We start from the raw sequence: 121,896 nt of genomic DNA on the forward strand, positions 1-121,896 counted from the left end.
GGAACCGGTTGCGGGATCGGCAGTACTCCGTCACAGATGCTCTGGAGGACGTAAGCACCAGCTCTCAATCCACTGAGGAAGTGGTCCAGTCTTTTCTGATGTCTCAGAACCTCGATGGACAGAGTAGCTAAGAACTTGGTCAATTAACCAGTTAAGGTTTTTTCCTCCAGGTGTCAGGGGGAAAAGTCATACTGTGAAATCTAAACCATGTAGTTCTCTGGGGGCTGGAATTTGCATTGAAACACTGGTCCAGTCTACTGAAGAGTGCCCATACGGATGAATGTGTGTTAAATCCTCCTCAGCATGTGTCTGGCATGTTTAGTTCGGCTCACATTTTTACCTTGGTATTCCCCCCAAAAAAAAACACCCTTCTTTATTTTTCTTTTTTTCTTCTTTTTTTTTTTTGTGGGGTTTTTTTTTTTCTCCTTCTCTTCTTTCAAAAGAAGCTACTTTGCAGAAAGTCTGCAAGAAAACATTAAATAAAAACTGTTTGAGTTCAAAAGAGTTGCATTCTTATTGTGAATGGAAGGTTTCATCAAGAGCTTTCTTCTGATGCAGAGAAAGGATAAGTGCTGTGCTCTCACAAGGGACGTGAGGAAGGCCTCTCTGCTGTCGACGTTGTAGCCATGCTAATGGTAGATGGCAAGAGGAGGGAGAACAGCCCAGCCTTGGCTGCTGCCTTATGAAGACGCGCGGCAGAAGCGACCGCTTTGGAGAGCAGCGTGCCCTGTGAACCACGACAGGTTGTTAAGCAAGCGACCACCATGTGTTAACATCCTGAACTGGACCAGTGTTCATCTAGAAGTGAGAGAAGATCCAGTAGACCAGCAAGCTTAGTTTGCCTTGCTACCCACCAAGAGTGCTAACGTTCTGCACAGGACCAGGAAAAGCAGAAGCGGACCAGCCTGCTAGAAACAGCTTTTGGACCAGTGGCTTTAATTTAATATTTCTGCCCCTGCATTCACTTTTACAGTAGAAATCTTTCATTTAGATGTATGATCAGTGCAAAATGATATTCATGTAATAGATACAAACCTAGGAAGTGAACGTTCTGTAGCGGTTGCGATGGCATGTCCTTAACCTAGTAAGCTTAGACAAATATTCCTGTCAACGCCACGAGCAAAACCTAGAAATGCTTAACTCTTTGCTGCAGCCATCTTCTCTTTGGGTTGCTTTGGGTTGGGGCTTTTTGGTTGGTTTGTTTGGTTTTTTTTCTCCTCTTTTAAATGGGCTTACTCTGATCAATAAGTGAGGCAGTCACTTGTTTATACCACTCAAGAGTTTTGTATTCCAATCCTCTTTCTGGAGAACACAACTTACTGTACAGTCTGCAGGGGTCAGCCAAAAATGCCAAAAAGCACAACAGGTCTTTTTCTTTCCTTTTTGGTGGGATTTTGGGTGCTGCTTTTTTTGTCTTTTCTTTTTTTTTTTCTTTTCTTTTTTTCTTTTTCTTTTCTTTTTTTTTTTGTGATGCTTCATTTCTACATTAAACAACAGTACAACCAGAAACTGATTCCTTTATGTTAATTTAAGAAGCAGAAGTCAGCTGCAAAGATCTTTTTGAATGATGCCTATCTCACTGGCTTGTCTTAATTTTTCTTCTGTTGGGTGGGTGGGGGGGGAAGGGTTACTTGGTTGTGTGGTTTGGTTGTTTGATCGTGGGGAGTTTTGTTTGGGTTTCTGTTTGGTCTGGGTGTTGTTTTGGGGTATTTTGTTTGTCTGGGGATTTTTTTTGTTAATGTTGAGGTAATACTCCTTGGCAAGTCTGTGTAACATAGCAAACTAGGAACAACTCACTGCTGTTACCTCAGTTCTTCTTATAGCAGCACAAACAGTGCTCCTATAGTTAGGATTCTGTCAGTTTGGGGTTTTCTCCCTTCCTCCCCCCCTATTTTCAGGGGTTTGTGATGTGGCTGTGGAAGGTCAGTCCAAGCTGAGGCTCCATGAGCATGGCTCCTGCAGGACTTGGACTGGGTGTTTTGATTGGGAACTGGTTTTTAATCTGTTTGGGACAGGGAAAGCTGCTTGTTACTCTTCAAGAAAGAGTGCAGAGAAGAAATGTCAGACATTTCAGACACTTATTTTGAGCTTAATGGCTCTTGAGAACTGAAATTTTACAGGCCAATAGTTCATGTACTGGTGCCTTCAAGTATATTTTGGGGTGGAAAGGCTGAATAATAATACCAGTTTTAGAATGCAGTTGTGTAGTTAGTGAATGCAGATGTAATGATTGCATAGCTTGGAATATCTTCACTGAGGTGAGAAGTATTTACATGTAAAAAACTTCTGTGGCATTAAGACTTTTAAGACTGCAGTATATCCTCAACAGCTGTTCAGTGAAAATCCAGCTTCAAATTATGTGTGGGTGTAAAACCTAATTTATTTGTAGCAGGTTTTGTTTCTGCCTCCTTTAGGTACTGCAAACACATGAAGGGAAGACATGTTTGGGCCCTGGAAGCCCATCCAGCAGGGTACCAATGAGTTACAAAGCTCTCATGAATTTTGAAGTCCTATTTAAAATTAAATGCAGGATGTAATAGTAGTGTCAGAACTTAGGGAAGGTGTGCTTCAACTCATCCTACAGAGGCTGTGCCATTTCTGTACTGCAGAAGTGTTTAAAAGCTTCAGACTGGGTACCTGGATTTACACTCGGCTTTATCTGGAGACCATTTATGTGCTCAGGGTTTCCAGGCTTGGGTCTCCCATTTCCTGCTTTGGAGAAAGGAATCTCAAACATCCCAAGGTTGTGTGTTTGGGGTGAGGAGCACTGTTTGTCTGATAACTGGTGAGGGTGTTCTGTGTGAACCACTGTGTTATGCCAGCCCTGGGTTGTGTGTTTCATGGTTTGCCTTTCAAGTCAGGGCAGGTTAGGGAGATCTCAGCATGGGGCAGGTTAGGGAGGGGCTGAGCTTCAGTCTGATAACCAAGTGCATCAGTTCAGTTTGTTTCAGCAGTAGCTTTATTTTCAGATCTTGCTGGCTTGGATGTACTTTGCTTTCTCTGCTGAAGCTACTTCAGCAGCTTGTCATGGACTTTGGTGCATTGGCTTGTCTGGAAGGGACTAAGGTCCTGGAAGTCACCCAGAATTCTCTTGGGTAATGGACTTTGGCCAAGCAGTGTGATGTGGCCAAGAGCAGTTGCAGCAACCCTTGTAGGACTACTTGCATGCTTTTCAGAGGACTGAATTCAATCCTCACTTCACTTTTGGGTTGAGCTTCTCCTTGTAGCATCTCCACAATTCCAGCCATGCCAAGATACTAAAGGTAGCTACAGCTGACTGCTGAAGCTGTTACAGTGCATGAGGTTTGCAGCTGCCTACAAAAAGCTTTGTTGCCTGTTCTGCATGCCCTGGCTTGGAACCTTCACCTGATGCTGTCCTTGCTGCAGATGTAATACTTATTTTCCATGTAATAACATAGAACTGACACTTCTTGAAGTTATTGGTTCTGTACCTCCTCAAGTGAGTGCTTGGGACTGCAGTGTGCTGGTGCTAGTTGTTAATTCCTGTCTCTGCTGTTTGATATTTTGGGGGAAGTAGGAGGCCACTTGGATGACTCCAGAGGAAGGTAAATGACTTGTCCCTCCAGGCCAATATGGTTACAGTAGATCTTGTAGTTTTACTTCAGTATTTGATGACTTCTGCAGCAGACAGAGCTACAGGAGCAGAGGTGTAAGCCCCTGTGTCTTCTACACTGTGCAGAACTTGCCAAGCTGAGCCCTGCATCTTCCTCCCTGTAGAGGCAGAACTGGGGAGAACGTCTCAACTGAGATGAGAATTTTCCATCCTCATCTCAATGTAAGTACTGTGGTGGCAGGCAGGGGAGCTGTTAAGCTTGCAGGGTGGGAGAGCTCAGGCCCAGATGTGTAACACTTGAGGAGGTGAATTAAGTCCTGGGGTTCTGTAAAGGCACAGAGCACCTCCTGCCAGCTGAGCAGGGGCTGCTTGGTGCTGGTGAGTGGAGATCCAGTGAAGTGCCTCCTGCGAGTTGTTCTGGAAGGTAAGTCATGGAATCAGCAGTGCCTGGGGGCAAGTGGGAGGGACAGGTGTCACCTTGAGGAGAACTATTGTAACTGTTGTTTCAATTAAACCCTTAATGTCTGATTTTTCAGCACAAGGTTGTTTGAATCAGCAACTTCTTGCCCTGCTTTACACAGTTTGTAAAGAGGGAGGAAGGTCCTGTCAGGGTTCCGCTGCTCTTTGGGCTCTTCTGGGTGACTTCTTGTGGAGTGGGACAAGAGCACAAAGATTTTCTGAGCTCACAAAAGGGGAAATCTGCAGAAAGGTTTAAATAAATATCCCTCAGCTACTTGAAGTAAAGCAAGTAGGGACTGCTTGGCCCCAGACAGTTGTTTGGTCGCTTTGACAAGGTGGCATTAATTACACCAGGAAGTGTCTGCTTCGGTGTCCTGCTCTCCACGTGCACTCAGCTCTGTATCAGAACCTGTTGCTTCAGAGGTTGTTTGTTTTTTCCCCCCCCTCTTTTTGCACACAGGTTTTTGTTGAATAATTGTGAAGGGGTTTTTTTTGTTGTTGAATTTTAACTAGTTTCAAAATGAAGTTGTCTTCCCTACGTGCTGTGCTCTGAAGTTTGCTATCGGTGCCCTTGCGCTGCTTCTGGCAGTACACGAAATGCACATTGGACTTGCTTTTTCCTTTCCCTTGGCCTACACATTGGTGGAGTCCAAAAACAAAACAAAGGAAAACTCATTGTGCCTCAAACAGGAGTGAAGCTGTTGACAAAAACTTGAGTTGTGTGGATTGGGCTTGACTTCACACCTGGTAGCAAACAGCAAGGGGGGAGATGCTGCTGTGAATCTCAAACAGAGCTCGCTCCTCTGCTGCCTGTGCAGGAACATCCTGGTACCTAAAGGTCATGGTTTCCCTTTTGGGTTTGTTGTTCTTTTTTTCCCTTTGTTTCACAAGAAGCAAATGAGTGGCCAAATGTTAGCTGCAAGTACACCTCTCTGCTGTGGGTGTTCGCCTGGCACACGTTGCGCTCCTTGGCCTTGCGAGGATTTCTGTGCAAAGTGGGGAAGAAACTTCCTTTGTTCTTTTTTTTTCCCCCCCTCGAAACAAACAATAACCAACATCTGAAAAAATTGGTAATGCTTATTTTTGGTTTTTGTGTGTGTGTCCCTAAATCTCAGGAATGTTTTAGGCAGTGAAACAGATTTCCCTTCAGTGATCTCAAGGCGCGTGGCTCTAGGGTCGTGTTTAACTCCTCTCTTTATCTCATTGCAGTCCTAGGTATCTATAGCATGAGTGGCCTTAGTGAGTTTGTTGAAGTGCACATTTGATTTTCTTCTTTCCTTTTCTCCTCAAAGGTAAATTTTAAGATGGAAAACAAATAAATAAATATATAACTATATAACTATATAGAGATATTTAGCAACTTGGTTTGTGGTGCACAAGTTCAGTGTTGGATCGCTAACTAATTGTCGCAGGTACCATATGTGTAAGGTTGGGTTTTATTTCCCCCCCCATCCCCCTTCCCCCTCTTTCCTGTCTGTTCCTTTCTTGGGAAGCAGTGTTGCCATGGTAACTCCAACTTCACCATTTCTTTACTACTTAAATGATGTGAATGAACTCTTGACCATTTCAGCGAATATTATTGCCGGGTTCAGTGCTATTTTTCTACTTTATTGACCTACAGGGGATTTAAATTTAAGAGCATTTAAAAAGGAAGAGGAAAAAGGAAAAAAAAAGGAAAAAAAAGGAGGGAAAAAAATGAGGGAAAAAATGAGAAAAAAAGGAGGGAAAAAGGAAAAAAGGAGGGGAAAAAGGAAAAAAGGAGAAAAAAGAGGAAAAAGAGAAAAAAAAAAGTAAAAGGAGGGAGAAAAAGGAAAAAAGGAGGGAAAAAAGGAAAAGAGGGGAAAAAAGGAGGGAAAAAGGAAAAGAAAGGGGAGGAAAAAAGGAGAAAAAAGGAAAAAAGGGGGGGAAAAGGAAAAGAGGGGAAAAAAGGAAAAAAAGGAGGGGGGAAAAAAGGAAAAAAGGAAAAAAAAAAGGAAAAAAAGAGAAAAAAAGAAAAAGAAAAAAAGGAGGGAAAAAAAAGAGAAAAAAGAGAAAAAAAGAAAAAGAAAGGAAAAAAGGTTTAAAAAAAAGCTGTTGCTTGAACTGTCTGCCTGTGTAAATGGAACTACTCACACACAGCCACCTCTCCACCAGAATCTCCACCCATAGTGCCACATCCATTTCTAGGAGAGTGATCTTGATCATTTGGAAGACCCACCCTACCTTGTCGTGTCAAGACTCTGTTTGGTAGCCTACTCCTCCCAGACTGCAGTGCCCAGCATTTATTTGTAACCATCAAACCATACTCTTGTTTGTAACCAGCATTGTGATACTCTGTAATTGTATTGCTACAATGAAATATTGACCTAATAAATAGAGTGTTCCCGCAGCTGGAGCCATCTGCCTTCAATGGGGTGCAAACCTTCCTTCCCACAAGCATCTGCCCTCTTGCTCCCCGCCCCCCTCACAGAATCCTGTGGAATCCCAGCATGGTGTGGGGTTTGGAAGGGACTCTTCTTGCCCAGGTCAAGGGAACCTGATGTTGAGAGCAGGGGTATGAGGTGGTGCTGCTGGGTTTGGAGGAATTAACAAACCAAGCTGGGTAAAAGCTGCCTCCCAGTAATGAGTTTCTGGTTAGTCTGAGTGAAGTCCAAACCCTGACATCAGCAAGGACCATGCTCTTCCTCATGCTGTGGACTGTAACCACTAATCCCCTCAAACTGGCCTGAGGTGAGCTGCTGGAGGGAGCCTGGATTGTTCCTGGGAGGGTTGGGTGGTTTTAAGCATTAAGAGAAATGCTTCCTTGGACTTCCTGAAGTGTTGGGAGCTCCTTCTGGCTGGCTGAAAGACTTGTGCAGCTCTGGTGGGGATGGCTCATGCCCTGGGGATGTCCTTCCCAGGGTGACTGGCTCTCCATGCCTCACTGCTGCCTTCGTGGGCAGCACAAGATTTGCTCGTTGCTGGCATCTTTCTGCTTCCTGTGGCACAAAACGTGCTTCACTCTCCTGAACCTAGTGGTCAGCAGTGGTCTCTGCTTGTGTCTTTTCAGGTTGTGGCTTGGTGGGGGGAAATAGGTTTTCATTCTTTCTCCTTCCTTTTCCTTCTTTCTTCACTTTCCTTCCCATCCTCCCTTCCCAGTCCTTCCCCACCTCTGTCTCTCCCCCCCTTCCTTCTGTCCTCACCTCTTTCTGTCCCACATGTTTGTAGAAAACCAGTTTGGGTTATACATTAGCACTTCATAAAATGCATGGCAATGTCACTGTCCTTAAGAGCCCAAGCCAAAGTGGGCTTAGTGTTCCCTAATGCTCCGTTTAAATGGGAAAGAGCAAACAGGCCCAGCCGGGAAAGGCACTCTGAGCACTGGCTGTGCAAATCTGCCACAGTAGCACCGCTGCCCAGCAGCTTCCAGGATCCAACAACAGGAAACAACAATCCCTGTGATGCTGCAAGAAGGGCACTGATGCATCCTGCAAGGGTTTTCTCTTTGTGCCTTTAGAGCAGGCACCTCTGGAGGTGAAAGCTTTTAGCCCACATCATCAGGTCAGGAATCTCTCTCAGGTTGTTTCTGAGGGAGCTCAGTTTTCCTTGAGAGCTTTCCTGTCGCTTCTAAGTCACCTCACGTCCTGCTGGAAAAATTGTAGAATAATCCAAGTCTGGAGCAGGCTTTACTCTTGCTCAGCTCTGTCTTAAACAAGTGTGACATTTTGAGGGCATAGAGTGTTTTTTCTGATGCAGCTGCACACGCTGCTACGTTTGGCTTGCAGAGAGTGCGCTGCAGAGGTGCAAAACCTCGAGGTGAAAACACTTCTATTATGCTAAGAAAATTCCTGGTGCTTTGCAGCTGAACCAGGGCTGCAGCACACCAAGTGTCTGCTCTTCTGCACAAAGAGCCCCAATGCAAGCAGCAGGATCTGTTGCCCAGTGAGAGCAGCACACAGCATCCTCCTTCCCAGCCTCCCGGGAGCAGTTTCCTGCGCGCTTGGCAGCGGCACTGCGGCGGGCAGCACAGCCAGGGAGGCACTCGCTTGCCAAGGGCTGTGGGTGGCAGCCAAGATGCCATTTCAAGAGGAAATCTGTTGTCTTGAGTCTAAAAATGGCCTTGTGTTATCTGCCCTTCCAAAGGGATCTAGAAGGGTATTTTTATTTTGCTAGGATTCAGATCTGAAGGCAATAACTAAGGCCCTACCCAACCGTCTCGAGACCGCACCAGGGCAGAACCTCCCTAGACCTGCTGGACACACTTCCATTGACGCACCCCAGGATACCATGTGGAGGGTTTGTGTTTGAGTGGAAATCAGGGGGGGACAAATCCTGCTCTCAGAAGAGGGTTCCTGCCCTAGCAAGGGAAGGAGCAGCTGCCTGCTTCCTCACAAACACTTCCCTTCCATTTTGGGGGCTGTGGAGTGAAGTAGTAAAGGTGAGTCTGCCACTTGGATATCTTTGAGCAAGTGCTGGTGCACAGCTGTTAGGCAACTCCAGGACAGCAATAAATAAGACCACAGGCTTCAAACCAGTATCATTTTCATTCTGAAAGCTTGAAGCTTGTTGCTAAGATGCTGCAAGGTATTTCAGTGTTCTGTAGTTTCAGGAAACCATGGAGACTGCCTTTACTCCCTGTGTTCTCTTCAGGTGATGCTGCTGTATTAATTGATTTCTCTTGGCCTCTGAAGTTGCCTGGGAACCTTAAAAACAAAACAAAAGAGCCCACAAGGTAAGTGGAAGGCACAGCAACCCTGAGAAGCTGTATCTGCCACAGGGGCTGATGGTGGTGTGCCCAAGGTATCCCCTGGGTGGGTTCAGTCCTACATGTGCATTGTCACCAGCAATACATAGGAGCAGCAGGCTGCTGGTGGAGGCTCCTCAGCCAGGCTCTCAAGCCAGCAGCAATCCTGAACTTTTGTTGTGTTCATTAGGTTTCAATTGCACTAAGTTTTGGTGTTTCATAGAACAGTTTGGGTTGGAAGGGTCCTTCAAGATCAGCCAGTTCCAACCCCCAGCCATGGGCAGGGACACCTCCCACCAGCCCAGGTTGCTCAAGGTCTCATCCAACCTGGCCCTGAACTCCTCCAGGCAGGGAGCATCCGTGACCTCCCTGGGCAACCTGTTCCAGAGTCTCACCACTCCCTGCAAAGGATTTCTTTCTCATTTTCAGTCTCAATCTCCCTTTTTCCAGCTCAAAGCCATCGCCCCTTATCCTGTCGCTATAAGCTGTTGTCAAAAGTCCTTCCCCAGCTCTTTTCAGGAAGTGGAAAGCTGTTCTAAGGTCTTCCTGGAGCCTTCTCCAGGCTGAACACCCCCAACTCTCTCAGCCTGTCCCCCCAGGGGAGGTTCTCCAGCCCTCTCACCTTTGTGCCCTCCTCCTGACCTGCTCCAGCAGCTCCATGCTCCTCTTATGCTTGGGGCACCAGATGCTCTGGGTGGGGTCTCATGAGAGCAGAGCAGAGGGGCAGAATCCCCTCCCTCATCCTGCTGGTCTCACCTCTCCTGACACAGCCCAGGACACAGCTGCCTTCTGGGCTGCAGGTGACCATTGCCAGCTCATGCTGAGCTTTGCGTCAACTGCCACCCCCAAGTCATAGAATCAATCATAGAATTAATAAGGTTGGGAAAAGACCTCAGAGATCATCAAGTCCAACCTATCCCCCAACACCTCCTGACTAACTAAACCATGACTCTAAGTGTCACATCCAAGCCTTTTTTGAACACTTCCAGGGACGGAGACTCCACCACCTCCTTGGGCAGCACATTCTAAGGGCCAATAACTCTTTCTATGAAGAGCTTTCTCCTCACCTCCGGCCTAAACCTCCCCTGGCACAGCTTGAGACTGTGTCCTCTTGTTTGGGTGCTGGTTGCCTGGGAGAAGAGACCAGCCCCCACCTGGCTACAACCTCCCTTCAGGGAGTTGGAGAGAGCAATGAGGTCTCCCCTGAGCCTCCTCTTCTCCTCCAGACTGCTCTCGAGCCACTCCTCTCCCAGCCTGCATTTGTGCTGGGTGCTTCATGCTCTTTGTGTCTCTGGTGCATTTCCCTGCGTAAGAAGGGGCTGGGTGGTGTTTCCCCTGTTGTTGGAGGGGAGCAGACAGGCGGAGGAGGACTGCCTGCAGCCTCACAGCCGGCAGCTTTGCGTGGGCCTCCTGCTCAGCCTCCCAGCTCATGCTGTCTCGCTGCCTCTTGACTTTTTAGTTTGTCAATTTGGGTTTTAAGTGCTCCCTCTGAGCTGTTACATACCAGATTGGACGTTTTTAGAGGTAAATAGAAAGACTGGGGAGAAAAGAGATGGAAAGCAAGCTGGTTCTGAGTGCATGAGAACTCCCACAGGACATGTGATTGCATTTTAGAAGCTTGAAAATAGGCTTACGTGGGACAAATCCTCCTTCCCCAGGCAGGCTGTGGCACCTGTTTGTGGCAAAGCCCCAACTCATCAGCAGTTGCTTCTGATGTCTCCTTTACATTCCTCTGGGATTTGCTGTGCTGGAGTAAACAGGCTGCAGTGACTCTGGCCAGCAAACATCCCTGGTACAGGTTGGGCTGCATTTTTGCATCCAGAAGACAGGCAGGGGTGGCTCTGCCGGGGTGGGCCCAAAGGCAAGCCACAGCTATGTGTGAGCAGCCAGAGTGCTAGCTAAAGGCACACTAATCAACACCAAGGGAGGGATGTCTTCTCCTTCCTTACTACTGCCTCACGCTGTAGCAGCTTCTCCTGCTGCTGTTACCCTACTCCCATGTCTGAAAGAGCAGCTCACCCTGCTTGACTCCTCTACTCCACCCCTGCTCACACCTTCACCTGCTGATCCTTGTGCAGCAGTGCCCAATGCAGGTGGCTCTGCTCCAGCAGGAACATGCTTCTCCTGCTTGCTGCCAGCAGTGGCTACGTGAGTACCTCTCACCTCTCATCCTTGATGCTGGGTGGTGACTTGGTGGCTGTGTTGCTGGAGACTGTCTCTTTGAGCCAGCTTCTCCTGTAGGTCACTTGTACCTCTGGAGAGACCCCAGCTGATGTAAAGCTGCTCCAGTTGCCTTTCTCTGGGGCTTGGAAGTGAATTTGGATCTTCTGAGGGGCAGCATAGTTGCTTTAAAACAAAACCAAAGCAACACTTTAAAGATATTTGTATGAGCAAACACCACACCTTGAGTCATGCTTGGCCAATTAACTCTTGCTTAACCATGGTCCTGTGGGGTGGCAGCAGCAATGAGCTGAGAGATGACTCTACTGCCTTCACAAATCCTCACCCCAGGAAGTGTTTGTTTCTCACAGCTCAGATCCAAGGCTCCATCTCACCCAGCAGTGAGTCCTGCTGGCCTCTGCAGAGCTGTTTTCTGTGCTGTCTCTGCTCCCCTGTGCTGACATCCAGCCCAGCTCAGCTGTTTGTGCAGCTTGGCTTACCCAGCCCCTAAAAGCCAAGTGCTGGGTCCCAATAACCCCATGCAGCACTACAGGCTTGGGGCAGAGTGGCTGGAAACTGCCCAGCAGAAAAAGGTCCTGGGGGTGCTGGTTGACAGCAGCTGAACTTGAGCAAGCAGTGTGCCCAGGTAGCCAAGAAGGCCAACAGCATCCTGACCTGGATCAGGAATGTTGTGGCCAGCAGGGGAGTGATCATACCCTTGTACTCAGCACTGGTGAGATCACACCTTGAGTACCAAGTTCAATTTTGGGTCCCTCACTCCAAGGAGGACACTGAGGGGCTGGAGCAGGTCCAGAGAAGAGCAACAAAGCTGGGGAAGGGTCTGGAGAACAGGGCTGCTGAGGAACAGCTGAGGGAACTGGAGTTGTTTAGCCTGGAGAAGAGGAGGCTGAGGGGAGACCTTCTGCCTCTCTACAACTCCCTGAAAGGTGGTTGGGATGAGGTGGGGATTGGTATCCTCTCCCTAGTATTAGGTGGTAGAACAAGAGGAAATGGTCTGAAATTGAGCCAGAGGAGCTTTAAATTGGAGGTTAGGAACAATTTCTTTGCTGCAAGAGTGGTCAGGGATTGGAACAGGCTGCCCAGGGAGGTGATGGAGTCCCCATCCCTGGAGGTGCTCAGGAAATGTGTGGCCATGGCACCTGGGGGCATGGTTTATTGGCCATTGTGTTAGGTTGAAGGTTCAACTCCATGACCTTGGAGGTCTTTTCCAGAACCAGAACAGTTCCATGCTTCTCTAAAATCTGCGGTTTAGGGCAGGATCCCTTCTCAGCCCAGCAGCGAGAGGGCTGTCAGCTTTCAGGCGCTGTGGGCAGACGGCTGGTGGCTGCCGGTGCCGTTCGGTGACTGCGTTCCTGGCAGGCCCCGGCGTGTGGAACGGGAGCTGGCTCTGCTCAGCCTCGCTGCCCCGAGGTGGGTGCTGCGGACGGGTGTGTGCTGCCACTGGATGTCACTGTCGCTTTGTGGCACCCTCTGCACCAGGAGCGTGGCCGGGGGGTGGCGGTGGGGCCCTGCGCTCCGCATCCTGCGCCTGTTGGGATGGCACCGCGGGGCGGATGGAGAGCACTATGCATCCTTCCGGGCTATCCAGGGGGAGAATGGGGTTTGTGCTGCCAGTGCTCATTCTGTTTGACTGCCTTTAAAAGGAAAGCCTCCCCAGGCTCAGATAACCCAGAAGATTTATTTCTTTACTCTCTGATTGAGGCATGGGGCTGATTTCTGCAGCTTTCAGCAGCACGCTGGAGCCAGCAGAATACAAAGGAAAATGATGCTGTGTTCTAGCTCTGCGCTGAGAAGGGAGGCTGGGCTGGGAGTTCCAGCAAGTCTGAAAACAGAGAGTTGGGACCAGTGTGTAAATTCAGATGTGTCTTGTTTGTTTGTTTCTAAATCACCTGCCAGATGAGGAGAGGCTGAGAGCTGGGTTTGCTCAGCCTTGAGAAGAGAAGGCTTAGGGGAGACCTTATTGCCATGGACCAGCACATAAGGGGTGGCTGCCCAGAGGGGTGACTCCTTTTTACCCATGGAAAAGACAAGGGGTGATGGGGACAAGTTACTGTAAGGGAGATTCCTACTGGACTCCAGAAGAAAAGGTTTCCCCATGAGAAGAGTGAGACACTAAATCATCTCCCCAGGGAAGCAGAGGATTCCCCTACACTGGAGAGTTTTCTCAGCTTGCCAGGGTGCTGGGCCAGCTCATTTCAACTACACTATGACCTGGGAAGGTTGGAAGAGATGACCCTTGAGGTGCCTTCCGACCTGGCCTCCTGTGATTCTGTGGTTAATTAAAGAGAAAAGTCTAAAAGGCCAAATGTGAGGGGAGGGGCCCTGGATCCCCAAGTCCCCCGGCCGGTGAGCATGGCTAGTGGCCAGCTGCTCGCCAGCCTCCCTCCTTTAACAAAGCTCCCCAAAGGATCCAATCACCGTGCTGACACCCTCAGTCACTCCCTAAACACCTATGGACTCTGTATTTTTATGCTCACTCATCCAAATAATGAGGCACTTCCACAGAAGCTATTTCTGGGAGGAACATGCCGGTCCCCCCCGGCTCCGCAGCCTGTTGTTTGTGCTCCAGCAGGGAGCTGACTGCTGCTCCCTCCCCACAGAGGCTAAAGATGCTGCTTTGGGCTTGGTTTTTTCTTTACTAGTTATTATTTTTTTTTTCTCCCACTTGTCTTGCATAACAAAAGGCATTTGTCACTCCTTACATAACAGGCAGAATTTGTCACTGCTCCTGTCAGCCTGGCTGGCTGCAGGTTGGTGCCGGCTCCTCGGCGCACAGTGACTCATGCTTGTCACCCACCCTTTGGGTTTGTTCCTTTGGGGGGTTGGTTTTGTTTGGCTTTTGGCTGTGGGGCTTTTTTTGTGGGTTTGTTGGGTTGTTCCCCCCCCATGGGATTGTGTGGTTTGGTTCTGGTTTTTCTGTAGGGAAAAGACTTTTGGGGGAGTTATTTGTGACAGGCTGAAAGAATTGGGACTGCTCAGCCTGCAGAACAGAAGGCTCCGAGAGGACCTTACAGCAGCATTTCAGTATTCAGCATTTCAGCAGGGCAGGCACTGTTCAGAAGGGCCTGTGGTGAGAGGATGAGGGACAGTGGTTTGAAGTGGGAGCAGGACAGATTTTGGTTGGACACTAGGAGAAAGTTCTGCACAGTGAGGGTGGTGAAATACTGGAACAAGCTGCCCAGGGATGTGGTTGAGTCCCCATCTCTGAATGCATTCAAGATGAGGCTCAGTGTGGCCCTGGGCAGCCTGAGCTAGTTGGAGATGTCCCTGCTGACTGCAGGGGGGCTGGACAAGATGCCCTTTAAGGGACTCTTCCAACTTGATGCAATCTGTGAATCTGAGATGGTAATGGGCAGCTACCCTCAGCTTGTCCTTAGCTAAGGTCTTGTCCTGAGCTCAGCTGAGCCTCTCAGCTAGAAATGGAGCTCAGTTCCCCCTCTGCAGCACTTACAACCTCAAGGGAGCAAGCACAACTGTTGCTGCCTGCCTCCCAGAGCTGCCAGTTGCCTTTTTAGTATCTCCCAACTGGGCATCTCAGGCCAGCAGCAGGAGTTTGGGTTTTCCTTTTTACAATAGCTTTGATTTCCTCAGTGCTGGGGTAACTTCTTAGAGCCTAAAAAAGGGTTCTGCTTTCCTGTAAGCTGAAAATAAAACCCCTGTGGTCAGCTCCCCCCCTTCTCTGTAGCTGGAGGAGAGCTGTTTACCTGACCTTATCACTGCCAGCTATCAGGTGAAGCAAGCAGTGTCCCAGTAACCCAGCAAGGTCTCCCCTACTGCTGCTTTCTAATTTCCTCAACACGAGTTCCTGGTTGTCTCCATCCTTGGCTTTCATTGTAGACCTGGTTCTAATTCTTTTTTAATACACTTTTCAAGTAGGTGTTTCTTGTGGACCTTTGAACTTCCTGCTGTACTCAGCCTTTGCTCAGGAGATATGGTTATGGTTGGCTATGAGTGTGCTTAAATGAGTTAACCCTTTGGAGTCAGTGCTCAGGGGAACTGTTCCTTGCAGTTTCCTCACGTGGCTGATGCTCAGGCGCAGGAAAGGGCTTTGGCAAACACAGGAGCCACCTGAACTGGTCACTTGTTTCAAAGTTTAACTCCTGTGTCATCAGACAGAACCATGGCTCAGGTTTGGTCTGTGTAGCATGACTGGAAACAAGGCAGCAACAGACAGCTCCAGAAGTTGGAAACCATGCAGCTGGAGACACCAGTGCTGGCCAGGGCAAGCTGTGAGAGCTCAGTGCCTGTCTGGTGGTAGGAACTGGCAACACCTGTGGCATTTGTGCCCTCCTGTGAAACAGGCTTCTCCTCTGGCGTGGATCAGCCTGTGCAAGCTGTCCCCTCAGCAGACACCCCCTCACAGGGTATTAACTTTCCTGTTTGCTTACCAGAAACTTAGCCATTTGGTTCTTCTTGAGGTACCTGTGCAGCTTCTGCAGTTGCTTTGCATCCATCTGTGAGAAGAGGGAGACAAACTGCCACAGCATCCTGGGGAGAAGACAGACACATGGCTTGTGTGAGTACCAGCTCCATCCTCTTCCTCATCCTGTTCCCCATGACCACTGGCACACCTTCCCCACAGCTTTCACCCCACCTGCTTCATTTTTCCTCCCTAAAATGTACAAACTTCTACAGACCTGCTCTTCCCTAGGCACAGGAAGGATCATCCAGTAACTCAGGTGGCCAGCCAGGAGCCACTTCACTTGCAAAAGGATGTTGCTGATGGACAGCAAATCAAACTGGCCTTGCACTGGATTAATGCCTCCTGGCCTCTGCTGGAGTCACCTGCCAAACCAGCGAGTCTTCAGCAGCTAGAGCAAGCTATGCAAGTCTCCTCTGGACAGCCAATCTCATTCCCAGAGCCTGCTAATGCAGTAGGTGTCTAAATGCCTGCTGGGAGCACTGGGAGCATCACCAGTGTGGTACCACTGGTGCTGGGAAGAGCAGAGCCTCACCTCTGCCAGTGCTGCACTTCCGAGGCTCTGCAGTACTGCTGGAGGAACAGATCGATGCGGTCGCCGATTATGGTCAAACTCTCCTTCGTGTGCTTCATTTTCTTCTCTCTGGGGAGGTGCTGGGGCAAATGCAGCTTCCTGAGTGACTTCTTAAAGGGTCTCAAAAACTCCTTGCACTGCAAAGAAAAAGTGTAGGCAGAGGTGTGCAGCACCTGAAACCCAGGCTCACTGAATAAGCTGGTGAGAGAGCTGCCTGGGAAGCACTGGAGGAGCTTTGTCTTGCAGTGTCTTTGTGTGGACCTGGAGGGGCTGATGTGGGTCCTTTGTAGGACCTCTGTTGCCTCTGCATATCCCAAGGTTGGTGACACCCCAGCTGAGGTGTGTCTAATCATAGAATGCGTTGGATTGGAAGGGACCTTAAAGATCAGCCAGTTCCAACCCCCCTGCCACAGGCAGGGACACCTCCCACCAGCCCAGGTTGCTCAAGGTCTCATCCAACCTGGCCTTGAACACCTCCAGGGAGGGGGAATCCACAGCTTCCCTGGGCAACCTGTGCCAGTGTCTCCCCACCCTCACTGGGAAGAATTTCTTCCTCATCTCCAGTCTAAATCTGATGTGACTTTAAAAGGGAACTGAAGGATTTCAAGACTGGGGGTTCCTTTGGACATTGCAGGGCCCAGGGTCTAACTTTGAGGCTACAGAAGAGCTGCTGTTCCTCAGGGAGAAGCAAAGGGAACTGCTTTGCTGATGTTCTCATGCTGCTGTTTCCTGTGGCCAGACCTGGGATGTGCTGCAAACGTTTGCATGGTCAGGGGAGCAAAGACTGCATCTGGATGCCCTCCCTCTTGACCATCTTCTCTGTGCTGTGTCTGGCTGTGACAGGGGCCATGGTTACGCCATGATGCAGCAGCACAGGGAAGTCAGGTCCCAGTCTGAGGTGAGGCTTCGTGGCTGTGGTGCAAGGGATGCAGAGACACCAAACCACAGCAGCCAGGGAGCAGCTGGTGTGGTGTGAAGGGACAACGTAGCAGCAGCTGTCTGGGAAGCCAAACAGTGCCTGTGAAATGTGATTGCTGGTGAAATGTGATTGCTGGTGAAATGTGATTGTTTTGGTGCTGTTTGGGGATTTCTTTTTGCTGGTTTGTTTGTTTTGTTTCGTTTTGTTTGTTTAAAATGAAAGTGTGATGTAGAGCTGACAAAAAAAACCCCAAAGAGGTAAAACCATTCAGACAAGGAGTAAAGCCATGGGAGGGAGTGTCTCTCTCATCCTGCTCTTCTGCTTTTCTCCCTCAGCCAGACTCCTGGGCTTTGTTTGCTCCTTCTCTCTCAACAACCTGAGGTGCCAACGACTTTTTCTACTGCTGAATTCCTTTCAGTGTCTTACAATTTTAAAGGTGTCCTGATCCAGGCCATCTGCACAGCAGATGAGTGGGGTCTTGCATGGTGGAGCACTCTCATCACCTGTGACAAAGCTTGCCTCCTTCACCATGCCAGCCAGATCCTTCTCTGGGCTCTGCAAAGTGCCAAAGCCCACAGGTTAGTCCTCCAGTTCCTGCAGCTCTTGCATCCTCCTCCTAAAACAACTGCCAAGGACCAAGCCCAGTCCTAGAGCCCAGCAGTATTTCTAGCTAGATCCTTTCAGGCTGAGGTTTGAGAGGTGCTTACTCGAGTTGGGTATTCCAGGGTAATTAAAAGTCTGTAAGAATTAGGTGCCTACTTGAGGTCCCCTTTGGAAACCCTAGCTCTAATAAATCGCAAGGGTAAACAACGGCCACTGGTTCCTAATGGCATTAATCAAAGGCAGGCTGACAGCCGCTTGTTAAGTGGCAATCTGTGGTTACAAAGGGCTCGGTGTAGTGCCACGTTGCTCCAGCCCCAGCGTTTATTGATGGACAAGGTGCTGGGGCTGACCTGCTGCAAAGCCAGATTGAAAGCCAGCCCCAATCCTCAGCCACTGAACCTGCACCTTCCTCCTCCAGGGAGAGGGATGTTTTCCTTTGCAAAGGGCAATGGCTGCTTTCCCTGTGTCAACATTTGTGTAGATAACTCCTGCACTCATCTTCTGGGAAGCAACATTTATATAACTGACACCAGCTCATGTTGCCTCTCAGAACTTGCTGAAGCGTGTAGGAAGAGAAGTCCTCTCCTCTCTGACATGCTCTGCTCCCCTGGGAGATGACTTCTCTGCAGTTCTGATCCCAAGCCACATTTCAGAGGTGAAACTGAAGCTGGATTCTGCTGTGGTCTCACTGTGTGCCACCTCCCTCCTTGTCCTCACCTGGCTGGCTGTGCCAGCTCCACTGCTGTCTCTTGTCCCGGATCCTTCCACTTCATCCCTGAAGCCCGTGCCCTCCATGGGACACAGACCGCTCTCCCTGCCCTGAGGCCTCACTCACACCAGCCAGGAAGGGAAAACTGCTGTGGAGCTGTGTTTGGACCAAACGGTGCTGGGTTGGTGACCAAGGTAACCAGGCTGCCTGGACACCGGTTCTGAGTTCTGCCAGCCATGGAGACTGCTGGGTTCCTCCAGCCCCCCAAGGTGTGGCCCTCTGAGGCAGAGTCACCTCTCCATGTCAGTTTTGTGGTCCTAAAGACAGAAAACACTGGGCAGAGAACCCACAGCTCTGCGATTTTCATGGTGGTGGTCAGGATGTTCAGTGAGTCAATGACTCCTGTGGACAGTGGGAGAGAAAGGGCCTTGGCTTTGCCTACACCATAGGCACTTGGTGAAGCCTCTGGGACTCAGAGTTTGCACCTGCAGAAAGTCCACCTGTAACTGTGCATCAGTGCAGAGCTTTTTGGCCTCTGGATGTGGTGCAAAGGGCAGTTCTGAGTCACACATGTGCTGCATTGGCTATCTGCAAGTGTGGGTGCAGCTGCTGGTGTGAGCAATCACATTTTTCCTCTGCAGCTTGTGCACCAGCAAGCTCAGGATAGGCCTTTCTCCCCCTCTCCCAGTGCTCCCAAGGCAGGGGTCAAAGAGCCTGGCTCCCCTGGGGCTGATCTCTGTGACAGGGGCATTTGATGGGGAGCAGAGGTGCAGCCAGGGAAAGGGACCTTGGGCTGCACCCTGGGTGTTTCCCGGGCAGCCAGTTTGAGTTGAGACCTCCATTCCCATCACAGTGCAGTGGAAACTCAGAGTTAGATCCTTCAGAGCTGGTGGTGAAAGCCAGCCACAGGAGATCTCATTCTCCTGGGTGACATCTCTTGTAAAGCTCCCTTTTTCAGAAAGAATAAATTGTACTTGTCAGGGGGAAGCCTGGAAAGGCTTGGCTTTAAAGAGACTTTGTTTTGAAAGTTTACTTCAAGGCCAAATGCTTTCACAGAGGAAAATGTGTCAGGCTCCCATCATGCCCTGGCCAGCCAGACAAGTGCCATTGTTGTGTCCCTTGGACAATTGGTGCAATTGCTGCAGCTGTGATTCAGCCTGGCTCCTGTGCCAGGTCGCTTCTGGCACCGGGAGTCATCTCCAGGGCTGGACAAAGGGCCCCTCTCTCTCTGGGGTCCTCCTGGGCATGGCTGTGTGGAGGGAGCAGAACTGCTTTTGGCAGAAGTTTGGATGTCTCTGGTCCCTGAAAGAAGAGAAATGCTTGCTGCAGCTGGTGGTGCTGAGCCTCTGCCGAGCCAAATGCCTGCTGCAGGTAGCAGTCTTGGGGAAGTGCCTGCTGATGGCCCTTGAAAGAGAGACAGGTTCTTGTCTTCAGGCTCTCTGAGGGAAGTTTGGCTTCTCCCCATGACTGAATCCAATAATGACAATAATCCATTTAAGCCAAGCCCTTCCCTTGAGATGTTTGCAGCATTTCCCCTCCTGTCTCTGCTTTCTGCCTCCCCCACGTCTGAACTGTTGCTGTCAGCTGCCACGGGAGCCTCACACAGGCTGCTGCTGGGCAGACACAAAGACAAATACCTGCTGAGGCTTTGCAGCTAGGCTTGCTCTGACCACCTGAGGTTTGCTCCAGCTTACTTAAGTGTGTTCTGGCTTACCACAAGGCAAGCAGGCTGATGGCACAGGTAAATGCACTGATGCTGCCTCAGCCTGGCTGTGCTGAGGACTCTGTTAGAGGTGGTTTTGTTGAAGGAGATGTTGAAAACACAACTGGTTTCCCACCCCTGTGCCTCTTGCTCCTCACCAGCTGCCCCCTTGCTGTGTTTGTTGCCTGCAGTTGTGATATCTGTCCCCAGTGTGGCAGGCAGCTCCTTTCCTTTTCTCCTCCAGAGGTTTAAACCAAGAAGCTGCCAGCTTACATCCTCACCTCTTAAATCAGGGGGTTGAAGGATAGTGTGTTCAGGGGTTGTTTATCCTGGAGAAGAGGAGGCTGAGGGCAGACCTCATTGCCCTCTGAAAGGAGGTTGCAGTGAGGTGGGAGTTGGTCTCTTCTCCCTAATATCAGGTGACAGAAGGAGGGGAAATAGCCTGAAGCTGTGCCAGGGGAGGGTTAGGTTGGAGATTAGGAAACATTTCTTTGCTGCAAGAGCAGTCAGAGGTTGGAACAGGCTGCCCAGGGAGGTAGTGCAGTCTCCATCCCTGGAGGTGTCCAGGAAACATGTGGCCATGGCACTGGGGGATGTGATTTGCTGGCCATGGTGGTGTGGGGTTAATGGGTGGACTCTCTGATCCAAGAGATTTTTCCAACCAAAAGGATTCTGTGTTCTGTCTAACAGAGCACGAGAGGAATGCAGCTTCTTCAGCAGGAGCTTTCACAGGCATTAGCAGCTAGATGAAAAGGCTGCAGGAGCTCCAGGGATGTCTGCCTGTTGTTAGCTCAGGCATGAGCCATATTTGCATGGCCATATCTGTGTCCTTGTGAGATTACAGCTCCTACGAGCATGTGACTGCAGCATGGAGTGGCTCTCTTGCCTTGTGTACACTTCACTGCCACAGAGGATGGAGAAGGCCTTGAGCTCCCCTTGAAAATCCCAGTCTTTGTTCTTCTACCTGTCAGCCTATGCTGAGCTCAGCCAGAGCCATGGAACGCAGGGGTGTAGATGGACTTCCCTGGCCAGCCTTCATCTGAGGCTCTGGCTGTGTTTAGGAGTTGTCCATTCACCTGGCTCTCAGCAGAGCAGCGATCTCAGCAGCCTGCTCTGGCACTGGCACAATCAGCAGAGTGGCAAGAGCAGGAGGCTGGACAGCAGAGATTGCAAAGCTCCTTTTCTACACTGTCAGCTGTGCAACTCAAAGCTGTGCTCTGAGCACTGCAGCTACCAACCTCCCCCAGCTCTTGATTTTTTACTCTCTGTTTTGGCAGCACTGAGTCAGATTTCAGTTGGTTTGGTTCATCATGTAAGGTCCTGTGGATGAGTCCACTCCTGTGAGATCAGGCATGAAAGGTGCCTTTGAGGCCTCAGAAGCCTGTGGTTGTCTCTGTTCCCCCTGCCCCTCTGGCAGCCAATGCTGCTTTCTGGTTTGAAGCCTGCCATGGGGGAAGATGGCACAACCCAGCCCACAGCTGTGGAAATCCATCTGGTTCTGTTGCCTGCTTAAGGGCAGGATCCCCTGAAGCAATGTTCTGATGGGATGGGCAAGAGTCAGGAGTGCAAACAGATTATCCCAGAATGGTAGGGGCTGGAAGGGAACTCTGGAGATCAAGTTCAACCCCCCTGCCAGAGCAGGTTCACCTAGAGAAGGTCACACAGGAACATGTCCAGGTGGGTTTTGAATGTCTTGAGAGATGGAGACTCCAGCACCTCTCTGGGAAGCCTGCTCCAGTGTTCTGCCACCCTTAAATTAAAGAAGTTCCTCCTCATGTTTAGATGGAACTTCTCAAGTTTGTGCCTGCTACCCCCTCTCCTGTCACTGGGCACCACTGAACAAAGCCTGGTCCCATCCTCCTGCCACCACCCTTTGAGTATTCCTAAGCATTGATGAGATGCTCCTTCACTCTTCTCTTTCCCAAACTCCCCCCCCCCAGCTCTCTGTCTTTTCTCAGAAGGGAGATGCTCCAGTCCCCTCAGCATCTCTGCAGCCCTTTGCATTGTGCCTCTCCTGTTCCTCCCCGTGAAGGAAAAGCAGCCCAAGTGCCAGTCAAAGCCTGTACTGTAACAATGCACCCCAGGGAAAACTTCTCCTTTTCCCCTGACAGCTCTGTTGTGAATATTAATTTCTCCTCTTTGAGTGTCTGAGTCTTCCAGGAGCTGCTGTGTGAGTGCAAACACTGCCTTCTGCAGCACAGCAGCTCTCCCACTGCAAAGAGTAGGCATGGAGCCAAAAGGGAACCAGCGGTGGAGATGCTCTGTTTGTGCTGCTGCTTGTTGTTTGCTGGTTTAGGCAGATTTGGCTTGAGCATGTGTGGTGGGATGAGTCAGGCTGGGGAGCAGAGATGCAGGCATCTGATGCAATATTTATTTACTGGCAGGTCAGAGGGAAGGAGAGCTGATAAACACAGCTAAACACACAGGTCTTTTACATCAGCCTTAAAGGCACTGCTGGGGCACGTGCTCCAGTCAAAGAGAAAAGCCAAACGCGGTCGTGAGAGGTGTTGCAGAGTGATCCTGAGGAGGAATCGTAATGAGGACTGCTCCTCAGTGACCTGCTCTTGCCGGGAGGGCGGTGAACGCTTCACTTGATAGCTTGATTAATGACACTCAGCACAACTGCTCCGACTGGAGGGGTGGAGGCTTTGCTAATTGGAGCTGGAAATTCCTTTCCTGGTGTTTAAGGATGATGAAAACTTTCCCAGACAGCTGCAGACCTGTCTCCTACCTGCAGCTGGGTGCCCATAAATACAGCTCAAGTTAATAAATCTTGTACTAGGGGAAGAGAGCTGGAAGAGAGGTTAGGTCCTGGTGAGCCTGTGATTATTTCCTTGTGGTGTTCATAGAGGCATCTTAATCATAGAAATGTTTTAGTTGGAAAAGACCTCTCAGATCATCGAGTCCAGCCTTCAGCCTGAGATCCCCATGGCCATTAAACCATGTCCCCAAGTGCCATGGCCACATGGTTCCTGAACACTGCCAGGGATGGGGACTCCATCACCTCCCTGGGCAGCCTGTTCCAATCCCTGGCCACTCCTGCACAAAAGAAATTCTTCCTCATGTCCAACCTAAACCTCCCCTGGCACAATTTCAGGCCATTTCCTCTTGTTCTATCAGCTGAGACTGACCCCCACCTCACTCCAACCCCCTTTAGGGAGTCTCCTCTTCTCCAGGCTGAACAACCTCAGTTCCCTCAGCTGCTCCTCCCCAGAGCTGTTCTCCAGAGCCTTCACCAGCTTTGTTGCCCTTCTCTGGACACTGCTAATACACCACAGGAGTCTCTCTGTGGGAAGTGCTGGGACTTGCTCCTTTAGTCACTGGTCTGAAATAATCTGGTGAAGAGCCCACAGGCAATTCAAGACCAGTGGAGTGTAGAAGCCATAAATACAGCTGCATCTCCTTGCAAGGTCTGCCCAGGTGTGTCCCAAGGTGTGTACAGGGAGGTGTTAGGTTATGGTTGGACTTGATGATCTTTCCAACCAGGTGATTCTATGACTCAAAGTATTCCCATTCTGGAAGACACAGCCAGCCAGGTCTTCCACACTGCCCAAAGCTACTGGTGACTAAGCTCCTGTGCTGGACACCTCCTTGCCAGCAGATGGATCTTCAGGTGCTCCTACATTATTGGATGCTTCATCAGCTTTGTGTAGATGTTTGTCTTTAGCTCTCCAGCCAGCTGAGAGGGAGATTATGAACGGTGTCTGCTAATGTCACAGACTTTTCTAAGCTGCCCAAAGCCTTCAGGAACTGGAAGAGCATTATCAGCTTCCTCCATGCTTTGCAGCTTGCAGCCTGGGAGAAAGAGGATAGTTAAAGGCTTTCCTTTTCATTATGCTTCACAAGCTTTTGAGTTTGTATGCAAATTGAAACAGTCATTGTTAATGAGCTGATAATAAGCCCATCCCTCTGGTGCTGCTTATAACCCCGAATCTATAGCAAATTAGCTATCTCTTAATATTGAAAATCATTTCACTTCTTTTGTTAAGCTTTTGGGTCACATCAGATGAACTGCCCTGGGTGCTTTTTGCCTCGCTGACTTACTCCTCACAGATTTGTTCACCATCTTAGCAAGGAACTGGAGAAGCCTGGGAAATGCTGAGAGTAGTCCTCCTGTGCCAAAGGTCAGCTCTGCCTGGGGAGTGTGGCAGGGGTTTGCATGGGATTAGCAAGATGTGCAGAGAGGCCTGGAATGTATAAGCCAAACAGAAATGAGAGAGAGATGGGAGAGCTAAATACTGTCTGGGAGAGAAGAGAGGGCTTGAAAAGTGCCAGCAAGGGCAGGAAGGTTGGCATAACCAGGTGGGAAACCCAGCTGCTCCAGGAGCCAGGGCAAGAGCTTTCCTAGTCTCAAAAGGAAGAAAACAGAATGGAGCAGGGAGGGAGACAGCCTGGCAGAGAAATGCCCATCAAGATAAGGATGCCCTCAGGGAGGCTGTACAGAACTTGTTAACATCATTCCCCCCCCCCCCCAGTTAGATAGAATAAAATTAACTCTGGGAAACCCCTGCTGGTTCAGTGAGCTGAGTGCCAGCAGCCTCCTTGTGCATGGCTCTGTGCTGGAGGGGGATGAAGCAAAGGGCTGTTCACAGCTCTGCCCAGGGTGTTCTCTGAGCCCTCCTCAGCAAACAGCTGCTCTCCCATGAGATTGCTTTCCACCCTTTGCAAGGGAGAGGAATAAAATAAAGCTCAAAGAACCAGAGAGGGATAGAAATGGGGGTTTCCTCTCTGCCACAGGGAAACAAAATGTCAGAGCACCAGGAGGGGTTCTCCTGACCTTTTGTTTTGTTTTGTTTCCAATCTTAAGGCTTTTCTACGAACAACTCAATGGGGACAAACTTTTACTGTGTGGTGTCTGCACATACAAAGAGGATGGGAAACATCCTCCTGAGCCAGGAGACTGCACCAAGTCTCCCTAAGTCATGGCACCCTCCATGGCAGAGGCTCTCAAATCTGCATCTTTCCCTGCTCCTTCAGGAGATTTTGGTATCTGCCCCCAGTTCTGGGCACAGAAGCATTAGCCTGGCTACCACTGCCAGGGCAGTCAGTGCTGCCTGCTGGCTCACAGCACGATGAAGCTTCTGGGCATGTGCCAGGGCTGCAAGGAGGGGTAATGAAGTTCAGGCTCCTGCTGGTATTCAGGTCTCATCCCTCTGTTGTCACTGATGACCTTTTCATGGACATCCCCCACCTTGTGCTTCCTTCTTTCTCCTGTGCCTCACGTCACACTGCCCCAAACCTGCCCCCTGTACACAAGAACGGTGCCTGGTTCCTGGAGGGTTTAGAGATTTCTACTTAACTCTTACTTCAGTTCATGGATTTCCCAGGGGAAGTCAGGTTTGTGGGCTGGGGTTTTTTTTATTGTTGTTGTTGTTGGTTTTGGTTTTGGGTTGTTTTTTGTCTGTTTGGGGTTTTTATTTTGTTTGGTTGGGTGCTTTGGTTTTGGGTTTGTTTGGGGTTTTTTCTTTGGGGGGGGGTGTGGGTGGGTTAAAATGTATTTTGATTTTATTAAATGAATAAGCAAACATAAAGAGCCAGGAAATTCCCCTCCAGCCTACAGAATGTAGAGAAGTGGCTTCATTTCTTTTTCTTCAAGCACCAAACACCTTGTCATGCTTAAACTAATAACCCCAAGAAAAGGCCTTCCTGACTCGCTGGGTTTCGCTCTCCTCTACTGACAGTTGACAGCTCTGTTGGGCTGGAGGTTAGGAAGAAGTTCTGCACAGAGAGAGTGATTGCCCATTGGAATGGGCTGCCTGGGGAGGTGGTGGAGTCACCATCACTGGAGGTGTTCAGGAGGAGACTTGATGGGGTGCTTGGTGCCATGGGTTAGTTGATTAGGTGGGTTGGATTGGTTGATGGGTTGGACTTGATGATCTTGGAGGTCTCTTCCAACCTGGTCTGGTCTCTGCTCTGCTCTGCTCTGCTCTGCTCCGCTCTGCTCTACTCTACTCTACTCTACTCTACTCTACTCTACTCTACTCTACTCTACTCTACTCTACTCTACTCTACTCTACTCTACTCTATCCTATTCTATGCAGTGGGGTAGCTGCAGCGCAATGCAGGCTCTGCTGAGACAGGCAGAAGGGGAGGAAGAACCCAACAAAGCAGTGCATGCCATTTCGTTCCTGCAATGCTCTGATTCCCTCCTGCCAGCCTGAAAATGCTGAACATGATCCTTTGTCTGGCACATGGGGATCTGGAGAATTGTTGCTAGTCACTGCAGTTGTGCCACCTAGCTTCAGTGGCCTTAACAAATACATGAAGAGCTTTTATGATCTGTCACCACCCGCTGGAATGCAAGGAGGTGCATGTGATGCTGGTTGTACTGCATGGCAAGGCATAACTTACATAGCATTAATCTACAGGCAAAGAAAAATTGGATTTGCTGATTTATTGCTTGTATAACTGCCAGGCAGGGCTCTGGGTGGTGGGGTGTGAGGTGCTGTGCAAATGCAGGGCATGCAGCTCTGTCTCAGAAGGTGCAAGCTCATTGCATAGAAAGAGGTTGTGGCTGCAGGGAATCGTGGGGCCAAGTGATTTGGGATGGCAGGGAAGCGTGGAGGGAAGGGCTTGTAGTGATAGGATGAGGGGTGATGGTTTGAAACTGGAGCAGGGGAGATTTAGGTTGGACATCAGGAGGAAGTTCTGCACAATGAGAGTGGTGAAATGCTGGAACAGGTTACCCAGGGATGTGGTTGAGGTTCCCATCCCTGGAGACATTCAGGATCAGACTTACTGTGGCCCTGGGCAACCTGATCCAGGTGGAGATGTCCCTGCTGACTGCAGGGGAGTTGGACAAGATGTTCTTTGAGGGTCCCTTCCAACCTGTGAATCTGTGGTCAAAGCACTGTGCAGTTAATGCAGGTCTGGTGGCAAAGGCAGAAAGTGTGGGGATCTGGAAGAGGATCCCAGGAGGTCATGATCTAGTGTTGGCTGATAGGTTGGACTTGATGACCTCGAAGGTCTTCTCCAACCTGGTCTGGTCTGGTTTGGTCTATCCTATCCTATCCTATCCTATCCTATCCTATCCTATCCTATCCTATCCTATCCTATCCTATCCTATCCTATCCTATCCTATCTCATCTCACTTCTTTAGGGAGCCTTCCCATTACCTGTAATTACACTTAAAACTAGGAATGGCTTACTAAGACTCCAATCTAGAAGTGGGAAAGCTCTAGGGCCTAGATTAGTGCTTATCCAGAAAAAAAAGAAATACCAATATAAGGCATGATGCCTACTCAAGAGTCTTTTCTTTTCACTCCCTTTTTGTTTTGTGTTGTTTGGTTTTGGGCTTTTTTTAGCAAAAATTCTGTTAGTCATCTGACTCCACTCAAATTCCCATGTCTCATGCCTCAGAATGTCAGTGTTCTGTCATCTGCTGTTGTACCTCATGAGAAGTGAGAAGAGGATGCTGTGGAAGTCTTGTTGCTGGATCTGCTGTGATGAATAATTATGGAGTGGCTGAGCAATGCTTTGGCCAGAGGCTCAGAGAACCTGGTGGCATCAACCACAAAGGGAATTGGTGATAGTGCTGAAAAGCTTGGCACATTTTGATCTATAATTAGGGTTAGTTTGCCATAGCTCTCTGTGAAGTCCCAAGGACTGTCAGAATGTGCTAGTAATTAGCAGGATTTCACCTATTTGGGAGGATTTCACCTCACATTGTGCAGGCTCTGAAGACTGGGAAGGGGGGGGGAAGGAAATGTAGGTTTCTTGTCTGGTTTTACTTGCTAGGAAATAAGGAGGTGAGAAACTTGTGTCAAATCTCGAAGTATAATATTGCAATTAAAAGCCTGAGGAGAAAGTGTGATCTGAAGACCTTCAGTTTCCTAGCTGTGACATAAAATTAACAGCTCTCTTCATTCTCATTCTGGTTTAATATTCCTGCAGAGGAGCAAGCAAAAAGAACTCCCTAGGCTGGCTTCAGTGAAACAGAGGAGCTGTTACTTAGACAATAACAGGGTATGGGCTGGGAGTGATTTTTGTTGGTATTAGCTGGGTAATGCTCACACAATGCTTTGGGGGCTAGGAGTTGATATATGTCTAATGATAAAAATTAAGAGATGCTCCCAGGGAGGTAGAAAACGCTGTTTTAAGGCATTTTGTGGCTGGCTACACAGAAAATTTCAAGGTCATGCATACCCTGGCTTGCAGGGCTGCACAGCTGGTAGCTCGTCTCTCCAGCCAGCAGAACTCAACTAGAAGGCTGCCAGTTAACTGTGTGGGTAAAAAATGGAAGGGGAAATTTGAACTACCTGAAAGTGGAAGAAACAGCCAAGAAGTGATAAGAGAAATGAGTGGAGAAACTCTTCCCCCTCATTGTGGTGTGCAAATGCTTTGTAAGAACTTCAAATTGCTCCGTTCCTTGAATGGACCAATTTTCTCTTTCAAGCTGCAACAATTTGGCAGCCTTCAGCTGCTCTGAACTTGTCTTCTATTGCTAAGAATCTGCTCAAGAATCCACTCAAGATTTCAGGCCTAATTTTTGTTATAGTAGCTGAAAAGAGCTGCCAGGCCAAAAGCTCTTCTAGGAGCAGCTGGGCTTCGAACCAAAGGGAGTGTGAGTGCCAAAGGCTCTTATGGATCATTTAACAGCATGTTTTATGTAACAGAAACACATGCAAATACTTAATAGAGTAGGGGAAATTTTTATTAACCTCTAATGCTTTCCCTTGCTGCGTTGGTACAATGGATCCAGAGAAGTGCTGGGGAGCAGCACTGGAGCAGCTCCGTGTCCAGCGGCGATCTGTCCAGCCTGGTCTGGAGAGTCCACAGTGACACATCAACAGCCACAGCATGTTCAGCTGAAATGACAGCTAAGCAATCTGGTCATCTGCATCCTGTTGTGGCTCATTGCTGCACTTGGGGGAATGAGGTGTGAGGTAGTGGTTGGAGCAGATGGCCAGGAGATGGACTTTTTTTTTGTTGGCTCCATCAGCAGGTCTTCACTGAGGCTGGACAGATTGCAGGCTTGGTACTGTCTTAAGTAATGCTACCTGGTAAAGAACTTGAAAATCCTTCATTCCTGTCAGTAGGACATAAAAAGAAAGTCTGTTATTTTAGTGTCTTTTATTTCTCACTCCTGTCAGTGGTCTGAGAGGGCTTTCCCAACCCAAACCATTCTATGTCTGGAGAGTCCTTAATTCAAACAGGGAGGTGCAGCTTTTGGATCCTGGTGTGCACACCAGTGGGATATGTGTGTGCACACACATGTGGATATCATAGAATCACAGCTATGCAGCTGTCCAGAGTTCTTTCCCTTGTCTGTGTTGTGAAAACACTGAACTGAGACCTGAGCCTGTTGGGAAGCTCCTGAAGGCTGGCAGGTTTCTCTGTTTGAGGATGTCCTCTGTTTGTTTGCTGTTTGAATGGTGTAGAACCTTAATCAGCAAACAAGATGCTTTGGCCTTCCTTTCCAAGATCAGAAACAGACTTAAGGGAGGTGCAAGGATGTGCCAAATGCCACCGTGGTCCTGGCTCCACGGTTTTGTCTTACTCTGCTGCCCTGCTGCTTTGAGATGCGCTTCCCGTTGCATCAGCTGCTGGCAAAACGTTCAAGAAGTTATTACATGGTTTATGCTCTGGTGTTGCTTTTTCTGTACACAACAATCCCACTGCTAAGATGCTGGAGACCCTGTGTGCAGCAGCTGTTGAGCTGAGAAGAAAGAAGCCCTTTCTTTGAAAGGGAAAGCTGCCCCTGTCGTGCCCCAGCGGTGAGCCGCTGCCCGCTGGGCGCTGGCTTCGCCGCCGTGCTCTGGGGGCGAGCAGCCTCTTCCCACAGTGCAGTTTGGACTGTGCTGAAAGGCAGCAAATATCAGGCACTTCTTGCAAAGCCACTCCTTCCATTTGATCTTCTGTTATTAATTATCTGCACTTCCTCTTGTCACAACACTGCTTTTTTTTTCATTCTTTCTCTTTTTTTTGTCTCGCTGCCGAGGAAGGAGCTGCAGAGAAATCCTTTCGCTTCCATCCCAGCGACACAAGTGGTTTCCTCTCTCTGAGGGAGTAGAGAATTGCTTTTATCAAACATATTTCATTTCCCATTGTTTCCTGATGACAGATACTACTCTTAATCTGCACAGAGACAACACTTTGAAACGGGAGAGCGGCGCTCCCATCAATTTCTGTTCCGTGGATAAATCACAGCATGTCTCCCGTTCTGAGTGACACACTTCTGGATTTAGGGCTGCCTTCTTTCCTCCCCCCCCCCCCCCTTTCTTGTCACAGTTTTTCAGTGCTAGCAACAGCCTTGCCAAAGCTCATCTGCTCCTTCAGCATTCACTCCAGCAGGCTGATTAATTCTACCACACTTTTCCCCTCTCTATGGCATAATCAAACAGGTTGACAGAGAATCAGGAAGGCCATGCTAAAAATGTCCGATGTTTTACACTTACCTCGGGGCTTTCATTAGCTCTGGCACTTTGCTACTTCTGGGTTGGAGGAACGTTGGCAAAGTCTGCCAAGGGGAAAAAAATATATACAAATGGGGCTTTTTTCCTTTCTTTCTTTTTTTGTTTGTGGGCCTCAAGCATGATTGTGTCACACTTCCACGCACAGGGAAGCTTCACCGAAGAGAACATCGAGAGTGGAGGGTGCCTTATGGTGGTGTCTGCTGTGTGCTTCAAAGGCAACTGCAGTGAAAGTGGGGGATCACTTACCCAGCAGTCTCAAAATAGCCAAGAATGCCTGTGACGTGCCTCAGCTTCTCTGCTAGTGGAGATAACACTGTTAGTAACAGGAGCTGGAGTTATGCATCGAGGAGTGATACGAGCAGCAGCTCGGAGTGGGTTTAAACCTTGCATGAGCTCCCTGAACAGAGCCATCCAGAGGGAAGTGGCTCAGCACAAGTATTAATGACTTCTCTTATAAAGGAGTGGCAAAATTAAACAGAGGTTTGTCCAGAGCTCAGGTAAGGGCTGCGGGATGCTTCTGCTTCCCTTGTGCTGGGTCCTGCTGTCCAAGCTCTCCTCCTGTACCAGCTGCAACCTGATGTACAGGATGGTGGTTAGAAGGGACCTCTGGAGATCATCTAGTCCAACCCCTGGAAGTGTGCATGCCTTGAGAGGCAGTGCCCCATGACCAGATCATCTAGTCCAACCCCTGGAAGTGTGCATGTCTTGAGAGGCAGTGCCCCATGACCAGATCATCTAGTCCAACCCCTGGAAGTGTGCATGTCTTGAGAGGCAGTGCCCCATGACCAGATCATCTAGTCCAACCCCTGGAAGTGTGCATGTCTTGAGAGGCAGTGCCTCATGACCAGTTCAAGGGGTGATGGTTTGAAACTAAAATGGGGAGATTCAAACTGGATAGAAGGAAGAAACTTCCAACACTGAGGGTGGTGAGACCCTGGCCCAGGTTACCCAGAGAGGTGGCAGATGCCCCATCCCTGGAACCATTCCAGGTCAGATTGTTTGCGGCTCTGAGCAACCTGCTCAGATGTCCCTGCTGATGCAGTGGGGGTGGACTAGATGACCTTTAAAGATCTCTTCCAACCTGAACCATTCTATGACTCTCTGTGTCTCTACAGATGCCTATGTTTGCCACCTGTGGGTGAGCAGAGCAGATCTCCTGCCACCACTGCCTGTGTAGCAGTAGCTGTCACCTCCACACCATACTGTCACTGGAGCTCAGCCCTTTGGAGCAGAGGGACAGACTGTTCTCTCCTGCCTCCCCACCCTGTGTGTACAGCACCGACTCATGAGGAAAGAGGAAGGTATGAAGTGTCTGCTGCTGCCAGGAAGAGGCAGGGATGGGTGCCAGCCCCAGGGTAAAGGGCCTGGCTGCCATGGCAGAGGCAGCAGTGTCAGGGAGGATAGGGAAGGGCAACTGCTTGAACAAGTCACAGGAGTGCTGGGAAGTGGAGATCTACAGGGCAGGTGTAAGAGAAGTGCTCTCATGCTGAAAATAAAAGGGAAAAGTCTAAATCATCTCCCTCTGAGAGTCCCCTGACTGCCACCCCAGTGAGGGCTGCATTCATGAACACATCCCTTCAATGAGGGGAATGATTGCTGGGTCTGCAGAAATCCTGTTTGAGTATCTGTGGTTGAGAAGTAAATGTAGAATAGATTAAAAATAGAGTGGGGTTTCCTGAGGAGAGAAAAAAAAGAGATAATGTAAAGACTTCCTTTTCTTTCTCAGCATAAAGGTGGCAACTGCTCTGGAAAGGAGAGTGCAGCAGTTTGCAGGAGAGAGCAATGTGTTTGTATATTTGTAAGGAGCTTGCAAAAATCATTGAGCTCCACTTCAACATGAGGAGAACCTTCTCTACTGTGAGGGTGCTGGAGCACAGGAACAGGCTGCCCAGAGAGGTTGTGGAGTCTCCTTCTCTAGAGACTTTCCAAACCCACCCGGATGTGTTCCTGCATGACCTGCCCTGGGTGATCCTGCTCTGGCAGGAGGATGGGCTCATCTCTGGAGGTCCCTTCCAACCATTCTATGATTCTATGATTAACAGAGTTATAACATCCTGGGGTGGGGGAGGCAGATACTGGGGAAAGAGAGGCAGAAATTTAGAGACAAACAAAAGAGCATGGCTTAAAACTTGCATTTTTGGTTCCTGGTTTCAGTGAATTTTAGGTCAGGAAATCCTAGGGACTCATGCAGCCCTTCACAGAGCTGCTTTTGATTCACTGCAGCAGTTCCACAGTTGCTTGGCTTATCTCTTTGGAGGTGAGGCATTTTCAATGCAATCATAACACCTTCTCTTTAGCAGATGTCTGCTTGAGCATCAGCTGAAGTCTGGGTGACTTTTTTCATCCTCTGTCCCTGGTAGCCTTGCAGACTGCCAGCCACCCTCCTGGTGACTGCCGGCTGCTCTGCCAAGAAGGCAATGCTGCTGCAAGCCTCCTGCAGCTTCAGTGCAGCACTACATGTCTTGTTTTCCACAGAGGCTTCAGAGTGATGCAAAGACACTTCAAGATATTTGCTTATTAATTTGTGGTTAACAAATACCTAAACAAATCCCAGCAATCAAAAGGACTCGTGGCCAGTTAGGTTTGCATGTATAGCACTTTCCCAGCAGAAGAGAGGAGCTCAGTTCACCCAATGCAGGTCTAAACTCACTGTAGCTTGATTTAATTTGCCTTTGACATAACATTTAAATAGCAGCAATGTCCATAATCTTACGCTCCCCAATAAGGTCTAGTTCAAAACTTGCTGCCAGATCTAATCCACACTTAGCATACAAAGTCTTATCTCCAGGTTCCTGCTTCAATGCCTTTGAGAACATGCTTAATTTAATCTGAACAAAGGCACTGCCATCCTCAGCCTCCAGCCTGATCTTCCACTCTAGGAGATCTTTGTTATTAAATCTGGTGCAAGCTGTGGTGCCATACTGTGGATCAAGTAAATGATTTCGAAGCACTCTTCACCTGCAACAATACCTCTCCTGTATTTTGTCCTTTTCCTAACACAAGTAGTCCTCGTGTGGGGCTGGCTGAGTCACCCCAGGCAACCCCCTGGATGGATCTTCATCTCCTTCCTCCATAGCCTGGCCCTCCAGTGCCAGAGCCCCACACCTGCTGTTTGATGGCAACTGGGAAGCTGAGGGAGGCCAGGCATAGCAGATAAGAACAGGAGAGTCTTGCAAAGTGCTGGCGAGGCTTCAGCTGAACATGGCACAAAATCCTGGGAAAAAATGCTCTGCAGCTGGCAGAGAAGGAGCCTGCTAAGGAGTGGTGGAATGATGCACATCTTTAGAGGGGGACAGCTAGAAGAGCTTCATCTGCTGAGGTGTTTTTGACAGCTGAAAAGGGGTAGGTGGGTTTCTGTAAGTGCACAAAAAGGGGTGCTGGTAATTTGTCCATGTGGCAAGATGGAAGGGAGCAGATGCAGGGCAGCAGTTAAACTGTGCTGGTTGCAACAGCATCAGAGAGCAATTGTCCCAGCAGGTTCCTTACTCCTAGATGAAACAGGCCTGAGAGTGTTATGTCAGATCTGTGGTGTGCCTGGTTACTGAAGGTTTTGTTGTTGCAGATAACTTGCTGGAAGTGGGAGGCTGGAGGTGAGGCAAGGACACATAGTCCTGGTGAAATCGGTGTGAATACTGGAAGAAATGGGTACGAAGCTGTCTTACAACACCACTGCAGTTGCTTCCTGCTCTTATTGCCTTCTGTAACTGCTGGCACTTTTTGTGTATCATTATCCTCATAACTCAGAGGAGCAACCAAAACATTAGAAGATTATTGCTGGACTTAAGGTCCCAGAGGAGCACCGCAGCGAAGCCAGGAGTGCAACCATGCCTCCTCAGCTGCGAGCTTAAAAAGCAATCCCTCACAAGCAGAGCATGGCACCCGGAATGCCAAGGTTAGGGGTTGGAATACTTCATCTAATCACTAGATAAACCAGGCTGCCCCACTTGTCTCTACTGTTACCAACATGTGCTTTTGATTGACGTGTTGCCACGCCTGTTGAATTCACTCCCTCAAGCATTTTGAAGAGTTTATTTCAATGGCAAGCTGCACGGGTGAGGGACTGCATTGAGAAGAGAGATGGAAAGGTAGCAGAGGAGTAAGAGGATATAAAGGATCCTGTTTTAAAAGTGTGTGACAAGCAGCTGGTGGCTGAAGTGTGTTTCCAGCAATTTCATTTGCATTTTTTTAAAGCACTTAAGATCCCCTCCCAGCCCCATAGTCTATACTCCAGAGAGATCTTCTATGGCAGAATCTAAGCTTGAGCATAATAATTATATTCTTTGTCACAGGTCTGAGATAATAAACAATTCAGATTGGGGGTGGGGAATAAAAGGAGGCTTTAGGAAGCTTAATTTATTGGTAGTGTCTTTGCACTTGGGCAGTGTTAGATGAGGAGAAATTTGGCCTTCAAGCTGGCTGCTCTGTGAGCAGCATTCCTGCCTTTGCGTATCAGCGAGGAAATTTGATTGGAATGTTTGCTATAAAAATACCTGCGGGTGAAACTGACATCAGCGAGAAAGTAACTCGGGCTTGACCTTTCTCCAGCTCCGATGTGGTAAGATCGTTCAGGACGGAAACTGTAACTTAAGGAATGACTTGCAACTGATGTTTTCACAGGCTGTGTGCATGTGCAGCAACAACCCTTGGAACCAGCTGCCCATGGAAATCAGCTGCCCATGGAAATCAGCCTTTTGCTTCAAGCTCCTTGCTTGCTGCTGAGGAGTGACCCGGGCTATGTTAGCAGGCTTAATGTCGTACCAAAGCCGTCTGGGAAATCCTCCCCTTCCGCGCAGGTGTGGGACTGAATGCTAAAAGCCAACACGCTGGAGAACAGCGAAGGACAGAATTATTTATGACACCCTCACAATTCAGCCTGTGTTTCTGTATCAGAGCGTCGCAAAGACACTTTAATGCAACACGAACTTCCCACTGCCCTCCGAGCTTGCAACACTTCTCCTCGGAGGATTTTCAGAGAGTCACGCTCCCCTGTGAGGTCGTGTTGCAGCTCCGGTTGCGGACTCCGTGCATCGACCTGAAGCTTAGAGCTCTCTCCTCTCTTTGCCCCATGTGGCACGGGTGGCTGGGCGCGTAAGGGCCCTGAGGCAGAGCCTAAGATGCCAGCCCAGCTGCACAAACCCAGCCACCCTCTTTGGGGACCCCGCTGCCCTGCTCCTCCACCCCGGCCAGCACCGCACCGCTGCCCTCCCACTGCTGCCGGGGCAGGAGGCGGCGCCTCGACGGGCAGCGAAGGGAGTGGGGAGCGGGGCGGGGGGCGGCTTGCCGCGTCACATGGCACGGGGCGCTCCCTGCGGCGGGAGGGGGAGCAAGAGAGCGTGAGCTGCGCGCGCCGCCCGTTAACAGCGACGGGGGGGAAGGAGGAGGAGGAGGAAGACAGGGGAGCGGAGCAGAGCCAGCCCTCCCCCGTCACGTGACGCGGCGCGGCGGGCGGGCTGCTCACGTGACCCGCCATGGAGGCGGTGGCGGGGAGGGCGCGCGGCCGCCTCCTCCCCCCGGCCGGGCCGGCCCGCCCCGCCTCCCCCCGCCCGCGCCCTGTGCTCCGGAGTCGTTAGCGGCGCAGCCCGGGCTCCGCGGCGCCGAGCCGGCCGGCGGAGGACGAGGGGCCATGGACTGAGGAGCATCATGGGCGCCAAGGAGTCCCGTATCGGTTTCCTCAGCTACGACGAGGCACTGCGAAGGGGTGAGGGAGGGCAAGGAGGCGCGGCGACGGGCCTGCCGGGGTGGCTGTGGGAGGGGGGTATCCCGCTCTGCCCCCCCCCGTTAGCGGGTCCCCCGTTCCGCTGCTCTGTCAGCGGGCCGCGCGGCGCGGTGGCGTCTGGTGGCTGCTCGCACCACCATGACAGACCCCGGCGCGGAGGCACTTGCGCCGTTCCTCTACCTCGGGCTCCTTCCCCGCCCCCTTCCTCTCCTTCCCCCCCACCCCCCTCCGCCCTTTATTTATTTATTTATTTCTCTGTCTCCCCCATGCTATAATGGGGCCTGAGCAGCAGCCGTGGGGAGGATCTCCTCTCCTGGGCCGCCCCCACACCTTGGCAGCAGCCCCCTTGGCGGTGCCGTCCCGCTCCCGCCGCTCAGCCCCGCAAGCCGGGCGGGGAGGGGAGGGGAGGGAGGGGAGGGCGGCGAGGGGCAGAGGCAGCCGGCGGGCGCGGATGCCGCCAGACCCTGCCGCTGCCTGGCAGCCCTCGGCCTTGCCTTCGCCTGTCGCTTGCCGGCTGTCGGAGCCCGGCGTTGGGAAATCCGGCCGTGCCGATGTGACAGGACCGGCCGCGCCGCTCCTCTCCTCTCCTCTCCTCTCCCCGTGCTGTCAGCTCCCGTCTTGCCTACCGGCTCCGCATGTTTACTTGCTGCTGTCGGCGATAGTGAGCACGCATCTGCATCTCTGGGTTGAAAGATGGATGTACCTGGTGCGGTTTATTATCTGTGTTGCTGGTTTAGTCTGTTTGTAGATCCCTCCTGGAGAATTTAAAGAGGAACTAGCAAAGGGAAAAAACATAAACAAGCTCAGTGCTGAACACTTGCAGCTGCAGGGCTCCAAGGCGACAGGCAAGCTACACACCCTGCCAGCTACCTTGCTCTAGAACTGATATCCAAGTCCAAGGACAAAGAGGGACAGTAATTTTCAACAGTAGATGGTTTGCAGGGGGGATGGTTTTTTGTATTTGCTGCCCTGTTGTGCATTCATGTGATGTAGTACCAAGAGTTAAAGCAGTTCACCTGTGTGATGTTTAAAGCACTGATAAAATTCTTAAGCTCAAATGGATAGATACATGGCTGCCCTTCTTATTTCTGCTTCCATCTGAGAGGCATGTAAGGACTGATAAGGGAGAGCTGGGAGGAGATGTTAATTGAAAGAGAAACAAATTAATGGGAAAGGGGATTTTTGTGAAATACTTGGATATTTTTCCCCTTTTGTGCTGGAGCCTCTGAAGAATGCCATGTCAGGTAGGAAATGGAGCAACATACTGTCGAGCAGAAGAAACAAGCATGTGACTCAAACTCACTTTCCTTACAGATTTTAAACATAACAGCCTTGAAGAATTTCACTGGTGGTGAAAGTATAGGAAATCTTTAAAGGCATTGGTGCATGTGGTTTTAGAGGAGCAGGAGTCACAAGTGTAGCTTGGTAGATGTGTGAAGTTGAATGTAACAGGAGGTGTTTGGAATAAGCTTTCCTTGGTGGAAAATACGTTTGTTTGCTCGAGGTACCCATGCCCAAAATTCATCAATAAGAAAAATCTAAGTGCCTTGCATGTTCAAGTTAGATATCTAAACTGGTGTGCTCCTCTAAAATCCACTTAATGTGGATGCTTCATGAGCAGAAGTTCCCTTGACACAAAAAATAAGATTGGCTTCTAAAAACGTGATTTGGAGTGATTTCTTGCCCAGGGATTGCAGTGTTTGCCTTTGATGTTATTCTCCCCCTGTGAGGCATTTCATGTTGTTTTGCTGAGGACAGAAAGGTTGTTTTAGGCTCTCTAATATAAGTTGATGTTTTGCTGAATAACTGTATTGTTTACTTAACCAGTGAATCACTGTATGTGTAAAACAGGCTAGCTATCAAAACATCATTTGTTGGACCGTTCCTGCTTGCACAGAACCAGGCTGGTACTCGTGACATTTCTCTGGATGCAAACAGTGAAAATGGATCAACATAAACATTACAGAAAGAAAGTGAAATATATTTATTAGGCCTCAGGAAGAAATTCATCCCCATGAGGCTGGTGAGGCACTGGAGCAGGTTGCCCAGGGAAGTTGTGGGAGCTCCAAGCCTGGAAGTGTTCAGAGCCAGGTTGGAAGGGGCCTTGGGCAGCCTGGTAGGTGTCTGTGCCCATGGAAGGGACTTGGAACTTGGTGATCTTTAAGGCCCTTCACAACCCAAACCATGCTGTGATTTATGTCCAATTAGATTTGGTCATAACATTGTGTCCTGGCTGTTAAATGTTTTATATTAGGTGATATCGAGCAAATTCTTCAACTGTGAATTCTTCATATGCAATCAATAGTGGTTAATTGTACTTGGGGAAGGTAGTAATCACTCAGAATGTTGTGGTCATGTTTTTGAGACTCTTGTTTGTTGTTTTTCTTAACTTCACTTGTTCAGAAGACCTAGAAAGATACAGTGAGTGCTGCTGGTTCTGCAGGCTTCAGGAACCAAGGCTGGCTTTTACCTTGTGAGCAGCTGCTATTTTATTTACTGCAGTTCCATTTTGGGAGTAACCAAAGGTTGTGAAGGTGAGGAGAGTTTTTTTGTGGTTAAACACTCACAATATAAATAACTGTAGCTAAAATGTAACTTCTCTTCAAGGAGATGAAAATGTGAGAGCAGCCTGGTGTTAACAGCCTTTTTCACCCTTGAGCATGAGATAGTACTGCAAGTATTATTATGTTTTTTTTCCTTCTGGTTGGCACAGGCAGCTGACTGCACTCTGTGTGATGTGGCCTTGTAGATGGGCATGATAAAGCTGGTTTGTGTCCACCAGTGCAGGTCACACTGAGTCTTGTTAGTCTCCCTTTTTCCCTCATGCCCTGTACAATCTGTTGTGTAGCTTGGGAGTGAAGAGTAACAGATGCTATTTTAGACATCTGTTGTTACAAATATTGCTAAGTAATGATCTTACTTAGAGTAGCCAGAGGCGCTGCTTTGCTGCTGTGGGAAGAGGTATGGGTTCTGAACTTGTGGTGAGTGCTCTTCCTGACTCTGTAGACCTTCTTCTGAGGATGACTTCATTCTAAGGTGGTGAAATTCATGGGCTGGTCTTCCTAGGTGAAGTGAAAGACTTGCTTCATTCCAAACTGGGCATAAGAGTGTTGACTGCTTTATCAAACTGACTTGGTGTTGGCATAAACTGGCAGCGTAGCTTGAGTCCACTGCTGTTTTCTCAGCCCTAAGCTGCAAGGGCAGTTTTCTTCCTAGGGCAGTGCCTCAGTTCAGGCAGGCTCCCCTAGCCCAGGCAGTCTCCTGTTTTGGGTTGGTGCCTTTTCCATCCTGTGCCTCTGACTTCTCTATTCCCATTCTATTCATCAGGCTGCCTTGCTCTTTCTGAGTATTGCCTAGAGTTAGGCCTTGCCTTATGCCAAGGTGGTTCTGCTCTGAAGTCTGCCTTATCTTTTACTTATTCTGCTGGCAGCCTTGACACCCCCCAGTTCCTTCAAGGACTGTCTTTGGGCCAGTGAAACCTTGTAAAAGGAAGAACTTCTATTGTTCTTGTATTAGCTCCAGCACAGCAGCTCTTGCATTATGCTGTGTTGTGTATGGAATACTTTAATAAGGATTCCCCAGGAAAGAGGTGACTTTGTGGTATTGATGACCAGTTTATTTCCAATCCCTAAGGACTGTATTTTCCAGTGACTGTTAATATATCCTGCTCAGTGTAAATTTATGAAGGTGCTTGAAAATGATGAGATTCATAGAAACTTAGATTGTATAATGCAGCCTAGAGCAGGTCATGCTAACTCAGGCCATTTTCAGCTTAAATATGCTAAATATTCAGTCAGGTAACCCTTACACAGAAGAAATGTCAGTGAATCATCATGGATCTGTCAGGTTTGTGCCAGAGAGGAGAGGAGAGTTTTCTTTCTTTTTAAAGCAAGGTAAAAATTCTGGTGCTCCTGTGCTGGGATGGAAGAAGAGGGAACTGCCACAATATTGGTGTGGCCATTGAGTTTGGAGACATGAGTGGAGGCTGATAGATTTCCTTCCTTGTGGTATGATTTGAGCACAGTGACCTCTGAGAGGAGAAGAGCAGGGAAAAAGGAAATAGTGCCATCTTTCAGCAGTGTGCATGCAGTTAAACCACCAGCTAAGACTGAGGCAAAACTTGCAGGTGTATCAGTTTCACAGGATTTGTCTCTGGAGAGGTCAGGAAATAGTGGATTTTGAAGGTAGCTTTCTTCCTTGTTTCTGTTGCCTCCAAGATGCCTTCCAGCTGCAGAACAAGAAGCCAACTAAAGCCATGGAGACTCTCTCTACTCCACAGAAAGTCTGGTTAGTATTCTTCCCAGTGCTGAGTGATGATGTGTGATGGGCAGAGGATAAATCTTGCTAATGACCTTTTCTGTCTTGTTTGAATTTGAAAAATAGCTACATTTGTTTTATTTAAATCAAGGCATATATATTAGGTGTCTAGTCATTAACATCCTCCAGTGTACAGATGTAATAAATCTGACAAAAGGATGATGGAGAACTTGTGCAAATATCTAATCATCTATTTGAGGTTGTCTTGATCTCAACCTGGTGACAAAAATCCATGGACTGAGCCCTTGAGCCTATCACAGACTACTTTTTTTATTACCCCAGACTATAAAATGAACCTTTAAAATCCCACAGACTTTTTTTTTTGGGGGGGGGGGGGGTTTGGAAATGATCAGGGAACCATTTTAGTGGTTTGTCATCTTCTTTTTATATCCCACAAAAGCAGTTGTGCTACTTTCTCTTCTCTCATATCCAAAAACCAGTGCTTGGACACCATAAATAGGTGAATGCTCTTCAGGATGTGCTGTTTTCAAGGGGTATAAACCTGTGTCCTTCTGTGTAAGGAGCTTTGAGTATTCAGATGCATGTGATGAAAATGCCTGGATCTCTCAGATCTCTCCCAGCCTTTTATTTTTAGCTGTCAGAATGAATAGGATCCACTGTTGAGACAGTCTAGATTATAGAGTGAGACTTGTTCTGTCAGCCAGTATTTGATGGCTTTAGGGCTCTGTCATATGATGAAAGCAGGTATGAATGCAGAGCTTCACACTTCCTGTTTATAAATCTGGAGTGCTGCAAGTAGCTGCTCAAATTCACAGAGCAGTAATTATTTCACAACTTTGGCATTCAGTTCTGCTGCTTGTTTTGGGAGGGTACCTCAGTAGTCTCTGCTGAACGTGTTCTACAAAGCACAAGTGGCTTGGGGAGTGCTACTTCCAGGAACTGATGAAAAGAGGCTGCTATTAGAAGAGAGTTTATTTATCTGTACTTCTTGATCTGCTGAGCTGCAGTGACCACTTTCTCTTCTCTTACTTCAGGTTCCAAGTTTAGAGAAGTGTGCTCAGTGGTTTGCAACCTCTTCTTACTTGTAACTGCCCAAGTTATTTCCTATTGGAAATGAGGAACATTTGTATAGTGAACTTAAGTCAACTGACAGTAAGTTTGCTTTCCTGAGATGCCTTTTGTGGTCTTCAGAAACTCCTCACAGAATACCAGTTGAGAATGCTTGAATTGGAGGGAAGTGTTCCCTTCTGCTTAGGCTGCTGTGAGTGCTGTGGTTCTGAGGGAGCTGATCACATAGCTTTTAGTAGGCTTTTAGTAATTCTTAGATGGTTCCCCAGGATGGCATTGAGTAAGTGCTTGAGTGTTGGGTGTGCACATAGTGATATTAGTCTGATAAAAGAGGTTCTAAGAGTGTAGGCATTTTATAAACAAACAATTGAGCATCTTAAACCAAAAAGCTCTCAAAACCTTAAAATGGGCTTCAGGAAATGCTTGGAGCCTTCTGGTTTGTCCTTCCAACAGGTGAATTGTGTCTCTAGTAGTAGCCTCATAGTATTAGATGGATTTTTGTCCTGTCAGCATGTCACTAGAGATTCAAATCCAAAGGGTCAGGAAAGCTGCCAGATGAGTGTAAATAGATAATATCATTCCAGCCATGGTGGCTGGAAGTTAAAGGATGAGCTGAACAAATCCTCACTTAGGTTGTAACAGGGTGTTTTAACATTCAGAAAGTACACTCTCAGGCTAATAGCTATAGAATGTATTTTCTTCTGTTGATTTAGACTAGAATTGAGTATCCCAACCATTTGTTTTATAGATTATATGCCTATATATCTCATAGCCCATGTAACTGTTGCTTGTTCTGCTTGATTCCTTGTGTTTTAATCAATGCCATAAGTTATTTTCAGTCACCTCATCCCAATCAGTGTCTAGTTTTCACCCCATTAACAGCAGGTCTCTCTTTTCTTTTTAACTATATATGCCCAGAGAAGGCTGTGGAACTTTTATCCTTAGAGATGTTCTAGACCTCCCTGGACAGGGCCCTTGCAAGCTGGTTTGAGTTCAGTGTTGACCCAGTTTGAAGCACAAGGTTGAACTAGGTGACCTCATGAGGTACTTTCTAACCTGATAGAGTCTGGGAAACATTTCTGTTCACCTTGAGTTTTGTAAAGCTTTGTTTTTATGAAATACAACATCAGGGTTCTGAAGCTACCTGACAGTGTCCTACAGAGAGAATAAAACAAGGCAAAAATAGAAAGCAGGAAGCTTTTCAAAATGATGTGGAGCTTCTCTAATGAAATGTGAAGGGAAGATAAAAACAGAGGGGGCTTCTTGAGTCCTGTTGTTCTTGACCTGTAACAGTATCAGGCTTTCTGGCTCCTGGCAGGATGGGAGAAATGAGTAAAACTTCCCTCAGCCCCTTTCTTCTGCTCAAAGGGAAGCCAGCCTACTGTCTCATTTCATAAAATAAGGCATTCAGTTCTGTAGTGCTCCAAAAAAAAATGAAATCACATTCACCAAATGAGCCTGTGAAGGGATGACAAGCTTTGTGAGAATAAAAGAACACAGCCTTAACAAGTAATGTGTTTAGGTGAGGCATGATATGTCTATTTAATTCTATAAATTAAGATGATTGCCCAGCTGCTGCTTCATGGTAGGGCTGATTATGGCTTCTCTGTGGTTGAGAAAAGCAGACACTGCTAATGCCTGTCATTTGAAAAAATGACACAATGTCCTCTGCAAATGGAGTGGATTTTGGGTTAGGTTGGGAATTCATGCATTCATTCCAAAGGGTTTGGTATATGGGGAGTGTCAGGCAGATCTAATGAGTTTTATGTCCTTGAGCTCTTATTATGGCATTTGTATCATGTGGCCACTAATTATTTCTAAAATTCAAAATACAGTGAGCATCCAGAAAAGAAAGGGGGGGGGGGGGCGGTGGTGGTGTAGAATAAGTGTTGTGTTTTCAAATGCCAGAATTGTTTCAAGTCACTGACAAGTTACTGCAGGGACTGTTGTAAAGCAGGGCTACTCAGCTGGGCTTTTTAGGGCCTCCTAAAAGAAGGTTACTTAACTGTAGTCTATTAATTCTACAGCTTTGCTCAGTGGGGAGCTGTGCATCGACCTGAGTCCTCCTGGGCCAGATGGGTGCTGTAGCTGCAGGCTGGGTGCAGTGCCCATGGCTGGAGGACTGGCGTGCACCAAGAGATGTTTGGTGTCTGATATGGAACTGTACAAAGTTAGATAATTAGACAGTTATGACATGAAGTTGTGTTCTTAATGAGTAGAAGGGTGAGGTTTTTTGCCTGCCCTTGACTGATAAGTCCTTGCCTTTGTAATGAGTGTGGTGTTTGCTCTCCACTTCGTTCCTGCACCCTAGGAGCGAAACTGTTTGGTGATAACTTGGAGTTGTTTCCAGTAACCTGTGGGACTTGGTGTTCAGTGAAGGCAGCTCAGGAGCACATTGTGTTTGATTTCAACTGGCCAGCCTCTCTTCAGGTGAGCTGCAGGTGGGTGTTGACTGCTAGCTGAACACCCAGTGTCCTGCTGCTACAAGAATACCCAGTGAGGTGGAATACGTGCCAAGATCTAGATGCAGGTCTTTGCGTTCTGCACGCATGTTTTCAGAGCTGCATGTTGCAATCTGGTCTTCAGGATTCATAATAAAACTGATCATTTCCTAGTTTAAGTTCTGAAAGAAAGTCCTGAAGATTAATTGTAAATAAAACATCTTCTTAAAGCCTATTAAACCCAAATAGATTTCTTGTACTGCTTGAAACAGGTGCTTTTTCTTTAACTTCCACTTAGTCTGAATGACTGTCAAAGTCCAGGTGGTGTTTGCAGTATTGAAGAACTACAAAAAGCATCTTTTAACATTTAATTTTCATATGAAAAGGTCATTTGCATAAGGAGACAATGAAGCCTTTGGGCAAAGATGCATGTAGAAGGAAAAAAGAAAACCCAACCCCCACCAAAATCCATTCAGGTAGATTCTGCCTGAGAGTTTAAGAGGCTTTTAGTCTCAAAACTTTGAATGCTATATTATTGCTGGAACAAAAACACCCTGCTTGCCTAGAGAGTGGCAAGATCCTGATGCACATTCTCTTTTTTGTCATGTCTTCAGGGACATCTTACTTTGTTAGTGATGATTGTGCCTGTTAGCTCCAGCGCTTGCAGCTTAGCTGTCTGACAATGCTCAGCGTTTCTTTATTACATAACAAATGTTAACGCTCCTCAGAGGTGGTTGGTTGGGGTTGTTTTTTGGAGCCAAAGGTGGGACATTTGGGGGAAGAGTGCATCTCTCTTTCACTGCAGTTTTATGCATCTCTCTTTCACTGCAGAACTGTGTCCAGTTCTGGGCCCCTCAATTTAAGAAGGACATTGAGACTCTTGAAGGTGTCCAGAGAAGGGCAACAAGGCTGGGGAGAGGCCTTGAGCACAGCCCTGGGAGGAGAGGCTGAGGGAGCTGGGGTTGCTTAGCCTGGAGAAGAGGAGGCTCAGGGGAGACCTCGTTGCTCTCTACAACTGCCTGAAGGGAGGTTGTAGCCAGGTGGGGGTTGGCCTCTTCTCCCAGGCACCCAGCACCAGAACAAGAGGACACAGTCTCAAGCTGCACCAGGGGAAGGTTGGGCTGGAGGTGAGGAGAAAGTTCTTTTTAGAAAGAGTTGTTGGCCATTGGGATGTGCTGCCCAGGGAGGTGGTGGAGTCACTGTCCCTGGAGGTGTTCAAAAAAGGCTTGGATGTGGCACTTGGAGCCATGGCTTAGTTAGTCACGAGGTGTTGGGTGACAGGTTGGACTTGATGATCTTTGAGGTCTTTTCCAACCTTACTGATTCTATGATTTTTTTATTAAACTGCTGGGAAGGCTTCTGGATTTCTGATCCCTAATGGGGATAAGCTGGGTTCCAGTCCTAGTTTGAAAGAAAATGTGTCTGCAGATAGCTTTTGTGCTGCTTCAGCAAATCTGTTTAAAAACTGGTGCGAGTTAGAATCAATCAATGGATTCTTCTGTGGAGAGCATCAAGTCATTTATTATAATGACAATAAAAAATTCTTCATTGTTTCAGTGTAATTCTGATCTATGGCTGAGTTCTGGGAGATAGAGGAGCGTGTTTCTTGGTTAAATAACCAAATGCTTTAACAAAATCACTTTCTTTTAAAGATCTATTGACATCTGCACAAGGCCTTTATTTGGGTTTGAGGATGTGCCTGAGAAAGGTTAAGAGAGATGATAATCAAGGCAGTGTCTACTGAGCAGACCAGGGCTTTATTTCCCATTCTGTACATTACTTAATGCAAAAGTGGTGAAAGCACTGGAAGCATTCCCTGAATCATTCCTTCCACTCAAGTGATTAGCTGTCACAGGTAGGCTGACTTGGTGTATCAAGTGACATTCCTCATCTCTAGGGTGTTTGGATCCTCCTCTCCTTTCTCCTTTTAGCCTATCACACCACCTAACAAGCCTCTTCTGTCACATGGAGCTGTGCTGATGAGGCTAACTGCTCATTCTGCTTTCCATGTGTGGTGTGTTTGGGGCAAAATAATCTCTGTTCTGGCATGGTATTCACGAGCCACACAGGTTAATGTGTTCACCAGTGCATTAAGGTGGAACACACTGCAAACCATCCACTGTTTCTGGGACAAGGATGTTGTTCAGACTAACAGGACAGCCTCTTACTTGTGATGGGTGACTGGACAAAGTGAGGAGAGGGGTGGTGCACATTGCCATAGACTTGAATTTTGATTTTTAGAGTGGTCTTAAACAGCCAGTGAGAAACTCTGTACCTTAAAAAGAGATTTCCCCTCTCTTTTGGTTGAGTTCTCTGGGGGTTTGTGTCATGAGCTGCAGAGCAAGGCAGTGGAGAACAGGTGTGGAGTGAGGCAGCCACACCAGTCATCAGTGCCATACATACTTCCAAACATCAGCTGCAAATGGAAAGTGAAGCTCTGTTTCTCAGTGTCTTGTATAGCACTTATTTTGATGCTTTTCACTTGTTTTTAATGACCAAATCCTTTGAAGCTGTTTTGCTTGGTTCAGAGCCTGAATTGGACCCTGAACTTGGGAGAGGCAATGTCACCAGGCCAAAATAAGAGATCATTGCATTCTGTGTGAAAAATATATTCCTCAAGCCTTCAAAAATCAAACCTATCACAAGCCCCTTTGAATTCTCCCTCACAGCTGTAGGTTTTATTCCTCTCATATCTGCCTTTTTGTTGGCTGATCTCTCAGCTGTCATCTACTCATACAATTTAACTTCATGTTAAGTATTGAATCTGGAATGTATGCCCACATTCCTTTTGTGTGTTGAATTGATATTCCTTATCTTAATTTGTAGTGAGAATGGAAGTGCTCAGGTTTTGTCCTGTGGCAGACTGCTGTGGCAGCAATTCCTGAACTGAAATACTTGAACAGGTATAATCTCCTGTCTCAATGCAACTCAGCAAATGAGCACAAGGCTGGGTTTGGTGGAGTTTTTGACAGTTGCTTGAAATGGTCAATTGCATCATGTTGGAAGGGATCTTATCACAGAACCATAGAATCAACCAGGTTGGAAAAGACCTCAGAGATCATCAAGCCCAACCTGTCACCACAGACCTCATGACTACTAAACCATGGCACCAAGTGCCACGTCCAATCCCCTCTTGAACACCTCCAGGGATGGTGACTCCACCACCTCCCTGGGCAGCACATTCCAGTGGCTAATAACTCTTTCTGTGAAGAACTTTCTCCTCACCTCCAGCCTAAACTTCTCCTGGTGCAGCTTGAGACAGTGTCCTCTAAGGTCATCTTCAAAGGTCACCTTGTCCAACCCCCCTTCATTGAGCAGGGACATCCCCAGCTAGATCAGGCTGCCCAGGGCCACTGCATTAGTTTGAGAAATTAGTTCTTCTAAAAGACTGAAACCTTGGATGAGAAAGAAAAAAGTGGAAGAAACTCAGAAGCCTAAAGCAGAACAGGAAGTGCCAGATTTACTAGGTCTGTGGATGTGGAGAAAAAGAACTGAAAGCAGTGGGATAGTAATTATGAGAACTTCAGTTTTGCAGATTAAATTTGTTCTAAAAATGAATTTGAATGTGGCATCAGGAATCTATTTTGAGCTGAAGTAGCACTTCTTTTCAATCCATGTATCTAGTTGTTAGGTGTTAGCCAGAAACAGCATCTTACTCTGCACTGGAAATTTCCTAGTCTTGTAAAGATGGGCTTTTTTTTGTGAGGTTTTCCCTGACAAGGAGAAATAGTAAAACCCTGGATTTGGGGTTAAAAATTAGAGGAGTGGATTGGCACTTCAGCACCAGTTTTAAAGACAAAGCAGCAGAAATCATCAGCAGCAGCAGTTCGTGCAGCCAGCCTGGCTTGCTCTGTGTCCTGTGAGGATGCTAACCAGGGTTGTCAGCAGTGGAACAGCAATAAGAGAACTTTTTGGGCCTTGCTTTCCAATCTTGCAGCTTACAACAGGATTTTTGTTTTCTTAAAGAACTGCAATCATTTTTTTTCCTTCCCCACTTAAAAAGCCTTCCTCTTTTGTGTAGGTGTGTTACCTACCATTCAGTGCTGCCTTCTGATCACCTTGCTTAAAGAATAGGCCTGTAAATACCTTGTGTGAACTAATCTTGGTCTTTAAATAATGAGTAGATTGCAATGTAGATAGGTTAAAGGGGAAGGAACCCTAATCTGCACTACTTCTGGTGTGGAGCACTGACTAACTACCTGCAGAGGCCAGAGAGTTACCAGAAGAGAGGTTGGAAAGCAGCACATAAAGTATTTGAGAAGTAGCTCTTCACATAAAAAATGTTCATAATTTATTATGTAAATGTACAGCTTCTAATAGAGACTTTAATGTCCTTGGGGATATCTTGGGAGCCTTTTCAGGGATTCAGGGAAAGGTTCCAACTGCTGACACTATTCAGGGCATTGTAGCTCCTTGGTGTGAAGTCGTCCTAAGGCCTTTTCTGTTTGTGTGCTTCTCTTCTGTGAAACAATGGCCAGTGTGTTTCTGTGAAACTCTGAAATTTGAGTCATCCCAGCTATCTGAACTGGGGCAGTAAATGGACTGGAAGGTAGTTTCCCATCCCATGGTGTATCTAAATAGGCTGTTTCATTCTTCTGCATGTAGGACCTTAGGGATAGCATACATCTAATGAGGAGCATTTTGAAGGGGGCTACAGGAGAGGGAATGGAGTTTGGGACCACTGATGCTGATTATTTCCTGTTAAAAACCATCTCAGACTGAGTTCTTGGTGTTCTACCAAACATGCAGTGGGGTCCCAGGACTAACCAACCACCTCTGAGTTTTTCTTTCCTTTCTCAGCAACGTGCTGTGTCTTTTGTGATTCTGCTTCTATCTTTCAGTCATTCACAGACTGCGTAGCAAAATTCTTCTGATGTGTTTGTAATGGTGGAACAGAAGACAGGAATTTGTGACCTGACACTGGGATAGTTCACTTTTGCATCTGAATTTGAAGTTCTCTTTCAGGCAGGTATATCTTCAGGAGTTGAAAATAGGCAGGCTCAAAATACAGAGGCTTCCACTGTCCATCAGCTCAGTGCATGTGTGAAGTGTTTGTGCCGAAACAACCACTTCCAAGTGGGTCATAGCTTTCTTTTCACTTTAGAAGTCAAGATTCACCAGTGTGTAAATATCTGAATCTTTTATTAGTATCATAGTATCAGTCAGGGTTGGAAGGGACCACAAGGATCATCTAGTTCCAGCCCCCCTGCCATGGGCAGGGACACCCCACACTAGATCAGCCTGGCCAGAGCCTCATCCAGCCTGGGCTTAAACACCTCCAGGGACAGGGCCCAAACCACCTCCCTGGACAACCCATTCCAGGGCTTCACCACTCTCATGGGGAAGAACTTCCTCCTCACCTCCAGCCTGAATCTCTCCACCTCCAGCTTCATTCCATTCCCCCTAGTCCTATCACTGCCTGAGATCCTGAGAAGTCCTTCCCCAGCCTTCCTGTAGCCCCCTTCAGATACTGGAAGGCCACAATGAGGTCACCTGGGAGCCTTCTCTTCTGCAGACTGAACAGCCCCAACTCCTTCAGTCTGTCCTCACAGCAGAGCAGCTCCAGCCCTCTGCTCATCCTCCTGGCCCTGCTCTGGACACCTTCCAGCACCTCCACATCCCTCTTGTCATAGGGGCTCCAGAACTGGAGGCAGTACTCCAGGTGGGGTCTCCCCAGAGCTGAGCAGAGGGGGAGAATCACCTCCCTTGACCTGCTAGCCACACTTCTCCTGATGCAGCCCAGGATCTAATTGGCTTTGCGGGCTGCAAGTGCACATTGAGAGCTCATGTTGAGCTTTTTGTCCACCAGCACCCCCAAGTCTCTCTCCTCAGGGCTGCTTTCCAGCCAGTCCCTGCCCAGCCTCACACACAATACTTCCCATTGTATCTAAGTATTACACTCAATTAAGAGTTGGCTCTTTTAGCTGCCAGAGACCACCACTTGAGTAAACCCTTGACCAAAACTACACCAGCAACTGCAGGGAGGAACTGCTTGCCTCTAGCCCTCGCTGGGGGCAGTAGAAGCACTGCCTTCCTGTGGGCAGAAGCTGCAGATTGTTTAATTTCCAGGCCTAGGTTATTTATTCTTTTTAATTGAATAACAACTCCTAGTGTAGCTGCATTGAGTGTCGTTGCCACTACTGGCAGAGAGGATATGAAGTATTCATTTTGAGACAATCTGTTTTGTGGCATGGTCCTCACGTGGTGTTTGTGTTTACAGAGCTGGCATTTGCCTTTGCTGTGCAGTTTAATAGGCTGCTTATTTCTTGGAAATGAGGGACATGATGGCATTTGGTGTAGCTTAACAAGCATCAATGTATAGATGATTTTCATGGTGGTAATAAAGTGGAAGCAGCTTTCCTGAATGGTGAGAGAAGCTGTTCTGCTCACCTGTGACCATCCATCCTGTATCTTTGCCAGGAAAGCTGGTGAAGGGACAGCTCAGGAGAGCAGTGCTGCTTCTAATCCACATCGGACTCAACACCCACTTTAAATCCTGAAAAGGTCTTTGTAGGAAATTGTGGGCAAGCTCCAGAAACTGTGGAGAAGCAATAGGAGAAAACAGTAGTGGAAAAGGAAAGAAAAGTGAGGAGTGCAGAGGGGGAAGAGGATGACTGTGCTCAGGTGAAGACAGACATCCCAGGCAGAGCTGCATCCCTCCAGGGCTTCCCTGACTCCTGACTGATTTTTGTCCAGGCTTCTCTCTCCTGGATTGGAGTTCAGTGTTCCTGGTGCTTTTGCTGCAGGATGGCTTATGCTCTGTGCTCAGAACCGCTTCTAACTTGGACCTCCACCTCCTTTCCTTTTACTTCTCTGTACTGTCCCATGCCTGGCTGTGCTGGACAGCCAGCTGGCTGAGTTTTCCCTTCTCCAGGGGCAGCAATAATTTATTCAGAGCATCCAGAGTAGTAACAGCACCTCATCATGCAAGAGGCATAAGTGATCCAACGTGGCTGAGAAGGGTGGCATCCTGCCATCAGTGAGGGCTAGAAATCACTGTTCAGTCACACAGAATGAGTTTACCAGCTCTTTAATTAAGAACAGTAATTACTTTTGTCCCTAATATTGCAATCTGTTTCACTGGATTTTGCAGCAGTACATATGATAGAAGTCACTTTAATGCTCTGCAGAGGCTTCTGAGTTTTCAGGTTCTTTCAGGTTTCTTCTGTAGCTCACAGAGCTGGACTGGTAGGCATCTAAAAAAGCTGGGCTCCTTTAATTCCTGAGGATATAAAATATAGCAAATAAGATCTAAATGCTCAGATGGTGGGAGGATTATTTCACTGTTGGGGCTATTATGTAGCAATTCCTATCCACACCGGTCTTCTGGGGAGGGTTGTCACAGAACAGGGACTGATTAGCTTTGCTGGAAGCAAACATGATCCAAACAGCAACGTGACAGTGTGGAGGTGCTTTACAGATGGATAAAACAGGCTGGTAATACTTAATGGCATTCTTTTTGAGGATGGGAGCTGTGAGAAGTAAGCTCTTTGAAGATTAAAAGCGTCACATAAGTGCTAAGTATTCATGTTAGAGAAAATTGGCAAATCCTATTGTAATAACTAAATCTTCTGCTCTCTGCACACAAGATGTTAAACCTCTGATATGCATTATGGTGAGGTCTCAGAGAACCAAGAAAAGCTTTATCCCCAGGATGAGCCACTGCTACCAAAAAAACAAAGACTGGGTAGCAGGGGGGGAGGGGAAAAATACAGCTGGGTGGAATACTTCAATTTGAATGTTTTTAAATACCAAAAGTGTTAAATTCCTGCTCTTGGTAAGTGTCCTGTTGAGGCTGTGAAGTCTTTGGGGAGATGCACTGTGGAATTTGACTGGTGTCATTTGACTGGGCTCGGAGTGGCTGAGAGCTGCCAAACAGAGAGGGACCTGGGGGTGCTGATTGACAGCTGCCTAAACATGAGCCAGTAGTGTGCCCAGGGGGCCAAGAAGGCCAATGGCATCCTGGCCTGCATTAGGAATAGTGTGGCCAGCAGGAGCAGGGAAGTCATTGTGCCCTGTACTCTGCATTTGTTAGGCCACACCTTGAGTCCTGTGTCCAGTTCTGGCCCCTCAGTTTAAGAAGGACATTGAGACACTTGAAGGTGTCCAGAGAAGGGCAACAAGGCTGGGGAGAGGCCTTGAGCACAGCCCTGTGAGGAGAGGCTGAGGGAGCTGGGGTTGCTTAGCCTGGAGAAGAGGAGGCTCAGGGGAGACCTTCTTGCTCTCTACAGCTCCCTGAAGGGAGGTTGTAACCAGGTGGAGGTTGGTCTCGTCTCCCAGGCAGCCAGCACCAGAACAAGAGGACACAATCTCAAGCTGCGCCAAGGGAAGTTTAGGCTGGAGGTGAGGAGAAAGTTCTTCACTGAGAGAGTCATTGGTCATTGGGATGTGCTGCCCAGGGAGGTGGTGGAGTCCCCATGCCTGGAGGTATTCAAGAGGGGATTGGATGTGGCACTTGGTGCCATGGTTTAGTAGTCATGAGGTGTTGGGTGACAGGTTGGACTCGATGATCTTTGAGGTCTCTTCCAACCTTAGTGATACAGTGATCTCTGATGGTTATGAAAGATCCCCGAAGAGCAGGTTGATTTTTGGTGGGGTGTTTTGTTGGTTGGCTTTGGTTTGTGTTTCTTTTCCTGTGTCTGTTTTCCCTCAAAATATTCTCAAGTGAATTGCTCTTTGGCAGGACCAGGTGGGTGTGGAGGTTGTCTTGTTAGTCATAGCTGATTCATTTATCTCAATTGTATTTTGCAGTTTATCCTTCCTATTTGGGGGTTGTTCCCAAGCAAACTTTTATGTTCACTTGCAAATTTCACCTCTTTGAAGCTTTTCAGTAATGGCTTTGGTGCTTGACAACTTCATAACCGCAGCCATTAAGTCACAATAAAGACTAATGAAAAAAGTAATAAAATTTCCATGTATAACTAGGATGAAGATTCCTGGGGGAAATATTGAGCGAGTGATTACAGGGAAGATAATTGTCTGCTTAGAGAATTATATGCCCTGTGAGTTGGAGAGTGAGCCTGCAAAATTGTCACTTCAAAATCAAAATATTAGAATTCTTCAAAGCCAAGCTGGAGGTCAGGAAGAGCTTGAGGTAGGTCCCTGGAGGCGTTCAAGAGGAGATTGGCCGTGGCACTTGGTGCCATGGTCTAGGCATGGGGTCTGTGGTGACAGGTTGGACTCCATGATCCTCAAGGTCCTTTCCAACCTAAGTTAGACTGTGATTTGGCTTGCTTTCTGGAGGGTGAGCGAGTTGTCTGCTTTGTTAAAGTGCAGGTTTGGTTATTTTTAGTAGAGAATAAATGCAGTGTTGTGCTGATGGCTGCAAATTATTGCTTGCTCTGTGCATGCTTGAGATCTGCAGGGCTGGTGGTTGTGTTTGGTTTGTGGCTTGGGTTTTTTGCTGTTGTGGTTTTGTGTTATTAAGGCACTGACACAGCAAGCTGGTTTTCATCCAGTGGTGACTTTGGGAACTCCCAATTTTTGTGTGTTTGTGGACATTTTGGTGCTTGCAGGTCTGGGGATAAGTGCCACTAGATAAATTGTAAGGTACTTCAGTCAGATGAGCTCAAACTTTCCTGACCCCTCACCTTAACTGAACTATTTATCCTCTCTGGTTTTTGCTTCCTGCTTACACTGTCATTTGTTTCCTGTTTGGATTTTCAGCATTGTTGATACCCTGTGGGGTTGGGGTTTGGGTTTTGGTTTTGTTTTTTTTGCTAGTCACCTGTAAATCAGAAGAAATAATTTATTTTCATGTAGCTCTTTTGGGCTTTTGAGACCTCAAGATTTTATCAGCTCTTTGGCACTGTTACTGCTGCTGCTACTAATGGAAGTGATGACTTGTTACTTCTGTGACTCTGGTGTAAATAGAGGTTGCCAAATCACTGGGATGTTTTCAGCAGCCACTGCCTTAATAAGATGAAAGGAAAGAAAGCAGATACACACGTTGTTTGTGTCCAGTTTGTTGTAATTAAGTTAATTGGCTGTCAGTTTATAGTAGCCATGGCAGATTAACTCCACCTACCCTCAGTTAAGCTACTGGGATTCTGTCCTTTTCACTGATTAAAGCAGCTCTTTGGTAGTGGCTTCTAGTACACAGAGCATCTTAGATCATTTATCAGCCACCTGTCTGATGTAGACCAGAATTTATTCTCATTTTAGGATTGAGACAACTAAGACAAGGAGAGGTTAAGTGTCTCTTGCCTGGGTGTCTCGGGCAGTATTACAAGAGTTCGGGTGCTGGTTTTATTGCCTACGGCAGCGCACAGCTGTAGGCTTTTGAAAGCTGCACTTTGTGTCTCATTCTGCACCCAGCAGTTCAGATCATTTCTACTTGGATTTGAAGGGTAGAGGAAGCAGGATGGAGAAGGAAGGTACTTTTTGTGGCTGCTCTGGCTTTCCTAATAAACAGCAATTTAGCGTGTCAGTAGTGTGCTCGCTCTTGTCGCACGTGTCATAGGTAAGGTATATAGTAATTATGTTATGTAAGCTGTGATCAATCCATTAAGCCTGACTAACCACTTCTTTTAACCTTTAGACAGGCTCCCTTCAGAATGAATATTTGTTTCCTACAATGCTTAGCATTCAGGTGGGAGCTGCTGCATCTCAAGCAGCAGTGCTTGCTCATAAATGTTGGGCTTGCTTCTCTTCAGTGCATCTGTAACTCTTCAGACTGCTCTGCAAGGGCGTTGGAGAGGGGCCACGTGCTGAAAGGTGGCAAGATGACTTACTCTTGGTTGTTGCTTTAGGTGTGAGCTAGTTACTGGTGCCAAGCAGAGGATGTAGTGCATGGCAGTTCTAGAGTTTTGTCCTCACAGATTGCATTGGGTTGGAAGGGACCCTCACAGGTCATCAGCAGTCAGCAGGGGCATCTCCGACTAGATCAGGATGCCCAGGGCTGCATCACGTCCTGAATGTCTTCGAGGAAGGGACCTAAACCACATTTCTGGGCAACCTGTTCCAGTATTTCACTACCCTCATTGTGCAGAACTTCCTCCTGATGTCCAACTTAAATCTCCCCTGTTCATTATCAAGCCACTGCCCCTCATCCTATCACTGCAAAGCTTTCTAAACAGTCCCTCCCCAGCTTTCCTGTAGGTCCTCTTCAGATACTGAAATGTAGCACTAAGACCTCCCTGGAGCCTTCTTTTCTCCAGGCTGAGCAGCCCCAATTCTTTCACCCTGTCTTTGTCACTCCATAGTGTTCCCCAGTAGTGTTCCTAGTGTGGCACCATTAAAAAAAAAGAGAAGATTTAAACTGCTTAGAGTATGTGAGTAAAACAGACTGTTGGGGTCACATGTGCAACCTTAGCTTAGGCTCCTCAATCTCTGAGGGAGCATGTGAGAACTATGTGCTGTAGATACCTCCTTTAGTGAGGAATTGGCTTGGATGTGCCCATTTTCTTCTGTTTCTTTTTCCAAACCAGAGGGGAACAAGGCAAAATATCGACATTAGGTGTGTTTGGTTTATGATGACTCTTCCTGAATGTCACTAGCAGCCTTGTAACAGCAGAGCAACTTTTGCTGAGGCAAGTGTTTGCTTCCCAGCTAGCTGAGTTTTGCAGGGGTGTTTGTTGTCTGAAGTTGTTCTGTCCTTTTCTGCCTGACCTTGGAGATGACAGAGGCTGTGCTGCACGTTCAACCATACGTTACTCACGCTGCATTTTAAAGCTCCAAGATAAAGACAAGGAGGTGGGGGTGGGATTAGTGCTACAGGGTGTGGAAAGAAAGAGAAAAAAAAGTTGCTAAAATGAATAGAGAATGTGTCTGCAAAACCTGCCAAAGGCCCACTTCAAGGGTTGATTTCCTCCAGCTTAGTTTAGTTCAACTTGAATTTAAGGTACATCTAGAGATGTCCCTTTAATGTTATAGAATGTGTCAGCAAAAAGAATTTCCTTCAGCTGCTTGAAGAGGAACTGCAGTATATTCATTTGGGGGTTACCTGCACTATTTGGGCTACAATTGTTACATAAAACAGCCTTCAAGTTGGAGAGTTGTTGATGAAGCACGTGTAACTGTTAGAGAATTTGAGTGCTAAGAGTAAGTGCTTTGAGTAGTGAACCTTGGCTTTACTTCGTTTTTAGTGTTAAGGACTCCCTTCAGCTGTGTTCCCTGCCTGCCTTTTTCAAATGGAGCACTAAACCCTGTGGCCAGAATGTGGCTATCTAACCTCAGGCTTCTACAGAAACGTGGCCTGTTTTTTTCTGAGACAGATTCCCTGCAGCTCTGTTTGTATCAGTGACACAGTTGGCAAGAATCCCCTCTGAAATTCAGGTCACTTTTACATGGGTGGCAAAATAAGGTTTAAGTCTAGAGCTGGGCATAGTTTGAGCTTCACATTCAGTTTGATCCTGAAAGGAGAACTCCAGGATGACTCAGTGGGGTGAAAGCAGAGCAGAGAGAGTGGTTTCCAGCGCTGAACAGGACTACACCAATCATTACCTGGACAGATGTGGATTCCAAATCCATGTAAGCAGCATTAAGTTTAAGTAACACTATTAAACTAAAAATACCTTCAGCAGTTGGATGAGCTGAAGGTTGGTTACAATTACTGTGAGCTGAGGTGACACTTTCAGCTGAGGTGGCATGGTTTCATTTAAACTTTATTAAACAAGCTCAGATATTCCCTGGGGGTTGGATGCAGCACTAATCTTCTGTTAAACTGAAATCTCTAACTTTCTTGGAAACCATCCAGCTGAGGCAGCACCGAGGAGTTTGTATTCACAAAGTCATCAAGACAGAACAACACAGTCTGTGACTTCTCCTTCTGTGGCAAAGATTTTCTTTGGAAGTAGGTAGATAATATTTTTAAGAACTAGAGTACAGTGCCTACCTGCTGAAACTTGGCTTTGCTGTTTTGAATTAGAGCCTTACATGAACAAGTTAGCTTCTGCAGTGCTGAAACGTAAAGACTGAAGTGGTGGTGGTGGCGGGGGGGTGCCCAATTGCATTGCTTTCCCTGCAGTAAAACTGAGTTTGTGGCACCTGTTATATTGGTAGGAGTGATGTGCAGATGGTTTTTGCTACCATAATCTTATTTTGGGAAGTCTAACATGTTGTGGTTTTCGCTGTCAGGTTATGAATGCAGCAAGAGAGTATCCCGTAGTGTGGTGTCTGGCTCCAGCGTCTCGTGAAAGCAGGTTGTGAATGATCTTTTCTTGAGGTGTTTGTAGACAGCTGTCTCCTGAAAGTGTTTGGTAAGGTGGTGCCTTTGGAAAAAGTGAATCAACTTGCTTGAAGGAACTTAAGTCAGTGTAGGAAGCAGGGTTGTTAACCACATTCAGTCTGAAACTGGGATTAAAAATATCCCTGCAGTCACAGAATCACAGACTGGTTTGGGTTAGAAGGAAAGTGAAAGATCATCTAGTTCCAATTCTCTGCCATGAGCAGGAACACCTCCTACTAGACCATGTTGCTGAAGGCCCTGTCCAAGCTGGCTGTGGTCTGTGATGCTTGCTGTGTAGGACCTGTGGACTTGGGAGGACAAAAGGTAGCTCGTGGTTATGTGTTCTTATTTTTAATGCTATCATCCTAATAGATTGCTTCTAGAGATGGTCCACTCAGAACGGAAGGCTTGTCTTTATTTCTTCTCACCACAGCATCACATTCTACCTCTGTGTTGTATCACTGCTGCTCTGATTTTGCATTCAAGTATTTTATTTGTCTTCCAGACTCATGGTAGACCTTGATAATATCTTTGATTTATGCTCTGCCCATTTCAGGAGTGCTTCCATGTGCCTCCATCTAAATGTGTAATGAACTGACTTTTATAAAGCTTTGCAAATGATTTTAAAAGGCCAGCATCAGTCATTTTAATGTGTGCTGGGGAAGGAGTGGAATCACCTTTCCTGTAATTCCATGACCTGTTTTGAAGTTTCTGTGAGCAAATAATAGTAGTAAGTGGTCTCTAGGACGAGTAACTTGCTTTGGAAATGTAACATGGACTAGCAGCATCACTTGTCTGCAATTACATGATACACTGACAGTTCTTTTTGAAGCTCTTGGTAGGACTGGTTGACAAGACTTCTTCCCAGCCTTCTCACCTTCAGCAGGAGTCCAGTCACTTCTGCATTTCCAGAGGAGATGCATGTGAGGGATTTTCCTAGTCTTGAGCACTGCCAGAAGTGCACACTTGGCACTGGTAGGTGCTCACCAAGTACTGATGACTGCTGCCCATGGTGCTTTTGGGAGGGCTCTGCACTCCTGAGATCCAGCTGGGCTTTTCATCGCTCTGCTTGCCATCTTCCCCTGTCATACAGCCTGCTCTGTCCTGCAAAGCTGTGAAAGAGCAGCACTGCAAGGTTAAGCTCGTCCACTGCTCTCTGTTACAGCAGAGTTTAGCACACAAAACACTGTTCTGTGCAGTTCTGCCACCACAGAGGTGATTGAGTTTCAGTGGCTCTGAGAAACATGGAACTTGTTTGGTGCACTTAGGGATGTAAGGTGATCCATAAAACATCTCTGGAGTACTCAATACGGTCTAGAAATGAATTTCTGTTAATACAGGTATCCTCAGAATGGAAGTGCCAGTCCATTTTATGATTGTGAGAGTGCTTGTCTGACTGAAATCACTTTATAGGCCAGCCTATTACACATGGCTCACATTTACTGGATAAATAAAATCTTCTATTAAAGCAGTAATTGGGAGTTTGACATGGCTGTGGGCTGTTGTATTTCTTTTAATTAATCCTAGCAAGCAGATAGTGCACAGGCATAACTCAGCAAGCCTGTGCTCATGGTCCTTCTGAGAGCTGCATCTGCAGTAAGTGAGCTCAGCAGTGAGGGCAGCTGGAAGGTGACTGGAGTTGTGAGAGCCTGCTCTGCCCAGGGATCTGGGGGACTTGGGGGTGCAGCAGGAATGCAGTGCTGAGCCAGAGTCACAAAATGGTATGGGCTGGAAGGGACCTTTGGAGATTGAGCCCAACTCCCCTCCCAAGGCAGGTTCACGTACAGCAGGTCACACAGGAATACATCCAGGAGGGTTTTAAATGTGTCCAGAGATGGAGACTCCACCACCTCTCTGGGCAGCCTGTTCTGTGCTCCATCACCCTTATATTAAAGAAGTTCCTCCTCATCTTTAGATGGAACTTCTTATGTGCAGGTTTGTGTCTATTACCTCTTGTCCTGTCTGCTTTAGCAGTCTCAAGGTTTTATTCTTTTACATTTGAGGTGGGGAGCTGTGACATTTAAACACCACACAGGGCAGGTTACAGTATTGTAGCAGCCTTCTTCTGCCAGATAATTAAAGTGTGCTTGTTTTATTAAGACAAGATACCTGCTGATGATAACTTGAGCATGTCTTTGCCAGAGCCATGTTAATTGATGGCACCAGTCCTGTGTGGCTCACTCCTTAAGTTCATTTCTTAGATGCTTTGATTTTAATATCTGCTGGTCAAAAGTGCCCAGAGTCTATAATAAAACTGTAAAGGAAACTTAACCCAGTTTCTGTTTTACACACAGTTAAGTCACTAATTGGCTTCAATGTTAACTGGGATTAAGATTAGGGAAGGAATGTTTCAGTGTGATTCAAGGCATGATTTTTCTGTTGGTGAATGAATTAATTGATACAGAGAAGTTTGAAAGAGAGTGCTGGTTTGGCTCTCAAGTGTTCTGCTCTATTTTGGCTGACAAAAAGCTTGACATGGCTTTTGGCTGTGCCAGTGTTGTTTCTGCCTGGCATGTTGTATCGGGGAAGGCAAATGCCTTGCTATAAATACAGTGGAGCAGCTATCGTGTACAGCATCATTTCTCTTGGCTCTCAGATGGTAAATAGCTCTTTCTGCTCGCCATGGGAACTTGCATGTGATGCAGGTCGTGGCCTCTTACTCACTGCAGCTTGACTTTTGACAGAGGACTTGTTTTGTTCAAGCAGATACTTCACTTTTTAAACACTTTGCTAGAAAGTTGCTTTCTGCTTGTAAAACTTGAAAGCAGGGAGTGCTTTCCAGGAAGCTGGTGTGCAAGTCGGAACGGGATGTCAGCAGGCTTCACATTTATGGGTTGTGAACGAGTTGGAACAGGTTTTAGCTGGCAAGCAGAGTGTGCAGCAGAATCTTAGGTGAAGAATGACATTTAGTTCCTGTTAATTCATGCTTCACTGTACTGTTATGAGCATGTAAGTGGTGATTAAATGTTTTTTCATACATACAGAAAGGTAGACTCGTGGCTAGATGAAGCTTCCTTAGCTGCTGTCTTGGCTGCAGATCATTTCTCTGGCCTGCATGCCGTGTCAAATGGATCAGCTAGCTGTCTTACTGTCCTGTTGTGTGACAAAAATGCTGACAAAACATGGTTTGATCCATATCATCAGCCTGGATGGGCAGGAGTAAAGCCATGGGTGGGATTGCTGGGAGAGGAGACAGAGGAGCATCGTCTGGTTTCCTGCAATGGTGTTGGATTAATTGCTCTCCTTCTCTAGGCTTTATCTCCCTGTTGTCTTCCCCAACCTTTTCCCTCCAGCTCATCATCAGCTGTGTTGATTTAGAACAAATTCTAATACACTATTGTAGTCAGAGAAAAGTTAGGCAGTGAACTGTTATGTTGGTTGATGTTCAATTAAGGTCTGCTTCACCTCCCTTTTTTGGGTAGGCTCTCATGTTCCAGTAGTCAGATTTTCCCACTATCCAGGTGAAGTCATGCATTTAATTTCTTCCTGTCTTTTGACTGTAAGGGTAAATGTAAGGATTTGGAGATCCCTTAAGCTATTAAATTTCTGTGGCATATTTATTGACCAAATCTTTTCTTTTCCCCTCCTCCTTTCTCTCTCAACACAGTTACAGACATAGAGCTGAAACGGCTGAAAGATGCTTTCAAGAGAACTTGTGGACTCTCCTATTACATGACTCAACAATGCTTCATCAGGGAAGTTCTTGGTGATGGAGTCCCTCCAAAAGTTGCTGAGGTAATCTGTGACCTTGCTGTGTTTTTTGGGGGGCAGAGGTGGTTGGTAATGTGCCTGTACAGATACGCAGGCTCGTTCCACTCTTCAGACATCACAACGTGCATTCTCTGGGTGAAGATAATGTTCCAGACTTGTCAGTGCTGTGCTGCATGACTGAACTGCTGATTCCAACCCAACTAATAGCTGGCAGGTGACTTTGAAGTGAACCTGAATATCCAGGTGTAGATTTGAGGAAGTAAAAGGCTGGCAAGATGTAACTCTATACATGGCCATTAGAGCAGGGTTTTATTTACTCTGGAGATGAGCTTCCTTTTGCTTTCCCTGAGTTGTTTTATTGGGGTTTTTTTCCACTTTGCTTTTGAAAGTGCAGATTAATCTTTACAAGCTCTTAAAAATCATTTTATATATAATAAATACACAAATTAGCTAAAAAGTAGCCAGAATGAAAATACACTTCATGGGTATCAATATTGTGTCTCTATATCAGGACACAAGCAAAAAAAGAGTTAATAGCATCCTGTAGCTGTGCATGTTTAACAGCATCATTTCCTCTCCTGGTGTTACCTCTGCTTTGAGAGAGCAATTCAAATATTCTTGGTAGAGAAGAATAAGATTAGCCAGACATTTCAGATGATACCTTCCTCCACGTGGTTTCTAATCACAGCTGCTATTCCTGGTGTCTTTGGTGTTATTGACCTCACAGGCAGTGTCCAAGCCTCCCAGTTTTATTTAGGTAATGTGAGGAGTGAAGTGTACATTGCAGAAGGTTTAACACTCTGGCAGAGGGTTACTTCCCCCCCTCCCCCCCCAAAGCTTAATTTTTTGTTCTTCCTTCTGTTTCCTACTTTTCCTCAGTGTTGATAATGAGGATGGTGTCATTTGCCTCTGTGATACAGTTGTCAGATTGATCATCTTTTTATGTGGAGATTCAAGCACTTCACACAGGAGAAACTGCAATCAAAAGGAGGTTTAGGATCTGCCCATGGCTTCAAGCATGTCTTCAGTAGTCACTTCTGTGTTTGTTGTCTTCTTTGACTGCTCAGACTTTCACATTCTGAGTTAACCTGTACTTATTTATCCCTTCTGTGCCACTCCTAAGAATGAAATGGCTGATTCAGGTGAAGTAAACTTTTGGTCACAAATAGAGACTCCTACTTTTCAAATGTCTGCTGGCCACTTTCTACCTTAAAAAATCTGTCCTTAAAGACACAGTTTTGGTGGTGATTGCCTCTTTTAACACTCATTACAGTGATATTGCAGGTTTTGGGTTTCCAGTTGGGTGAAGTAAAATTAATGGAAGTATCATCATTGGCTTTTGATGTCATCTCATTAAAGCTGGCACTTTGGCACCTCAGCATCCTAGTACCAATTACTGTGTACTTCCAGCATACAGAATAGAATAGAATAGGCCAAACCAGGTTGGAAGAGACCTTCAAGATCATCAAGACCAACCCATCATCCAACACCATCTAATCAACTAACCCATGGCACCAAGCACCCTATCAAGTCTCCTCCTGAACACCTCCAATGATGGTGACTCCACCACCTCCCTAGCAGCACATTCCAACGGGCAATCACTCTCTCTCTGTAGAATTTCTTCCTGACATTCAGTCTGAACCTCCCCTGGCACAGCTTGAGACTGTGTCCTCTTGTTCTGGTGCTGCTTGCCTGGGAGAAGAGACCAACCCCCACCTGGCTACAACCTCCCTTCAGGTAGTTGTAGAGAGCTAGAAGGTCTCCCCTGAGCCTCCTCTTCTCCAGGCTAAGCAACTCCAGCTCCCTCAGTCTCTCCTCATAGGGCTTGTGTTCCAAACCCCTCACCAACTTTGTGGCTTGACAGGGTGCTTGGTTGCATGGTTCAGTTGGTTGGGTGGTGTTGGATGATAGGTTGGACACGATGATCTTGAAGGTCTTTTCCAACCTGGTTTATTCTAATGCTTCTTCTAATGGACACATTCCAGGAAGTCAACATCCTTCCCAAACTGAGGGGCCCAGAGCTAGACACAGGACTCAAGGTGTGGCCTAACCAGTTTTTATTATATATATACACACAGGTAGATATAAATAATCATAGCAGTAGTCATATATGTGAGCTTGAGTACTGCAAATCTGGACCAAATTTGGGTTTGACTCTCCTTGTGCCATGCAGGGATGCTCTGTAATTCCTGGCTTCAGGATGTGGAGAGGCAGGCAAAGTCATTAAGCAGCTTAAAGCCTTGCTCTGAGTTTTCAGCCATTCAATCATTAGAATTGATCATTTTGATCCTCAGATTGCAGGGCTGTCCTTGCATGCTTTGGGTAGTAGTTTTCCATAACTGAGTAGTGATGCCTTCAGGAATTCCTGAGATCCAAGCAGAGTTTTACAGAGCTGCAGCCAGTGGACCTTGGGTCAGACAGCTCACATGGTTGTCGTGCACCTGAAGCACACATTTGAAACGTTCAGGACAGAACTCTTCTGGAAGGATCTCTTGGAAGAATGGGGCTGAGGGTATTAAATGGCATTCAGATGAGTGCTGTTTGTATTGTTTTAACTGCAGGAAAGCTGGTCAAGTGATGAGAGGCATGAACACACCATTTGGTTTTGAAGCTAAGGAAGTGATGTGATTGCTGTGTGCAGATGTGGGCACCTTGGCAGAAAAAATACTGTTCAGAGGGGGAGGAAGGACAGAATGCTGATAATGTTTCCAGCAAGTGTTTTTAATACCTTTGTATTTCAGACTGAGGAGGGGAAGAATGTTGAGAAAAGACCTAACTTCAGTCTGTGAGTCATGTAAATGACTAATTGGATTAAGCCTTTTATATATACCTACAGATGAGACAGTTTATCCACAGCACTCTCTGATACTTAGGAAGTAGTTCAGTGTCAGTGCAGTTATGTATTTGATTTTTTGTCTCCAAGTGTGACTAATTGGTTAAGAAGCTGCAGTTCAAGTAACACAAAAAAGAAGAGGGACAATGCCAACAGAAACATGAAGGGCATGTTGAGGGGGCAGCCACAAGAACACAGGCTTCTCAAGTACAGAGAGAGAAGAGGGATCACAAGGATAAAATCAGGAAGGAATCCAGGACATTTTATACTCTAGAGGAAGGAGCCAAAAGAATGCTCTGAGCATCCTCTCCTTCTCTTCTAGCAGGCTTACTGGAGTGTAGGGGCACAGGGCCTGGAGGGAACACTTTGTATAGACTGAGCTTTGCTTCTTTTTTTAGCAGAATAGGAACCATTCTGTTACACTCTTCAGTTACCCATGGAACATGAGGTGTCAGACTTACAGTTGATTAAAAAGAGTCTGTGTGCCATGTAATTCCATTACATTTGACATTCTGTAATGTAAATAGCCAGGATGCTGTCTGGGTGTGGCTGTTCTGAGTAAAGCTGCAACAGCATTAAGTAACTTTGGAAAATACAGACTTGCATCATATTTTGATGGTGCCTTTTATTGGCTCTTAAAATAGCTGGACTCAAGGCTCTGAAAGGTCTTTACCAGCCAGAATGATTCTTTACAGGGAGGATGGTGAGACACTGGAGCAAGCTACCCAGGGAGGTTGTGGATGCCCCCTCCCTGGAGGTGTTCAAAGCCAGGTTGGGTGAGGCATTGAGCAGCCTGGGCTAGTGGAAGGTGTCCCAGCCTGTGGCCAGGGGGTTTGGAACTAGATGATTCCTCCCAACACTGATCATTCCATGAACCTGTGAAATGAGTGGGAAACCACTCAGAAATGGCTCTAAATTTGCAGCAGGCTTTCAGATGGATGAAGAAAGGAGACAGCTTTATTCAAGCCTGTTTATGAAATAGCTGTTCTTAAAAAGGCTAAATGAAAGCCCTGAAAGAAAGGTTAAATTGGAGTGATGGGGAATAAAGGGTAGAGAAAAATCACATTAAAAATCATTGAAAGAAACCAGTGATTTCTCCTGTGTTTATTCCCAGCTACAGTTTTGTCCTGGAAGTCCTGTTAACCTCCAATGTGCTCTGGGCTTTCTGATCACAAACAGTTCTATTGGGACTTCCACTGGAGTGTTCTTCAGAGCTGAGTGCCTATTTTAAAAGAAGTCCTAATTCCCCTGTAATACAAAGGGAAATTGCTCACATGTGCAGTGTGGCCTTGAAGGCATCTTAGGAAATCAGAATGATTAGCCATAGAAAATGTGGAATTCAGACCTCTGCCATGACATTGGCCATGGAGCATTCACAGTCATCGTGGGCAGATAGAGCCCAAGTTCAGCTTTAATAATTGAGCCCTTCAAGCTGTTGTAAATGGATTAAACTTCAGTAATAGAAGAGGCTGATCTGAGCCCCCTGTGGGAAGTTAATGTGTTTGGGTGGTGGTGTGTCTTCTGCTGGGTCTAGGTGATGTTGGCTGTAGAATTACATCATCCTGTTTTAGCTGCTTCCTTTACATTTCCTTGCCTTCAGACATCTTCTAACAGTCTTAAGTGCATAGCAATGAAAAAATGATAGCTTGATGGGTGGACAAGGAGAGGACTTACTGAAGGTAGCAGGCAGAGTTATGTGGAGGTGAGTGTCTTCAGGGAATCTCTCTGCTTCACCACTGTGGCTGGGAATAGCTGGGATAGAGGATTGAACAACACTGCAGAATCTTTTACTATCTTATTGTCTGATACTTCTTTGGAGGTCAGCTAGAGAACATTCTGCAGATGAATTCTGCTGGTCTGCTTCCTAGCAGAGAAGAGCAACAAAGCTGCTGAAGTGTCTGGAGAATAGGTCTCATGAGGATCAGCTGAAGGAACTGGGGTTGTTTAGCCTGGAGAAAAGGAGGCTGAGGGGAGACCTCATTGCTCTCTACAACTCCCTGAAAGGAGGTTGCAGTAAGGTGGAGATTGCTCTGTTCTCCTTAGGAGCAAGAGCCAGGACAAGAGGAAACAGCCTCATGTTGCATCAGGGAGCTTTAGGTTGGATATTAGAAGAAACCTCTTCACTGAGACGGTCCTGAAAGAATGGAACAGGCTGCCTAGAGGGGTGGTTAAATCCCCAGCCCTGGAGGTGTTTAAGAGAGGCATAGAAGTGGTGCTGAGGGACATCATTTAGCACCAGACTTGGCAGAGTTAGATAATGGTTGGAGAGGATGGTCTTAAAGGTTTTTGCAGCCAAACCAATTCTATGAGTGGTAGATTTTTGTCCACCTTGCTGTTTCCAGTGTTAGAGCAGGAAGTCCAGTGTCACTCTTTTGTCCTGGGTATTGCCTTTTATTTTTCATTGCAGCAGTCTAACTTTTCTTTCCTCTTGCTGTTCCTGCCTTTCACTAACTCAAAGACCACGGAGAGGCTCATTTATATGTCCTGGAAGAGAATTCACCTTAGAAATGTGTTTAGCTGCCTGGGAGGTGACTGGCCTAAAAGCCACACGCACAGCCTCAGCAGGAGCTGTTGCTTTTAGCTCTGACATCACTGTTTTTCCTGTTAACTTTCTTATTATCTCCCCTGTTTGTTCTTCTAGGTTATCTACTGTTCATTTGGAGGAATATCCAAAGGGCTGCACTTCAATAACTTGATAGTTGGATTAGTTCTGCTTACAAGAGGCAGAGAGGAAGAGAAAGCAAAATGTAAGTACTGTAACTTACTGCAGTAACAGCAGGACAGGGGCCAGGGAGTGTGCAACACACATCTGTAAAGCAAACAGCCTGGGGTACCCTCAGCCCCTGTGTTCAGGTGTACCTTTGCCAATGAGTTTGGACATTTTTAGAATAGAATAGAGCAGGTTGGAAGAGACCTTCAAGATCATCGAGTCCAACCTATCATCCAACACCACCCAATCAACTAAACCGTGGCACCAAGCACCCTATCAAGTCTCCTCCTGAGCACCTCCAGTGATGGTGATGCCTTTTCATTTTCTGCACCCCCCCAAAATGAAATATTTGATAAGTTCTCTTGAATGTAAATGTTGGGATCCTCCAGGAAGGCTGCTGATCAGTGTGTGGGCAGAGGAAGGGGGGTGGCACTGGTATTTCTCAAAACAAATGCAAGCATTTGCCTACTGCCTGCTGTTGTTTTGTCTTCCTTCTTAATCTGACTCGATAGTGATTATTTTCCTTCTGATAAGTGGACAATGGTAAGAGAAAAAGGAGGTGCTTCCTGTCCTAAGCCTTGTTGAGCTGTCTTGAAATTGAATCAGTCCCAGGTTTCAGTCATGGAATCATGGAACTTATTTTGGTTGGAAGAGACCTTAGAGATCATAAAGTCCAACCATTAACCCAGCCCTGCTAGGTCAGCACTGAACTCTGTTCAAGAAGGACTGCTTCAAAGAGTCCAGCATGGAGCCACAAAGCTGCTGCAGGCAGTGGAACATCTCCCTGTGAGGACAGGCTGAGGGAGCTGGGGCTTTTGAGCTTGGAGCAGAGGACCTGAAGGGGTGACCTCATTCCTCTTGATAAAGATGTGCAGGGCAGTGTGGGCAGGATGGAGCCAGGCTCTGCTCAGGGATGTCCAAGGACAGGACAAGGGGCACTGGGTGCCAGCTGGAGCAAAGGAAGCTCCATGGGAACATAAGGGAAAACTTTTGCACTGTAAGGGTGGCAGAGCCCTGGAGCAGGCTGCCCAGGGAGGTTGTGGAGTCTCCTGCTCTGGAAATATTGAAAAAACCCACCTGGGTGCTTCCCTGTGTGACCTGCCCTGGGTGATCCTGCTCTGGCAGATGGGTTGGGCTTGATGGTCTTTGGAGGTCCCTTCCAACCCCTACCATCCTGTGAAACCCATGTCCCTCAGCACCACGTCTCCATGGCTTTGAGACCCCTCCAAGGATGGGGACTCCTCTGCTGCCCTGGGCAGCCTGGTCCAGTCCTTTAGTTGTTGCAGAGCTTTTGGCATTCTCAGCCTGTTAAATGTTTAATATTTGAAGAGTGTAACCCCCCATAATTGCTTCAACTTTCCTCTCCTTCCTCAGACATTTTCAGTCTCTTTTCTAATGAATCTGGGAGCTATGTTGTCCGTGAAGAGATGGAGAAGATGCTGCACGTGGTTGATGGGAAGGTCCCAGAGTCACTCAAGAAATGCTTCTCTGAGGTATTTCAGACAGGTTTTAGCCTGATGCATTCACAACAGTGTGTTTCATTGGGTAGTTTGGTTTTTCTCTGACATACACATGGCCCATGCACCTGTGGGAACTAATTGGCCTCCTTTAGATTGGGTGAAAGCTCCTAGTTTCTTGTGTTGTAATATTGCACCTGACTTAGACTGGGGTGAGCAGCAGCTCTGTAGATAATTGTAGGCATTCTCCATGCTTCTTGACTTACTGTGCTGCTCTGAAAGAACATTTCCCAAGGGTAATCATGTTATCAGTACATTTAAATACTAATATTGCTAGTGGAATTTGATTCATTACTGTGGATGTTTTACTGTGATTAGGGAAGAAATCTAGAACAGACCTGAGAGGGCAAAGGAAACCTTCATCCTGGATTTCAAAATGCCTGCCAGCAGCAATTGCTTAGCAATAAGAGTTTTATGGTATTGCTTTTGTCTCCCTGTGTCTGCCAGGAGCTACAACCTTTATTTATGCTTTAGGTTGGTTGAGAGATATATCCTTTATGAAGTTCTTGTCAAACCCAGGCTGTTGTTGCTTTCAAACATGCACAGATACTTCTTTGGCACTGCTGGTCCTGGGGAAGTGCCAGGGTTTTGTGATTTGGTTGCTTCATGTGTTACCAGAGGACCATAGATCAGCAAAATCTGCTCATCATTATACATTCCACTGAGAAACTGATGGGTTAGAAGCTTTATTTGTGGAGATCACATTACTGAGTTACCTTGGATTTTCCTGTACTGTATTGAAGATAGCTTTGGTTATGGCACTGGCTGAGGACGGGCTGTTGAATCTGGCAGTGGCACCACGTTGGCTTTGCAGGCAATGATCCTTCATTCTTGGCTGGAATCATCAATCTTGTGTATGCTGCAGTCCAGTTCCTGGAGCTGACCCACTTCAGTATTTCCTATTTATAATATCCCATCAATATGACTTGATGAATGATACCCTAAAAGTTAATTGCACACTGTCCAAGAAATCCAGACTCATACTTTAGGAAGAGTTGCAGGAAGAGAAGCATCAATCTGCCTTCAGACCATTTCCCTGCTCAAGAAAATGCTGGACATTGATTTTTCTTTTCAAATGAAAATAGTGTAATAACCCACTCAGCAGGATTTACTGGCCTGTTAATCATACCAGGGCACTGCTGGAGAGGGAGAAAGTTTAGTGCTCCTGCTGTGGGCCTTCCTGCCTGCCCTATGGCCCAGGGGCTTATGCATTGAAGGATGGTGTTTGTAGGTACTTCCCATTCCTTCAGCGTTATTGCATGGATACATCCAGGAGTAGGAGCTTTAAATTACAGCTGAATTGGCCTCAGTTTTGCTTCTGGAATACAAAAACCCAGTTCAGTGATACCTGTGTTGCTGTAGTTGCTCAAATCCCATCATGGCTCAGCTGTAAACATTGCACAATGCAAATGCCTTTTCTCCCCCCTGTCAAAAGCTTTTCTGTCTCTCTCCTTCCTTGTCCTTTCTCCAACCAATTGGAAAAACAGTGTCTTGGTGAACCATGACAGAGCTCTGGCTGCATTTACAGAAGGCAGTGAAAAAAGTAGAAGGGAAAGCAGAATGGCCCAAGTAGCAAGAAGATGCTCTTGTCTCTCACTCAAGCTGCTGGAGAAATTAAACAAAAGATGAAGATTCTGATCTGCTTTGTTCTTTGTTGATTTAGCAGTGCAGTTGGGTTTGCTTTTGCTTAAACAAGTGGTACTCTAATGGGTTAAATCCTGCAAAGTCCACCTTCTCCTGGCTGTCACTCCTTCTCCTACCTTTGTGCTGGCTCAGGTCTTTCTATGATTCCTTGATGAAGTGCAATGGGAAACTGATCTAGCTGAGAAGTAAGCCCTTTGCTGTAGCTCCTAATCCTGGAGGTTATTTTTCTGCTAGATCTGTTTTGCTGCATGGCTGCACTAATGTGATTGCTGTCACAAAAGAGAAGGGATGAAGGATCAGAAACAGGGTTGGTAAGAGGAAGGTTAGGACCATGCTGTCAGTCAGCAGTGTGGATGTATACAGATTAAACTGGTGATGGAGGAGCATTGTAGCATCCTAACTTCCTTGAATTATAACAGTCTGGAAGGGTTTGATGGTATCTGTAAGTGTTTGGATGCTTCTGCATCTGTTTGTTGGGGGAAAAAATGTCACATTTTTCAGCCTAGGAAAGGAGACATCAGAAGAATGATGATCTGGAGCCTGAAATAATCCATGGCAAGTGGAATTTGAACCAAATGTTTTAGCAGTGATGCTGATTAATCATTTGAGCAACTTGGCAAAGGAAGTAGTGGGTTTGCAATTGTCTGCAGTTGGCAGCTGCAGGTAGTCTGTGGCCAAATGCAAATTGTTGGATTCTGCAGAGGTGTAATTTAGTAAAGTTTAATGGTCTGTGATATTAGGGAAGTTCAAATAATGATGTGAAACCTCTTCCACTTTGCAGAACCCTGTTTATTTCCTTTGGAGATTAGGATCTCCACATAATGAGTTTGTCTACTGCTAAGAGATTGGCTTAATTTTAGGTAGTTTGTAGGTGCTGTAGAAATGAGCCTGATGATCCCTAGGGCTTCATGGCCACAGCCTGGAAACCATTCAGCTGAATGCTTTAAACAGCCTCTCCAGCATTTCAGTTCTGTGAATCTGGGGTTCTTATGTATTTCTGAACAGGTATTTCCATGAGACATCCAGCAAGAGGCACTGAGTTAAAGACCCTGTGAATGTCTTCTTCACAGGTACCCTCCAAAGGAGAATTTGGTCAACAGAGGCAAAAAATTGACATGCTGTAGTACAGTGATTAATCTTACTGTTAGTCACTCACAAATCTCATTTCTGTGGTGTTTGTATACTTGTGCAGCTCTAACAGAATGTTTATGACTTTCTAGCACCTGTTATTTGGTACACAAGAGCTCTTATCTAGCATAATAAATTGAAACTCATAAAAACAAGCCCTGCTATTTGCACTTGTGAGTAACCATTTTTCCTCTAATCCCTTTAGCCTCAGGTTCAGAGTAGATGACATTCCAAAGGCCACACTGGGTAGGTGGCTGAAAGGCAGGGAGCACTGAGGAGGCTAATTTCCCTCCCAGTGCTGTGTTTCAGAGTGAAATGGGAAAACAGGCTTGGCTCCAAAGGGAAAAAAAACCCACAATGAGTTTAGTGCTTATTTTTATAGGAGATTGTCCCAATTTGTGTGCATACAGCTGGAAGGTTCCTGTTTACCAGCACTGAGAAAGCAGAGAAAAACAGCTCACATTGTATTCTTCTTGCAGAGTGAGAAGGTGAACTATGAGAAGTTCAGGGGTTGGCTGTTGCACAACAAAGATGCTTTCACCTTTTCCCGCTGGCTGCTGTCTGGAGGTGTGTATGTGACACTCACTGATGACAGTGACACTCCTACCTTCTACCAGACCCTGGCTGGAGTCACACACTGTAAGTAAACCATGCTGGTTCCTGTGTGCATGTTAAAGACCATTTCAGAGTTCACAGACAAACTGTTGCCCTGCTCTGGTTGCTCATTAAGCCTCACTGATCTGGGATGTGTGCAGTTCTCTTCAGCCAGATAGACTTCTTCATGCTAATTTGTTCTCTGCTCTTTGTGCTGTGACATGTAAGCCACTGTGATGGACAAGGGCACTCTGGGTCATGATTTTTAAGAGATAATGATGCTGAGATTATAACACCTCTTAGAGCAGAGGTACTAAGCTAATTTAAAGGAGGAAAAAAGAAAGGGAAAAGGGCAGAACATCCTCTCTGACAAATACATTTACCTGAAGTGTCTTGACTTCAATACTGGAAGCTGGGGAAGGGTCTGGAGAACAGGTCTTGTGAGGAGCAGCTGAGGGAGCTGGGGTTGTTTAGCCTGGAGAAAAGGAGGCTGAGGGGAGATCTCATTGCTCTCTCCAACTCTCTAAGGAGGTTGAAGTTGAGGTGGAGATTGGTCTCTCCTTCCTAGTAACAACTGATAGGGTGAGAGGAAATGGCCTCAAGCTTCCCTAAGGTGGGTTTAGATTGGGTAAGACAAGAAAGCCTTTCCCTGAAAGGGATCTCAAACACTGAATCAGGCTGCCCAGAGGGGTGGTTGAATCCCCATCTCTGGAGGTATTTAAGAGAGGCAGAGAAGTGGTGCCTGAGAGATATGGTTTAGCACCAGGCTTGGTAGAGTTAGAGAATGGTTGGACTTAACGATCTTAAAGGTCTTTTCCAGCCAAAGCAGTTCTGTGGTTCTGCATTTGGTCTTTCAGATACAGTGGATTGTAAAACTCTTGAGACAGTTCTGAAAATGATGCTCATTTCACCAAGAAGTATTACCTCTGAACTGGCTTTCTGCAGGGGGAAAAAACTAGTCATAAACTCATTAAGGCTAAAAAAGACCTTTAAGATCATCAAGTCCTGTAGTCAGGCAACTAAAAGAACTCAAGAAAAGCCTCCTCAGGTTTTGCATTTAGGAATCAAGTCCCAAGAACAAGCACTTCCTTGTCTCTGAATGAATGTAAAAGGAGGAGCAGCTGGTTTTAGATCAAATGTCAAAACAATAGGCTGATCAATGCCACTTGGTGTGCAGGTCTAGTGGAAGCACACATGACAGCAAAGCATCTACAGGGCTCTGGTGTCCTGAGGAGAAGGGTGTTTGCTGTTCAGATGGTGGTGGCTGGAGCAAGCTGGTGGTGGTGTTTTATGGGCTCTCATGGATTTTCTTTGTTGGTGTCAGTGTGGCATTTAATCTCTTTAATGAGTTGCCTGAATAAAGGCACATCCAGGGTTTGCTCTTGGTTTTAAATGTGAGCATTAAAACTCTGAGCAGCTGAAATTAAAATACAGAAGGAAATTAGAAGCTTATAGGCAGGTAATTTATTAGCATTGCATGAGAAGCTGCCCAAGAGCACTGAATGCTCTGAGGTCTAATGGACAAGGTAGAGAAAGAGGAAAAAAAAATCATCCACAAACCTCTTTGAATTTTCTAGAGCTCAGCCCTGGGAAAAGAAAAAGTAAATCTCAAGCTCTGTCAAATTGAGATCTGCCATGGTCCAACCTTGTCAAGTCTCCTTTGCCCCAGGTCTTCAAAGAAAGCTTTACCCCAGGCTTCTGGATGTTACCTCAGAGCTTGCTTTGATTTTTTGGTCCTTTTTTTTCCCCCATGCTTTGAAATGGAAACATTTCTGACCAGCCATGCCTGTGCTTTGTCAGAAAAGTTCATTTGCACTGAACCTGGGAGGTTGATGATGCAAACCTATTAATGCAGTAGCTCTTCATATTTGTCCTTTTATTTAATACTTCAGTGTTGGTCTCCTGGTTTGGCTAAACCTGTCCCTGTCACCAGAAGCAGCCAGGCCCTCAGCAGAATGTGTCAAACTGCACAGTGTCTGCAGGCTCTGCATGCTTCACCACGTTTGCAAAGCTCCTCTGACAGCTGCGTTTGGCCCTCCAGATAACATCGAGTTGTACTCTGGGTTTGTTAGTTTTCATCTAAGTATTGCAGCAAGGAAAAGCCTAAATTAATTGTGCTGTGTTATACTGTCTGCAGGCCACTGTCTCTCAGGTGGCAGATGTGGAAAACTGACAGGGATTTGAGATAGTAGGAATCAGAGGATTGTTTCAGTTGGAAAAGACCTCTGAGGTCACTGAGTCCAAGCATCAGCCTAACACCACCATGCCTGGGAAACCACATCCCAAAGTGCCATGTCCACACAGGGATGGGGACTCACCTTTATTAGAATAAACCTTTATTAGAATAAACCAAACCAGGTTGGAAGAGACCTTCAAGATCATCGTGTCCAACCCATCAACCAATCCAACCCACCCAAACAGCTAACCCATGGCACCAAGCACCCCGTCAAGTCTCCTTCTGAACACCTTCAATGACGGCGACTCCACCACCTCCCCGGGCAGCCCATTCCATAGCGCAATCACTCTTTCTGTATAGAACTTCTTCCTAACATCCAACCTGAACCTCCCCTGGCGCAGCTTGAGACTGTGTCCTCTTGTTCTGGTACTGGGTGCCTGGGAGAAGAGACCATCATCAGCCTGTCTACAACCTCCCTTCAGGTAGTTGTAGAGAGTGATAAGGTCACCCCTAAGTCTCCTCTTCTCCAGGCTAAGCAGCCCCAGCTCCCTCAGCCTCTCCTCATAGGGCTTGTGTTCCAAACCCCTCACCAACTTTGTTGCTCTTCTCTGGACTCGTTCCAGCAAGTCAACATCCTTCCTAAACTGAGGGGCCCAGAACTGGACACAGTACTCGAGGTGTGGCCTAACCAGTGCAGTGTACAGGGGCAGAATGACCTCCCTGCTCCTGCTGGCCGCACTGTTCTTGATGCAGGCCAGGATGCCATTGGCCCTCTTGGCTGCCTGGGCACACTGCAGGCTCATGTTAAGCCTACCATCAACCAGCACCCCCAGATCCCTCTCTGCCTGGCTGCTCTCTAGCCACTCTGACCCCAGCCTGTAGCACTGCATGGGGTTGTTGTGGCCAATGTGCAGAACCCGGCATTTGGATGTGTTAAATCTCATGCCGTTGGATTCTGCCCATCTGTCCAGCCTGTCAAGGTCCCTCTGCAGAGCCTCTCTCCCCTCCAGCAGATCAACTCTTGCCCCCAGCTTGGTGTCGTCAGCAAATTTACTGATGATGGACTCAATGCCCTCATCCAGATCATCAATAAAGATGTTAAAGAGCACAGGGCCCAGCACTGATCCTTGGGGATCCTGGGCAGGCTGTTCCAATCCCTGACCACTCCTGCAGCAAAGAAATATTTCCCAATCTCCAGCCTAAGCCCTCCCTGGCACGATTTTAAGCCATTTCCTCTTGTTCTATGTAGCTGATCCTGGAGAGAAGAGACCAGCCCACACCTCACACCAACCTCCTTTCAGAGAGTTGTAGAGTGCAGTGAGGTCTCCCCCTCAGCCTTCTCCTCTCCAGACTAAACAACCAAGATGAACTGCTGAATGAACCAGTGCCCCCCAGGTCTGCAGAAATACTTCCTTTGCAATGCATCTGATGCTTACCTCTGGGACTTTGAGGCAGTGTAGGAATTTCATCCTGCAGATGCAAAAGTAAGGAAAATAGAAGTGCTTGAGCACTTGGAAGTAATTGCAGGAAAGGATGAGTTCTGGGGGCCTTGGGGCTGGTTTGTCTTTGAAGTTTAATAATCACAGTCTAGTCAGATCAATCTAAAGAATAAGAATTGTAGTACAGAAATGCTCTTAGCACAGCTGAATGTGTGAAACACAGCACCAGCTGTTGTGACAGTTCCTTTCCTCTCAAGGAAGGCTTGGGTTTGATTCTTTTACCTGAGAGAATAGTGGCCTTGTGGGAGAACAAAGAACTGATATAATGCTTAGTAAGCCTAGGCAAGCACTGTGAGCAGAATACAGTGAAAGACTGAAAGGTTTAACAGTTTCTTCCACTGTAAAATGCAGCCTGGTTTGTGAAACCTCTGCAGCTGATCATTTTCTCACCTAGCTGAGTCCCAGCACGCCCTCTCCTGGCTCCAGCTTCAGACCCTCCTGCCAATCTTGCCCTGCCCTCACCTTGTTCTTCCCTTAAACATCTTGAGTAAGGTGTGAGAGACAGGAGAAATGGCACTGATAGAAACAGTGAGCAGTGTGAACATTGCTTCAGAAACAGACAGCAACCATTTTATTGCAGAGCATCAGTGACTCCAGTTGCATTTACTTAGTGAGCCAAGCTACCAGGGAAGCAAAGGAATTCCAGTGTTTCACTGGTAAATAACATTTATTTTGCTAGGCAGATGACTTTAGTTGTGTTCCTCAATGTATAATTAGAGCTGGAATTTCACAGGAAGTTGCACACACTTGCTGCTTTTAATCAAACAGTGTCCCACTTCACTCAAAGCTTAAATAGAGCATTTTATTTAGAAGCTACCAAAACAGCTTCAGTTTCTCTTGGACCTTTGTTCCCCAAACAAAGGTCTCTTGGACCTTTGTTCATTTCAGGGATATGAGCCTCTCCTACACGTTGAGTGCTGACCACCTAGCACTGGTTGGATTTTATCTGCTTCCTGCTCTGATCCAGGTACTTCTGAATTATTTCCTTTTTCCCCAAATGTTTTTTTCTCTTCTCATAGAATCATTAAGGCTGGAAAAGATTCCTGTCAGGGGCTACAAGGAAGACTAAAATTCTGTGTTGAATACTGGCCCAAATCATTATTCATCCTTGCTGATTGCAAATTAAATACCCAGTCCCTGCTGCTCCAAATCCAAATGAAGCAATTCAATAATCCACTTCTTAGCTGTTGGTGGATGTCAGCCCTGGCTGGTTTGCACTTCTGTGTCAGAGTGGAACTGGCTCCACCCTGCCTGCAAAGTGCAGCTTTCTGGGGCTTGGGCTGGCAGACATAGAGGAGCATGAGACACATGGAAGGGTCTCCTCTGCCAGGTGCAGGCCCTGGGGGTCCCTGTATCATTCCTTTCAGGAGATACTGAGACTTTTTTTTACTCTCTCCAGTTGGGGAAGATTATTCCAGTACACCTACTAAATGTATTTGTGGGCAGTTTGTGTCTTAGTTTTCTGTCCTTAGTTTCAGACAGTCTGCTCTCCTTCCTTTTTGCCACACAGTAGAAGTGCAGGTTACTTATGTTGTTACTTGACCTTTTTGTCCAAGTAGAAGGAGCCCAGCTCAGGGCTGTTTGAGACCAAGTGGTCCCTCCTCTGTTCTATCTCAGCCCATGGGTGTCAGATGGACCCCAGGTGGCACCTCACTGGTTTCCTTCATTTGACTGGAAGTATTTGTGCTGCTGCAACACAGGCCATGGTTCCTTTTCCACAACTGAGTCGTTTTGGCATGTCTCAGTGTCACATGATGGACTTCAACTCAGGGTTTCAGTCGTTTTCCATGGGGAGAATACTTCAATTTATCAGAGGGGTCACTGTTTTCAAACTGACAGACCATGTAATCTCTGCTTCTTTGTTATCTACTTCTTGTGTCACTGAGCTCTCATTAGATGGCATCCTAATTCTCCTTTGAATTGAAGAGACTCTCTTCTGTCATCAGAAAAACTCATCAAAATGCTCCTGCCTTTCCTGACAGCTCTTCCATGCTGGAATGCAGCAAGAGAGTGTGTGATCAGTACAGTAATTATATTTTAGAGCATGCAGTTATCACTGATTTAACATCACAAATGAGAGGGGCTCTGGATAACCAGACAGCATGACTGAGGTGGAAGAGTAAGTTTTTGAAACAGTGCAAGATTGAAACTGGATGTTGTGGAAGTAACTACTTCTGTCAGGGATGGGTTTAGAAACCTGTAGGGCTTCATGGTGAGATGAAGATGTGAGCCTGTAAAAGTGAAGTGATCACTCAGCTTTGCTCCCATTAAAAGGCTGTGTGGACGTTAAAATCCTGTTCTGTAGCTTGCCCGCTCTTGAAACACCATCTCTTAATGGGGTATGGAAAGCCACTAGAAGACTACTCTGGAGATTTAGGGTTTATTAAAGGTGCTTTTAAGAGCATATTTTGTTCTGTGCTGTTTTCTTCCAAGTGTGTGAACACTTGTGCTTTGAGAGGAACTGGGATGTTTACTACCTCTTCTTGCATGGCTTGTCATCATTCTAAGGCAGACACACAATATTCTGCTAGGTAAGTGCTTGGATAGTTGTGTCTGACACACACAAGGGTCTTGGTTCCAGTTCTAATATTCCCTTCTCTGTGTCCATTTTCCAGTCAGGGAAAAACAAAGGCAATGAGAGATTTACAGCAGCCCAGGCCAGTAAGAAGAAGCCTCAGTGTCACTTAATCTGCATCTTGCCACACTGTTATCCTCTTAGCTCCTGGGCTATTTTGTGTCTTGCAAAGCAGCTCTCTCTGCCCAGGTCCCAGAGCCTTCAGTGTCTTAATTTAAAGGTGACAAACAAGTGTGTTTAGTCAGGAGCAGGGCGGTGTTCAGTCAGCCTCTGGTTCTGACTCAGCCGCCGCACGATGGAGAGCTCTCTCTGCGCCTGGGGACTGGGTTTTGCCTGCCGGAGACGATGGTAAACAGTAAAAGAAAGCAAGCTGCAGTTAAAATGTTGGGAATATGGTATGCTTCTACTGCTGTGAACCAGACAGGATTGTGCCAATAGGTGGGTAAAGCTTAACCTTTTCAGCCGTGTTGCAGTGCTTGGTTAATGCGGGCGGTATAAAGGAGTTGTAATGAATGGTGCCTGGAGTGGGTGCCTGGAGTGGGAGCATGGGTTTGCTTTTCTTGTCTGAAGACAGGAGGTTGTTCATGGCTTGGTACCCATATAACATTTCACAAAGAAATGGTGTCACAATTAAGGATGCTTGGGGTTTTTGGAAGTCTTTATTGCTGTCATGCAACCTGAGTGTGCACCACGGAGTGGCAGGTTTGAAATGAGCTCACGTGCAGGAGATTTAGTTTCTCAGAGGGTTATTTTTGCTGGAGATTTACCTGCCTTTCCTTTACAACATGAAGATTGTAGCTAGAGCTGTACTTGACATTATCACTCTTCTGACTAGATTTGTCTAATTCTTAGAGAATTGGGCTAAGAAACATTATCTGTAACTTCCCAGATCTGGAAGCTTGTCAGTATTTGATGGGCAAGTGATGAGGGACACATCAAGTGGCATATGGTGGTAAATTGGTAGTGTAGGCTTTAATTCCACAGGTGCATAATAGCGCCATGTGACCACAAACAATCATTTGATTTAAAAGCTAGCAGAGCAACTTTAGCTTTTTATTGGACCTTAGTTCCTAGAACCAGTTCTTCCTACACCTGAGCACCAACCAACTACCACTAGTAGGATTTTCTCCCACAAAGAATTAGTTGTCAAAAAAGAATCCTTTTTTTTTGCCTAGGAAGCCTGCCTGGTGTTTTGGACTATATCTAGGAGATATATTTAAGGAGGCTTAATGTATTTAAACTTTGAATTGCTCAGCAGTTTGAACAGACTTTAGGAGGGGGGCAAAAAAGTACACTTTGAAAAGTTGAAATCCTTTAGCTGTGTAAAGTCTCTTGGGAATGTGGCTTTCTTTTCATTCCTAGATCGACAGAATGGTTTAGATTGGAAGGGACCTTTGAAGATCATCTAGTTCCAACCACCCTGCCATGGTGGACAGGGACACCTTCTCTATCCACATCAATATGTTTAGATAACTGCATTCTGGTTTTTATCATGCTTCATTTAAACTTCACTAACAAACATGATGATGGATCTATAGCATAAATGGCAAGGGATTTCCTTTGGTTTCCATTTCTGATGGAATAGATGGTGCATGACCTATCCAGAGGCTGGTTTACAGCATTATGTACCAAAAAAAACCCCAAACCCAATCACTCTGGAGCAATGAAATGACATAACAGCTGGCTTTGCAACTGCAGAGTTCAACTTTCACGTGTGCTGTAATCCAATAAAGCTTCCTGTGTTTTATGTAAGTGAAACTATTGCAGCAGGCTGCAGTTCACTGTAAAAAGGATAAAAGAAAATGCACTTTTGCCACATTTTGAATTGCATTCAGCCTAAAGTTCCTAAGTCCACTCAGTAAAAGAAGGTTGTTTGGCCCTTTTGGCTGCTGCTGCTGCTTGGCCCTTTTGGTTTTTACCATCTGCTGGCCCTGCCTCGGTTGTGTTATCAGTGTAGCACTTGTGCTAGCACTTAGCAGCTATTCCTCTGAAGATTGGTGTTTGAAAATCCTTTATCATTCGAATGACTCTGTAATTTCCACTACTGCCTGATAGAAATGCAGATAAGATGCTTTCTGATAACCTTTCTTTGCTTAGATTGAAATAACAAAGCACTGAAGTTAGCACTGTAGGAAGGGTGAAGGACGGTTTGCAGGATGGAGCACAGCAAGCTCCTGCCGGGGATATTGGAGAATTGGTTTGTTTGATCAGGTCTGTGTCCAGCTCTGGGGCCCCCAGCCCAGGAAGGACACGGACCTGCTGGAATTGGTCCAGAGGAGGATCACAAAGATGATCGCTCCTATGGAGACAGGCTGAAAGAATTGGAGCTGTTCAGCCTGCAGAAGAGAAGGCTCCAGGGAAACATTAGGAAACTACGTTTTAATATCTGAAGGGGACCTACAGGAGAGTTGGGGAGGGACTGTTTAGAAGGGCTTCTAGAGATAGGATGAGGGGCTATGGTTTGAAACTGGAGCAGGGGAAATTTAGGCTGGACATCAGGAGGAAGTTCTGCACATTGAGGGTGGTGAATTACCAGAACAGGTTACCCAGGATGTGGTCTAGATCCCTTCCCTAGAGACATTCAAGATCAGACTCAATGTGGTCCTGGGCAGCCTTGTTGGAGGTGTCCCTGCTGACTGCAGGGGCGGTTGGGCAAGAACACCTTTGAGGGTCCCTTTTAACCTGATGCAATCTGTAAGTGGTTCAGTAAATCTTTCAGTTCTTAAGTACTTAAGATAAAGAATGCACCTTTCAGAGCAGCTCTGCAGACCTGCTCTTCAGCTAAGACAGCATGAGCTTCCTTCTGCTTTTTGAGTGCTGTTAGTGTGGCATCATTTAAAGAGTGCAGTGCACCTAGCACATTTGTTATTCTGCCTAGTCACAAAGGTAGATTGCAAGGAAACAAAGTGATTTACATGCCCATGCTCCAGAGAATTAGCATAATGCTTTTGTGTTTGCTAAGGAGAGCAGGGATGTGTCTGTGCAGAACTAAATGACACTACAGACTTGCCCTCTGTGTGGAGTTGGGTAGGCAGGATAACAACACTGTGATTCTCTCCAGGTACTTAAGGTTCTGGCTCATAAAGTGACTTTTACCTTTCAGCTGTTGTTTGAGCTTTAGTTTATTTCTGCTCTTGAAGCTCCATGGACACACCTCACTGTGCAGTGGTGTGCAGAACACTGGGACTTCACTCATAGGATCATTTCTTAAGGTTGGAAAAGACTTCAGATCATCAGTTCCAACCTTCTACCTAACACCTCCATGAACACTAGAAGGACTTTTCATGAGAATGTCTAGAAACAGGACAAGGGGGAATGGTTTGAAGCAGAGGGAGAGTAGGGTTAGACTGGATCTTAGGAAGAAGCTCTTCAGGAAGAGGGTGGTGAGACTCTGGAACAGGTTGACCAGGGAGGTTGTGGATGACTCATCCCTGGAACTGTTCCATGTCAGGTTGTTTGGGGCTCTGACCTATCTGATAACCTGGTTGAAGGTGTCCTGGTGTCCCTGCTCACTGCAGGGGGTTTGGACTAGATGACCTCTAAAGGTCTCAAGAGCCAGGAGTAGGTAAGCCAGATAAGGGAATTAATCCAGCTGGGAAGGAGGGTAAGAAGAGAAAGGAAATCAGTTGGGTTTCTTTTTCTCCTGGATCAGTTCTCTTATCTCACTTACCACTTAAATACACAATAGCTGATGCTGATGCAAGTGGGGATGCTGCAGCATGTGCCTGGGGTTAAGGGGGAAGGTAAACTTTCTCTGTTCAGCCTGGATTAGTTTAGCTTAATGTGACCCTAGAGCTGCAGCTTTGGTGTGAAGAGAAAGAAGATGCTTCCCCATGAGCACAGTTAGACATGGGAATCATCTCCTAAGGGAAGCAGTGGAGCTCCCACACTGGTCACTTTTAAGACTCAGCTTGCCAGGGTGCTGGGCCAGCTCATTTCAACTCCACTATCACCTGGAAAGGCTGGACCAGATGATCCTTGGGGTCTCTCCCAAGCTGGCATTCTGTGGTGTGGGTGTTGTGCACTTGGCCTGCCTGGTGATTGTCCAGAGTGTACCAAGTGGGGGACACACACACAATCTCTTTGCACTGATGTTACTTCCTAGCTGGCCTCTCTAAATACATTTTAGAGGAAGACACAGACCCCTTCCACTCCTCCAACTCAACTTCAGCTATTGATCTTTTGTTACACTTTTCCTACACCTGCTGCTGCTGAGGGTGAGGTGCTGTGTAGGTTTTGATGTGCTGCTGTGCCTGTTACAAGTAGTTGACCCTTACTGTGGGTTCCCTCAGTCACTACTCTAATTAACCTACAATTCTCATTGAATTTCTTTTCCTATCTCTGTCATTGGGAGGAGCAAACTATTTCAATTTGACATACAACTATTTTGGAGGGAGAGCTCTCTTCTGTTGTTAAGCCTTACAGGATTATTATTGTTTCTCTAGGCTAAACCAGGCCAAATAGCTCCAGTTAAACCTATTAGAAAGCTGGCATGGATTTAAAGCCTCAGAACCATCTGGGGATGGGATCACACGTAGTGGGTCTTAATATAGCCAGCTTTGTCATTGCAGATCTATTTGAGAACCAATTAGATCACACTGACCTAAAGCAGGGTTGTGACACACTTGCATATGGAGAAAGGTGAAAAGTGGTGTTGAGTAGAAACTTTTGTATCTACCTCTACATTTAAGTTCAAGGATAAAATGTAAAGAGAAAGGCCTCTGAGGCTTTGGAGGCTTTGAAAGGAGACACAACTTCTGCCTCTGGCTATTTTTACTTGGCTGCATGGTTTAGTTGATTAGGTGGTGTTGGAGGGTAGGTTGGACACGATCATTTTGAAGGTCTCTTCCAACCTGTTCTGTTCTATGTTCTGTTCTATTCTATTCTATTCTATAGCACTTTGTTTGCTTTCCAAACCTGTGGGGATCCTACAGGAAGGCTGCAGAGGGACTTTCCCTAAGGGTGTCTAGAGACAGGACAAGAGGGAATGGTTTGAAGCTGAGGGAGAGCAGGGTTAAACTGGATGTTAGGAAGAACAAAGATGTTGAATCCCTAGGTGGTGACCAGGTAAGATGATTCTGTAAATAAAGAAGATGAAATCAAACCTTCATTTCTCTGCTGCTTGGATTTTCAGTTGTTGTGTGCAAGAGTCAGGCATAAGAAAATGAATACAACTGCTCTTTGTGACAAAATCATGCTGCATTTTTACTTGGTGCTGAATTCTACCATGGTCTAAACAATGCACAACATTTTCTTCTTCTTTTGTTGATTGTACAGTGGAGGAATCTGACATCATTGATCTGGAGAAACGCTACTGGCTGCTGAAAGCTCAGTCAAGAACTGGACGGTTTGACTTAGAAACATTTGCCCCCTTGGTTTCCCCTCCCATTCACCCATCTCTGAGTGAAGGTATGGACCCCTGGGTTGAATGTGCAGGGAAGTGATGTTGTTGTGGTGTGGGGTACCTGATGGTCTGCTGACACACAAATGGTGTGGCTCCACAGTGGGCCTCTTGAAATAGATTGTAAGCTTAAATTGCAGAGATTCATTCCACTGAGTTCTGAGTGCTTGAAAATGAGAAAAGATGCCTGGGAAGATCTCTGTTGGGGAGTCTGGAATGGCAGAAGAGGTGCTGAAGGAATTTTTACAAGGGCTTGTAGTGATAGAATGAGAGGGAATGGATTTAAGGTGGAAGAGGGGAGATTTAGAGTGGGGATTAGGAAGAAATTCTTTACAGTGAGGGTGGGGAGACACTGGAACAGGTTGCCCAGGGAGGCTGTGGATGCCTCCTCCCTGGAGGTGTTCAAGGTCAGGATGGATGAGTCCTTGAGCGACCTGGGGTAGTGGAAGGTGTCCCTGCCCATGGCAGGGGGGTTGGAACTGGAGGATCTTTAAGGTCCCTTCCAACCCAAACCGTTCTGTGAATCTATGAAGTGATGCTTCTGTCTGTTACATTCTTATTAGTTGTCAGGAACTGTGTCAAACCTCATGCAGAATTTCCCCTCTAGTGCTTAAATTATTTTTGTTGGGTCCCTTAATATGCTGTAATGACAAAATACTCTGCTGTCCCTGAGGGAGGGAAGGCAGAAGACTGATTTTAAACTGACAGATGTGAGTTTCATCCATTAAATGACAATTCAGCATGCGAGCCAGGAGCTGTATCATGCAGTCAATGAAAGAGCCTCCCCTAACAGTGTGAGTCAAGGAAGGTTTTGTTCAGAAGGCTCAGTCAGGAGATTTGTGTGATGCAATGCAGCCATTAATAGCCAAGCTGGTCTTTCAAGTTGAAGCCACTCTGGTAATAACTGGAGGTTGCAACTGTCTAATTGCCATTTACTACACAACATAAGGACATGAAGTAACATTCAACTTCCGTGCTAGTTTTTGTCTGCACTCCTGGAGTGACAATTTTTTGTCACCAAATGGTCAGTTATACTGACAGGTGGCAGCAGTAAGTAGCAGATAGGAAATTCATCTTCAGCAGATGCAAGCTGTTAAAACACCAGGCCTGATGTTCACATCAGCAGGGATATATTCCCCCCACCCATGTGCTTGTTAGTATGTTTTAGCCAATTAGTGATCAAAAATTTCCACAGCTGCTATGGGGCAGGTTGGGTGGTGGAAGGGGGCAGGTTGGGTGGTGGAAGGGGGCAGGTTGAGTGGTGTAAGGGGGCAGGCTGAGTGGTGGAAGGGGGCAGGTTGGGTGGTGGAAGGGGGCAGGCTGAGTGGTGGAAGGGGGCAGGCTGAGTGGTGGAAGGGGGCAGGTTGGGTGGTGGAAGGGGGCAAGCTGAATGGTTGAAGGGGGCAAGTTTCTGGTTGTTCTGTATGTCTGCAGTGGATAGTGCCACTTAGTCATGTCAACAAAACCCCCAAAACCAACCAACCAAAAAACCCCACACCAAACCCTGTCCTCAGAGAGAAGAAGTGATATGTTCTGAAAGAGTAGGATTCTTTAATCCTTGACTAAATCTCCTGACTCTCTTAGGGCTAAACTTGCCGTGGTATTCAGGGGTTCTCACGGGAGTTTCTAGCAGGCACTTCAGAAAAGCCCAAAGCAGCTGGGTATCTGAGGGCTTTTACTGTTTTGATCCTTTAGCTGTTGTGATAATGCTGGTGCTGGCCATCCTGGTTTGGATGTGCTCTCTATAACTCAGTCATTACCAGGAAGCCTTGAAAAGAAGGTTTCTCTCCAGGATTCATGATTCCTTCCCCACCCTGCCCCGGGGGTGGTTTTCTGGCCAGCCAGGAGGAATCGAATTCACCTTTCCAAATGATCTTGGAAGTACTTAATTACCTTTATTCCACTTCTTAAGAATTAGTTCCAGTCCCAAGCGTTGGTACTTGCAAATGTTAACCATTAACCCTTGCTGTGACTGCTCAGTACAACTGTCAGCTGCTTCAGCCAGCTGCTGTAACAGGAGATGCTTTTGTGGTTTGCAGGTTTGTTTAATGCTTTTGATGAAAACCGAGACAATCACATAGATTTTAAAGAAATTTCCTGTGGGCTCTCAGCATGTTGCAGGGGACCCTTGGCAGAAAGACAGAAGTGTAAGTATGCAGAATGGTAACTCTTCATCTTCAAGAGGTTCTTCAGGTTGGAGCAGGGAAGTTTTAGTTCTTTCCACCCTTTCAGAACGTCTCTAAGCAAGTGTCTGTGAGAAGTCACAGGCTTAAGAAGTTCAGACGTTACAGAAATGCTAACTATCAAGGCTTCCTCTTATGAAGGATGATTAAACTTAATTCTCTAGATGCTATCACTTAGAGCTTCATAAAAATTCTGAACATGCTTAACAGAAACCTGCTGTAGTGGAGGGTGTCCCTGCTTGCAGCAGGGAGCTTGGGCTAGATGGCTTTTGACAGTCCCTTCCAACCCAAACCATTCCATGATTATGACACAGAAGTGTATATCTCCATACCAAAACTGCAAACACTTACCTATTTATTAGCTCTAATCCAAACTGAATGCCCTATTTGATTGTCTTGTGGTAAACAGCATGGTCTGGCTTGTTTCGTCTCCACTTCTCAGCTGTCTCCCTGCGAGGTTCTTGTGGCTTTGAAATACCTTTGTTCCCTACTTTCCCAAAAGCCATATTGCTGCAACTGAAAAGCTCTCATTGAGTGGAAATTTCTGGATGCACATATGTTCCCTGCTATGGCACATCAGAAAACACAGCACAGAATTGCAGGGATCTCCATTTCAGTTTATTAAACACAGCTGCTCCATTTCCTCACCACCACACATGCATCCTGCCTCATCAAAACTGTCAGCACTAAATCATGTTCTTGTGACTCTGCAGACTTTTACATTCTGCAAGGAAAAGAGAGAATAATTGTTGAGTAGTTCTAGCAGAGAAAAGTAATTTCCTTTTTCTCTTTGGGTCTCAGTTTGCTTCAAGGTTTTTGACATCGACCGGGATGGAGTCTTGTCTCGCACCGAGCTGAAGGACATGGTGGTGGCACTCCTGGAGGTCTGGAAAGATAATCGTACTGATAAAATACCTGTAAGTCCCACCTGGGCTTTCACTCATTTCCTTCTGCTTCTTAAAGTCCTTCATCCTTCAACGGCAGGAATGGGAATGTTGTCTGAGCATGGTTTTGGTGAAATGCTGGCTTCCCTGAGCTAGAATGGAAGAGGGGAGATTTAGACCGGAGATTAGGAGGAAAATCTTTACAGCGAGGGTGAGGAGACACTGGGACAGGTTGCCCAGGGAGGCTGTGGATGCCTCCTCCCTGAAGGTGTTCAAGGCCAGGCTGGATGAGGCTTTGAGCAACCTGTGCTGGTGGGAGGTGTCCCTGCCCATGGCAGGGGGGTTGGAACTGGAGGATCTTTAAGGTCCCTTCCAACCCAAACCATTCTGTGAATTCTACCTTAGCTGAGTATTGATAACTGGATGTAACTTCCCTTGCATAACTCTGAGCTGCCATTACCAAAGCAGAATGATTTGCCTGCTGTGTGTGCTGCTTCATTTTGAAAACCTTAGCTCCGAAGGTACAGCTGTCTGGAAGCAGTCAGCTGTGAATTACACAGAAGGGATCTTCAGTGTTTCTTCCCCATAGATCATTCTGTTGAACATGTGCAGCCCCGGAGAATGCTGTGAGGATTTCACTCTGTTTTCTCTTCCTTTTGTGTAAGGAATTGGACATGGATTTGTCTGACATTGTAGAAGACATTTTGAACATGCATGATACCACAAAGGTAGGCATTTGCTGTTCTTTCCTTGTCATTTTTCTGCCCTCAGTTTGTTTAGCAGTTGGACTCAACCTTAAAGGCCTTTTCCAACCTAAACAATTCTGTGATTTGTGAGAAAGAAGACCCTTGTGCTTTCTGAAATGTGTCAATAGAGGAATCCCTTTAAAGCAATGTCAGCTTTCCATTAAAATTTTCCACACACTGCTTGTGAGAGAAAGAGCAGTGAATTTTGCAAGTCATACATAAGCAGATGAACTGACTTTGAAGCATTTGCTCTTTGCAAGGCTTGGCTGTGCATAATCAATACCAGTTTTAAATCTGATGCTTGACTTTTGTTCTGGAGAAACTGTTCTTTTGTTTCATGTTAAAAATGATCTGAAAAAGAGAGCCTGGAGCTTCTGGTTTGTGCTATTTAAAGAGACTTTCTCCTCAGGAGCTCTAGTAATCCAATAGGAACTTACACATTATCAAGCTACTAGGCAATAATATTATCTACAACTAGTGAACTATGCACAGTGATATGGTTCAGCCCAGAAGGCAAATCACATCCTGGGCTGCATCAAAAGCAGCATGGTGAGAGGTGATTCTGCCACTTGACTCTGCTCTGGTGAGACCTCACCTGGAGTGCTGTGTCCAGCTCTGGAGCCCTCAACAGAGGAAGGATATGGACCTGATGGAGCTGGTCCAGAAGAGGGCATGAAAATGATCAGGGAACTGGAGCACCTCTTCTATGAGGACAGGCTGAGGGAGCTGGGGGTGAGAAGAGGAGGCTCCAGGGAGACCTAATAGCAGCCTTCCAGTGCCTGAAGGGGGCTACAAGAAGGCTGCAGAGGGACTGTTTGTAAAGGCCTGCAGTGGTAGGACAAGGGGCAATGGTTTGAAATGAGAGCAGAGCAGATTTAGATTGGATGTTAGGAACAAAGGGCTGGAACACTGCAACAGGTTGCCCAGAGAGGTAGTTGAGGCCCCATCCCTGGAGATGTTCAAGGGCTCTGAGCAACCTGATCTAATGGAGGATGTCCCTGCTGACTGCAGGGGGGTTGGACTAGATGTCCTCTGGATGTCCCTCCCAACCCAAACCACTCTATGACTGTATATTGTTTCAGAGCTAAAGTAGCCATGGTTAATGGTTTGATGGCTTTTCCTTCCTCTTTCCTTCTCCCTTCAACTAAGCTTGGACACCTCACTCTGGAGGACTACCAGATATGGAGTGTGAAGAGTGCGCTTGCCAATGAATTTTTAAACCTACTGTTTCAGGTATGTTTAGAGGAAATTGAAACTTGCAAATTAGGATCATTAACTCCTGAGCTTTTGGCATGGCCACCCAATGCAGCATCAGCATCTGGCCAACACCCTTTACAGCTTTGCTGCAGTAACTGAGGTGTGTTTGCAGTTGTGCCTTACCTCGGTGGGCTGATTCTCTCCTGGATTCTTGTTCTTTTCAGCATTTGGGGATGGCTAAAGCAGAATTTGTTGAAGAGAGCATCATGTGCTGCATATAAAATGCAATTTCAAGTGCATCAGCAGTTATATTCTCCACTAGGAAAAGGCTGTGCTCTTAACCAGTAGTTCTTGCAAGTCTTTGCCAAGAAGGTGACCCAGCAAAGGAGCAAAGGTGTTGCTAAACTTTATGCAATCACTTGCCCTTTGTGTTTTCTGTGAAGGCCATCGAAGGGAGCTCTCATGGCTGTCTTAATGAAGCAGTCCTTGAAAGCTGTGGTATCATATCACTATTGTGATGCAGAAGCTGAGGATTAAGGGTCTGCTGAATTTTATTCTTAATTGAGGTGGAACTGGATTTTTGTAAATCCTTGAAGCAGTCATGTTTTAGCTCAGGCTCACTTGGTGCAGGAAATCACCCCCTAAGAGTATTTTCATTCACTGCAGTTTGTTCCTTATCCATTTCCTGTAGAGGTTGATACTTAAGAGTTTAAAAAGTAATAATCCTAATGGAGCCTTGGAGGTTTGCCCTGATTTAGCATTCACCTCCACCCCTGTATGACAGTCTCAGGTCTTCCTGAGAGGGCTGGGGAGAGCCAGTGGGCTCTGCTCTCATCTTACAAGTGAAGCTTAATCAGTTACAGGGTCAGATTGTAGCAGAAAACTGTTTCATCAGAGAGCAGCTCTGTGGGGATTTTTCAAACACAAAAACTGTTGTGAGAGGCTGCCTCAATAGCAGGCTCCTGACTCTCCTGTTTATGACCCTGGACTGCTTTTCCAACAACTTCAGGGTGAGTGAGTGAGAGGGGTCTGAGACCATCAGCTTCATCGCAGCTGGAGAGAGTAAAATGAGAAAGTTCTTCAAGTTCTCTGCATCTCTAATGGCATCAAGTTGTGCTCCCATTGCAGCCCTCTCAAGAGAGGCTGCCTTTATTTTTGGACTGCCTAGCATCAAGTTCCTATCACTACTCAATACTGATGAAGAAGAGAAGGCTCTGGGGAGACTCTTTACAGTGAGGGTGGAGACACTGGAATAGGTTGCCCAGGGAGGTTGTGGATGTCCCTTCCTTGGAGGTGTTGCAGGCCAAGGCTGGATGAGGCCTTGAGCAACCTGGGCTAGTGGGAGGTGTCCCTGCCCATGGCAGGGAAGTTGGAACTGGATGATCTTTAAGGTGCTTTCCAACCCAACCCCTTCTATGCAACACTGAGGTAAGATTCAGAACCCTTAATGAACTTTCCCTACTGATGATTACTCACCACCCTTGTTCCACATTGCTGCTGGAGGTCTGCTGTATTTTTTCTCCTGACAGAATCACTACATTTTCATTTCAGATTCTTATTCTTATTTCCTTTGATACTTTTATCATCTGAGGCACCCTCATCTCATGCTGCAGGCTCGAGAGGACAGAGTCTGCCATTGATTTGTCTGGGCATTTATTTGAACTGTCATGAGCTTGTGTGGCTCATCTGCAGGCAGAGAATCTTAAGTAGTCTGAGCGGAGCGCCACGGAAAGCTTGTCAACAACTGGGTTTGTTTGCAGCAGGGATAGTTTCTATGAAGAATCTGATGCTGGCACAGTGCTACATGAGGTTAAAAAGGAATATCAGAGCCAGCTGTGTTGTGTGTGCTGGAAAAGCTGTTGCTTCCCAGCAGCTAATGGCCTTTGTTTTATTCAGAATGTGGACTAGTCTCTCACGCTGTAATATAAATCTAAATAAGATATCTCACCAGTCATTAGAAATCTCCAGCTGAGATGCAAATTGATGGCCTCAAAAGAGACATAAGGAAAAGACTATAAATCATGTTATGAGTAACCACCAATTTGAAAACCGTCTGGGAGAGGAGACAGCTGAGCCTCCTCCCTGCGCCGGGAGACAAAGGCTGGGGCAGAGGCTGCTCCCCTCCGCGTCGCTCCCTGCCACACGCCCTCTGCCTGGCAGCTGCCGGCAGAAACCAGCCACAGTCCTCTCTCAGCCAAGCCCGGGCTGCTTTGGCTAGGAAGAAAGGAGGAAAATATTAGCCATGGGGCACTGCTGTCTTATCCTTGGAATCAAACCTCCCCCCCCGGAGCAGCCGCCTGGGAGTGGTGCCTTTTTCCTCTGTGCTTGTTTCATAAAGAAGAATAAAGCATCAGATACTCAGGGAAAGCTGGACAATTTCAAGAGCATTTTGGGTGGTGACTGCCTGGCTGGACTGCTTTAAACTTCTCTCTTGGTCTCTTCATGTGCATGTTTCCCCTTGGTTTGTTAGACAGCCACATCTCCCCAGTTCTGCCCTTTTCCATTCTCTTTATTGTTTAACCTTTAGCTTCTCCTCTTCCGACGGCTTGCATTCTCCCAGTTCCTCATTCCCTCTCTCCCTCACCACGAGGCACCTTAACCTTTGGTATATCTGATCCGTGTCAGTCACTGTGATCATTTGTGGCCTTTGCTTCAGGCCTGAAAATAATGACAATTTATTTCCTGTTCACCTTAATGTGACTTGGGGCCTTTGACATTCTTGGTTCTCTGTCTTAGCAGGTTGTGAATCTCCTACCTCAAAGTACTTCTCTCTTTTTTTTTTTCCCCACTTATTTCTTCATTTTTAGGTAATTTTCCTACATGATTAAAAAGAATTTTCTGGGGAGTCCCATTAGAGTTGCTCTTTTCTTTCACTTCTTTCATAGTGGTGGCATTCTTAATAAGAATTGCTTTCTTTTCCCAGGTGTGTCATATAGTTTTGGGGCTACGACCTGCCACTCCAGAAGAGGAAGGCCAGATTATTAGGTGTGTGTTTTGCTCAGAATCTAAACCAGGTTTCAGAATCAACCTTTTGATATTTTCCCAAAGGAGGGCTGTCTTTTCCCCCTGTTCCAGCTAATGCTTCCTGCTGTGCTTGCTTTCTGTGCAGAGGCTGGCTAGAAAGAGAAAGCAGGTATGGCCTTCAGCCAGGGCACAACTGGTTCCTGATTGCAATGCCATGGTGGCACCAGTGGAAAGAGTATGTCAAATATGTAAGTACAATAATAATGCTTCCTGAGTAAGTGATTTCTTTGTCTGCTGAAAAAAAGGAGTGTGGAGCAAATGACTGCTTAACCAATAATGCTTGAAATTAAGCATCTCCTGTCTCTGTGAGGAAAATAATTGTTTTGCTGAATCACTGTCACATGGTGAGCTTTTCACTGTAATTTCATTAAACTGTCATCCCTCTCTTGCTTTGTTTCATCACTCCTGCTTGTCAAAATAGTTGTGGAATAAAAGCATCCTCTCACAATAGTACTCCCCTGAAGTCTTTTGATTCATTTGGTGATAGGATAAAGCTACCTGATGGGGGGTTGACTTTACTAGGGCCATTTTCTTTTTCTTTTGGACAAATACAGGAGGGAGTTGGTTGAATTTGGTTTATAGGCCATGATGAAGACTAGTCCAGTAGCTGATGGTGATCCAAGGAGTCCTACTAAAACCTTACAGTTACAAGGTGCTGTCTAACCCCCTCCAGCTAGAACAGTGAAGCCAAAGCATTGCTGTGGAAGCACTGTTAATGAAATTCCATGTAATAAAATGTAACTGAGCAACCTGGTCTGGTGGGATTTGTCCCTGCCCATGGCAGAGGACTGGAACTAGCTGATCTGTAGGGTCCCTTCCAACCCAGCCCATTCTGTGGGATGTTGCTAGTCCTTTGCAGGTTCCAGAAGTGAAATAGACTATTTCTCAGAAGAGTTTTATGTAGTGCTAAGTAAGCAAATAAATATTTGAGTTGTTTCATAAACACAAGGAACTAAAACTCTTTGGAAAGCTGCAATGTGTGCATTAACTGCCCGTGTAATTGCAGCTCTTCTTTGTGCACAGTGATTTGGACAAATGCTGGCTAAATGCCTCAGTATTAGGTAATATGATCCTTGTCATAGTCTTAAGTGCTCAGATGTGCACCTGAGTTCAAACCTAATCCCCTGCATAAAAGCACAATGCCATTAGTCCTCTGTCTACCTCTGGAGCAAGGAGAGCACTCAGAATTCCTGTGGAACTCCATGGATGATTACTGTCATTCCAACAGGCATTTTAGCCTTATTTTTCTACTGCACAATTTTGTTACTTGGCAAGTGATGTTTCAGGGACAACATCAAACAGCAAACATCCCTTTCCCCAGTGTTGTTACAGTGATGTTCACTGCCTGGCTTTTCCTCTTTCCTTCTCTAAAGCTCAGTTAATTCCCTTTTATCTTCTGGTGTCTTCTTGTGACTGCTGTAAATTGGGTAGAATTATTCTTACATCTTGTCTGTACTGGACAGGGAAGTTATGCTTTGGGGGGAAGGCACAATTTTTTCTCCACCTTTATTTATCTCCACCTTTATGCTTTCCAGTGAGGCTGGGGAGACACTGGAACAGGTTGCCTAGGGAGGTTGTGGGTGCCCCCTCCCTGGAGTTGTTCAAGGCCAGGTTGAATGATGCCTTGAGCAACCTGGTCAAGTGGAAGGTGTCCCTGCCCATGGCAGGAGGGTTGGATTATGCTGATCTTTAAGATCCCTTCCAACCCAACCCATTCTGTGAATCTTGCCCAAGTGTGAGCCAGAGACTGCCTTTGCAATGCTGCTTCCCTTAAGGAAACAAAGGAACTGTGCTACAAAACAAAGTGAGGGAAGACTTCAAATCTTTCAGGTTTGAGACAGGAATGGGTTTGGGTTTTTGTTGCTCTTATGCTTACTGTTCTCCCTTAACCATATGAAATTCAACAAGGACAAATGTTGAGTATTTATAGCCTGTAACTATAGCTGTCTGAAATGGTTTTCTTTTTATATGTCTAGCTAGAGGAAATAATGTAGTATTTCAGGTTTTATGCTCTGCAGAAGAATTTATTCAACTGCTTTAACAGTTTTTGGCTGTTCCTGCAGCATTGTCATCAGTAGATGTAGAAAGTTGTGGTGGTGGTTTTTTTTCACTCCAAAGCTCATTGTGGTCACATAGCTGTGACTTGGTTTGGCTATTGCTAAACCTCTTTGCTTTTTGGTGTGTAATTTAACTTTTCTACTTGCCTACCAATTTTAGGATGCAAACCCTGTTGTGATAGAGCCTTCATCTGTCTTGAATGGAGGTAAGAATTCACTCGTAGCTGCTGCAGCTTCAGAACAGGGAGAAGACAAAATGGGAGGTCTTAATAACTTCAGTGCATCAGAAGAAAAGTTTTCAGATAATATTTCTACTGCATCAGAAGCTTCAGAGACCACTAGCAGCAGTAAGCATAACATCTTATTTCCTTGGAGGTTTAATGTAGAACTACCTACTGCATGGATTTCTCCAGGCAACAAGATAACATAGTTTGGCCTGCAGCAGTGGCCTGCATGTGGACGTCATGACTAGGGCATCTTAGTCTGTAGCAGACAAGCAAGAAGCAATCTTGTTCCAGCAGCAGTTTGTCTTTCATACAATAATGAATTTCCAGAGTTGTTTTCAGGGTGGTTTTGATCCTATCATTTATTTCCTGAGTGGGTTTTTTCCCCTCTCTTCATGTGAAGCTGTTTCTAGCTCAGGCCGAGTTGGTGGTGTCCTGCAGCAGGGTCACCTCAGAAACTACAAAGAGAAGCAGGAAACAATTAGGAAGAGCACACTCAGAGTTTTTCAGGGCATGTGCTCTCAGTGAGGTGGTGTGGCTTCTCAAGGCCATTTTTGTGAATGAAGAGGTTTCAGTGATGATTTGCAGTCAGTTCTTGTGACAATGTGAGCTGCTGGGTTTTTCTTGCAAGACAGCTGAATGCTGCATCTGGTGGTTTGAAATCTGTGCCTTGAAATTGTAACTTCAGTTTAAAGTAGATAAATTACTGTGAGCACTTTGTAGGGTGGGCTTTGGGGGAGATAGAGGAAGTGTGGGAAGGGAGACAAATCTGAAGCTAAAGCTTCTTTCTCTTCTCCAGCTTGACATTTAGATGTAGTGTTCTGTATGAATAAAACCAGTTGCCCTTTCAAGGAGAAAAACTAAACCCAAAGCATTAGTGCATATATATTCAGTTCTGGAGATAAGATTTTCAGGAGTTTGACATCCAGACAATAAGGGAATGTTAAACATACCTGATGATAAAAACTTAGGCTGATTGCCTGCCAATATCTATTAAAAAGCAAAGAAAAGATGGAGAGGTTTAAGTCGTTTCTGGAGTCATGAACTAAAACAGAGCTTTTCTTTTTCCCCTTGTGTTCTGTTACAGATGCTCTTTACCCTGGCACACCAGGGACTGATGTCTGTTTTGCTAGGCAGCATAATACTTCAGACAACAATAACCAGTGTTTCCTTGGAGCCAATGGGAATAATTTGCTGCAGCTTAATCCTCAGAAACCAGGAGCTATTGATAACCAACCTCTAGTAACACAGGAACCAGTGAAGGTAAATGTGAATACAGGCAAAGTTATCTTTGAGCATGCTTTTACCACAGCTTCTTATGTCATGGTTTGTTTTCCCATTGAGTGGCTCCATGCTGCATTAAGACTGCTTTGTCACAGAGCAGAGCTGAGGGCTCTTGCTTCACTTGAGATGTGATAAATTCCCTCTTTGTTTCAAGGCTGCCTCGTTAACAATGGAGGGTGGAAGATTAAAGAGATCTCCACAGCTGATAGAAGGAAAAGACTATGTCATGGTACCTGAACCAGTTTGGAGAGCACTGTACCATTGGTATGGAGCAAATCTGTCCTTGCCCAGGCCGGTGAGTTGTGATCATAGACCCCAAGATAATATAAACCAAGCTAGTGTGGCCCAGCTTCTGCCGGTTGCAGGAGGTAATCTTATGTGGTCATCTCCCACTGGATCCAGAATGAGCAGTCTCAATGAAAAGCCTTGGAGAGCAGAAATGGACATGGATGGAAAGGGGTGGATATTTGCCAGGAGGTTTGCAGCACAATCCCCAGGAGATGGTGCAAAAGGGCAGAAGTGCTCAAGCTGTCGTGATTGCTAAAGCAGACAAAAGTAAACTTGAGAGCAGTTTGAAAGACTTGGCATCAAAACAGCCACCTTTACAAGCTTGCCTACATTTCCAGCCTGTCTGCAAACCCAGTAGATTTAAAACTGGGACACCTGCAGCTTTGAAAATACTTCTTTCTCTCTCTCTTACAATTTCCTGAAGTGAGAGCAAGCTAACAATTGCTGTGCTTCAAGCTCAGCTGTTGCAGGTGTTGTGTCATGGCTGTGTGAATACCAGTTGTTATTTTAAGCAGATCACAGAACCCTAGAATGGCTTAGGCTGGAAGGAACCTCAGAGATCATCTACTCCAACCTCCCTGCCCTGGCCAGGAACACATCTCAACTAGACTACACTGCTCAAGGCCTCATCCAGTCTGGCCTTGAACGCTCCCAGGGAGGGGCCATAATCAGCAAGAGGCTATCAAAGAGCAATTGTGCTGTTTCTACTTGTTTGCATCAAAGTTTAGCTAGGAAAAAGGCAAAAGAAAAAAACCACAAAGGACTTGAAATAGGCTTTTTGTAACTGACACCAGTGTTGGCTAGATTAAAGCTGTAACATCTTTCATTCAAAATTAATTTGGGGCACAATGCACTCCAGAATATCATTTTCAAATGTGAAAGTGCAGTGTATTACATGGAATTGACTAATGGGCTAAGAATTCACTTGTATTATCCCAATGAGAATGAGTTGTTGTTGTTGTTGTTGTTTTCTTTTGGTTGCAGTTGAAACAGCAACAATATTCCTGAAAGGGAAGCAGTAATTACAGAGCAATAGCCAGTGTTGAATCATATAATTTACTCCCAATTTATTGAGCTATCTCTCTGTTTCTGTGTGTAACACTGCAAGAACCATTAACAGGTCATCAGCATTTGAGGCTAAAGCTGGTATGCCTTGAATTATTAATACTGAGTTCACACACACAAAAAAAAAAGAGTAGAGTGATGTTAGAGGCAAGAAGAATGGAAGTAATTCAGCCTGTTCACTTACCAAGGTGGGGAGCTGCTTTGAGTTTCTGTGGAGTGTATTTATTCCACCTAGTGGTTGATTTTTTCTGTGTCAGGTAGTCTCTTAGAGCAGCTGCACTTAAGAAAAGTAAGGGAGAGGATTTATTTTTGGTGGTAACAAAAGAAATTGGTTACATACCAATAGAGACTGTAAGGGGAGACCTTAGAGCTGAAGGGATCCTGCAGGGAGGCTGCAGAGGGGCTTTTCATGAGGGTGTCTAGAGACAGGACAAGGGGGAATGGTTGGAAGCTGAGGCAGAGCAGGGTTAGACTGGAGCTGAGGAAGACCTTCAGTATGAGGGTGGTGAGACTCTGGAGCAGGCTGCCCAGGGAGGTTGTGGCTACCTCCTTCCTGGAGGTGTTCAAGGCCAGGCCAGGTGAGGCCTTGGGCAGCTGAGTCTAGTTGAGAGGTGTCCCTGCCCATGGTGGGGAGGTTGGAGCAGATGAGCTCTGAGGTCCCTTCCAACCTGAGCCATTCTAGGAGATGAGGTGGTTGGTGTCAGAAATATTCAGTGTCACAAAGAGGAGAGAATTAGCTGTGTGATTTTTGACAGTTTGGTCTGCTAGCTGCAGTGCTGGCAAGTTTGCAGTGAAAAATCACTGCCTTCTGTTACCCTGCTCCCACACGTTCTCCATGGAAACAAACACCTTCCATCAGCCACCCAAGGCCACATCACTTTATACACAAAGTGAAGTGCTGGGGAGTTGTGTGACAGGGTCAAAAAAAAGGAGACTTTCTCTTTTTTTCAGAAGAGCCTTTTTTTTCCCCCCCATAAGAAAGGAGACTTCTGCTCAGCATAAGAGGATTTCAGTTTGGAGATCCTGTCTGCAAAAAAATATAAACAATGTGTGTGTAAACTGAGGCTTTTCAGCCCATAATTAAGGAATATTTTGACACTGAGTAGTCTGAGCACTGGAATTCTTGAAGACCATTTGATTCCTTGCCACCCTGTACACAGGCACTCCAAGTCCTCATCTCCCACCCCACAGCAGGCACTGTTAGGTTGTTTCTTTCCAGAAAACAGATTGATAGAGTGGTTTGGATTGGCAAGGACTTTAAAGATCATGTAGATCCAAAGCCCTGCCATGGGCAGGGACACCTCACAGTATCACTAAGGTTGGAAGAGACCTCAAAGATCATCGAGTCCAACCTGTCACCACAGACCTCATGACTAAACCATGGCACCAAGTGCCACATCCAGTCCCCTCTTGAACATCTCCAGGGATGGGGGCTCCACCACCTCCCTGGGCAGCACATCCCAATGACAAAATGACTCTCTTGGTGAAGAACTTTCTCCTCACTTCCAGCCTAAACTTCCTGTGGCACAGCTTGAGACTGTGTCCTCTTGTTCTGGTGCTGGGTGCCTGGGAGAAGAGACCAACCCCCACCTGGCTACAACCTCCTTTAAGGTAGCTGTAGAGAGCAATGAGGTCTCCCCTGAGCCTCCTCTTCTCCAGGCTAAAAAAACCCAGCTCCCTCAGCCTCTCCTCACAGGACTGGCTCAAGGCCTCTCCCCAGCCTTGTTGCCCTTCTCTGGACACTTTCAAGAGTCTCAATGTCCTTCCTAAACTGAGGGGCCCAGAACTGGACACAGGACTCAAGGTGTGGCCTAACCAATGCAGAGCACAGGGCACAAGGACTTCCCTGCTCCTGCTGGCCACACTATTCCTAATGCAGGCCAGGATGCCATTGGCCTTCTTGGCCCCCTGGGCACACTGCTGGCTCATGTTTAGGCAGCTGTCAATCAGCACCCCCAGGTCCCTCTCTGTTTGGCAGCTCTCAGCCACTCTGCCCCCAGCCTGTAGCTCTGCATGGGGTTGCCATGGCCAAAGTGCAGCACCTGGCACTTGGACTTGTTGAATGCCACTGAACCAGGGTGCTCAGAGCTTTGCCTATCAGTTTTTTGGGGGTGTTTTATTGTTATAACTCAAGTTTAATCTCGTGGCACTTCAGTGCACCGTGGTGTTTCCCACAGCTTAAGCTGTGTGTTGTCTTTTGCTTTGCATGCTTTCAGAGGCAGTGAACATTCCTTCCACTGTGTGTCAACGTCTGGGCAGAAATGGTGACTGGAGAGCTGCAAGCCTTGCTCTGGAATCATTTCAGCTCTTTCTGTCAATGGATTAAAAATGCAACAGAAGAAATTTTCAAGTCTGTTCTTACAGTGCAGAGCTTTAAATTCAGTCCTGTGCTTGATAAAGTTCAGAACAAAGGTCTGAATGTTATGAGTTTATGAACTGAAATGAACTTCTCCAGCATGTGGGAGCTTTTGCAGCAGCTGTGAAACTTTGATCTTGAAGCAAACACTGAGTGATAGGAGTGAGGTTCATTGTAGGTTCCCATCTGTTTCTGGAATTAGGAATAGGTTCTTTCCATGCTATGGTCCAGGCAGCTCTGCTTCTCTAAATGAGGTGTTGGCTTTTGACAGTCTGCAACTAATAAGCTTCCAAAAGTGCTTAGAAAGCAGGAAACTGTGTTGTTCCTGTGGGTGTTTGCCTAAGACTCCATAAGAAGTTCAGGTTTCTTCTCTCCTAGTAAAACCAAGTTTATTTGGTGAACCATTTGCTTTAATCATTACTTCCTACCCCTCTTTGGCTTTCCTACACCTTTGGGTCAGCAGTCTCTAAAATGTCTTTTAAACCTCTTTTCCTAGGTGATCAAAAACAGCAAAACAAACGTGCCTGAGCTGGAGCTCTTTCCCCGCTACCTGCTCTTCCTGAGACAGCAGCCTGCCACTCGAACACAGCAGTCCAACATCTGGGTGAATATGGGTATGATGAGCCTGAGAATGTTTCCTCAGCATTTACCTAGAGGTAACTTAAGAATGCAGCAAGAATACAAGTGTGCAGTTTCTAAGAAAGCCAGAGCCACAGCTTGCTGCCCCTGTGCTTGTGCACCAGCTAATCAACTGTAAGGCACAATCAGCATCTGGCAAAGATTGAGAGGCTTTCCTCCCATCTTCTCTGCAAAGGAAGAGGCTTGAGGGAGCATTTTCAGTACAGTCAGAGAATCAGACAATGTTTTGGTTGGAAAAGACCTAGAAGACCCTCGAGTCCAACTGCCAGCCTAAGGCCACCATGACCACTAAACCATGTCCCAGAGTGCCATGCCATAGAATCACCTGGGTTGGAAAAGACATTCAAGATCATTGAGTCCAACCAGTCTCTAATTCTTCTAAGTCTGGGGCTAAACCAAGTCCCTCTCTGCCCCTTTGAAACACCTCCATGGATGGGGATTCAACCACCCCCCTGTGGAGCCTGTTCCAGTGTTTGAGATCCCTTTCCACACGTTTCTTGAACACCTCCAGGGATGATGACTCCACCACCTCCCTGGGCAGCCTGTTCCAATGCCTGACCACCTTTGCAGGAAGCAAATTTTTCCTGCTATTCAACCCTAAACCTTCCCTGGCACAATTTCAGGCCACTTTCTCTTGTCCTGTCACCTGATACTAAGGGACCAACCCCACCTCACTGCAGCTCCTTTCAGGAAGCTGTAGAGAGCAATGAGCTCTCCCCTCAGCCTCCTCCTCAGTTAAGTCCTGTAGCTACTGCAAATAGATTGGTGAGTTGAAAGTGAGAAATGAGCACTGCATAAACTGGAGAGCTGAGAAGGTTAGGTCTGGGTAGTTAATTTTGTGGCCATGGAATAGGTGCATCAGGGTGAGTCTGTGTGTCTGGGGGCCAGTGGTAAAGCAAATTAAATCATTGCTCAGCCAGCTGGCTCCAAGTTATTTGGGCAGCAAGGTTTTTCGTGCCCCAAATTGTTTAATACTCTAGAAAACAATTGAATATAAAAACTATGATTTCCTGCAGCTCAGGCAATCCAGTAGGAAGTGTAAAGATCCAGCTCAAAACATGCGTGCCATAACTGTGGTCACCAACAGCTTGTGCTGGTAATGGGCTGGAAGAGTAATCCTTAGATTGCAGCTTCACACTTCAGCTGCAAAGTGTTGCAGGACTTGTTTTCAGTTTCCAGGTGGTTTGCACAGAAGCTTTGAGCAGATCCCTGTTCACAGGTGTGTGTCTGCAGACACACAGGGGTACCTGAGCACCCACAGCCACCTATGGCCAGAAAATTGAACCCTTTCACCTTTCTAATACTGGCCTGTGTTTAAAACCCTTCATGCAATGCTCAATTTGTCACTGCCTTGGTAGAACCTCCAACTTCCCATCCAGGAGAGCAGCTGCCTGCTTGCTCAAGAAACTGCCTGCTACCCAAATTCATGCCTCATACTTGACCTAATAAAATGGAAACTGCTTGCTTTGGATATCTTCAACTGCCCAAATTCAAATCAAGGGAATCTTCTGAAGTGCCAAATTGGATCTTGATTTGGAATCATTTTGCTCTGCACTAATTTATTTGTCCAATCAGTTATTAATCTGGTTTTGAGATTTCAAATGTGCTTTCTTGCTGTAATCTTACAACTAATCCTCTGATCCCTAATCCCACAAAATGCTTTTGTTGTTTTCCTTAAGAAATAAGAGTACTTGGTGTGGTATACTGCAGCAAAAGGGATGCTTTGCTGTCTGCTGAGGATGATTACAGCTTGGTTTTACCCTCTTGTCCAACTGCATGTACTGTTGCATCTTTTGATGTGGTACTACTTATTTTGTTTTCAGCTTTTGACAGTGACAGTAGAACAAAGTCACTTCTCAGGTTACTTTAGTAGCAGCTGCCCAGCTGGGTTTGGCTGTGTAATAAAATCACTTCATGAATGTGTTAGAGAGCTGACTCTGTGAGGAGTGAGGAACTTCCCAAGTGGAAAGACGTTCAGAAAGCTCATCTGAAGTTGGTCTCCTCTCTCGTGCACCTTCTTGGTTTAAAGATGAGCTCACAGTACAGAAAACAGCAACAAGCTCCACTGGTGGAACTGATGTGTGGCAGACATGAGATTGTTGAGAAATTCTGGTGTCAATCCCCTGTATCTTCTCAGAATGTGGCCCAAGGAATTTAGTTATGAAGTATGCTTTTGTTGTGCAACTGCCAGGCTGCTTTCATCGTCAGAGAGCAGCGTTCTGCTGGCTGAAGCCTCAGGGAAGGAGGGCTGAAGCTCAGTCATGCTACTCTCAAGAGTAGCCAGGCTGATGCTTTTGACCTTATGTTTTACTTACAATATTCTCTCACAAAGAAAAATCCTCAGGACGTTTCCAAGTGCTTCATTTGGAAAATTACCATTGGCTCTGATACTCTGAGAGGAGAAAAAATACCCACAAGAATAATTCAGTCATTGAAAACTTCTTTTGAATTAGCTATTTCCTATGAGGATCTTAGGAGAACAATTTTCTGACAGGCTGCTGCAGTTTTATCTGAGTGTGTTGCCCCACAGAGTCAGCACCAAGCAGCTTTCCATCCAACTCGTTGTTTCATACATGGGCAGAAGCAGTAGGGCTTCTCTCTGTGGTCTGTGTAAGCTGTCAGTGATCTGGTTTCAGCAGCCTGGGGATACACACACACACACACATAGCTTTTGCCTTTCCCTTCTGGTTGTGAACGCAGGCAACGTCCCCTCCCCGAACGCTCCCCTGAAGAGGGTGCTGGCCTACTCCGGCTGCTTCAGCCGCATGCAGACCATCAAGGAGATCCACGAGTACCTGTCCCAGCGGCTGCGCATCAAGGAGGAGGACATGCGCCTCTGGCTCTACAACAGTGAGGTACTGCTGCACCTCCCGGCAGCTCCTGGGCATTCAGCCGTTCGTAGGAGGGTTTGGGGTGGAAGGGACCGTAAAGCCATCCAGTTCCAACCCCCCTGCCATGGGCAGGGACATCTATCATAGTATCATTCAGGGTTGGAAGGGACCACAAGGATCATCTAGTTCCAACCCCCCTGCCATGGGCAGGGACACCCCACACTAGATCAGCCTGGCCAGAGCCTCATCCAGCCTGGGCTTAAACACCTCCAGGGACAGGGCCTCGACCACCTCCCTGGACAACCCATTCCAGGGTTTCACCACTCTCATGGTGAAGAACCTCCTCCTCACCTCTAGCCTGAATCTCCCCACCTCCAGCTTCATTCCATCTCCCAGACCAAAGCCTTGAACCACCTCCAGGAAGGAGCCATCCACAACCCATTCAGTGTCTTCGCCACCCTCACTGTAAAGAATTCCTTCCTAATCTCCTACATCTGCCCTCCTCAAACTTCAACCCATTCCCTCTCATCACCACAGGCCCTTGCAAAATGTCCCTCCTTGGCTTTGTGTATCTTATTCTTTTCTAGCAACAACTAAACACACACAGGGGAACAAAAAGGCAGTAGTTTAACTGCCCAGGTTGGAAAACTCTCCTCACTTGTTCTATGGAGGTGTTAGATGAGTTCTGTGCAGCCCAAGCAGTGACAGCTGGATTTTTGGAGTCAGTGCTGCAGAAAACTTAGTAGCCCTGATAAACATTTTGTTATCCTGCCCTGTGTTTTTGAAATGGCAGTTGGCTGTCTCACTCAAAGCCTTGGTGTGGAGTTCCACAGAAACTGCTGAGAATGGAAATAAAACCTTATGTTGTTTCCTTCAGATAGAACCACAGAATTGTTTTGTTTGGAAAAGACCTTTCACATCATCAACCCAACACCACCATGGCCACTGAGCCACATCCCCACATGCCATGTCTACACATTTATTGGTGTTTTAACACCTCCAGGACAGGGACTCCACCACCTCCCTGGACAACCTTATGCCTACAGCCTGCTGCTGTAAGTTTCTGTGATAACAGAAGCCAGCAGTTATCCAGGATCTCTTTCAAAGGGCAAGGAAGCAGCAGAATGTATTCCTCATTCCAAAGAATTTTCTCATTCTAAAGAAATACCACTGACAATTAAAGTACTGAACTAGGTGCTTCTGGAGAGCAGTGAACTACTGCATTTCATTACCATGGGTAGGGAGCTGATGCTCTTGTTGATGTGAAGCCATTGTTAGTACTGTTCTAATTTTACCACTTTGAGATTAAAATCTCCTCAGGGAATTTAAAATCTAGAACTAGTAACTGCATGAAGTTTCTTTTTTCTCCTGCAGAACTATCTTACTTTGCTGGATGATGAAGATCACAGACTGGAGTACCTTAAAATCCAAGATGAGCAGCATTTAGTAATAGAAGGTAGGAAGATAGCCTGGAATTAGTTTACACACTAAAAAAGAGAATTCTTGTATATGAATATTTCATAGGATGGCTTAGCTTGGGAGGGACCTCAGAGATCATCTACTCCAGCCTCTCAACTAGACTCAGCTGCCCAAGGCCTCATCTAGCCTGCCCTTGAGCACCCCCAGGGAGGAGGCAGCCACAACCTCTCTGAGCAGGCTATTCCAGAGTCTCACCACCCTCACACTGAAGAACTAGCTCCAGTCTAACCCTGCTCTGCCTCAGCTCCAAACCATTTCCCTTTGTCCTCTGTCTAGACACCCTCATGAAAAGTCCCTCTGCAGCCTTCCTGCAGGATCCCTTCAGGTATTGGAAGGCAGCTCTAACAACCATAAGTATTAGGTGATTGCTCAAGAAGTGACCAGGCTTGTTCACTCTGGGGAATCCTCATGAGGTGTTAGCCCAAGTACTGGGAAATTTGTTAACCAACAGGAGAAGAATCTCTAAAGATGTCACTGCTCTGGCTGGAATGCTGCCAGTGTTAGAATGATTTCCACTAGTGTTTGGAAACATTGAGATGAAAACTATCAAACCCAAATAAAACTATTTCTAATCTCAATTTAATATTGGAGAGCTAATTAAAGCTCTTCAGCTGCATCAGGTGTAATCCTTGTACCACTTCTCTTCCTAGTGCGGAACAAAGACATGAGCTGGCCAGAGGAGATGTCTTTCATAGCAAACAGCAGTAAAATTGACAGACATAAAGGTAAGTGTTTCAGCATCATAACTGGATTATAATGAGAAGAAAAATCCAAGAGGCTAATTATGTTGAAATAATTCTTTTTAGTGTAAGTGCTCTTAACCTTGGGAGAGGTCTCTTATGCCTGTGCTGCTTGCTCCTTCTGTTTATTAACTGAGATGCTGGGAGGGTTGGATGTATAGATAGATAAAATGGGAGATGTTTGGATGCAGCAGTATGAAATTCTGGATTTTGTGTTCACCATCTTGGATGGGTAGGGAACAGCTAAGATTTTGAGACATGAATCCAGTACTTTCTTTAGTCTGAAAGTAGTTTGTGTGGATCCTACTGTGGAGTCTCCTTCTCTGGAGAGATTCCAAACTTACCTGGACATTGGATTCCTGGATGACCCTGCTCTAGCAGGGCAATTGGACTTAGGTGATCTCCAGAGGTCCCTTCCAACCTCTGCCATTCTGTGTACTGATGTCTGTGTTGGATCAGGTCCAACAAAATGTCACAGTTTCTGCTAAGCAGAGTTGAGAGAGCAAATAGCTTGGCCAGGCTGGGCCTCTGCTTGCTGTAGCCTGGTAATTGAGGGCAGGTTAAATTGAATTGGTCTCTGTGAAAGGGTCATGGTCTTGACTTCACTGATTGACCATTCTGAATGTCTCACATCTGCACAACTGGTATGATTACATTTTCTTGCAGTTCCTACTGAAAAGGGTGCTACTGGACTAAGCAATCTGGGTAACACGTGCTTCATGAACTCCAGCATCCAGTGTGTCAGTAACACCCAGCCTCTCACACGCTATTTCATTTCAGGAAGACACCTTTATGAGCTTAACAGGTAACTCTCCATTTGAGACCACTGGCATCTTAGGCACTGTAGCATTTCTTCTGAGTTTCAGCTGTCAGAGGCAGGCATTCTGGGTAAACCCTTTTCAGTGTTGTCAGCCATCAGTTCCATAGCAGATACATGAGAGTAGAACCTCTCTTGTTTCTGGGAGAGATTAAACTGCTCAGCGAGAAGCCTTTGCCCTCCCTTGTTAGTCCCCATGCCTGTACTTTGTTTCACTTTCAGTATGGTGTTAATTGTTCATGGTTTCCAGGACAAATCCAATAGGAATGAAAGGACACATGGCCAAGTGCTATGGGGATTTGGTTCAGGAGCTGTGGAGTGGAACTCAGAAGAACATTGCACCCTTAAAGCTGCGGGTAAGGCTGTGCTGGCTGTTAGTTAAAGGATGTCTTTGGATAGCAGAATCTTTTCATGCCCTTTTCCCTGCTGTCACCTGTGTTGTTCTGGGTCTCAAGTCAGTATCTCCCTTAAAGAAGGAGAAGGAAGCTTGGACATCTATCTCATGTTGGAAACTGGCTGTGAAGCCAGTGACCCTGTCCTGGCAGTCAGTCATCGGGGATGTTACTCCAAACTCCTCACAGCTTTTGCTTTCTTGCCTGTAAGAAATGCAGCAGAGGTGTTCAGGAAGGGGCTGTGCAGAGGCAAGATGCACATCTGAAGGGGTTCAGCCACCCTGGTGCTCAGAACTTGAGCAGCTTTCTGTGGAATATGGCCATGGTTCAGTGGTTGTGAGGTCAAAGGAGTTACTTGATCCAAATCAGAGGTTGTGGCATTAACTGTGGCTTTTATAGCCCATGTTAGGGACAGAGGATGATTCATTTGCCTGTAAATGGCCTGAAAGAATAAGGGGTTGCCTGTAACTCTTGGCAGCTGAATTTATGCTCCTTGACAGCATGTATCTTGTCTACAATGTCTTGATTTATTGTTCCAACCTTTGTTACATGATGTTAAATAAAGCTCTGGGTTTGGTTTGTTGCTCTTTTTTTAAACAGTGGACAATAGCAAAATATGCTCCAAGATTTAATGGCTTCCAACAGCAAGACTCACAGGAGCTTCTGGCTTTTCTTCTGGATGGCCTTCATGAGGATTTGAACCGAGTTCATGATAAGCCATATGTTGAGCTGAAAGACAGTGATGGGCGACCAGACTGGGAAGTAGCAGCAGAGGTATGGATTGAAGTTTTGGGGCTTGGAGTTTGTTTGCTGTACTGACTTTCAGGACTGAGCTCTTTTGGAACTTGTCAACTCTGTGATTTTTAAGGAGTCAGTTTCACCTTGGAGCTGAAAATGAGTTTTAAGTACTGTAATAAAGGTCTGAAGATGATACTTCACAATTGCTTTGAACAGCTCCTCGGAATGATGGAGTATCAAAATCTTTCCAGATCCTGATGATTGTTTTAGAAGTGCTTTAAAAGAAGCAATACCTTGATTATTGTGTTAATTGAAATGACTTCTTTTTACCCATGTTGAAACTAAATACTTCCTAGTTATTAGAAATTGGTAAACAACTTCTGTGGAATTAATTTGACTTCTCTAGGCCAATGAATCTCTGGAGGTCTTGCAGCATATTCTCCTTCCTGTGCTTCAAGCAAACACTCTTCAGTGTCTAACTTTGTGTTGGTTTTGGTTTTGTACTTCCTTTTAGGCCTGGGAAAACCATCTGAGAAGAAACAGATCCATTGTTGTAGATCTATTTCATGGGCAGCTGAAGTCACAAGTAAAGTGTAAAACTTGTGGACATATAAGTGTTAGATTTGACCCTTTCAATTTTTTATCCTTGCCTTTGCCAATGGATAGCTACATGCACCTTGAAATCACAGGTGAGTGGAAGTGTTTCACTCTTGGCAGTGCTCAAGTGAAAACTGTTTATGGAGAACAGCACTAAAACACCCACATTTGCAGTGTTACTATTTACACTTCAAAACAGTGCAATCATTTTAACATCACAGGGGACAAGAATTTTCCTTGGAGTACAGTTAAACTAAGATAAACCCTCTAAGGACACAGCACAGATAGGCCTCTTTCAGCCTTGACTAAAGGACTTGATACAGAAGCATGTTTAAAATGGAGATTCTGAGACCTTCCCAGCTGTTCACTGTGGTGTGGAGGTTGCCCTAAATCTGCCCAGAGTGAAAAAGAAAGGTTGGGGGAAGTGTACAGAGGAAATAAACCACTTGCGGTGTCATGAGCTATAGTGTGAACCACCCTCGTGTTGTGGGAAAGAGGCAAAAGGAAAGGTGATTGAAAAGTGAAACAGATTATAAAGCATTTTCATAGACTCATAGAATGGTTGGGTTTGAAAGGGACCTTGAAGATCATCCAGTTCCAACTTCCCTGCTATGGGCAGGGACACCTTCCACTAGCCCAGGTTGCTCAAGGCTTCGTCCAGCCTGGCACTAAACACCGTCAGGGAAGCAGGAGATTCTCTGAGCTCTGGCTGCAGACCTCAAAAATTGATTTGTGAAAAAAAAAAAGCAGTGAAGTAAAATTAATACCTGTGGGGGGAAAGCCTTTCTGACATGAATTAGCTTTAGTGTGTTCCTGTCATGAAGACTGCCCTGCTTTGCTGACCACTGTGTTTCTTTGCCCCTCCAAAGTAATTAAATTAGACGGAACTACTCCCGTTCGGTACGGCCTCAGGTTGAACATGGACGAAAAGTACACAGGTCTGAAAAAACAGTTAAGTGAACTCTGTGGGCTAAAACCAGAACAGATTCTACTTGCAGAGGTGCACAGCTCCAACATCAAGGTAAGAAGAAAGTAGCCCTGAGGAGAGAGACTTGGGGGTGCTGGTGGACAAAAAGCTCAACATGAGCTCTCAGTGTGCACTTGCAGCCCGCAAAGCCAATCAGATCCTGGACTGCATCAGGAGAAGTGTGGCCAGCAGGTCGAGGGAGGTGATCCTCCCCCTCTACTCAGCCCTGGTGAGACCCCACCTGGAGTACTGCCTCCAGTTCTGGAGCCCCTATTACAAGAGGGATGTGGAGGTGCTGGAGCGTGTCCAGAGAAGGGCCACAAGGATGATCAGAGGGCTGGAGCACCTCTCCTGTGAGGGCAGACTGAAGGAGTTGGGGCTGTTCAGTCTGCAGAAGAGAAGGCTCCGAGGTGACCTCATTGTGGCCTTCCAGTATCTGAAGGGGGCCTACAGGAAAGCTGGGGAAGGACTTCTCAGGATCTCAGGTAGTGATAGGACTAGGGGGAATGGAATGAAGCTGGAGGTGGGGAGATTCAGGCTAGATGTGAGGAGGAAGTTCTTCCCCATGAGAGTGGTGAAGCCCTGGAATGGGTTGTCCAGGGGGGTGGTCGAGGCCCCGTCCCTGGGGGTGTTTAAGAGCAGGCTGGATGAGGCTCTGTCCAGCCTGATCTAGTGTGGGGTGTCCCTGCCCATGGCAGGGGGGTTGGAACTAGATGATCCTTGTGGTCCCTTCCAACCCTGAATGAAACTATGAAACAAAAAAAATTCATCATCGCTGCACCACACTGTGGTGGTTTTGTTTATTGTCTACAGCAGCATGCTCTTTCATTCTTCTTGGCACTAAGCTTTGCTTGCAAGAACTGTGAAATAATTGAATTAAAAGGCTGATAAGATCAGCTTAGTTCTATCTCTGTAGGAGCTTTTCTTCTGTTCTTAAACCATGATTTGGCTTGCCTTGAAATAGATTTAAAATCCAAGTAAACTGAACCAAAATAAACCACTTGTAGACAAAAATGAAACTATGAAAATGAATAGTGATGGAGAAGCTCGTAGAAGCTTAATTGAATTGATTACTAATTATATTTGTAGGGGGGGAAAAAAGGCAAAAAAAATAAATAGAAATCATCTTGAGGTAATAAATCTCAGAGTGCTTTGAGTTCAAACACTGTCAGGATGCTGGAGGCATGTTAATGATTGCCTTTGGTGTATTTGTATATAAAATTCATTTTTGCTGTCACTGAAGAAGATCAAAACTGCCTGAACTAGGGGCTTTTGGTGTGCTTAGAGAGCCAGCAATCACTCTCTCAGATCTTACTGCAGAGATCTGCCAAGGGATCACAGAATGGTTTGGGGTGGAAGAGACCTTAAAGATCATCCTCTTCCAATACCCTTCCATGGGCAAGGACACCTCCCACCAGCACAGGTTGATCAAGGGCTCATCTAGCATGGCCTTGAATACCTCCAGGGAGGTGGCATCCACAGCCTCCTTGGGCAACCTGTTCCAATATCTCCCCACCCTCACTGTAAAGAATTTCTTCCTAATCTCCAGTCTAAATCTCCCCTCTTCCAGCTCAAAGCCATTGGCCCTCATTCTGTCACTCCTAGCCCTTGTAAACATTCCCTTCCCAGCTTTCCAGTAGCCTCCTTCAGGTACTGGAAGGCTGCTTTAAGGTCTCCCTGGAGCCTTCTCTTCTCCAGGTTCCTTTTTACCTTCTAGAAAGGTGTAAGAAAGCAGATGGGAGGGCAGAGATGATAGAGGCACTGTTTCCAAGCACACATCTGTCTGACTAACTTCCCTTTTGTTTTTTCTCTTTACTGAAGAACTTTCCTCAAGACAACCAGAAGGTGCGGTTATCAGTGAGTGGGTTTTTGTGTGCTTTTGAGATACCAATTCCAGGGTCTCCTACATCAGCCTCCACTCCTGTGCAGACAGGTAAAAGCTCTTCATGTTCCTGCTCACTTAAAATGCACAGTGCTTGGGTACTGGAGAAAGTCAGGAGAAAACCTGACAACTTAGTCAGAAGTCAGCCGTGAGTATTAAAGAAAAGGGAAGTTGAAGCTTTATCCATGGAGAAGCCATGGACAGGCTCACTGTCTACTGATGGTCTTGCAATCCTTGTAGGATCATGCCCAGGACAGCAGTCTGGAGATCACTTGATACTTATTTTAAAGACACAAGAAACACCCAAAATAGTTTCTTGCTTTTGTGGCTTTAAGGCAGGACATGTAAAAAAGATCAGAAGCATGGGTTTGGTTTTGTTGTTTGTGGTTTCATGAGTGGGTTGCCAACACTTCTTGGGGGGTTTGGGTTTGTTTTGGTTTTTTTTTGTTTTGTTTTGGGTTTGTTTTTGTTTCATTTTCTCTTGCATGCTCTGACTTTGCAAAGTTGTAGGCAAACAAAAGGTCAGCTGTTGGTCTTGGGGATAGCAGAAAAGGTTTCATGAAATGCATCAAAGAGAATGGGAAGGATTCAAGTCCTCTGCTCCGGTCTGGTTACTGTAGGTACTGAAAATGTGACTGTCTACCTACAGATGTCTCCACTGGGCCATCAGCTAATGGAACACCCAACATAATGATGAACGGGGACCTTCCTAAGCCAACTCTAATTCCAAATGGGATGCCAAATACTGTAGTGCCATGTGGGACCGAGCGGAACCACACCAGCTGGACGCCCAACGGTCACCTGCCCTCGCTCTCCGACAGCCCCTGCACGGGGTACATCATTGCAGTCCACAGGAAAATGGTGAGCAGGCTTTGCAGCTCTTGGAGACTTGCTCAAAGAACAGACTCTGAGAGGAAGTCACTGAGGATTTTTTCATTTTTATATGCCTGTGCTAAGTGAATCTTTGTTTCTTAAGAGGAGGGAGCTGGAATACATCTCCCTCTGAAGTGAGCACCCAGATCTCACAGCACCACAACTCTTGTCAGTCATGTCTGATGTGGTGGTGTTTTCCTTCCCTCAGCTCTGGCATGCTTCCCAGCTCTGTAATGCTGAGATGCATACTTGGGCATCTACTAACTCCCTGATTAAATGTTCCAGGTTCATTGAGCATTAAAAATACCCAATCAGAGTTGCTGCTCGAGATGCAGTTCTTTGTCATTGTGTGGAAAAGCCTTTTCTTTCTTTCAGGGAGCAGAGGGAGGATCTGTAGTTCATTGTTGGGTCATTCTGTGAGCATGAACTGCTCCTTGTAAGAGCATCTGTGGTTAAGCTGAACTCTAAATGTCAAAGCTGGGTGACTGAGCACCTCAAATAGCCACACATTCTGTGTGGGCTGGGACCAGGCTTCAGTCTGTTGACATTTAGAGCCTGATGGATGTGGGCCAGGAGGTCATTTAAATTCCCTTCTTACTCTGTGTTTATATAAGTATTTTGTTCTTTATTCTCCCAAGCAGTGGCTGTTAACCACTGTCACCACTCTTACTTTCATTCAGATTTTGCAGAGTCCTGCAGCTGAGCTTTTGAGCCATTACAAGCTGTTAGGTATACAGTAAAAGGTGTCTCTGGAAGCCATGCCAGGAATCCACACCTCTCATAGCCAAGAACCTTCTCAATGGAAAGGGATACTTGCATAATACTTGCCTAGGGTTGGGGGCATTTGGGGACAGGGATGAGCATCATGAAGTGCATTTTTCTACATTAGTGTGGTGGGAAAATGAAGAAACCACAGAATTGTTTCAGTTGGGAAAGACCTCTAAGATCATTGAATCCAGCCATTGACTGACCACCACCGTGGCTACTAAACCATGTCCCAGAGTGCCCTGCCCACACCTTTCTTGTACACCTCCAGGGATGGGGCCTCCACCACCTCCCTGGGCAACCTGTTCCTATCCCTGACTCTTTAGCCAACCTAAATCTCCCCTGGCACAATTTCAGGCCATTTCCTCTTGTTCTATCACCTGACACTAGAGAGAAGAGATCATCCCCACCTCCCTGCAACCTCCTTTCAGGGAGCTGTAGAGAGCAATGAGTCACATACAATATAAACTCTTGTACATGGTTGAAACACAGATTGATGTTGACGTGGTCTGATGCCCACATAGCATCACCAAAATACCTTAAAACAGCAAAAAGGTTTCAAGTCAATGATCAAAACTCACAGTATTTGATGTTGGGGGAAAATGCTGAGAGTGCTTTTAGTAGAATGAAATTCCAGGCTGGATGAGGCCTAGTGGAAGGTGTCCCTGCCCATGGTAGGGGGCTTGGAACTGGATGGTCTGTAAGGTCTCTTCCAGCCCAAACTGTTCTATGAAGAGCTGCCAAAGCCTGAAATGAGTGCCAGGGGCAGCCTCCCAGTGGCTCTGGTGAGGTGGTTTGATGCCTGCTCCTTTGCTTCCCTCACACAGATGCGGACAGAGCTGTATTTCCTCTCATCTCAGAAGAACCGTCCCAGTCTCTTTGGAATGCCACTCATCGTGCCCTGCACGGTCCACACACGCAAGAAGGACCTGTATGATGCAGTGTGGATTCAGGTTTCCAGGCTGGCCAGCCCTCTCCCACCTCAGGAAGCTAGTAACCATGCACAGGACTGGTGAGTTTGGCATCTGAGTCTTCACAGAACACAGTGCCTTAGACTTGCTTACAAGATCTGTGTGTGTTTTAATGTCTAGTTAAATGTAGTGATAGGATGAGAGGGTGTAGACTGAAGCTTGAGGAGGGGAGATGTAGACTGGATATTAGAAAGAAATTCTTTCCAGTGAGGGTGGTGAGACACTGGAACAGGTTGCCCAAGGAGGTTGTGGATTCCTCCTCCCTGGAGGTGGCCAAGGCCAGGTTGGATGAGGCCTTGAGCAACCTGGGCTGGTGGGAGGTGTCCCTGCTCATGGGAGGGGGCTTGGAACTGGATGATCTTTAGGGTCCCTTCCAACCCAGCCCATTCCATGAATCAAGCTTTAGATGTCAACAGCTTGAAGAACAATTGTGTGTGCTTTTATCTCAGATTTCCTCCTGCAGGTTCCATTTAGTGGCTTATTTTTGGAGGAAGCCATTTAGAGTCCTGCAATTTAATAATGGCAATGACTAAAAATAAGTGGTAATCTTTTTTCAGTAGAGTTACACACGGTGCACCTTCCAGCTGCACCTCAAGCTTGGCTTTACACAGCTTAGCTGATCTGTTCTCATCCAGTTGGTTGGTAATTGATTATATCTGATAGATTTAGGCAGGTCTTGTTTTAATGGCTTCACCTAATCAAAATTTCAGTTCTGAGAGGGTTTTCTGCTTTCTTCTTGACTTTTTAAGGCAAGTCTAGTGAAGAAAGGTAAGAGGTCATCTGAAAGTGCTTATGTTTTGTGTTCTCTTCTGTTCCAGCGATGATTCCATGGGGTATCAGTATCCATTCACCCTGAGGGTAGTTCAGAAGGATGGAAATTCTTGTGCTTGGTGTCCATGGTACAGGTAAATTGTCCTTTTTAGATTGAAGGAAGTGATTCCTTACAGTAGAAATGTAATCCATGGTAACAGGTTTGTGAAATGGATGAGGAGAAATTCACCTTGGAAGCATAAATGGAGATTTCCCTAGACAAAGGAAATTCCAGACTCTTGCTGGAAGGTATTCAGACCATCTGCTCACTGAATAAATGTCTCTAACAGCTAGCTAAATAAAATACAGTAGTTCCAGGGTTGTCAAATACTTGTGGAGATAGAGAATTGTGCTTTTTTTGGTGGCCTAGGTAGGCCTGGTCAGCGTTATAAATGGTTGAGCTCAGCCAGCTGCTGCAGTTTCTAAGGGTCTGTAGTAAACCAGCAAAGTGGCACTGACCATTGTTTTATGAAGATTACTCTTTTCCACACCAAAGGCAAGGCCTGAAGCTCTCAGGGGGGATGTGTTACAAAATGGGGAGCAGAACTGGAGTGTGAGGTGATGTAAAAACTCAGCTATTGATCAGTTTCCTTACCACACCTAACCTCTGGATGTAGATTTTGCCGTGGCTGCAAAATTGAGTGCACGGAGGACAGAGCTTGTGTTGGGAACGCCTACATTGCTGTAGACTGGGATCCAACAGCACTGCACCTGCGCTACCAGACCTCCCAGGAACGGGTAACAGCTCCACACAAACCCCTGCTTGTGTGCTCAGCCCTCTGCAGCACAGCACACTTCACCACTTTGGAATTGTTTGATACTCCTTTTGTCCACTTCCTGTCAAACTGAAATCAGTCACCACTGACCAGTGTTAAATGTCTTAGTGTTAGACCTCTTGACATGAGCAAAATGTGGAAGGGAAGCTGTTAAGAGGCCACAGCAGTGCATTTTCTGGCTGTTGTGAGTCACTTTAGATCAAGCTCTCACAATATACTACAAAATAGGTGAATTTGATGTTTTCTAAGCACACTAGATACATGCTTATGGCACTGGTGTTATAGCTCTGCATGTGAGTGAACTTATTCCTTCTTTGAGGCAACAAAGCATATCTCAAAGTAAGCCTCTAGCAGAGCTATTACAGAAGAGAATGCAGAAGAATACAATAGCTGTTGAGACTTAAAAGCTGAATCTCTAAACCTGTGCTTTCTGGATGACTTTGCAAGCAGCACCCAAAAAGGAGGACAGTGCACTGTTTGTGGCTACCTCTTCAGGACTGAAGTCACATTTCTGCTAGAAGAGTGCTTCCAGTTTTAGCTTTAATCCTAAATAACTAGGTGGTGATGTTTGTGTGACTCTGAGCAGAGCAGTTTGTCTCTTTCCAAGTCAGACAGAGTTTTCTCTCCCTTCAGATTGTAGAAGAACATGAGAGTGTTGAGCAAAGCCGCCGAGCTCAGGCAGAGCCCATCAATCTGGACAGCTGTCTGAGAGCCTTCACCAGTGAGGAAGAACTGGGGGAGGATGAGATGTACTACTGTTCCAAGTGCAAGACCCATTGTTTGGCCACCAAAAAACTGGATCTTTGGAGACTTCCCCCTATATTGGTAGGATCTTGTCTCATTTTCTTCCACAGCAACAAAACCAAAAGTACTTTGGTCACAATTTTTTATTGCTACAGATGATAGAATCATAGAATTGCTTTGGTTGGAAGAGACCTCCGAGATCATCCAGTCCAACCATCAACCCAGCACCACTATGGCCATTAACCCTGTTCCAAAATGGAAGAAGTTCTTCAGTGTGAGGGTGGTGAGAAGGGGTTGCCCAGGGAGGTTGTGGCTGCCTCCTTCCTGGGGGTGTTCAAGGCCGGGTTGGATGAGGCCTTGAGCAGCTGAGTCTAGTTGAGAAGTGTCCCAAAGGAGGAGGTTGGAGTAGATGACTCTAAAGTCCCTTCCAACCTGAGCCATTCTGTGATTCTTGATGTCTTGATTCCACCATCTCCTTGGGCAACCTGTTCCAACATCTCCTTCTGAGTAAGATTTGCTTTTGCTTCCAGTCTCGGGGGGCCACTGACTTAGTTTGCTTCACGCAGGCAAATAAACCCAACCTCAAATCCTTTTGAGTCCTTCCTGTTGGTGTCTTGCATGCAGTGTCATCTCTTCTGACACAGAATTTACACATGGTCTTTCTGCTAACATGCTCTTGTTGGGTACCACCTGCATTTGTAGCTTTTCAGTTTGGTAGGTGCTGATCAGTGAATTGAAGCAACCTTTGCCATCTTTTCCCCACGAAAATCTTCGTCCCATGTTTCACCAGCTTGCTCCTAAACTCCAAACTGCCACACACAGCAACGTTCCTGGTTTGCATGAGCATCCAAAATGTGTGTGCTCTGTGGAAAAAACTGGTTTTAAACAGCAACATTCCTGTGATCTAATTCCCCTCCTTTCCCTTCTCTCTAATGTGTTCCTCCTTAGATCATTCACCTGAAAAGATTTCAATTTGTGAATGGTCGCTGGATAAAATCCCAGAAAATTGTGAAATTTCCCAGAGAAAACTTTGACCCAAGTGCCTTTTTGGTACAAAGGGATCCCAGTCACCTCCAGAGGAAGCAGCTGACCTTCCAGGTCGACAGCCTGCCTGAACCGAGGACTCTCCAAGGGGAGCCTAGGAAAGTAGATCTGCAGATCACTTACACAGCAGGAGAAGGAGATTCACTGAACAGGAGTCCATCCTCCCTTAACACTGCTGTCTTGAATAACATCAAAGGTGAGTGACCATCAGGGAAAATTCCAGTCAGTACTGGCTTGTGGAGGGGAGCAAAGAGGTTATTATGACCAAAGTGTGAATGTTCCTTTGGCCAAAGCACTGCATTTATTTTGAAGCTTTAGTTCTGCAAAGCTTAGTGAAGCTTTACCCTTGCAGAACCACCAAGTGACAGCAGATACTGGCACTGCTGGAGTAAGTGGGCTGGGCTGAGTGAGGGATGTGCTCCTGCATGGAAGATTCAAGTGCCAGCTGCTGGGGGTGTGTGCAGAGCTGGTTTTGGGTAGTGCTCACTAGCTGCAGTCGGGCAGTGGGGCTTAGTGTTTGGTCATGCAAAAAAGGAAATCTGGGCTGTGTGTTTTACTTCTCTGAGTGCTCCCTGCCTCTTCTCTTTCAGCATCTCCATCTCTGGGGAGGAAAAGTGGAACCAGCTGTCCTTCAAGTAAAAACAGTAGCCCAAACAGTAGCCCAAGGACTTTAGGGAGAGGCAAAGGGCGTCTGCGGCTACCGCAGCTGGGCAAAAACAAACTGTCGAGTAGCAAAGAGAATTTGGATGCGAGCAAGGAGAACGGTACCGAGCAGGAGCAGAGGCTTGCTGCTGACCAAGGGGATGCTCTCAGCAGAGGGCAGATTTTGAGTGGTAGCCAGGGTGAACTCTACACCGCTCAGGACAGCGAGGCGACTCTAGCCAACGGATACCTCTGTGAGCAGAGCGCGTACAGCAACGGCAGCGTCAACGGGCAGGTGGACACCCAGAGCGAGGACGACACTGCCGACGACCAAAGAGATGAAGTCTGTGTCAACCCCATCTACAATCTATATGCAATCTCGGTGAGTTGGCTTCTGCTCTCCTCAGGGAAGCTATCTGTAGAGTCATTAAGGTTGGAAAAGACCTCTAAGGCGATCACAGCCAACCTTCTACCCAACACCTCCATGGCCGCTAGGCCATCACGTCCCAGAGTGCCACATCTACTCGTTTCCTGAACACCTCCAGGGCTGGTGACTCCACCACTTCCCTGGGCAGCCTGTTCCAATGCCTGACCACTCCTTCAGAGAAGAAATTCTTCCCAATACCCAACCTAAACTTCCCCTGGCACAGCTTGAGGCTGTTGCCTCCTATGTGTGGCATTGCTTTGCCTAAATGCATTCACTGTACAGTTTTCATTACAGCAAGCAGGGATCTGTTGGGAAGGAGAGCAAAGCAGAGCCATTGTCAGCCACATTAATTTGCCATGAAGCTGAGCACACCTGAAAAGTGTCTCTGCATAATGCTTTTGCTGCTTGAGTCTATACAGTCAGTCAGCTCCAGATTCTAGACTGTCACTAGCTGTTGTCACTCACTTAGAGATTGTGAATTTGTGAAGCATTTATTCTGTGAGTTCTAGGTTTTGACCCAAGAATTTCTTTTCTTCTTTGTTTTCTTCAGTGCCATTCAGGAATCATGGGAGGGGGTCATTATGTCACTTATGCCAAAAACCCCAACAACAAGTGGTACTGCTACAATGACAGTAGCTGTAAGGTAAAGCTTTTCTTTCTGTACCAGATCATTTACCCAGGGCCAAAGCACCTGGCACTGGGTGAGAACTGTGCTGTGAAATCGGGAGCACCTCATGAGTTGCACTGGCTGAGTGTGGAGAATGTTACTGGAATGATCCTAGAATCATAGAATTGTTTAGGTTGGAGAAGATTAAGTCCAACCTCCTACCCAACACCACCATGGCCATTAAACCATGTCCCCAAGTACCCTGTCCATAGGTTTCTTGAACACCTCCAGGGATGGTGACTCCCCCAGCTCCCTGGGCAGCCTGTTCCCATGCCTGACCACTCTTGCCATCAAGACATTTGTTTTCCTAGCATCCAACCCAAACCTCCCCTGGCACATTTTTAGACCATTTCCCCTCATGAGATTTTTTTTCCCAACATCTGTTCATCAGCCTGTGCCATGGCTAAGGAAAGATGCTCATTTTGTACAAAGATGGCAAAGTCACTAAAAATGGAAGTCCCAGAATATTTTCTCATGATGCTGGCAGTTTTGTGTCCAATTACTGACTAATTAAGTTCTGACATTTCTAAGTATTTGCTCTTAGCACTCAAATTTGTCATACTTTTCAAGTAAATAAGGGAGCCTGATGACTGCAGTAAGAGAGACAGAAAACAGAGCCACAGAATTGTTTTGGTTGGACAAGGCCTCTAAGATCCTCCAGTCCAACCTTCAACCCAACACCACCATGGCCCTTAAACCACAGTGCTGTGTCCACAGGTTTCTTGAACACCTCCAGGGATGGTGACTCCACCACCTCCCTGAGCAGCCTGTTCCAGTGTCTGATCACTCTTGCAGGAAAGAAATTTTTCCTCATTTCCAATCTAAACCTCCCCTAACTGTGATCCTTCTTGAGAACAGCCAGCTACAAACCCTGCTGCTGGGGCAGCTCTGTGTATGTGTGTGTGTTCAGTTACCCTCTGTGTGATTCTTGTGAGCAGCCAGGTACAAACCCTGCTGCTGGGGCAGCTCTGTGTGTTCTGAGTCCCCTCTGTGTGATTCTTGTGAGCAGCCAGGTACAAACCCTGCTGCTGGGGCAGTTCTGCGTGTTCTGAGTCCCCTCTGTGTGATTCTTGTGAGCAGCCAGCTACAAATCCTGCTGCTGGGGCAGCTGTGTGTGTTCTGAGTCCCGTCTGTGTGATTCTTGTGAGCAGCCAGGTACAAACCCTGCTGCTGGGGCAGCTCTGTGTGTTCTGAGTCCCCTCTGTGTGATTCTTATGAGCAGCCAGGTACAAACCCTGCTGCTGGGGCAGTTCTGCGTGTTCTGAGTCCCCTCTGTGTGATTCTTGTGAGCAGCCAGCTACAAACCCTGCTGCTGGGGCAGCTCTGTGTGTTCTGAGTCCCCTCTGTGTGATTCTTGTGAGCAGCCAGCTACAAACCCTGCTGCTGGGGCAGCTGTGTGTGCTTTCGGTTCGGTGGCAGCAGCAGGATGGTCCCGTGGTGCCTTCCAGCCCAGGCTTTTCTCTCCCCTCAGGAGCTGCATCCAGATGAAATCGACACCGACTCTGCCTACATTCTCTTCTACGAGCAGCAGGGGGTAGACTATGCACAATTTCTGCCAAAGATAGACGGCAAGAAGATGGCAGACACGAGCAGCATGGACGAGGATTTTGAGTCAGACTACAAGAAGTACTGTGTCCTACAGTGAGCTGAGGTTGAGAACCTGAGGGAAAAAAAATATCCTGACACTGACACCTGGTGAACATCTCACTGAAACAGATAACCCAAGTGTAGTTGTTGTCCCCGCCGTGACCTGAAAGCACAACAAGGAAAACCCTAATTAAATAGCAGTTAATATGAGGATAGTCATTTTTCTGTTGTTGTCCTTCTGTTATCTCACTACATGCTCTAAACATTTCTGATGTTAGACATCAGGCTGAGACTGCCATTGGCCTTTAAATCAAATGGTTTGAGAAAAGCCAACTAGGACCAAATAAGAGCTAAATTCAGTAGTCCAGAGAAGAGCTAAACGACGTAGTGTAGAGTTTACCAACTGTCCTAACAAACCCCAACAGCTCTCTTTAGGTTTAAGATAATGGGGAGAGAAAAAGAGAAGATATTTTTTTGTAGTGTTGTCCGTGGACAACATGATATTGCTACCTCCTTTTTCCTGCAGTTTTATTGCATTTGATTGGCAAAACAGGGAAAGCAGAGAGAACGATGAGAAGTGCACGAATGGGAGAGCGAGAGACGTCTCCGGTTTTGCCACCACTACTGCGCGCGTCGGTCGCTTGCTTTCCGTGCGTTGGCAGCACCACCCAAATGCTAGTGTGAGAAGAGGCTCAGTTCTGACACTCAAAGGGTTCATTACCTTTGTGTTTTTCTCCACGTGTTGGCTGTGCAGAGCAGCGTGTTTCAGGAGTGGCTTTTTCCGCCTGCCTGGGGAGGTGCCTCGGAGAAGGAGCTTCAGGTCGAAGAGAGTCAGTTTGCGATTGCACTCAACGGTGTCTTAAAAACGTGCACATTGCACAAAACTGTTCCCAGCTTCTTGGAAGGAGAGATGCTTGAGCTTTGTTTGTTTGTTTGTTTCCTGGCTGGTGGTGGGGTTTGGGTTTTGGTTTAAATTTGCACTTTGAAAACCCTGGGTTTGGTTTTGCTGTCCTAAGGGCTCTGGGAGCGAACGGCTGTGAATTATCCACTGTGTATTTCAAACGAGAAGCTGTGGCTGTCATGGTAGCATTCACGGGAGAGGCTTTTTCTGTTGTGTTAGTTTTCTCTGGGTTGGTTTTTTTTTTTACTGCTTCATGATTTAACAGAGTTTTTGGGTTTGTTTCCCCCCAATTTGGTTGCCTTTTCCAATGGTTTTTTCCTCATTTGTCGTTGAGTTCCTTTATTTCTGCATCCACTTGCAGTTCAAGCAGGATTGCTTTCCCTGCCCTTGCAACGTGCTCTTTGAAAGTCAGCAGGCTTATTGCATGAAGGAAAAGCTGGGCTGAGGTTTAGCAGAGCCTGGAGGAAGAATCAAAAACAGGAAGTTTGGGTTTGGTTTATTTTTCAGCAGGCTTTTCTTTCAGCATTTTCAGTGTTAAATGGTTTGCATATCTGAACGAAGAGAGAAGTTTCACTCTTCTGGCCTTCTGTTCCTCAGCTGAGTCTAAGCAGCTTTACTAATTTTGTCCTGTGTCATCCTCCAAATTCTTTAGGTTTTCTATCTGCCCTAACAGAGTTGATACTTAACACTGGGTGATCTCTGAAGCAGATGTTTGGCTTCATTTCAGCGTGCACGAATGCCAAACCTAGCAGCGAATGCCATTTCCAGAGAGATGCAAGTTTTAACCATTGAAGAAGCTCTCTCGGCTGACCTGGTTGCCTTGACTCAGGCAAAATCCTCCCTGCCTCTGGTGGAGGTTGTGCCTCTCTGAGGCCTGCAGGTCAGCTCCAAAATAAGTATTGTCTCACTTGTCAAGTGTGGCTCCCTACCCCAGATGGTCTTTTTATCTTTGAAGTGGTCTAACCATTGAGGCTGAAGGAAAGCAAGTGTGAGTTGCTAGGTTAGAAGCCTTTTTTCCCCCCACCCCCATTTGTCTCCTCCTTCCCCCTTGCCAACTCCATGGAAAAGTGAAAGATTTTTCAAACTGATTTCCTTTCAGATGTTTTATTTCAGCAGGTAGCACAATCTACTAATGTTCTTTGATCTTCTGTGTTTGTTACAGGGGTTGTAATTAATTTTCTTTATTGTTTCCTTTTTCCTTTTAAATTAAATTAATTGATGAACTAGCAGTGAATTTTATTAAGTTAACTATTAACTACATTCACTTTGTAAATTATTGTATAAAGGAAAAAAAAAACAACCAACCTTATTGACAATGCACTGACTTTAGAAAGATGTTAATGTACATAAAGACCTTGTAAATAAAATAGTGTTGCTGTACTGGAACATGAGCTGTATTAAAAGGCAAACAAAAGGTATTGGTAATTGTATATGGAGTGAAGCTGTTTATCTGTAACTATATTATTCAAACAAATTAAATACTGTGGATGCAGATGAAGTGTCACCCCTTGTCAGAGAGTTCTTCATAGCTCTTCTCCTGCTTTCAGGTGTCTTAGCTCTTCTCCTGAAGCTGGGAGGCAGCCGGCAGATTGCAACGTGTCGGGAAGCGCAGGGCAGCGCTTTGCAGCGTGGCCAGCACAGCTCTCAGTCCCAAGCTGGCCCAGCTCTTGGAAGTCTGGGGCTTGAGTTGCTTTAGTTTTCCCTTGGAGAACGTTCTGGTCAGATCTGTTCATAGAGTAGAATAGAATCATAGAATGGTTTGGGTTGGAAGGGACTTTACTGCCCTGCCATGGGCAGGGACACCTTCCACCAGCCCAGGTTGCTCAAGGCCCCATCCGGCCTGGCCTTGAACACCTCCAGGGAGAGGACATTCCCACCCTCCCTGGGCAACCTGTTCCAGTGTCTCACCACTGACACTGAAGAATTTCTTCCTAATCTCCAATCTAAACCTACCCTCCTCAAGTTTCAATCCATTCCTTCTTACCCTATCACTCCCAGCCCTTGTAAAAAGTCCCTCCCCAGCTCTCCTGTAGCTCCCTGCAGGTACTGGCAGGCTGCTCTAAGGTCTTCTTTTCTCTAGGCTGAACAGTCTCAACTCTAAGCCTGACCCTAAACCCAATTCTAACCCCCAGCCCTAACCCTAATGGCACCCTGACCCCTAGGCTTTAGGAGCTGCTGTTCCAGGCAGTACTTCTTACTCAGATCCTGACACATTGTTTGATTTCCCTCTGTGCTGTCTTGACTGAGGACAGTTTATGGACAGTTTATTTCCTTTGTGCTGTCTCTGGGATGCTGGAGTAGTTCTGCAGACTCTTGTTTGCTGTCTGTTTAGCTGTACCTGGCCTTTCTTGGTGTGGGACAGCCACAATGGGGCTGCCAAACCCTCCTTTCCAAGAGCTGTTTCACTGTAGCTTCCTCTCTCTTCTCTGCCCCGTTCTCTCAAGAGATGTCTGCTCTACTTGGTTGCATGTGCAAGGGGTGACTCCCACAAGGGCCAGCCTCTCTCTGGGGCCAAGGCAGGGCCTCTTGGCTCTCCACCTTCACTTGGAGCCACTTGTTGCCTTTCTTAGGAAAATTGTGCT

General features: G+C 46.5%; 3 protein-coding genes across 6 annotated transcripts in view; 2 read left to right on the plus strand and 1 right to left on the minus strand.

The window, feature by feature from the left end:
* The window catches only part of APPBP2 (amyloid beta precursor protein binding protein 2), a 27,589-nt gene extending 21,188 nt beyond the window's left edge, over positions 1–6,401 (plus strand). Inside the window, exon 13 of the mRNA XM_068154855.1 lies at positions 1–6,401. This exon is cut by the window's left edge and continues 123 nt beyond it. Within this exon, the coding sequence (XP_068010956.1) occupies positions 1–131 (131 nt within the window). The 3' untranslated portion in view covers positions 132–6,401.
* Positions 6,402–8,621: 2,220 nt separating this feature from the next.
* CHCT1 (CHD1 helical C-terminal domain containing 1) lies at positions 8,622–18,227 on the minus strand. The gene is made up of 6 exons (XM_068155033.1): positions 18,150–18,227; positions 17,256–17,384; positions 15,872–16,047; positions 15,305–15,404; positions 10,899–11,081; positions 8,622–8,694 (listed from the first exon to the last, which is right to left on the minus strand). The coding sequence occupies exons 1-5, from the start codon at positions 18,225–18,227 to the stop codon at positions 10,902–10,904; spliced, it is 663 nt and encodes a 220-aa protein (XP_068011134.1). The 3' UTR covers positions 8,622–8,694; positions 10,899–10,901.
* Positions 18,228–35,818: 17,591 nt separating this feature from the next.
* USP32 (ubiquitin specific peptidase 32) lies at positions 35,819–120,818 on the plus strand. Of its 4 annotated transcripts, none has more exons than XM_068154856.1 (34): positions 35,819–35,956; positions 60,537–60,664; positions 66,115–66,220; positions 67,558–67,676; positions 70,952–71,111; positions 82,594–82,725; positions 84,757–84,864; positions 85,702–85,817; positions 86,450–86,512; positions 87,680–87,763; positions 90,651–90,712; positions 90,837–90,939; positions 92,969–93,155; positions 94,120–94,295; positions 94,471–94,611; positions 98,522–98,681; positions 101,365–101,519; positions 102,870–102,951; positions 103,625–103,699; positions 104,381–104,519; positions 104,782–104,887; positions 105,524–105,697; positions 106,176–106,350; positions 107,128–107,279; positions 109,047–109,158; positions 109,757–109,968; positions 111,573–111,757; positions 112,535–112,621; positions 113,144–113,264; positions 113,936–114,127; positions 114,995–115,286; positions 115,681–116,114; positions 116,710–116,802; positions 118,298–120,818. In XM_068154856.1, exons 1-34 carry the CDS (start codon positions 35,899–35,901, stop codon positions 118,469–118,471), a joined length of 4,863 nt encoding a protein of 1,620 aa, XP_068010957.1. In that variant the 5' UTR covers positions 35,819–35,898; the 3' UTR covers positions 118,472–120,818. The 4 variants fall into 4 exon arrangements, with proteins under 4 accessions (XP_068010957.1, XP_068010958.1, XP_068010960.1 ...); XM_068154857.1 differs by having other exon boundaries at positions 98,522–98,639; XM_068154859.1 differs by having other exon boundaries at positions 92,969–93,014.
* The last annotated feature ends 1,078 nt before the right edge of the window (positions 120,819–121,896 follow it).

Source organism: Melanerpes formicivorus, unplaced genomic scaffold (assembly GCF_026170545.1).
Source record: "Melanerpes formicivorus ecotype bairdi unplaced genomic scaffold, bMelFor1.0.p_v2 SCAF_29, whole genome shotgun sequence".
Classification (NCBI taxonomy): domain Eukaryota; kingdom Metazoa; phylum Chordata; class Aves; order Piciformes; family Picidae; genus Melanerpes; species Melanerpes formicivorus.

Bases quoted from the DNA above. Each gene is read 5' to 3' on its own strand.
- CHCT1 (XM_068155033.1), bottom strand. From the start codon at position 18,227: ATGGAGGGCACGGGCTTCAGGGATGAAGTGGAAGGATCCGGGACAAGA. The intron at 17,385-18,149 runs GTGAGGACAAGG...GGCACTTTGCAG, and splicing joins GAGCTGGCACAGCCAGCCAG to AGCCCAGAGAAGGATCTGGC. The intron at 16,048-17,255 runs GTAAGACACTGA...TTTTCTTTGCAG, and splicing joins ATCAGGACACCTTTAAAATT to TGCAAGGAGTTTTTGAGACC.
- USP32 (XM_068154856.1), top strand. From the start codon at position 35,899: ATGGGCGCCAAGGAGTCCCGTATCGGTTTCCTCAGCTACGACGAGGCA. The intron at 85,818-86,449 runs GTAAGTCCCACC...CTTTTGTGTAAG, and splicing joins ATCGTACTGATAAAATACCT to GAATTGGACATGGATTTGTC. The intron at 109,159-109,756 runs GTAAAAGCTCTT...GTCTACCTACAG, and splicing joins CTCCACTCCTGTGCAGACAG to ATGTCTCCACTGGGCCATCA.